This window comes from Akebia trifoliata, chromosome 14, assembly GCF_017979445.1.
Source record: "Akebia trifoliata isolate Shusen 1 chromosome 14, ASM1797944v1, whole genome shotgun sequence".
Lineage (NCBI taxonomy): Eukaryota > Viridiplantae > Streptophyta > Magnoliopsida > Ranunculales > Lardizabalaceae > Akebia > Akebia trifoliata.
This window is the reverse complement of record NC_141388.1, coordinates 10,101,958-10,245,624: the sequence shown is the minus strand read 5'-3', so window position 1 is coordinate 10,245,624 and position 143,667 is coordinate 10,101,958. Positions and strand designations below refer to the sequence as shown.

Sequence of the window (143,667 nt, the reverse complement as noted above, 5' to 3'; positions counted from 1 at the left end):
GTGAGGATGGTCTCTACAATGAGGAGATCATCCTCACCAAAAATCAACACATCTTGAAACTTCTAACCTTATCAAAACAAGTTCAAGAACTGTAAATCGTCCCTTTTAAAAAAAAAACTATTTTTGACGAGTTAGAAGTTTCAAAATGGACTGATTTTTTGTGAGGATGATTTCTAGATCATATAGACCATCCTCACTAAAAATTTGCTCATTCCAAAAACTTTAACCCATATAAAACAAAAAAAAAATGGCTATAGTGTGGGTTGCCCTTATTAATGCATAGGGTGCTTTTATAATTACACATCCTTCATTTCCATCGAAAATTATTCATCCAAAATTAAGTTATTTTAAAGTTGATTTCAAATTTTGGTGACTTGAATAACATTATTATTTTCAATTTGAAATTTATGGGCTTTTATAAATAGAAATTATTATTTATAAATTAAAGATTTGAGTATTATTTATTATTTAAAAATAAATTATATTTTAATTTTATAAGAAATAATATATTTTATTGTGTTTGATAATAAATAAACATTTGAAACATGCAAACAATGTATAATATGATTGTAAGGGTAACAAAGACAATTTACTAGTTTCAGCAATGTGGAACAAACATGATTCAGCATCTAACCAAACAACTTTTTCAGCATTTAAATTCAGTGCTTATAAGTTTCAACGCTTAATGCTATTCAGCACTTATTTTTTTTCAGTTTAACAAACAGCACCTAAGTGTAAGAAAATAAGATGCATTGTATTAAGGTGCATGAGATGCATTGTATCATTGTTAGTGTATCTAATCAGAAATGGAAGGTTGTGATGGAGGATATTCTATAATATTACATTAGGCTAGTATCCATATATACTGGTTGATGTAATGATTATAAATATTTATTGGGATTTATGTAAATATCGTCTGCTTTATTTACTTGAAAAATTCATCATTGGTATCAACCACAATGTGAGGAATTACATGTTAAATTTCTCCCCACTCAAATATATTTGCCTATCTTATGTAAATAAGTAATTGTAATAGAATAAAATGCATTGTACTAAGGTGCATGAGATACATTGTACCATTGTCAATGTATCTCAACCCAAATGGAAGGTTGTGATGAAGGATATTCTAAAATATTTATTGATATTTATAATATATCAATTAGGATATTCTAGAATATTACATTAGGCTAGTTTCCATATATAATAGTTGATGTAATGATTATAAATATTTTATTGGGTTTGTTTAATATTCATCCAATAATTCTCATTAAAATTTAGATTTCTTCAGGGTATTAGAGCTCAAACTCCATTAAACACATTGATCTTGGTGCATCGTTCTTTGGCGAATGCACCACCACCATAGCCGAACCTAAATCTTTTTTTATCTTATTATTGTTTCAGTTTTCTCTAATAAAAAACACGCATCCTTCCATATATTTCTTCAAATCTCCCAAGTTCGCATATTCATGTTTCATAATCTTCTTTTTTTTCTTATCTAAAATATCTCCAATGAGAGTTATTTCATTTAAATAGCAAAATCCTACATTGTATGTTTATGTGAGAGATCATGATTCATGACAAGCATAGTCTCATAAGTTATTGGCTCTTACATACTAAAAAATAATGGGAAACTATAGTAATGGACTTTACAGAAAGACGATGATCACGAGGAAGCAATATTGGATTTTGGGCATCTAATAACATGTCACTCAATGAGAACAAGAGAAATTATTCAGAAAAGTCAATTGTATATTCATTATTCAAAGGACCATGCAATTGCGGGAGGGTACTATAGAATAAGATGCATTGTATTGAGGTTCATAAGATGCATTATATCATTTTCAATGTATCTCATCACAAATGAAAGGTTGCGATGGAGGATATTCTAGAATATTTATTGGTATTTAAAATATATTAGTTACAATATTTTAAAATGTTATATTAGACTAGTTTCCATATATATTGATTGATGTAATCTCTATAAATACTCTATTAGGGTTTATGTAATATTCATCCAAGAATTCTCAATAAAATTCAGATTAACCTAACTACATAAAACCTAGCCCAAATATGCTCCGATTATTAGATGGGTCGTGCAGGGCAAACAATTAAACATTAATTATATCCCAAGTCGACTCACCTTTAATCTAACTTGATTGTATATCAGCAAAGTGACGAGGGATTTGTGTGGGTAATGGAAAATAATTATTTGGCGATAACCAATGGTAGCTCCCAACCCCATAGTGCTTTGATCATTAGACGGGTCATTGCATGCATGTGTCTCAATTCAATCAATTTCCTCGAATCTCACCATTTGCATCCATACCAAGCATCATCTTTGTTTCAAAGTGCCTCCATTTGTTGTCTCAACCTTGGGTTATCAACTCCTTATGATCTTACTTTGCCCCTTGCCTTGAATGATCTTAACATTATAATGTTCATGCAGATAAAGTCGTGTAAAGCCCCCTATCCATGCACTCACTTCAATAAGTTATTCATCTCTATTTTCCAATGAGAATGGGCTTTAGTTGCTTGTTGGAGTTTTAGGATATGAAATGTTGTAATAAGATGTAATGCGATACACCATATCATATAAAGAAGGTTAGGCAAGGTCGGCTCGATACAAATTAAGGCCAAAGACGAAAAGTCTAAACGACACCTTATTCATATTTAATATATCAATAAAAATAATATTAATTTACTATTTATACAATAAAAACAATGGAGATTTCTTGTCTTCTTCTGCTAAAATTATTCTTTTATTTCTTGGGATGTTAAGAGATTCCGCTAAAATTATTTATGACCTAATGTCTTTCAAAAACTTAATGAAAGTATAACTTATTAATAGCATTGCAGCACACATGGTTCTTGGGGGAGTTTATGATTGTTAGTTACCGATTGCCAAACCTACAAATTCAATTAGTTGGTTTGGTTCAATATCCTTAGTAAACAATCGGCAACACTCAAACACACCTGAAATTTAGAAAGAAATGACTAACTAATACAAGACACAAAAATTGAAAAACACTAGAAATGAAAAAAATTCCTATCAAACCAATAAAGATATAAGAAGCACATTGCATATAATTAATAATAATTATTATAATAAAAATCAAACCTAAAAATCTAAGGGGCGAAAAATAGTAGCCTTCCATTTTCAAAACCTTGGATCAAGCCTAAATTTTGATTTGTTTTTTCTCTCATAAAATATAGATGGCAATGGTATTGGCTTTTGCCAATTTGGCAATCCATTATAGCTCAACATCCATTGGTAATGAAATCTTATTAAGTTGAGGAGGAAAGTGTGTGTTTTAACCTAGAAGTTTTGGAGTAAGTAGGATGTGGATGGAGATCTAACGAATTTTTTGATTTTTTGGAAATCAATTTCAACTTCAACGCAAATGGCCATATTGGCTAGTCATAATTGGTAGGCATTTTATTATGGTAAGGCATTTTGCCTATTCAGAGAGTTTGCACTCCAACCATACTATCAAAAAGACTCTCCACACATTCATCTTCAGTAAAATGATTATTAATTGTCATTGTTTTTTACCACCAACAAGTAGAGAGAGAGAGAGAGAGTCTCACTCACTTCTTTTGTCTCTTCCTCTTTTTCTCTCTCTCCAAAAAAAATTTCAAAATGCATCTTCATATATAGAATGCGTTGGAGCTTCTTCTTGAGGCTTTGGCTCTTCAAAATGGCAGTTGAGAGGGGATGCCTAGCCCGAGCCTGAATGCGTTGGAGTTGCTCTAATATCTATTTTATTTTTATTTTTGAAAAATTTTCAAATTTCAAGTAAGAGTTTATTAAACAAAAAAAAAAATTTGAGTGGAGGGTGGGGGAATTAACACTTGAGAACCTTCAAAGAATTTTTTTAGGGGGGCTTGTCAACTTGGGGTAAGGATCTATTACAAAGAATAATAATAATAATAATGGGGGAGTGGAATTTCGAATTTCCATTATAACACATGAGGACTGAGAACGTTCACAGTTAACAATTTAACATGGGAGTCTTTTTAGAAGAAAAAAAAATGAAAATCGAAAAAAAAAAAAAAGAATTGGGGGCCTTGTTTGAGTAGGGGTGCCATAGGCAATTGCCTAAGTGGTCTTGTCCTTTAGTCAACCCTGAGGTTAGGATTACAGTGAGAAAAATTACTTTTTGAATTAGGATGGATTTATTCACACGTTTTATATTTTCATCTATTTATGTGTTATTTCATTATTTATGATCAGTTTCAAGTAGAAATCCAATTTCATTACTTCACGTGGTATCAGAGCGGAAGCTCTTCTAAGCACACGACCACGATATGCCATCCTTTCAGTGACAATGTTGTCAGTTCTCACTACTATCAAATCTCTACCCATGGGTTTCCCACAAATACATTAATTTATTTTATAGGAATTTCATTGAACAACTTTTTGGATAAAATGGACAAACTTAGTTAAGCATAATCTTTCATTGAAAAAGGAGTATTGTTGATGTAAATTCACTTTAATCAATATTTTTAAACTTTCAAAACTATCATTGCACAAATGCATGAATGTGTTTGACCCAATCTACCAATAATAATACGAGACTTGGAAAGATGATCAGTTTGGATCAAGCTTCAAATGGACCATCATTTACTTACGTATATAATAAAATACATTGGTGGTTCCCACTCCTTTTATTCCTAACGTAATGAAAGGTTGAGTTTTAATCATTCCACAAAATCTCAAGAATAATTTTTAACTTTATTGTTTTTACTTTGCTACCGTTGATACTTCTCAAACTTCATTGCCATTTCTCTCTTACCCTCTTAATCTCAAAGACACTCTAGTATTAAGAGCAACTCCAATGCAATATCTATTCCTCTACCCATCCCCTTTCAACTGTCATTTTGAATAGTGAAGTCAAAAATGGGTGTCTCTATTGCACTACCTATCCCACACTATTTTTTGGGTCATGGGATTTTGAGTACAAAAAAAAGGTCCTCACACAACTTAATTGGAAGGAAAAAAATCTAAACAGTTAGCTTAATATATTTTAGATCGATTTAAATATGAGTTGAATTTAAAAAAAAATATTAAAGTATTTATGAACAGTATAATAGGAGTGCATACTTCTTGAATATCCAAAATGACTACTCATAAGTACCAAATGACCCATAAATGAATACGGTAAGTGTAATTGCATTAGAGATGCTTTAATACAATACTCAAATTTGAAGGGCATTGAATTTTGAGATGAAAAAAAGTCAAAGTAACATTGAAATTGACATCGTTTCACATTGTTGGCGTGGATGTGTGTACAGATCTATACGGGTCTCGTTCAGCAACAAACATTTTGGGAAAACATTTTTCAAAACATGGGTTAGAGGTTTTGGAATGGGCTGATTTTTGGTGAGGATGATCTCTACGGTGAGGAGATCATCCTCACCAAAAAATCAGCCCATTCCAAAACTTCTAACCCCAGTTTACAAGTTGAAAAATCGTGGACCGTCCATTTTTTGTAAACCATTTTTGATGGGATTAGAAGTTTTGGAATGGGCTTATTTTTGGTGAGGATGATCTCCTCACCGTAGAGATCATCCTCACCAAAACTCAGCCCATTCCAAAATCTCTAACCCATGTTTTGAAAAATGTTTGTCAAAATGTTTGTTGTTGAACATTTCCCAATCTATATATGTTTTTCATTGAGATACAAGTGAGAAGCATTTATGGCTTTGTGCACACCAATGTAAACGATGTCAATTTCAATGTTACTCAGGTAAATTTTTTATCACACAAGACAAAGATATCAACCATCAACGATGGAGGTGTTTAAGTCATTCAAGTCAGTTTCTATGACAAAAGCAATGGCCATCTCAATTCTCAAATATTCACCATAACCATGCTTCATAGTTACGTAAAGAGTCGTGCAGGAAAGATTGTACTCATATCGCACATCCAGGCATGAAAGTGTGTAGCAAGTAGCAACTACATATGTTTTTTGACTCGTATCTCGATGAAAGCATCCCATGGTTCCTGTATACTTTCCCGTCAGGATGGGGGATACGAGGTACAATCTAGAAGTCACTTCAGCATTATTCTTATGTAAAATCTAAATCCTCAAAGTTAAATATTCCCCTCTAATCCTACCACAACTCTCATCATCCTTACATTCGAGATCCGACGATCCGCATCCAGCGTCCCAGCGAACAGATCAAATGGCGAGGTAAGTTCGTTTGATCATTTTCACAATCACCTTGTTCTTCTCCTCGTTAGGAATTTGTTGTTTTACAGCGAAATACCTGATACAGTCGACACCCATCTTTGAATATAACACCCAAGAAGAAACCTCAAAGGTTGAGGAGAGAGAGAGAAAGATTGATATTCTCTCGAACCTTACCAACTTGACACCATCAAGATCAATCAATAAGACTTTATTATGTAATGGCAACTCACGAACCTTAGCAACTTGACACCATCAAGATGATTTCCTCAGTTAGATTGATTTTTGGATTTGAGGTCATCCTATCATTCAGTGAGCTCATTATTCCTAACATCCTTCTTTGATTTGTATGAGACAAATAGATGTTTTAGGGATATTTCCTTTTTCTCATACTTTATATTATTATATAATTTATTAATTAGAGCTATGGACACCATACTAAATTACTTACCTTATATTATTGCTATATTCCTTATAGGAAGGTGGTCTTCTCAATGATTTAAGTCACATCAAAACCCTCACAAAGTTTGAAATCTTCACCTCAAAGATCCTAGTGTTGAAGAGTTTTCTTCTTTCATTTTGGAATCTAGAAATTGTTGAACGACAAATTTCTTAGGTTCAACATCTTTAGTCTTGTCATTCTTTTCTAACGTGTATCATAGATTTGTCACGCATTCAAAGCTAGAAAATATTTATTGTAGGAGATTTTTGGATCTCTAACTCCTTGAGATCAGTGTTGCACTTGATTTTTGCATTCTTGAACTTCGTGTCACAGTAAATGAAGACTTTGATTATCTTCTCTGGTGGACTTCTCTTCTGATCGTTTTCTTTGTTGCTCTTTACTTGAAAAGACATTGATGTGGTGCTGGTCAAAGGGCCTCCGACATTCAAGTTAGAACTTATAATAAATTACAAATCAACAAAAGAAAATAAGACTAAGAAATTTCTTGTGCGGTGTGGCTTCTGCCTTGGGTTTGAATGAAAGAGACTACTCTATGTTATAGAATATGCTATTTAATGGTGATAGTAACTCAGTTGTAACCACCCACCTATGTTATTTAACATTTATGGCAGTAAAAGCCCATGATGTTTTGATGACAGTGAAGATCCAGTCCTCTTGGTTCTTGTAACTTACATGAGGAGTGGTCTTAAATGTATAATTGGTCTAACTTGGTGGACGTTTAATTTCTGAATTGACTTAGTCGTGTTATGCAGTTGTAACTCTTTCGGGCATCGTACGTTATTTGAATAATATTGGATGAAACCTTTGTTACTTAGTTGCTTTGCTCGTGCAATTGTTGGAGGGGTTCAACTTAAGGAGGTTGAACCTATTGGAGTTCACAAAAGGGTGGTTGGACTAATCGGACTAAGCTTTTGGTGTACATTATAAGGAGGGATGGACTTAAAGGCTGAACCCCTTGGTGTCATTGTAAGGAAGGATGAACTTAGAGGCCAAACCTCTTGGTGTTGTGTTATTAGAAGGGACAGATTAAGAGGCTGATCCACTTGATGTTACTTTCTTAGAAGGGACGGACTAAGAGGTTGATCCTTTTGGTGTTGCTTTATTAGGAGGGACAGATTAGAGAGGCAGAACTTCTTTGACGTTGCCTTATTAGGAGGGATGAACTAGAGAGGCAGAACCCCTTTCATGTTGCCTTATTAGGAGGGATGAATTAGTGAGGCCGAGGAGGGACGGACTAGTAAGGTCGAACCTCTTTGATGTTGCCTTATTAGGAGGGACGAATTAGAGTGGTCAAACCTCTTATGTTGCACCATAGAGAAGGACAAAATAAAGAGGCCGAACCTCTTAATGTACTAGATAAGGGGTTCAAACCTTATCTTGCCTTTTTTGGATTCGGATCCTGTTGGTCAGGTTTGATTTGGTAAGATTTGATTATTTAAATGTAACTTTGTTAATCCCTAGGAAGGAATAATTTGGGTTCCTACATATATTTTATTTAGATTGTTAGTCCCGGTGAATCAAATTCGAATAATCAACAAATTTCCTAAGAGTTTTTATCAAATAATGGTGATGTCCAATATAAGTTTGTACCAATTTGGAGCAGATCAATCAATAATAATTCTTTTCAAATCAAAAATAAAATATCCAACAAGATGTTAATTCAATCAGTAGTAGTCCAATAAATAAAAAAACCGAAATCAGATCTTGAACTGAATTTCTTCGGTAGATGAAAAAAAGAAATTCAGTAGATGAAAAAAAAGTTATTGATTCATCGTGGCTCGTTTGAACACAATGTCCCAAACTCAAAACTTGTAAAGAAAGTAGTGAGGATGGTGAGAAGGTGAAACAAATGATGTTTTTTTTCATTTCCTGCTTTTCGATCTCAATATGCCTTTGTGCTAAAAAACAGAGAATAATTCTCTCCCAAATGCACATCCAAGAAATGGATTGAGGTTGACACTACTAGCATCTCTTACACACCCATTTTCTCCTCTATGTGAGACACTAGAGAACATGTCTCAAGCGTCTCTAGATAGAGACTTGTTCAACCACTTTTCATTCTAAGTATTTATCTAATTTAATAACAAAATGATTCTTGAACTGTTTATTAAGGGATTATAACATGTAATTTATCATCAATGAGAAACTAGCTACTTTTTATTTTTATTTTTACTATAGTGTTGATAGCATGATTTGAAATCTTCACTAACACCGTTTTCCATAATTGCTCACTTCCTTTTGGACTCTCTTTGTATTCTCACATTGAAATGGAAATTTTTGGCAAACAGAGCAATGACCGAGGGAACATTTAGTCTCTTCAGACATTCCTTCAGTCTCATCAGAAGCTTTAGTGCTTCTGCAGTTTCATCTTCTACAAATGCAATGACATCAGTGTCAAAGAGACCAAAGCGTAGGAAGAGGAAGAACCTCATTGAAGTCGCCCAATTTCTTCCCAACTGGGGAATTGGATATCAGATGGCCAAGACTCATTGGGTTGGAGTATCGTATCAAATTACCAAGATCAATCTCTACAAGGTTTCTGTTTATTTCTCATTTCATTTCTGTTCTTATGTTTTCCTTTCCATCTATTTTCACGTTATTGTTTGTTTTTAATTTGGTTTGGTTTTTGTTGTAGGATGGTTGTCATGGAAAGGCATGGGGGATTGTTTACAAAGATGGTTAGTTGTTTTTCCCCTCTTTATGCTTTTAGGATTCCAAGTTTCATATAGAGAGCTATTGATAATTTTATTTTTTATCTTTCGTGTTGTGTACTGTTCTAGCCATACATAGGCTGGAGAATGGTATACAACACATAGACTTGGGCGATGTATCGAGAAGCCCACTCAAAGTATTTAGGCTTAAATACCCACTCTTGAGATTGATCTTGGAAAAGTAATGGCTCCATAAAGCATATCTTACATGTCATCAAATTGAAGAAATAAAAGAAAAAATGGATTCTGATGTGATCCGATAATGGCCCGACTAACGATGCACATTCTCACTTTTTGTTCTTCTTGTGTGTAAGGCGGAATTGCTCCAAAGAAAAAAAGTTTGTATTTAGAAGCCTGTTAGATAGTTAAAACAACAATATATTTTCTGTACATGCACATTCAAATGATGTGTTTAAGCATTTTTTCCAGGCATTCCAGCTTCAGATGCTCCAAAGAAAATAAGTGGGGTTCACAAGCGCTGTTGGAGGTACATTCCACACTCAAAGAAAACTATAGAAAGCACACCAAAACCAGAAGTTCAATCAGCTTGATTCCCAGTATTTGGATGGTGAGGGTATATGTTCTCTGTCCTCTCACCTTTAATTTTTTTTTTTCTTGTTTTTATTTTCTATGTTAAAGTTGGTATGCTTGAAAACAGCACCACTTCGTTGTTACATTGAAGGCGTTGTCTTTGAATGTAATTTTCTTGAATAATGGGGGCATATCAGATAATGGTGGAGACCTTACACTCATCCATGTTCATTTGGAACAAAAATGGCTTGAAAACTGAAACTGGAGCTTTTGCAAAGCAAACATAACTGCATAATAGTCTGGCCCAAGGGAGATGAAAGCTTGAGCAAAATATTTTAGGAATCTCGTCCTTACTGACTGAATCCTTCTTTTAAGAGTCCTCCAAAGTCCAAACCCACTCACAAACATCGTATAACCTGGCTCTTGGTAACCCTCTCTCAATTGGGTACCTCAATCCATATCTTGTTAAGTTTTAATTTTTATTTATTTCTTAAATAGATCTCGATATTTGAGTATGATAATCGCGTGTGAGTACTTCCGAAGTACAGTACGCCTCGATATTTTTGAACTTTGGGCGGTCTCACCGAACCCACATCCACTCTCCACTTCCTTACTTAGTCCTTGTTCTCATTTCATACTTTTGGGTTCCCATGAATGTGTATATTTTTCTAAATATATGGAGGGGCCCAAAAAAGTTCTCCTCAAGAAGAGTTAAACTACGTTTTCTGTTGCCCCCAGTATATTAGATTATCCTAGATTGTGTGTTGATCTTGTTAAGCCTTTTTCGAGAAATTTTATTTCCAGAATTTAGGAACAAGTTTGGAGATTGTGTGAGTGTTTGTAAACCACGACATCATTGGTACTTAATTCACTCAACCTGTTAATACCAAAATCTTTGATGTCTAGTCTTCGCAGTGTCTTGTGAAATATTTTTAGGGTCCACTAAATGGTATAAATATATCTTTTGGTGGACCTATACACAAACAAATAATTTGATCGATGACTTATACTAATTGCATTTGAGTGTGGTCAGTGGGCTTGATCTTTTTTCATGTCTATATATAGTTTTTTGTGGATGGGTTCACTAACTGAGAATCTGAACATTGGGTTAGTGTGGGTCTAAAGAGTGTACCACAAGGAAAATTCAGTGGGAAGACATCAACCTTTATATGTTAATAGGAACAACAAATTTGTGCGTTGTGTATTATGGTGTCTCCACCACCATTAAGATCCACTTATTCTTTTGCTAGTGGAGCTCAAAAAGTTGATTTTGAAATGGACCCCCCTCGAGGATGAAGAGACATTAGATGGCGAGTTTAAGACTTAAGTTGTAATATTACTCCTAAAAGCTATAAAGCATGGTTTTAAATTAGTTCAAGACCGAGATGACTAGCTATTTCAGTATCAATTGTGAACGAGGTGAGACATGAAACTGAGATTTAATTTCCTTTTCTTCTTCAATTTCTTGTTCTTCAGTGTTGAGATCTTTTCTTTATGTTGTTTCTTGATTCAAAGATCTGATGAATTGATTTTAAAAATCATCCTAGACCAAGATGACTCACCCAAATCATCTTAGTATCGTTCTTGAATGATACAAGATGCAGAATTGGGAGAATTTTCTTTCTTTTTGCAAAAATGATTGCCTCTGCAATAGATCTTTGGCAGTTGAAAGCAACTACTTAATTATTAACCTATTTTTGTTACTATATTTTGTGTTTGCTTGGAAGATCCATTGGCTGACAAAGGTGTGGTGGATATCAAATAATTTCCTCATGATCTTATCTTTTATATAAATTTAAATCTGTCTTCACGAAGAAGCCAATAAAATGAAGAGAGAGAAAGGAATCTCCTAAGGTAAATCCAATTTCCTTGCTAATGTGCATGTTGGGTCGACCCATTTTTGATATATATATATATATATATATGGGAAGCGTTCAGATGCCCTAAAAAGAACCAAACATTTTTCAAAATAGGAGTTAGAAGTACTGGAATTAGCTGATTTTTTATCAGGATGATATCCTCATCATAAAGATTGTCCTCACAAAAAATCAGCCCATTCCAAAACTTTTAACCTATACATTGAAAAAAACTTTCGAACAATATTTGGCTCACTTTAGGGCTTCCAAATGCCACCCTATATATATATATATATATTTGTTCGTTTATTGTGGGTATCCTCACCCTTCACGAGGAAAGTCTTACGTGCACTTGGTAGTATTGAGGGGTCAATCGGACCTTGGAGGGTAGCCCCAAGGAGTTCATTGCTTTGTGGGGTGGGGTGGGGTTTGAACTCTTGACCTATCCCTTCTTGATGACTGGCTTATCAAGACTCGGCTTGCTAGGCCAAACCCTTGGGATTACAAAATATCTCGATGGTTTATAGAATTTAAAAAGTTTTCACTGAAAGTTTCTTAGGTATTATTTGGGTCAGTGTCACTTCCAATGTAGGTGTTTTCTATTGAAGCTAGGCTATAAGAATCACTTTTGTTCCCATGTGAAAGGCCACATCTATCATGTTGGTAAGAACGAAAAAGACAAGGCAAATGCTGAACTGACTTCGACCACCACAGCGCTCAACACTGTACCGATGTGGCATTATGCTGAATTGCTGATAATCATTGAATTTTTTTCCTTGCATCTTCAGGAAATAAATTAATGGTTATCTACACACTGTCATGTCAGCATAGTGTTGAGCTGAGTGTTGAAGGAAGTCACTCTAGAACAATTCGAAAGAGAAACTTGAAGCATTGATTACATCTTAAAATGTCACGGTTTAGCACAACATTGGGACCCATCGACACACAAGTATTCCAATAACTTAAGCCAGTCTCTCGCCCTTTTTCACTTTCTTCAACACACATTGACTAAATAAAAAGAAATATGATAAAAAAAAGATTGAAATTGATAGCCGTGCTTATTTTTGTTAGTGGGTCCAAGAGTGTGCTTTGAGAACAAAGCTAAGAAGACCTTGCACAATGATGAAAATTGTTCTAATGTGAGCCTAATCAATGCTAAATAAAATAGAAAACATATAAAGAGATTTTTGAGATTCACCCTTATATTTTTATAGATTACGTCTTTGGAGATTATCGAACTTCTTTACAATCGCAAGCAAATGAAAGGGGATTCACATCTCTCTCCCCTAAAATCTGTTTTCTCATTATAACACAATATTAGGGTTGTCAATAGGTCAGTTCAATCCCTAGAGGAATCAGAATCGTTATATGTTGTTGGTTCCAATTCTCAAATTGATGGAATCAAAATTTCCCCCCTTTAAATATCCGATTCTTGATTCTTTTCAATTCCTATGAGTTTTGGTTTTTAGCAGGAGACCTGACCCCAATCAATCCAATAAGAAGAAATCCATAATTTTTATTTCAAATTGATTTGATTAGGTAATTCATCACTATATATATATATATATATAGGAAGCGTTCAGAGACTTTAAAGAGAGTCAAACATTGTGCCAAACATTTTTGAAAATAGGGGTTAAAAGTGTCGGAATGGGCTGATTTTTTATGAAGATGATCTCTTCAACTGAAACTTCTAACCCTAGTTTACAAGTTGAAAAATTGTGGACCATCCGATTTTTATAAACCACTTTTGATGAGGTTAAAAGTTTCAGAAGGAGATCATTCTCATAAAAAATCAGCCAAGTTTGAAACTTCTAACCCATACATTGAAAAATGTTTGGCACAATATTTGGCTCCCAATGTATGTTACTGCAAGTTGGGATGGTTGGAAAGTGAAGACACGTCTATCAGGACTAACTCAGAGTGTGGAATTTCGTTGTACCCTAGTGTGCTTTTTAAATTTTATCGCCTCCTGTAATGTCATGTCTCTTGTCCCAGGAAATTAGAAGCCTTTTAAAAGCACCATTCTCCTCCATATTTACAAAAAATGAAGGAAACCATGGCTAACCCCTCTACCCTCCGATCATGCCGCTTTCGCATACAAGGAATGACATGCACTGCATGCTCCACTGCCATCGAATCCACCCTCCAAAACATTACTGGAATCCGAAGCGCTGCAGTTGCCTTAGCAACTGAAGTAGCTGAAATCGAATTCTATCCTAACTTATTCACCCTCACCCAACTACTTGAAACTATAGACAACATGGGTTTTGAAGCCTCCATCATTTCAACAGGAGAAAACACAACAATTCTCCACCTCAAACTCGAAAATCCAATCGAAGAAGTGCTTCTTCAAACCATTACTACAAACTTACAAGGTATCGAAGCCATAGAATTAGATCCATCTCATAAAATACTAACCATTTCTTACTCATCACATGTAATCGGACCCCGAAAGATAATCTCGACCGTTGAATCAAAAGGACTCAAGGCATCACTTGTTGATGAGAGAGAGAACGAAGATCGATTGAAGAATTCAGACATCAAGAGTCACTACCACAGCTTTCTCCTTAGCCTTATCTTCACCATCCCCGTGTTCATGTCGTCCATGATCTTAGCCTACATTCCGTCGTTTAAAGCTGCATTTCTCGACAAACGTGTGGTTAACAGTCACACGCTTACACTTGGAACACTGTTTAGGGGTATAATGTCCACCCCGGTACAATTTATAATCGGTTGGAGATTCTACGTCGGGGCGTACAAGGCCTTGATGCTACGTTGCCCCAACATGGATTGCTTAGTCATGGTTGGAACCAATGCCGCCTATTTCTACTCGGTCTATGTTGTTATTCGATCTTCGACATCAAAAGATTTCAATAACGAGGATTTCTTCGAAACGACAACGATGTTGATCTCTTTCATTCTACTCGGAAAATATTTGGTTGCATTGGCTAAGGGAAAGACGAGCGATGCGATATCGAAGCTCATGAAACTTGCGCCAGAGACAGCGAGATTGGTGATTTTCGATGAAGTGGGGAGATTAATTGGAGAGGAAATTATTGATCGGAGATTAGTTGAGAAGGATGATGTTGTGAAGGTTTTAGCAGGAGAGAGGGTTAGTGTTGATGGAGTTGTGGTGATGGGAGAGAGTCACGTGGATGAGAGTATGGTCACAGGAGAGTCAAGGTGGGTCCGGAAGGTGATTGGTGATGAGGTGATTGGGGGGACGATTAACGGATTAGGATTGTTGCACGTGCGAGTAACATGTGTGGGATCAGAAACTGCGGTTGCTCGGATTATAAGGCTTGTTGAAGGAGCTCAGATTGCCAAGGCACCAGTGCAAAAGCTTGCGGACAGGATATCTCAGTACTTCGTTCCACTAGTAAGTTTCTATCATAGAAATAAGTCCATATCGATACAGTTAGTGTGTCACTAAAATGCCACGCGTCATAAAAATGAGTCGTGATTTTCCGACGACCCTTCTGACACACATTCCCATACGCCCCTTGACATGGCATGGGCTAGAATCATATAGATTTTCCCCTCAGGATGCACAGCTGCACATCTGTATATCACAAAGAAAAGAATCTATGATTCTAGAATATGTCACGTCAAGGGGTGTGTGTGAGGGAGCGTTAGAAAATCATTATTCTAATAAAATATCTAATGATGAATGGACGTGATAAATCATACGCGGCTTATGTGATAAGGGCACATAACCGTTGATCTTTTCTACTTGTGTATCCCGAAGAAAAAGATATACGATTTCATAATCTTGTCACATCAGCCACTTACATACTGCATTCCATTCCTCATGACTATGACTCATGCCTTTACAAAGTTCAACGACCGCTCATCTTTTTCTTTTTTAGTTTCACAACTCACAACTTTACAATTATAAGTGGAACTCTAGCTTATTTAAATCTATCGTGTAAGTGTAAGACATTAAGGATAACCTTTCTTACTTCACTTTAACCAAAGATAAAATAAAATAAAATAAAATAAATAAATAATTAATTAAAGAAGCAATAATTATTAATACGCAAAGCATCCAAAAGTAAAGAGCATCTGTACTTTTACTTTGAATAATGAGGAATTCACGCAATAAATTGCGTGGCTGATGAGGCAAGACACAATACCATAGATTTTTTCCTTGTGTGGAAGATAAGGATCCATAATTTTGTGCCCTTGTGCATCAACTAGGTACCCATCGCGTGCATTCATCACAACTCTTTTACTTTTGATTGACAGCATTATTAAGAAAGCACTAAGCTCGACTCACTCTAGGGGTTCTCCCACATTAAACAAAAAGGTTAAAAGTGATAACACTAATGTTTTAGAGATTATCAATATCAATTGTGATGATTCTTTTAATGAAAATCACTTTTTTTTTCCACTCACATTAAAGGGTAGAGCCAGGATTTAATTTGTTTGGAAATACTTAAGACCCTTTCAAATTTTAAAAATTCTTGTGAAAGCAATAGCAACAACATTTAAAACTAATAAGTTTTGTAGGGGCAAGTGCCCCCTCTATAAATCCGCCTCTAGTCATGCTTGATGCTCTCTCCATTAAACAAAAGCTTAAAGGAGATATCACTAATGTTCTAGAGATCATCAATATCAATTTTAACAATTCGTTTAATGAAAAGCTTTTTTAAATTTCTTAATAAAAGAGGTGTCCTAACGTATTAGAGCACCCAACTAATCTGCGGGCATTTGGGTTAAATCCTTGAGGGTAGCACCTAAGGGACGATTCAAACTCAAGACCTTCGCTTCCTGAGGAGTGAATCTGACCATTTCGCCAAATGTTGGCTAATGTTCATTCTTGCTTTTTTTTTTTGGGTTCTCCATTTCCACAAAAGTAGGGTTATTCTAACCCCAAACTCCTTTGAAGTACAACAAAGCCCTTGTTCTCTTATTAAAAAATCACTGAGCTCTAATAAGCCTTTGGATGATCTGGGCTTAGACCCATAGCTCGTTGGTTTGACACATTGCCTAACAACTTTGAGGTCATGGATTCAAGTCCAGCTTGCCCATCAAAATATAAAAGCCTTTGGATGATCTTTATTGTATGATCTATAGACAGTAGTACAATCAATTACATACCCAAAATCTGGTGGTTTTGAAGAACATCACAGAGGTTGACTCATCTTTAATGGTGGATCTAGGGGAATAAATAGGCTGAGCATGAGCCCATCTTTTATTAAAATTTGATTTGAATGCAAACCCAATGACCAGTTCAATATAGATTAATCGAGTCTGGGCAATTTACACCACTAGGTGGTCCTTGCCCATGGAGCTTGTTTGCTGTTTACTCTATAATTTTTACAGGTAGTTGGTAGTGGTTTGGTGACATGGTTGGGCTGGTACATTGCTGGGACATTAAAAATGTATCCAAGGGAGTGGGTGCCATCATTCATGGACAGATTCGAGTTGGCCCTTCAGTTTGGTATATCAGTAGTGGTGGTTGCTTGCCCTTGTGCGTTGGGCTTGGCCACTCCCACAGCTGTGATGGTGGGCACTGGAGTGGGTGCTTCTCAGGGCGTCCTCCTCAAAGGCGGCCAAGCACTGGAAAGCGCACACAAGGTAATGTTAATATTACTAATCTCATTCCACACTCCACAAGCTCAAACACAAAGTAAAGAAAGAGAAGATTTGGCCCATTAATTAGTGACCTACAAAGATAAAGTCCGCCCGATGGGTGATTTAGAGCCATTTTTCACCTTGGCCTTCACAAACAGACCCTAGAGTGGTTTTGAGCCTATTATTGAAAAGCCCACAGAGGCCTAAAATCATCAATAAAACTGTCCTTTGGAAAGCAAGTCCCTTAAGAGGAAGAGCAAATATTCATGGGTTAGTGGGCCAGAAAGATTGATCCTAGTGGCATTTGAGAGGGGAATTCAAACCAAAATTTAAAGAGCTTCTATTAACACACCAAACTATATGTAGATGAATCATTTGATTTCAAAAGGATTGGTGTGTTGCAAGTAAAAGTTGGTTTGCCAATAGAATATCTCAAAATTGATCATAGTAAGATTTTTCATGGTGTCTGTTGATCAGGTGAACTGCCTAGTGTTCGACAAGACGGGGACGTTAACTGTGGGAAAGCCAACTGTTGTGAGCACAAAGCTGCTTATAGATATGCCTCTTCCTGATTTCTTTCAACTAGTGGCTGCAACTGAGGTAGGCATGTCTTAAAAACACTACATGATCTACACCTCGCATTATTGTGCACAACAGCTTGTAATCGATTCAGAAGTTCGATTACTCTTGGGTGACTAATGAGTCTTCGATTGCGCAGCTTAACAGTGAGCACCCAATAGGGAAGGCCATAGTGGAACACGCGAAGAATCACGTACAAACTCAGGGCTGGCCTGAGGCTCATGACTTTGAGTCCATCACGGGACATGGAGTCAAGGCCACAGTCCACAACAAATGCATCATTATAGGAAACAAGGCTCTCATGCAAACGTTTGGCATTGAGATTCCAAGAGGTGCTTATGATTACTTGGATGGTGCCCAGCGCCTTGGCCAGACAGCAATCCTCGTTTCAATTGATGGAGATGCTGTGGGAGTGATTGCAGTCTCAGATGCAGTGAAGCCAGAGGCTTTTGAAGTCATCTCCATCTTAAGGAGAATGGGTATGAGAGAGTTGATGGTAACTGGCGACAGCCCAACAACAGCAAATGCAGTTGCCAAAGAACTTGGTATCGATTTTGTTGTGGCTGAAGCCAAACCTGAAGACAAAGCCCAAAAAATACGAGAATTGCAGGTAAGAAGTTCAAGATGAAGTACATAAGCCTGAGACTAGATAATCATAGATGGTGAGAATCGTTTTAAAAAAAGCAGAGATACGCACAGAGTAGGTATGCAAGGGGCCTTAGAGCAACTCCAACCCAAGGCTTCAAATTGGCATCTTCTTCAATAAAAAGGCTAAAAATAGCATTTATGAAAAAAAAAAGTACAAAATAGGAATTTTGACAAAAGTGAAAAGGGATAGAGAGAGGACTTCAAAAATTCTCTCTAAGCTCTATATTTGAAGATGTGAACAGTGATATAGAGCCCAAATCTTCATTTGAAACTTGGTTGGAGTTTGGTTCGTAGGGCTCCATCTCTAAATATAGAGATTTGAAGCCCAGTTGGAGTAGCTCTTAGTGACTTAATATCATTCTATGGATTCTATGCCAATCCTCATGCAGAAAATATATTAAATTAAATGATTTAGGCAAGAGTAAAAAAATTTAGACAATCAAAATACATCAAAAATATATATCTATATATATATAATAATAAAATTTGGTGAGATCAGATCACCACCATCTGATTGCGCTGATTATTCTTGGTGTAAAGGATGCTAGATTGTTTAGGATTGGGGCCATTGTGCATATGACCACACTTACAGTCTACAAAATTTAGAACATATTTGATCGTTTCCCCAACTTTGTGTATCTTTTATTCTCATCTCAGTATGTCCCTCACCTTTTTCTTTCTTTTTTTTCCCCTTAGAGGGATGGCTACATTGTGGCAATGGTGGGGGATGGGATTAATGACTCACCTGCATTGGCTGTTGCGGATGTTGGAATGGCAATTGGAGCCGGCTCTGACATTGCTATCGAGGTTGCTAATGTTGTTTTGATGCGGAGCAACCTAGAAGATGTGGTCACTGCTATCGACCTCTCTAGGAAGACATTCAACAGGATCCGATTAAACTACGTGTGGGCTCTGGCTTATAATGTGATGGCGATACCCATTGCTGCCGGTGTCTTATTCCCCTTTACAGGATTCCGATTACCACCATGGGTTGCAGGTGCTGCCATGGGTGCTTCTTCAGTGAGCGTTGTTTGTTCCTCTCTCATTCTTAAGTATTACAGTAGACCCCGAGAACTCAACTTGCTCCAACTCCATGGAGTCAAAGTCCAATAGGAGCATGTCGCTAGCAGGAAATTAATGTCAATTGGGGTGTTAAATTCCGTTCTTGATAGAAATAAAGTACAAGCTTTGGGAAGGTACCAGCATGTTAACTTGGTCAAAGTTTGCTTAGTGTTGATACCACAACCTGGGTTCAAAATCAAATCTTCACCTACTAATTTCTCACTAATCTAGCTTGCCTAGCAAGAAGAAAAAAAAAACGTACAAGATTTGGATCCATAGAATGAACGTAGAAAACTGCAATAATTAATGCTAAACTATCTAAATTCTTGTGGCATTAAAAGCAATGGTCGTAAAAGGAATATTATTGTGCGGAAGCGTAATATGAGTAAATTTTTTTATTGATGAAGTCACGAAAACAATATAGAATTAGGGTTTTACATATAACAAATATATAGCGTCCTAGGGCTTCCAACATATTTTGTAGTACCGAAAATACCCTTAGAAGTTGTACGAATGCCTAACATGTCATAAGGCACTTGAGCCCTCGACACTTTGCGACAAACCCAAGTCCTGCATACTTCCATTGAAGTAACTTGAGATTAGGGCCACAACTAACAAATGTCTTATGCTACATTTTTTATACAGAACATGAAACCCATAGACCTTTCGAACTTGAAATAAGTGAATCACCTGTTGGATGGGAATACCAATTGGTTGAATGGTCTTAATCAGTTGATTTTTCACTAAAACTTGGTTGGTAAAATGTAAAAATATACATAAGATTAATAGTTGGTAAAAGGTTCATACGTTGGGATGACCAGTTAGATGTCATTAATCATCCACATTCCGGAAGATGGTCCACTGGTCGAACTATCCAAATTGATAAGTTGGTGGGTCTCAACAAAAAACTGAAGGATAATGGCAGCAAGTGATCAAATAGAGTAGTTCCTTTTATAGAAAATTATTTTCTAGAGAGCATGCACTATCGAGTGCAGGAAGCATCACATATAGATTCATTATTGGAAATGTTGTAATTTAGTTTACCCATTTTAGAAGGCTATATTAATCATATAATTTTTACAAGGTATTTGTGTTATTTGTTGTTATGCAAGCTGTATGCATACTTGTTATTACCAGGAAAAATGGCAATTAGTTGCCTAGTTTGCATGGCCTCAATCCAGTAACTCTGTGAGTTCTATCTCAGTGACCTGGTTTCAAATCCTGCCAGCAACGAGAAATGCAGGTTTCATTGATAGTAAATCAGCGATTTATAATGGACTAGATGAAACCTTCTTTCTCGAATTACTCATGGGCAGCATCATGAGATTGTTTGTTATTAGAGTTCAATTTATACTTCACTATCACTCGTACTACATGTGAGAAAACCTGATCGGGAGCAATTTCAAAATCGTGTGACATATCTAGGGTTTCAAAAGAATCAGTTGAGAAGGAGAAAGTACTGCAATTTACTAGAATGATGAAACATACCCTTTTACAGTTATTTTATGGGCAAACCCTTTACCATGGTATTGCCTCTGCAACAGTTTGATTGAAACTGAGGTCTACTAAGCTCTCTTGCCCACAGAACATAAATCATACAGTTGCCTGCAAAAGACTTTCTTAGATTACTTTCAGCTTCTATAAATGAAAAATAAATAAATGTCTCAGCAGGTGTTATTTAAGGCATCAAACAAAGTTTTGGTGTGAACTTTTAAAATCAAACCAACATGTTTTCTCTTTTATGTTTAGACTCGCATTGTTTAGGACTTAGGAAGAGAGCGGATCCATCCCAAGTACATATCGGATTATTCTTCATTTAGTCTTAGTTCAAAATGAGGGAATTTCAAATTCGCTAAGGCAGTGGTGATTGTGCACGTATAAATAATCGTGAGGAGCTGAGGGACCTTTTCTATTTGTCACGTATCACATTGACGATTGATTTGTTGACTGTTGGGGTAGATCAATCTCATCCGTTCGCTTGTGCAATTAAGTACAAAATGGTGTGTCTATTGTGTGACTGGGTGTATTGGCTCGATTCCAATTGCCCGATGCACGAACATGTATGACCAAGCAGCAGATGTTAAGTTAATGTTTATGTTAGTTCAAAGTTGGGACAAACTCAAACTGTCTCTTGATGAAAATGTAGGAATGAGCCCCTTATAAGACACATTAAGATTGAAAAATACAAGGGCTTAAGATGACCCAAAATATCCAATTTAAACCACATAAACCAATCAACCAATTTGAAAAGAGAAAACATACATTTGTATTCCAATTTCAACAAAAACATTTTGGGCACTTCATTGTATCCTTGAAAGTTGAAACCGCTTCATTGTATACAGTTTGTGCACTAGTGAAATTTACCAGAAAATTAAGGAATTTGTTTTAAAGATATCGTCTTTTTTCTCCATTTTCTTGCTATATAATCTTCCACTATTTGAACTGTTTATCCAACAAACAAATCAAAGTCTATAGTACTCTAAGATGTTGGAACCTAAATAAATATCTCCATTAACAAGAGATCAGTGAAATTTATAAAAAAAATGAGATCAGAAAAAAAAAAATATTATTTTTGAAATTTTCAACATATTTGAATCGATCGAAAATCAATTCGACTAGAACAGTACCTCTTCTTAAGTTTCTTCAAAAGTTCTTCATCCCAGTTGGTAGGTTTCTTCTATGTCTCTCTTTTTCGCGGTTAATTGTCCGCCATTAACGAGTTCGAGAGTTGCAGAGCAAAATGTCTTGTACGTTGCTGAAGAAGACACCTACCTAGAACTTGGAAGTTGGAAGAGGAAGTTGAGGTGTCGATCACTAACACATCAATTATTGCCACGTGGTTTAAACTTGGAGTCCATCCACGTGGCTTAACCATAGTGGCATGGGAGCCCAACTGTTGGTGGGCCAAACTTTAATAGATTTTTTGGGCCGTTAATCATTTGGCAACTTTTGTCGGGACAAATTATTTCCCGCTACTGGTATAAGTTGAAAACTTGGAATACAAAAAATACCGTAATTTAGACCGACATGGCCCGTAACGTTTTGCTTAATATTAGAGATAGCCTTGTGTTTCCAAATTAATGACATGCCCCCTTGACCTATGTTTTGTTTGAGAGAGCAAAGTAAAATGACGGAAATGCCTTTCTTCAGTTAAAATCTGTTTATTTTTCTCCTGCAACAAGATATGATTTTAAGAGAAGTAAAATATTAATTTTGGATTAAAAATCAAAGATTTTTATAATAAATTTGAAGATTGTATTGAATAAGTTAAAAATAGAGTCATCATAATATGACTCATCAGGTGACATACTCAATCAACTCCTTGACGTGGACAAGTTTGAGAATTATCAATTTGTACGTCTCGGGATACATGGCTCCCTCATGATACACTTTTTTTTATAAAATTGGAAAGTGTAATTGTATATCCCGAGACATACAGATTTATGATTCCTGAACTTGTCACATTGGGAAGTCGATTGAGTATGCCACCTGACGAACCGTATTATCACGACCCTTAAAAATAACTAATTTTTATGGTAAAATTTTTAATTCTCACCCTTCAACATGATATTCTTTCTCCTTCAACCCTCAAACCCCATGAATTAAATAAAATTTTGGTGATAATTAAAAAAGATGGATTTTTGGCTAGAAAAATAAAGAGGTTTTTTTTATTTTTTTATACCATACATTGAAGATAAAAGTTTGAATAGATTAAAAATAAATATTTTACTCTAGAAACTAACAATTTGAAGATTGATAGGGAGCAAAAGGTAGAGATTAAAGATAAGAATAATGATTTTTTGACACCCCTTTTGATATATGCCTCATGATGTGGCATGTATTAAAATCATAGATTCTTTTTCTTGGAATGCACAATTGCACATATTTATGGGGATGTGCAATTGAATATTTTGAGAAAAAAAAAAACTATGGTTCTAATTCATACCAAGTTAGGGGGCGTATGATGGGTGGGGGTGGGTCAGATGGGGTGTTAAAAAATCATGACTCTAAAGATAAGGTCATTTATGTTATTTTCTTTTAGTGTTTAAGACACAACCTAGGTCAAGGGGGTATATCATCAGTTTCAAAACACTTGAGGGTATCTCTAAATTAACCATAGGGCATGTGCCGTATATCTAAAGCTTTAAGTCACCCAAAGATAAGGGCATTTAGGTTATTTTCTTTTAGTATTTATTAAGACACAACCTAGGTCAAGGGGGTATATCATCAGTTTCAAAGCACTTTAGGGTATCTCTAATATTAACCATGAGGCACGTGCCGTATGTCTGAAACTTTAAATCACCCAAAAATTAAATTAAAAAAATAAAATAAAATAGAAATCCCGCCAACTTATGAGAATTCTCCTTACCGCTTCGACATTTTTACGTTATAATCTAAAAATTTTCAAAAGCTCCCGCGTTCTCTCTAGTCTTTTTATCCTTCTAAGTTATTGGTTTCTCTCTCTCTCTCTCTGTAGTCTGTAACTTCTCTTCTTCCATTTCTCTTTGAATCTATCGTGACTTTCTCCAAGAAGGAAAATGGTGAAGCAAACAAAATCAAAGAAAACAGAGAATTTAGGGAAGGGGAAGGTCACTCCAGTCCAAGTTGCCTTCATTGTAGATCGATATCTCTCTGATAACAACTACACCCAAACACGCTCCTTCTTCAGAGCCGAAGCGTCTAACCTCATCTCCAAAACCCAAGTTCGAGAGGTAACTAAGTCCCTACATCTCTCTCTAGAATTCTTCCTGAATTGGGTCTTTTAAACTAACAAGTTTTTGTTGATTTAAAGGCGCCAAAGAGTTTGTTGAGTTTAGATGCGATCTTGGATGAATATATATGTTTAAAGGAGCAAAAAGTGATGTTGGAGCAAGAAAAGGTCCAGATGGAGCATGAGAAAGTCCGGGTGAAGGCTTTGTTGCAGGGTATGCAGGAAGCCATGAACGCTTACAATTCCAAAGGAAGCATCTCTCCACCTTCCATATCTGCCAAAGAGACCAAACCAATGGCTCTGATCCCTCAATCAGACCAAAGAATTGGATCCCCGTCAGGTAATGTTTTGGTAGTTTAGTTCCGTGTGTATTCTGTTAATTTTCAAATTAGGATTTTTATTTGTTTGTCCTTTGTAACATTAAGATCGGTTTCATATATATTTTTTTCTTTCAAAAGAATTGCTCTGAATTTTCCATACGATCTGTTAAATTTCAAACCCAGAGTCAGTTTTTGCAATTTTATTTAGAAAACTTAGGGTCAGTTAGGAGTTATTTATTTTTTGCATAAAATTTCAATTATCTTCTTTGGCTCTAAATATGGCGACCCAACAGGATCAAATAGGAAAAAAAAAACAAAATAACACATTAGACAGACTTCTACAATCTACATTGCTAAATGAAACCAAGATAAATTATCTTACCATGATTTCATTATTAGTGTAGGTTAAAGATATTACCTCACCCCTAAACTCGAATCTCAATGATGATCTCCCTCTGATTCCTACAAAAAGTCCCAAATCTGGGAGATTTTCCCAGATCAAGACCCTTCAATAATCAAGTCAGCAATAATCAACAAAGGATGGGTTTAATAATGAATCCAAAATTCCTGTACCTATGTGATGTAGCTTATATTTATAGATGAAAATAATTTTAATCTCCTTTGGCAATTTCTTCTGAATATCTAGCAGCTGATCCTTATCTTTTAGAAAATTAGAATCCTTCTATCTTTATCTTCTTAATTCTGAATAAAATGATAATTCTTTCTTATTTCTTATACTTCTAATCTTAATCTGGGGATATCATCATAAATAGAATCTCAATCAAACTAGGAATTTTTCTGCTGAGATTTGCATTAAACCTCTTTCCGTTTCTATATCTATTCTTAAGTATAAAGATCACTCAACCGTTTTTAGACTAGTGTCATGTAGTTGAGTCCCATTTTGGACTCAGGAGAGTTGACACGTGGGGGTCTCAATTGGAATCACTCATCCACTGAATCAATTATATTAACCTTAATATAATACACGTGTCGGCCTTGGCTCACTTTCTTCATGCATTAGTGACCACGTGGTCCCATCCTATTGGTCCACACCATTGACATAATTATACACTCACAGTTAATACTTTGTTACTACTTGTTAGAGTGTAAGGTACGGGTAATGCCCATGATTCCTCTAAGGGAAAATTTTGATTTCCTCACACTAATATGGGCCATGAAATGTTGATTTCGTCTTCCCTTGATTTCCATGTAGTAAAGGTATTTGTCACTTCTACTTTGATGCACAAGTCAAGACTTCTAGTAATTTGGGGTTTCTCGGCTATTAAGAGAAAACTTTGGAGCATTACTCCTTTTGCTATTTGCTGGGAAATTTGGAAGGAAAGAAACCTTAGGACCTTTGAGGGGAAGGAATCCTTGGTTCAAGGCATTATTTGTTCCATATTGGGGTCTATCTTTTTGTGGAGCAGGCATTTTGATGAGTCAAAGTGGATCTAATTTGAAGACTTCATAGCCAAGTGGGATTGGGGGTGTAGCATTGTTGTTTGGTTGGGTTTTGTTTTTTTGGCGTTTGTTTGTACTTTTCTTACTCTCTTTGTTTTGTACTTTGCTTCATGGTCTCCACCATGCTATTGATAAAGATCTTTAATTTATTAAAAGAAAGAAAGAAAGAAAGAAATAAAGACTTTTAACCAGAAAGGCATCAAACAAGCAAGAAATGAAAACAAATCAATATTTAGTGCAACTGTTTAAGAAAGTGATTTATTGATAACTTGGATGATTATTACATATTTACATGAACCTTGAAATGGTATTTCTAGAGATTGCATCAACCAAGATTTAGTAATTTAGTCTAATATGAAGATCTTAATTAATATAATTACTGACTATTTAAATTTAAATATACTAATCACCAATACTTCCTAGTGTAAATGATACTAATTGATTCATACTGAAGGGCTACTTCTCAATCACAACCTTTCACATGATAAGATACCCTGATAATGACAGAATGTATCTCATACATCGTTATACATTGCATCTCATTCTTTAACAAGTATTTGTGACCCCTTCTTCCTCTTCTCATTATAAATCTCCCATCTACTTATAAACTTTGCAGGGTTAATTATCTACTTGTAAACTTTGTAGGGTTATATTTATCTCTTGGATTTCTTGCAGTGGATTCGAGCAACTTTCCTTTCTAGATCTCTTTCTGTTTTTAAATTGGGAAATTTACTATGCCGTAGCTTTCAAAGAATCTTCATTGATTTTGTCTCAATTTGTTGGTTGGACAAGACTAATTGTGTCTAACAAAGTTTGGATCTCATATCAATCTTATCTTGTTGTAACTAGGTTGGGATCTTTGATTATGCTTATCTCAAGGTCACATGTGATTCTGTGAAAAAAAGCCAATATTTAACCTCCACAATTCCCACTTAAAGAGTTGGGATGTGGCAGGGGGGGTTACAAAATCTTAAATTGAAAACCTTTGATACTATTTATAAGTTTATTGAGAGTAAAATCGATAAATTTATTAAAAATTGGATGACTACTTTGAAGCTCAGAAAGTTGTCTTGGGTGGTTTGTGCTTTGAGTTGAACCAAACTTCTTCATCCTCCTTTTTAAATAGAAAAGTTGTCCTAGCTGGTGGTAATTTCCAAATGTTTTGAACTTGAGTGGCATCAAGTCATGGATCTGCACTTCTTTACATAGATGATAGCATTAGGTTGTGAACTAAATTCATTCAACGACAATTTATTGAAATTGAAGGATTTCATTTTTGTTATTTTATTAGCAGGCTATCCCATGAATAGAACCTCTGCTGCAACGTCGGTTCCATGGCTTTCCAACCACACTGTTGAACCCACCAATTTCTCAACTCCATCCACCAACATTCCCTCTCAAAACAAAAGAAAAGGTTCAAGGCCTGTCCCTGATGTCCCTCCAACTGCAAAGAAAGCTTGTAGTCAAATAACCTCAAAGACACTGCCTGTTGGAGGTAACTTTCTATAAAAATTGCAACAAGTAAAAAAAATAAACAAACAATCCCTGTTACATTCAATATTAATGTTAGTGTTGTTTTTTTTCATATATAATTATTATAAAAATTCCTTGTAGGTACTAAGATACCGTTGCAAGCACAGAACACAATTGGTGCTCAAGGGATGGTTCAGCGGCAGTGTTCTATGGTTAAATCCTTATCTCGTAACTGTTTACCGGGTGCATCTACTGTTGCAAAGAGCCTGTTCAATCAGCCTTCTTCATGCATTCAAACCGATTCACCTAGTCCAAAGACCCCTCCACAAGGATTGACCTCTCTAGTTGATAAATCTGTTTCTCCACAAGAGAGTTGCTCCCTTGTTAATTGCTCTAACAACAATATACCTCAAGAGATTACCCCTACAAACTGTCCCATAATTTCTTCCGATACAGTTATTGTTAGCCCGTCCAAACACCTTACTTATTATTCCGTGGAGAGGAGCCATTATATTTCTTCTCCCTCACCTGTTAAAACACAGTTTAAGAGGCTTGGAACAAGGGATCATGTAAAAGGGAGACTTGATTTTGGTGCATCTGATGCGCCAATGTGTTCCGAGAATCATACAACAGCTGAGATCTCTACATCAGCCGGTGAGGGATTGAATATCTTTGATATGGATTTCCCGAATTTTGATATCTTCGGGGCAGATTTATCTCTCTCGGAATTTTTAGTTGATATTGATCTTGAATGCGGCCAAGCCATGAATCCTACTACTGACCTCATCTCAGGGTAACATTTGCTTTACTCTGTAGCTAACTTTTCACAACCTTGTTCTTATTCTTACTATACTAACTCTAGTTTTGAATTTTTATGATTTATATGCAGATCACATGAATCAGGGGAAGGAAGTTTCGAGGAAAATCAAACCTTATCTGAATTTTCATCAAGTTTAACGACAGTTCTTTGTGAGAAAGACATGAATGTACAAGGTGGTAATACTCATCCTTTTTTAAATACACATACTCCATCCATGCTTTCGATTCTTATTAAAATCCTTCTTTGTTTTGTTATGCATAACCAGGTCAAGATTCTTTGGCTTCGATGAAATCTGTAACCAAATGCATAAGAATTTTGAGTCCAGGTATCTATACCATCTAATTCTTCTTTCATTCCCCTTGTTGAATTGTAGTTATTTACATGGGTTCTTTGTTTGATTCAATTTGCAGCTAAGAATCAAAGAAGCCCTTCAATGGATCAAGAGAATCAGTTAGCAAGAGATTGACTGAATTAACAATTTAGACGAATCTTAGGCTGACAACTATCATCTACAGTATTTTTGCAGCTAGAGATGCTACCTATGTTCAAAGTTCTAATTCAGAATTGATATTGGTCTAACAGTAACATTACATTTCATTGTTCATATTTCCTTGCCCTTCAATCTTCTCATTCAAAATCTTTCATTTTCTTCTCTCCTTCTAGTGTGCCAATGAACCTAATTTAAATGTTGTGGACACATGCGATTTTCTCTATAAGAATGCTAGTATGATAAATCTGGATGCAGACCTTTTCGTTTCATGAGTGTTCTTAATAAATACCTTGAAACAATTCCATGCTTTTACTTGTTTAACAGTGTCATCTTAGTCACAATTTAGAGGTTAAAAACATCTAATGTTGTGAGTTGTGACAACGTCTTGACCATTACAGGCAGTTTCCCTAAATGTTCCTCAAGAAATGGCATTAGCATACACTTTGTGGTTCCTGCATGGTTAACAAATTATTCCAATGGAATAAATGAACATATATGGTCCTTTTTATCTTAGACTTGTTTCTGCTGTATTTCAATGTCTCCCGCTCTTTAAAAAAAACTTGATCATTCGACAGTGAATTGTACACAACTTTTGGAAAAAAAAAACAATATAAACATTACATGCTTACAAGAAGTTTAACAAAAAATTGGGACAAATGTCCAATTTTAGGCCTCTCCAAAGCTTTTGTATTTAGCTCAAATTCTTGATGAACATTATCTTATTAAGTGAAATCAAGCCAAGTACTTCTCCAATTTTTCAACTTCTTCTGTGCTTCCAATGTAAAGTGGAACTCGCTGATGAATCTGCCAAAGAAACATTGCATAACACATTAACTATCTTTTTGCTTAATGATTTTTACTATTTTTGTATTGTATTGTATTGTATTGTATTTGCTGCATAATTATGCTTACCTCAACTGGTTGGATATCGAGTACTCTATGATGACCATCTGATCCTTTCCCACCGGCTTGTTCTACCAAGTAACTCATGGGTGCACACTCGTATAAGAGCCTCAACTTCCCATTCTTACTCTTCTTGTCTCTGGGGTACCCATAGATTCCCCCATAGAGCAGTGTCCGGTGGAAATCGCCAACAAGGCTGCCTATGTACCGGGCAGAGTATGGCTTGCCACTTGGGCCGGGGTCCTTGAGGTCATCGATGTATTTCTTCAGCTTATCATCCCACATTTGGTAGTTGCCTTCATTGAATGAGTATATTTTACCCGACTTAGGTATCTGAATGTTCTCATGTGTTAAGACGAACTCCCCATACATGGGGTCTAAGGTGAACGCAAACACCCCATTCCCTATGGAGACCACAAAGATTATGGAGCTTGAGTACATGCAGTAACCAGCAGCCAATAAGTTGCTTCCAGGTTGGCACACGTTGATAACACACCTCTGTTCCACTTGTTGGAGCTGCATTGTGCCATGTGTCAAGTGAATAAGATTCCTCAAATAGGAATTTACTGCTTATTTTTTTTGTTAACTTTAATGTAGAAGGAATGATTCGTTGTGGCATAGGTGGATCATTCAATTTATAGAAGTAGTTCCAAAAGGCAATAAACTAAAGGAAAGTAGAGTGGGTCGGTTGGGCATGCTCAATGAAGACCAATTACAACAACCCTATTTAGATGAATATTCAAGTTGAATGTTCTATAAAAACAAGAGAAAGACCCAAATGAATGTGAATTGGTTATGGTGAAAGCAAACACTACCACACTTCCAATAATAAAAATGTGGAGAAACAAGATTTTTAGCACATATAAGCATGATGATGAATGCAAAGGAAAATCCTGACAAAAAACTGGGATTTTTTGAAAAAGTCGAGATTAAATCACGATTTTTTCAAAAAATCACGAATAACAGTGATTTAATCCTGATTTTTTAAAAAAAATCATGAATTGTTTTTTGTTTTTAGCATTTTTTAAGTATTTTTTATTATTTAATAAATAAAATACATATTTATACTTGAAATAAATATTTTTTACTTTTTAATCTATCTGATGTTTTCCCGAATGCAAATAAGAACTACAAAGTGTCTGTCCACAAATGAAATGAGATAATAGTGATTCACTAACATGGAGAATTTTTTTGCTGGACACATGGTAATAGGCATTTATTTAGACTAAAAAGATGAATTAAAGCAATTCAGAGAGACTTACTGTCGTGTTATCATCATCGATATCAGCGAGGCACTCATCATTGGGACTATATATTCCAAAGATTGATCCAGTGGATACAGCAGCATCAATGTTGGATGATCCATCGAGAGGATCAAAAACCACAATGTAATTGCCAGAGTAACTTTGCTCCACTGCAACTGGAACGTCCTCTTCCTCTGATGCTATAATTCCCGTTCGCCCGCTTGACTTTAGACAATTAGAGAACACCTGCATTTGCATTTAGCAGTTTTTATAAGGCATAATAAGGATGTATTATACATGCAAGGGATTTTCCTGGATGGGCAATCCATGGAAGTATGGTGCAACTGGATTGTTACACATATGGCAACTAAAGTGGCCTCTCAAATGGCTTGTTTATGTAACCAACCCTCTTTTACATGGAAAAAAAAAAAAAGAAAGTTGTCATAGCTTATAAATTTGGGGGTCCAACTCAAAATTAATTGGCAATGAGCGGAGAGGCCCAAGAGCTTATAAGGAAAGAGGCAAGGCAATGAGTGTCAGATGTACGACTAAACTCAACACACCCCACACTTGTGGGACGGACTGGGCCAAAGTATGTGAGATATGAACTGGGTGACGTAGAGGAGAGAAAGGCCTGGTCTGATACCATAATAAATTTGGGGGTCCAACTCAAAACCAATTGGCAACGAGTAGAGAGGTTCAAGAGCTTATAAGGAGAGAGATAAGGCAACGAGTGTCTGATGTGGGACTAAACTCAACAATAGCTGAGAAGTGCAATACATGGTAGGGTATAGTCACTGCCCATGTGGAGAATCCTAAGGGATGTACACTTGATGAATCAAGTAATCCCATTTCCACCATTTGTAATGCATCTCAATTTAAAAAAAAACAAGTTTTATAAGACAATGTTATTTTTTATGGAGTAGAAATTTGCAATCAAGAGACGGTTATATCTATAGACTGAAATGTTGCCAAAAATGGACTAAAAAAAATAGAAATAAAATTTAATTACAACAATCCATATGAGGAGATGTTGCCAAATTTTCCATGGTTTCGATTTTATAATGTTAACTTTCATTCTAATCAAATTTAATTACAACACCGTGCTGATGTGGCAATGTGCACGGAATCATAGTTTTTTTTTTCTACGAGTGAAAGGCATCACGGTTATGTACACACCTCCATGTCAGCTCAGTTGCGAACGTAGCGTCCTACACAGTCACTCTAGGACAACACTTTGCAATAGGAAGAAGTTCATTAATATGATTTAGTTATATGATAGAAATGTTATTGACTTAAATTGAAGTAAATGAAACCAACGTGCATTGGGCATAGTAGCGAAGGCATCCCTCCAAAAAGGGAGAGGTCTTGAGTTCAAGCCTTCTTGTTACCTCCCAAAGGGATTTATCCCTACTTATGAGTTACAAGATATGGTGCTTTAAGATGCCAGTTGCCTCGCCCCTACTAGTCGGGCGTAAGGGTTCGGAAACCCCGTCATAAAAAAAATAAGTAAAAGAAAAAATGGAGAAATTTTTTATCTGAAAGATTTGCATCTTGGAATTCGAAAATTTCAAATCTCAAGGAATGCAAAATTGAATGGAGGAAGTGATTTTGTTCAACCGATCACTTATAAACCTAATGCTGGACCAAAATGGCAAGAAGTTGAGCAAAAACAGCCAACAATGGCACAACAATAATCAGCCGCTAGTGTATAGGAATTGAGTCCGACTTTGAAATACCTCCTTGGAGAGGGTTCCTTCCAAATTTTGAAGCGGGCTATCCGCTTCAAAGTTTTTTTTTTGTAGGAATTGGTCTTGGATAAAATTGTTTTTAAGAAAATATTGATAAAAACATCTTAAAAAAGGGTCTTGTTAATGTGTGCCCTTAACGTGTAATAGATACACTTGGGAAATTGAAATTTATATTGAAATTACACTAAAAAAAATTATTTTTACCAAAATACCCTCATATGCATGTTCCCAAGGTGTATTTATTGCACTTTAACTTATGCTCTTAGGGCACATGTTAACAAGACTCGTTAAAAGATGCCACATGTTACCACTTACAACAATCTTTTTGGTCAATTCACAGATTGGATTTCTTGCCCAAGAATCTAAGACTAAGCCTCAAGACTAATTTTTGATTTATTATTCAAGATACTTAAATAGAATGCTTAGAAGTAGTTAATGATTCTCAATTTCGGTGAATAAATTCATACCAACAAAACATGGGATCTACTAGTTGCACACCAAACTTGAAAAATGACCTTATTTTTTATAATCTCTATTTTAACTAGGGCTGCAACCTGGGTGGATTGGAGGTCAACTCGGCTCAACCCAAGTTATATAACCCTCAACTCGAGTTCAACTCAACCCAACCATCGGGTTAGAGCTCATTAGTCCAAGCACAACCCAAGATTGAGCTTGGGTTAGCCCAAGTTAGGGAATTTTGGGCGGGTTGGGCTCAAGGAGCAAGCGTAATTTCATTTTCAAGTTAGGTAATTTTGGGTAGACTAAACTCATTTCTCTCTCTCTCTCTGTAAAATTGATGTAAAAACAACTTTTCATCTTCAAAAATCTGTAAAATACTATACTCAAACATACATAGCAATAGATTTAAATGCAAAATGAAAAATCAATAATTTTTTTCCCTTACTTTTACAAAAATATTAAAAAAAAAAAAAATCATTTTTTAAAATAAATAAAAATATTTATATGTAAATATATAGCATCGGGTTAAATTGGGTTACTGGAGCCTCAACCCGAATTCAATTCAGGTTAAGATTTCTTAGCCAAGGCTCAACTCATTTTCCATTTAACTCAACCTAGACTCACCCATCAATCGGGTTGAGTTCGGGTTAGCCCACCCAAGTTGCAGCCCTAATTTTAACCTACTAATTGTGCTAGTGCAAATTGTAAGCATACCAACTATTTCTTACCAAACGTATTGCACCCAAAATAATTTATGTGAGCATGGTAAAGAAGAAAAAAAAAAAAAAAAAACAAAGGAGTGCAATCATCCAAAAAAGAGGAATTTTTAAGTGATGGAGTGCAATTAGTAGTGGGTGGTGTGCAACTAGTTGATACCCAAAACATTCGTAACCTTAGTGGGCCCGAAGATTGTGCCGCGTGGCAGCATTGTAATCTAACTCCCTGAGATGTTCACACCATTCAATTTTCACTTGTACGGCGCAGGTTAGAACAAAGGCTTTCCGTTACTGAGATGGGATAATATTCCCTAGGGATTTCAATTGTCTGTGTTTTTCCTCCCATCTCAGCCGTATGTTTGCTTCTGTTCTGTACATCAAACCTCATTTGAGGTTAGAAAAAATCCGTTATTTTGTTAACGATAACGGAAAAAAAAATACCTCATTTGAGACAACGTCGAGTTTCTTCTGGTCTTCTCCTTGAATGTTAACGGCACCCTGTACACCCGTTAAATTGGAAATACTGGCTCTCTGTACAAGAGATGCGATCTGCTTACAAGCCATCGAAATGCTAGATAGAACTATAGTCAACTCTGCATCAATGTCCCCTGCTTGCTCTTGCTTCAATAACCATCCAGTCAACGTTTGTATCTCAAACACACTTCTTTTCTTTCTTACCGTTTCCTCTGATGTTGTCCCCACTGCGGCGCACCGTACTCCTCGGTATCTTTTGCTGTTAGGACATGAGAAGAGCGTCTTAGCAGCGTGTGAGACGACGCATAGTTGGAGAGGAGAAATACGAGAGATTGAAGAACTAGAACTGGAGAGGAGAAGCTGATGAAAAGATGAAGACGTTGAGATCGCTGTAACCATGATTTTGTTTCTCTACTTTTTACCTGATTTCCTCTCTCTCTCTCTCTCACTCGATTCTCTCTTCTTTCTTTCTTAATAGCCGGATATTAGATTGAATTGTGTAAGCGTGGCGGAGTTGTGAGGCTGGAGAGAGATTTCTGTTTTAGTGGGTCCCACTTATCTATACTCTTTGGAGTTTGGTCCGTTCGTCTTCCTCTCTCAGCCTTGTGTCTTGTGAGCAACTAAAGACGGGAGTTTCATTATCCTGTAGTCCAGAGAGTAGGTTATCTAGCCAACTCCATAACTATTTTGAATTTTTTTTTTCTCTAAGAAGAAAGTCAATCCAGTCCGGATCGAAGAATCACACAAAACCACGCGTACAGAGCATCCCCAATTTGCAACCCCATATATCTTTTGAAAAAAAATATTTGCCAAGTAAAAATCAATCAAAGATTTCACAAAATCACAAAGTGATTAATCACACGAAATCACATGTATTAAGGGCATCTCCAATTTACAAAACCACCCAAGATTTCATCCATGAGTAACTTCAACTTAGCATCCTTTACCTATACTCATAAGTCTTTTAGAAATTGTGGGTTGTAATTATGGGTATCCATGTATGCATTCCAACTCTGCTATCCATGAATTGTTTAATAATTTTTTAATTCAATTCATATTTAGAACTTTGTGAAATTAACTTATTTTTAACCTAACTACCTGAATTTTTTTCTTAAAAAAAAAAAAAAAAAAAAGATGGATAACCAAGTGGGAGTATCTTTTTTTGGTATAAAAAATGTCAAGACTCAAAAAATGGGGAGGGATGGGTCTTGGCTTGGAGACACAATTTTTGGACTCTACCACTCAAAACAACACTTGGGAAGGGATGAGTAGAGGGATGGGTATTGCTTTAGAGTTGCTCTTACTCATTGAAATCTTTGACTGACATTCTTTGTACAAAAACATCTCTCCTTTCGATTTTTTCTTTTTTCACAAGAAAGTAAATCTCAATTCTATAGAATCCTAGATTGACCAATCAAATGAAACCACGTGTTTTGAGGGAATCCCCAATTTGCAAAACTACCCAAGTGGGTTACCTTACATGCACCATTTTCTTGTATCTTTTGTACAACACTATGTGCACCACTTTGGATTAACCTTAGAGTAAGGCTATACAATGGCCCATCAATGGGTTGGGTCTAGCCGAGTTGGGACTTGTAAAAGACCTTTTTTTTTAATACTTTTTATTTTTAAATTTTTATGATGGAGGTCTCTGGACCAGTATGCCCGACTAGCAATGACAAGGCAACTAGCCTCTTAGAGAATCATACCTCACCCAAAACCCTAAAGTACATGTAATACTTCAAATACCAAGTTAGCCGAGATAAATCCCTGTGGGTGGCCAACAAAAGGGATTTGAACTCAAGACATCTCCCTTTTAGGAGGGAGGCCCTGACTACTATGCCCAACACTAATTGATTTGCCATAAAAGACTTGGTACAAGCCGGACGTAACTAATGGCCTGATCGAGCAAATACAAGTACCCGTCCAAACTTTGGTTGACCTAGGAGTATTCATACATTGGGCCAGACCTAATTTCAATAATATCTTTCATATATAGTCAAAATATAGTTATAACATAATATAAACTATCGGACCGGGCCTGGCCATCCAATGGGCCTAGATCCCTATCCCCGGTTTAACCCAAAACATGAATCAAGCTTAACTAGCCCAATAACTAAATGGGTCTTGTAACACTCACCAAACCTTATACAGAACAGGTTCATTTGTAGCCTTAGAAACATTCACAAATAAATATGTCTGAAAGAGATCCATACATAGCTTAAATTTCTCCATAGGCTCAAGTCTCTTAAAATTATTATTATTATTATTTTTTTTGAGTGCTGATTTTTTAACTCAATCTGACATAATAACTCAAAAAATCACTGATGTGGAATGTGTAAGAACGGTAGATTTTTTCCTTCGGAATACACAATTGCACATGTTATGGGGATGTGCAATTGTGTATCGCAAGGAATGTTTTTTACGATTCTTGCACATGCCACATCAGTGAGTTTTTGAGTTATTTTGTCATAATTGAGTTAGAGAGGCATTACATTATTATTATTATTATTATTTTAAAATCTTTGAAAATGTTGTAGCACTTTTAATTTGTAAACTTGTTTGCGATGAAAATATTGTCATTAACTACTCCACAAGATCTCACAATAATATATTGATTATATTCATTAAATTTTTTTTTTTAATTTCTATTATATATCTAGAAACTTGAATTTATTTCACAATTAATTTTGGAAAAGACACATTGATATGCACATACTAATAGGGTAAAGACAACTTAAAACCGTGGGGTGCTAAGTGTTGCACATTTTATTACTAGCTAGAGAATTTTAAAATATTTATTTTTTGTTATTATAGATAAATTATTTTAAATGCATTAATAAATCTAACCAAGGGAAAAAGTGCAAAACAAATGTAGAATTAAATAAATATAAAATTATTTAGTGGTTCCTGATATATGATTTTCTTTCTAAATGCCCCAAATTTTGGGGGGCTTACTTAATGAATAGCCCAAATAGTAAAGTTTGTGCCCCACACCTCTAGAAAAAGCACTTGTTTTACCTTACCTGAGTTCTCCAACTGCTATTTTCACATTTTTACCCCTTATTTTTGGAAGAATAGTTACATATTCATTATTATGAAAATTCAGGCATAACTTTTTATTTTGGTGTATGTTCGCTACTAATACATATGATTTTTGACTATTTCGTGATACAATAGTGAATTCGTCACTTTTTAAAGCATCGTAATTATTATTTTTATAGATTAGTGATTTGCTTACCTATTTGTTTAAAAGTAATGAAGTCGTCACTTTTGAATGATGATTTCATCACTAGAAAGATCTTCATGAAATGCACAAAACACATACATAAATATAGTTAAATGGACTCTCAAATAAAAGTTACATTTTGATTAGGGTTGTAATAATTAGATTTCATTGATTTAAATAGAAAAAATAATGAGTTTTTTTTTTATTAGCCTAGGGAGTATCCCCATCATTGGTGAGACTAATCTACATGGGCCGCACGCACCATCCAACACCCTGTCATGTGTTTCTGCATTTAAGCAATCATATTCTATGGAGGGGCATGTTGAGATTCAAAGACACGACTTAGGGAGCAAACCTAGTCGCTTCTTACCATCTCAACTAACCCCTTGAAGGGTTAAAATAATGAGTTTACCCATTCTTAAAAGAAGCACATTTATGACTTTCTTCAATGTCTAACAATGAATTTTCAATATGAGTAATTTAGTAACCCCCCCCCCCCCCCCCCCCCCCCCCGATAAATTGATCTTAGATTTTTCCCTTTACAAAATGCAAGAATAGGTTTACTATCTTCACCTTAAGTCAACATACCTTTTTGTTGATAATTTAATGAAGAATTTTTTTTTTTTTTTTCAAAATATCCTTCATTAGAACTTAAATTAATAAATAAGAAATTTAAACAAAATCAAAATGTCACCATTAATTTATACTAAAAAAAGAGACGTTGACTTTAGATCAAGGGGGTGAACCTAATCTTGCATTTCACTGAGGGTAAACCTAATATTACCAATTTTACAAGTTTTTTTTATATACTAAATTACCCTATCCTTATTGTTTAAATGTGGTGATTTTATATATATTTTTGTTTTCATTTCAATAATTCAGAAGCCCGAGTTTGCTGTTTATTTTGTTTAAAGTTGACGAAATCTAGCTCAAACCTTAATTAGTGCATAACTTTTGTTCCAAACATCAATTTGATTATTATTTTAAACCTGCTTCGGGTATTTCGTGAGGATCTATTTAGTAGAATATTCTTCATTTGAAAAGTGTGGACTTTTTTTTCTTTTCTTTTAAACCAATAAAATGAAAACCACAACTTTGCAAAAATGGTTAATTTGTCATTTTTAAAATTGTTAAATCCTTAACTATTTAGATCTTCACAAAATACCTAAAATGGGCCCAAAATATTCAATAAACATATATTTGGTTTAATATGTTACCCAATTCGTTTCTACTAGTCTGAACCACGAACCGTTAAGAAACAAATCAATTCGTGGTATGGTTTGTACTAGGTACGTAAAATCAAGCGAACCACTAAATTTTGGTTAGGTTCAACGAACCCAAGCATGAAATTTAACGAACCAAATACTTTTTAATTAATTATTATTATTAATTTTCATTGTTTATCTTTAAAATTTAGATTATTTTATTAATTTATTTCTATTTAACTTAAAAATTTAATATTATAATTGTAATTATAATTTGTATACTTGAATTATATATAGAGTCATGCTGGATTTTCCTTAGCAGGGGACACCTTGACGTGGTGATGCATGCATGTCCGTAGATGCGTTTTACTTGTATTTCAAAGCAAATGCATCTACAGGCATGCATGCGCCATCACATCAAGATGTCTCTTGTGTGTCCCTCATTGAGGTCACTATAGCATTAATTTTATATATGTGCACAAGTGAATCGAATTAGGAAACAAAAACAAATTTTCTCTACCTACCCCTACGAACCAGGTTAATTTTAGATTGACAAACCACAAACTTCAAACCCAAATTTGAACCAATCAAACTCACGAACCAGGTAACATAACTTCTATCACAATAGTAGTTGAAAAATTAAGGTAAATTTAAAGAATTGAGAAGGAGAAATTTTTGCATTTTAAAATATTTTTTACGTTGATAGAACTTTTGTTAGCAATCTCTCATTTAATTTAAGAAAAATTTGTGAATTTTTCATTTTTTTCAAAGAAAAACGAATTATTGAATTATTTAGAATAATTTGCATATTTTAACTAAGAAAAAGAGTAAAACTTTTTTTTAACATATTCTTATGAAATTCGGATGGAAAAAAACACTATTGTTGCATGTTGTATATTGGATAGTGTAAACTTATAAGTTGTAATGTGAAACACAAATCTTAATTTGAAGTGGTCACACTCAAAATTTTGGAAGGACCCAGTCTTTTAGGTTTATACATGTCTCTTTCATCTTTTCAAAAATAATAATATGTCTTTCTAAATTTATTTGCGAGAATTGAACCAAATTGATTGATTCTCCTTTATTGTAACTCGGAACCAAATCGCAACTTATTTCAAATTGAACCAAACCACCCCATAGTTTCGGTTTGGTTCGATACTCGGTTTGAACCGGATCAAATTGCATCCCTAATCCAAACACCCAGTTTTCTTCAAGTATGAGAAGCCGGCAAGTTTGATACCAAACATACCACGTGGACGAAACTCAGAGCTTCACTTGTAACCATTGTAACCTCCGCTCTATCATCTATGCTTCTTCTAAGTTCTCTGAACTTCATTGTTGTTCTTCGATTTCTGTGACACGTTGATGTGAACAAGTGAAAGACGACAAAGAAAATGATTTTTCAAATATTTTCGAAACGTTGACCGATCAACTTCCGCGGCTACCAGTCGGTTCCTATTCTCCTTTACGCCTTGCTTGTATTTTACTTAATCGCATCTTAATTCCTTACACAATGTCAAGCTAATTACAGCTGCACTCGATCCTCACCGTTGGATGTATTAGATCTCTTTTCGATTTCGTGTGGACCGAGAACTTGAATCCTATTGGCCAATCCTTACCGTTTATCGCCAAGACAAGATGATGTTGTGTATCAGGATTGATACACGCGACTTACATGCATAAATGATTTGTCTTGGAAAATAAATTTTACGTCTCACTCTACTTAATTTTGGGTGGTAAGTCATGAAAAAACAAAGCCCAAAGATATTGAAGCTGGTAGGCTGTCTGTAGCCAACAATTCTAGAAACTTCACCAAAAATTGATTACTTCAAAGTCAGGACATCCAAACACGTCTCTATTATTTGTCAGCAGGAAGGTATCTAGAACGGAATAAATTAAAAAGATGAATCCAATAAAATGTATAGGAATCCATACTCCAAGTAGTTGGATAGCTAACTGAATCCCTTCTCATCAATGGGGTGTGTCATTAACCCATGAATGTTTGGCCTAGGGCAGGCAACGGATCGGTTTGGTACCGGATTAGTACCACTACAATATCTATCCGATTTTTTTTAAATGTGTACCCGATCTAATCGGATTAATGAATATGTGAATCGAATTCAATCCATTTCATTTTTGCCTTGATACAAAACTAATTCGATCCGAACACATGCTTTATTTTCAAATTGTGAGTGCTCAAAAAATTTAAAATTTTAAAAAATCCACTTTCAACTTCAAATAAAGAGGAAAACCAGAAAAGACTAAAATGTTTAGATATAAATATATATATATATATATATATATATATATATATATATATATATATATATATATATATATATATATATGGGAAATGTTCAACACCCTAAGCTTTACCCTACACTTTAACAAACGTGTTTTGTCTTACATGGGTTAGAAGTTTTGGAATGGGCTGATTTTTGGTGAGGATGATCTCTATGATTAGAAGATCATCCTCACCAAAAACCAGTCCATTCCGAAATTTTTAGCCCCATGTTTACAAGTTGAAAAATCGTGGACCGTCCATTTTTTGTAAACCATTTTTGATGGGGTTAGAAGTTTTGGAATAAGCTGATTTTTGGAGAGGATGATCTCCTCACCATAGAGATCATCCTCACCAAAAATCAGCCTATTCCAAAACTTCTAACCCATGTAGGACAAAACACGTTTGTTAAAAGTGTAGGGTAAAACTTAGGGTGGGGAACGGAACCCTATATATATATATATATATATATATATATATATATATATGGGGCCGGTTCGAGGGACGTTTTGGAAACCGTCTTGGAAACCCATGTGTTTCACTCGTTGGATATTTGGGAAACAACGGATATGATTTCAAATTGGAAACTGGAGAGAGAAACTAAAGTTTAAAAAAGAGTTCCTGGATTTTTAAAAACCTCTTTCTATTTTTCATTACATTAAAAATAAATCCCTGTTTTTTATTAGTCTCTCTCAAGATATGTTCTCTTGAACCCTTCTCTCGACAGGAAACCTAAAAAACGGTGGGATAGCTCTCTCTTCCCTCACGTATATATTTTGAAAGAGATATAGATATCTATTATATAACTAAGGGAAATGATTTGAGCGGTAAATCTACTTCGAAGGCTTTGTGATTATTATAAGAATGTCCTGAAAGCACAAAAAAATGCTTACCAAGTAACCATCCGAATTAAGAAAAATATAGCAGGGCAGGGAGGATTCGAAAAACGTGTTTTGGGATTAACAAAGACAAAAGATTGCTCTAATGCCTCCAACTAGGGCAGAATTCTCTCAAATTGGGAAAATCTTGAACCTGGTGGACTCAACATAAAGGAACTCCAATCTTTGCCCACACATGACGAATCGTTTTGAACCACCAATAGAATTTCTTCATTTCACTCCAATGACATCCAGCCATAGCAAGATCTTCTGAGCAACTAAATCCATATTTGATGATAAGAGTAAAAACCCCCATTCAAAGCAATTGAGATTACACAACCTCAAGACAACGTGAGTGTCAATGATAACATGATTGAAGAGATTTGAGGAAGGGCCCTGACCATGGCAGATAAGGAGACCTTGATAGACTTTGAAACAATATCATCATCTTGCTCATTTGACAGAGCGATTCCAAATTAGAGAGAGAGAGAGAGAGAGAGAGAGAGAGAGAGAGAGAGAGAGAGAGAGAGAGAGACGTGAGGGAAGAGAGAGTTATCCCGTCGTTTTGAGGGTTTCTTGTCGAGAGATTCGTGAGAGAGAGAAGGGTTCGAAGGTGTTCTCTGTATGTGTTATTTCTGCAGAGAGAACAGATCTTGAGAGAGACTAATAAAAATGGCTTGTTGAGAATTTGAGATTGAAAACAAGGATTTATTTTTAATGTAATGAAAAATAGAAGGAGGTTTTTAAAAATCCATGAACTGCAGTTTCTCTCTCCTATTTCCAATTAGAAATCCAATCTTATCCATTGTTTCCCAAATATCTAACGAGTGAAACGCATGGGTTTCCAAGACAGCTTCCAAAACGTCCCTCGAACCGCCCCCTATATATATATATGGGGGCGGTTCAAGGGCCATATGAGAAAACATATGAAAAAACTTTCGTTTTTCAAAATAAGAGTTAGAGGTTTTGGATTGAGCTGATTTTTTGCAAGGATGGTCACTATGATGAAAAGATCATCCTCACAAAAAATCAGCTCAATCAGAAACTTCTAAATCCATCAAAAGTGATTTACAAATTAGTGATAAAAATTGGTAAAAAATCAACGGTCCACATTCTAAATCACTTTTAATGGGGTTAGAAGTTTCAGATTGGGCTGATTTTTTTTTTTTTTTTGATGATCTTCCCATCATAGAGATCATCCTCACAAAAAATCAGCTCAATCCAAAATTTCTAACCCATATTTTAAAATTTTATTAAAAACGAAAGTTTTTACATATGTTTTCTCATATGGCCCTTGAACCTGACCCTATAAATATATATATATATAAAATTAAAAATAATAATAAAAAATATGTTCAGATCGAATTTTTTTCCAGAACGGATTGGGATACATCCGAAATTGTATCGAATCTAAGATTCCTATCAGAATTCAATTTTTCATGTTTTTTTTCGAATCGGATCAACTCAGACATCAAGTATATTTTGGATCATTGCCAGCCCTAATTTGGCCCAACCTCAGAAAACCTCAGGACCTACCCACTAAAACACTGCCAAATTGGTGGTTTGGTATTAATGCCAATTGGGTCTCCTTTCCTGTGTACCTGACTCAACCAAAAAAATAAAGATTGGGGACTTGATGTTGAACTTGCAAATAGGGTTTAAAAAATGTTTCGATTAATGAAAAAAATCTACACAGTATTGATTGATATATTTGATACAAACCAATACATACACGAGGTTTTAGCTGGTACTAATACACATCAACGATATATTTCGATATTTCAAACTATGCCCACAAAAAAAAGGTTTAATGAAAGTAAAATAGTTCAGATATGATTTTAACTAATCGGATTTGGATACAAATATACTCAAATCCAACTTGAACCTAGCCCATTTTAAACCCATCTGGGCGTCTTAGACCTAACAATACCATACTTGGTATGCTATTATATTGTTCATATGTATAGTATATATATTAATTATAACAATAATTAAAATATATTATAAAAATAATAAATTTATCGTCGTCTCTAACCTTATTTTTCAACCAGGATAGAGATTAGAACCTCTTTTTATGAAAAAAGAAAAACCGATCTAGAGATGATTTCGAAATATATATGGATTTTTAATTTTTTTCTTCATAAAATCTAAAAATCAACCCAAACCTACTCTAGTAGTAGGCTCCAGTTTGGGCTTAACCAAGATAGGCCCGATAGGGATATATGAATGATTCCGTACATTAGGACCCAACCATACCCACCCATTAACAGCCCTATCTTGCAATTAGACTGTTATTCCTCTTGGGCAAATGTTATAAATCATCAATCAAGCTAATTTTCCAAAATTTGAACCATGTTGTAGCAACTGAACTCCCATGAGTACTGGATCCTTACTCCACTAGAAAGAAACAGAAGTCAAGAAGAAACAGCTTAGAGCTTAGCGCGTGGACCCAATGGACGACTTCAGTGTTTAGGTCCACCAAACTGAGAACTAACAAACGCGTCCCAAAACTTAAGAGACTCATTAAAATTAACGGAGCGGAGAAAGAAATGTAATTTGTAAGCGTAAGCAACGACCAAAGCTTATAAATAGACATCAAATCATTTGCTTTCTTCCTCACATCACATCTCTCTTTTCTCCTAATCATTCTTCATAACTAAGCAAATAATCTCTATGGCTTCTTCAACATTTCCTAAAATGCCCTTGGCTTTCTTCCTTTCTCTCTCTATCTTCCTTCAAGGGTCTCTAGGTACCCTTACCAATCTTATATATGTTGTTTTTCTTATTTTTGTACATTTCTTATAGGCTATTAATTAATGTTAATTTTGTTAAAATTTAATTACTATTAGGTGAGATTATTTGTGAAGATTTGCCAAAAGACCTTTGTTCATTTTCGATTGCATCTTCGGGGAAGCGTTGCTTGCTCGAGAATTATGCGTTAAAGGATGGAACGATGGAGTATCAATGCAGGACTTCAGAGGTTATGGTGGAAAGGATGGCCGAATGGATAGAGACCGATGAGTGCGTCCAAGCGTGTGGGGTTAATCGGAACTCGGTTGGAATATCTTCGGATTCACTTATGGAGCCACAATTCACTGTGAAGCTTTGCTCATCTGGTTGTTACCAGAATTGTCCCAACATTGTGGATCTTTATTTCAATCTTGCTGCAGGAGAAGGTAAGAATAGCTGATTTAACAACTTCGTTTAATTTCAACATTAATTTAGTTTCTTAATTATTATTATTTTTTGAAATCTTCCAACTTATTAAAAAAAATAAAAACGAGGAAAAAAGATAGTTGAAATCATTGCCTTATGTTTATGTTTGAACAAGACTCAATGGCAATTTTAGACCGATAAATGGTTAATGCTCAGACATCTTGAGTTTGATACCCAGTATGAGCATTAATTCCTCAGGGGCCATCTGCGAGGGCACACCCTCACTTACCTGGTGTGTGTGATGTGTTGGCATTGCACGTGTCCCGAGACTAGTCCTTGGACAAGTCCATAGTCTATGGACTGTGCAAAAGCTCAGATACGGGCCCGGTCCTCTGTCCACAAGGATACCTGGTTATAAAAATAAAACTCAAAACTTATATGATAGTGTCATCATCATCATCAATGCCTTATTTTGAAAAGTGACGATCCATTCATTGGATATTGATTGTTTTATGTTAATTTGACAAAATTTTAACCATAGTCCCAAAATTCGTTCAATTTTCATTAAAGTTCAGAAAAATTCATCAAAGAAGGGTCCATAAAAAATTGAAAATTAATTTCTTGTTTGAAAATAAGTGATGATTAATTTAAAAAAAAATGTCAATTATTATAACAACATCAACCTTTCTTCAATTGTTCTATACAAAATTTCTTTACTTGTTTTCCAATCTAAATTTTGTGCCTCATTGAGTAATTATGAGGTGACATTTAGCATTTTGGGAAATGGTCACACCTTTATAATCAATTTGGTTATTTGTACAGGAGTGTTTCTACCTGATATATGCGAGGCTCAACGCATCAACCCTCGTCGCTCGATGATAGAGTTTCTAAGCTCTGGGGTGGCCCCTGGACCCATTTCGAGCGAATCGTCTGCATTCTACACGGCCGCTCCTTCTCCTGCTTCCATTTAATCATTTAATCGAATTATGGACTTTGTTTTACATTATTTCTCTTCACATGTTTGAGGAATATACGTAGTAATATTCGGATGGAGAATTTGTCTTTTTTTTCTAAAGAGTTAATGAGATAATTTATACACATTGTTTTTCTCATCTTTTACATGTCTAGCTTATTATTATATTTATATACCTCACAGTTGATGTTGTTAAGATTTTTGAAGGTGAATTCTGGTTCCCTTTCTTTTTATTTCATCTAAACAGAGAGAAGATCTGAATTTTCATAGTCGGAAGGGGGTTCAGGTTCAAGTAGAACCAAGCTAGGGCTGTTAATGGATCAGATTGGGGTCGATCGTGGACCAATCCGATTAGGATCAGACCAGAACCAAAATGGATTTGGATAAGAATTAAGTTCAAATTTGCTTTGATATTCAAAATATAGATAAACTTTATATATTTAAACAAAATATATATTAAATTGGGTCAGGTTCCACGACCAACATTAGGAGTCAAAATTTGTCCTATATGGGTTAAAAGTTTCGGATTTGGCTGATTTTTTGTGAGCGAGGATGATCTCTATGGTGAGGAGACCATCTTAAAAAATTCAGCTCATTCTAAAACTTCTTACCCAATAAAAATAAAAAAATGCCACTTTTGATGGGTCTAGAAGTATCAGAATGGACTGATTATTTGTGAGATGATCTCCTCACCATAAAGATCTTCCTCACAAAAAAACCAGCAAAATAAGAAACTTCTAACACATCTAAGACAAAACCCAATAGAATTTACATACTTTCTCACCTTTTATCGGACTGGGACATTGTTCACAGCCAATAGAGTATCAAATTGGATTGGATCCTTATTGGAAGTTTGGAACCCAAATCCTCGATCCAGACCTGAAGTTATTGGATTGCATTTCAGATCTAATCTGATTGATTGATAGAGTTAACTGTAGCCGAGCCTTGCTTATTTCAGCACAACTCAAGCCTGTTGGGCCCAATATGTAAAACCAAACATTCAAGCCGAAGCTGGTGATTGATTGTAAATTTAATGGGCCGGACTATTTGATTTAATCTGGGTCTAAGCTTGTATTTTGTTCAGAGTTTAGGCCAAGCGCAAGACTGCCTCTTTGTATCTTCATCAAAACCCGGTCCAAATTGGAAAAAATATTTAACACATGTACTACCCATTGGGCCTAAAAATCTAACCCAAAATGGGTCCATTTTAAACTATCTAAAGCCCCAGAGGACCAGATATTAGCACTATTTTGGGTAACCTTGATGGTATATTAAGCAAGAAAGTAAGGACAACTATTGTTGCAAATTGGAAGAAATTAAAGATACATTTTAGGTCCTGTTTGACATGATTGCAAGCTGTCATAGAACAAAAACTAGGACAACTTTGGTGCTTGGTTAGCCGGCCCTTCCGTGAATAGTTGCAAATTTTTGTATGTGGTTATCATCACTCCTTCATTAGTTCCTCATCATCATAAAATTTTGTATCCCAACATCACACAACTGACTGTTTTTTGGCTCATAGATTCTCTGGTGCGTGCCACGTCAAGCCTAACGAGGGTAATTTTGTAAATTATGGATGCATTCCATACACGCAAGCTCATGTGATTGGTGGATCTCGGATTCTGTGAGCAAAAAAATCGTCCACAAAATTCCTGTGAAATAACATTGAAGATTTTTTTGGCCCCCAAAACTTCGTGTGGTGTTCCCTATGTAGTACATTACCCATCCCAAGCCTAGATAAAGGAGGGTTGTGTTAGGTTGGTAGTCGATGTAAGAAATTCAACATTTTCTAACATGAATCTTGATTGTCGAATCTAAATCTTTGGGATAAGACTTCGATGATGACAAACTAGTAGGGCCGAAGTGTTTTTATATAAATTTAAATTGATTCCTTTAATATAGGGTAAACATCAATCTAATGCTAAATTTTTTGGATAAATTTTGAGTCACCTCTTGATTATCTGATTGAAAACTGACTCACGGCGAAGGCACCGAAGATAGAGTGATTGGTTCATTTCAATTCTGTTTTTTTTTTTTTCTATGTAAAAGTTTTTTTTTCTTTCAACAAAAGGATTTTTAATTAAAATAATAAAAGATAATGGATTTAGTTGTAATTGATATAAAAATTTCAAAACACATGTCCATGTCAATTTGGGTGGCTACTATTTATTTAACAGCATGGTACCCTAATCCTTGGTTATGCATGAATTTGAAGAGATCCTAATGTAATAGAATAATTTTTTTTTTGTCCTCCTTAACACACTCGTGTCAGAACGTGTAAAACCCTTTCACGATTAAGTACAATAATACACGAAGAAAAAGCAAATCAACACATAAGACAACAAATTTATGTGTTTTGTCGATGATTCCCACATCGATAAGGGAATTTCCACTACAAGAATATATATAAGAAAGACGCTTTGATTTTGAAACTCCAAACCTCTTCTTATAAGTATGTTAGTTTAATCTAAAATTCTATTACTCAACTAATATTTTGATTGACTTGATTGTCAAAATACAATGATAATATTGGTTAACTGAAAGAAGCTTGGTATCAGGTATTCTATTATTGTTAGACCTATAAGATAAGGTTATATCGATGACATATGTGGAAAAAATCGTGCTGAAGTGACCTCAAGATTGGACCTCATATCGCACATCTTGTGAATGTGGGTAGGAACCATAAATGCTTTTTCACTTGTATCTCGAGGAAAAAACATCTATTGTTCCCATCCATTATCCACTTTCACGTCAGGGTGTGCGATGTGAGATCCAATCTTGGGGTCACTTCACCCATTATTTTTGTGGAAATTACATCAGTTCTAATAAATCATCAAATCAATGATTATGGCCCAATTATGAAAAATTATTTAACCTAAAATCTAGTGGACACCAATCAAGTTGATTGTTTGCATACAGGGTTGGTGGGCCCCAAAACTTGAGGGTAACATCAAGGTTCATGTGTAAGGAAAACGAATGGCTCCTGGCTTTAATGACGTGTCACCGTTTGGTTGCTTCACATAGTGTGTTATATATGTGGGAAGTTGTTCTTTCAAACAATGTTGTATAGGTGGGACCATGTGGTCTGACAGCAAACCCATAAATATGTGATAGCTAATACTCGATCATTTCATAAGAGATCAAATCAAGGGAACAAATCACTCGAATCAACCAATTAGGTTTAAGAAAGTTGGGAAGTCAAGTGAAAATCTGTGTCCCCAAGTGAGGAGACATCTTATCTCCTTAGATTTTGGATTGAAAATCATGAATTGATGTTTGGAATTTTAGTTGATTTCTTCTAAAAAAAATCTTGTGTATTCTAATGTGAACTCAATGAACTCAAATCAATTAGATATGTTCCTTTTATAGGTTAAATGTACACTCTAGGCCTAAGTGTATACTCTAGGCTCTACAAATTAGCCTTTCATGGGTAAATAAACATGTAATGATGTAACGTGACCCATTAAATGTTCAATGACTCCAAATCCCAAAAATATCACGTGAAATACTCTTTCAGGCTTGTTGATCCTGTGATTTTTAATGGCCCACACATTAGTTATCTATTAGCATGATTGGTGGTGGTTCAAATCCTTTGGATTTTGAACATTTTTCATCATAAGCTGGTCTGATTCAAGGCAAAAATTGATGTAATCCATGTTTTGGTAGCTGGAGTTACTTCATTGACCCCTAGATCATGGCTCATGTCATCATTGTCCCAATGGCTTTTCAATTGCAATTCAGGAGAATACAACCCATTTTATGCTCTTATTTAGATAGTAAATATGGTTTGTTAGAAAACCCATTCTTTTTATTCATTCCCAAAAACAAAACAAAAAAGAAGATAAAGTGGAGATGATGGAATCATGATTTTCTTACTCGATCGATGTGATAAGTACACGGAACTATTAATCTTTTTCTTTGGAGTCATGAGAATATTACCCCACTTGAAATACTCAATCGACTACCTGACATGACAAGTTCGAGAATCGTAGATCTACACGATTCCCTTGAGATATACTTTTTTTATGGGGAAGTGCAGCTGAGTATCTTGAGAAGCACAAAACTATGATTCTTGAACTTGTCACGTCAGGGTAGTCGATTAAGTTTGTCACATGAGGTAGTCAGATTATCATGATTATTTTTTTTTGGGATACACAAGGGAAAGTTTATGCTTTTCTGCACTTGCCACGTCAATTGAGTATAAATATTCGAGTCCTTTTATCATTAGTCGGTTTTTTTTGTTTGATATTGTGAGGTATCTACGCACATACCTTGGGATGTGATTAGTCCCTACAATCGTACACTCTAAGCCTACAAAAGTTTTTCAATGTACAACAAAATAAATCAGTAAACCACTTAATTTCAAATGCATAACGAAAGGAAATAAATTCTTGTTGCTAATTTTAATGTTGAGCCAAGTTCAATGGTTGGGTTAAATGGTTATTGTGAGGAAGTTTTTTTTTTTTTAATTTTTTACATTTTTTTATCTGGAGTTCTCATAGTTCACTTTGAGATACATGCATTGATTGTAAAACAACAAAATATCAAAGAGACAAAAATTGCACACAAGGATCTATGTGGTTTGACAACCTGCCTATGTCCACCGAACAAAACAAGAATAATCATTATTTTTTAATAAGTTTTACAGTCTTAGAGATCTCTTTTTATAAAGTCGGGAGTTGCTAAAACGCACCTATCTCCCAAAAATAATAGAAAAACCCTTATGAAATATTACATGATTGTCCGTTTTGTAACCCTAAAAATTTTAGGCTAGAGACTTTGCCCTCTTCACCCCCGCTACACGGATATAGGGATGAATCTGTATCTGACTTGAATTCAACCCGGATCATTGGACATCAAATCATATTCGATCATTTTTCAATTCAAATCTACTCTAAGAATCCAAACCTTCTAAATTTGGATTATCGGATGACATTGATTTCAGAATAAAATCCAACTCATTTATCCACTAGCAAGTAACCCCCCTACTCCAATCGATAGTACTCCAAGAAAATTCTTAAAATTAAGTTATGCATTAATTAGAAATAAAAACAAAGAAAAAAAATTTCAATTTTTTAACTGAAAAAATCAAGTGCATTGATTGTCCCAGATAATCTATGAATAAAGGACAATTACCTATACTTAGATTCAATTACTCTTGTTTCTTTGTGAGATCTCTATAAGGCACGAAATAGTTTAGAAATGAATCTCGATGGTTTGAACTCAGATCCCAAGAAGTGTTGGATTTTCCAGGTTGTCGCTTAACATAAGAGATCTCCAATAGAATCCAATCAAATTTTTGTTCCCACGTTGGGCACCAAGTGGGAGGAGCACCAAAGCAAATTCTGTAAACCCCATTTCCTTAAATCTATCTTACCTACCGAATATTATAAAAAAAAAAAACCACAAAAAAAAAAAATTTAAGTCTAAAGGGTACCCCACTGTGTGCCCCAATGTTGACTTAATAAGGTCTGATGCTTCTTGTTTCAGAGTCTGACATGAGATTAAATATACTTAAATTAGGATTTTTCATCGTTTGGAGTAAAAAGATTTTATAAAAGGTTGGGTTCACGTGAAGTAAGGATCATAAAGCTCCTTTAATTCAAAATTAAAAGTAGTGTTTAGAGTAATATTATTTAAAAGATTTAATCAAAAGTATCAATTGTGAATGATTCCCTTCTATCAGTTTGGGTTTTGTGAACCTCTTTTTGGAAAACTTAGGGAAACACAAATGTTAACCATATAAAGTAAAAAAAGTGATTTCAGTGTAGCTTTGGATTCTGTTTAAAGTATTCTTTTTTATTTTTTAATTCTTTTGGAGTGGATGGAACCCACGGCCTCATATGTTGCAGTGTAAATTGTCATCCACTACAGTAATGAGCTCATTCAAGAACAGAAATTAAATTTGATTGCTTTGGAAAGAATAATTTGATTTATTGGATTGATGTGTTTCATAACCTATACTTATCGGGTGGTGTTCGGAACCCAACATTGTCCAATATGACTTAAAAGTTTTGGATTGAGTTGATTTTTTGTGATGAGGAGATCATACCAACTAAAAATCAGCCCAATCCAAAAATTTTAAGACATATATAACAAACGTGTTCGGCTCCATAGTTATGATATATGGAAGGTTGTATTAGAAATTAGAAATAAGAAATGATGTTTAGAAGATGGATTGGGTTTCATTGACTTGATAAATATGACTTAGGAATCCAACCTTTTGGAATTTTATATGTACCGATATTTATCTCAAGGATAACTCTCAATCTTTGGATTTCGTGTTTACTAAGTTACGAAGTTTAAGTATGATTTTCTTCTATCTTTGACTCTTGTAGTTCTCTGAATAAATAAAGTCATCATGAATTTTTGTAATCATCCAAGAATTTCAATAAGGCTAATTTTCTATAAGGATCCATGGGGAATGTTCTCTTATCTGGCTAATATTTTCCCTCACACAATATACATTTCAATGATTAGTCCGCGGACTTGTTAACTCTCACAATTTCCTTAATGGTAAGAAGAACTATGATCATATGGCCGACTTTGCATAAGTCTATATCATAGTTTTATAATAGACAAACTCGCGATTTAACTTGGACAAATTAAATAAAATTAGGGATCGAATAATTGCACATCACTCAATACCGATTGCACTCCATCGCTCACACTCCACCATTATGACTGCACTCCATTGCACTGCTTTTCTTCTTCTTCTTCTTGAAAATCAGAGAAATCATGGCACAAAGTCTCATAAACTCTAGATTCAGTTTTCAAAACTTCATGATCTACAAGAAGGGTAAAACTGCAATAGCTCCTACTAATCATAGATGTGGTTTAAAATCTATGATGGGTTCTTTATCTTTAGTATTAGTGTAAACTTCTTTCATGAGGTGTAATAAGTAGAGATCGGATGGAACTTAATAAATGAAAAAAAAACAAAAATGTTTTTTTTTTTTAAAGGTTGGAGTGCAATCGGTACTAAGATGTGGAAGTGCAATTAGTCATCCCCTAAAATTATATATATATATTAAAAAAAAATTCCTCTATAAATTTTTTATTTATAACCAAATAACTCAGTCAAGTTTCTGACCTGACTTACATTTTCAAGCTGATTCGGGCAAGTTGATGAGTTGGCTCATTGAACTCCAAATCCAATCGAGTTTGTTTGACTTGGGTGAGTTGGAGTTCACTGCAAGTTTTAGAACTATGGTCTTTATATCTCTTTAGTCCAAGCATATAAACCCATACAAGAATAAGTTCTCCCATGCTCAAAGAGAGAAGGAATTTGGATTCCCTTGATATGAATGCACATGGACCAATACAAGAATAAGTTTTCCCATACTCTTGAGAAGTGAGGGAATCTGCATTCCTTCCTACATAAAATTGATGCCAATATGGAAATCTGAATTCCCATGAGTTGAGAGTTGTAAAATTTAAGGAGTTTAAAAACAAAAGACCAGTCGATTGGAGAGGTTTTCGAGTGGATTGGCAATTAGCTTAGTTGGTAAAATCTATGTACGTATGATAATGTCATATACCATGGGATCATTTCCTGTGTCACGGAGTTACTAATCTCATTAAAAATATACTTACCGATAAAAAAAAATTAAAAGAGGCAGACCCCATTATTTCCTTGTCGAAGTTTTCACGAATGGGGTCGCCCAAACAAATCCTATCCTTCATTCATTTCTGTCTAGCTAGAGCCATGTAAATTCAAGTATAATTAAAGTATATACCAACAGTGGTCCTGCAAATATTTATTTGCAATTAAACCTATGATTTGAATATGTTATATTAATTTATTTACATACAAATTGTATAGTTTATTAGGTGGGGAAAAATACAACTAGGGAAGAATTTCCTCTCCACTTCAATAATATATATATGTCACCCACTACAAAAATACAAAAATTAATGAAAAAAAAAAAAAAAATGAAATCGGTAGAGTTTAATTAAGTTATTAATTTCATCTCTTGTTTGCTTAGAAGGGAAAAAAAAGAAAAAAAAGACACACACAGACACAGACAAATAGAACACCTTTTAATTACTAGGACTACAAGGCAGATGAAAGATTTTCACATAAAAAAGAAAAAGAAAAATATAGGAATTAAATTAATTGAGAGTTGAAACATGGTGTGGAGTTATTTTCTTATGTGCTTCGATTGTAGTTTAGCCAAAAGTGTGCTCGATCATTATAACATAAGTTGTTACAAAAAATAGGTATGAATCTGCAAATTTTTGCTAAGCAAATAAATAAATTCTAAGGAGAAGAGAAGAAAAATTGGTAAGATTATAGAGTTAATAGAGCCTACTTGATCTGAGTGGCATACGAAATCGACCATCTTCAAAGTGATGTTGGTGCTTGAAATCAAGTTCAGCGCAGCAAGAACCCACATGAGTTAGAAGCGATCAAAGGAGGAATCCAAAGGGATGGCATGATCCAAACTCACCCAAATCTAAGCGAAATTTGTGAAGGAGAGATGAGATCAATGCGATCCCTTTGGATGTCTCCTCAACCCGCACTAGTTGATGCAATCAATCAATCTCTCTCTCTCTCTCTCTCTCTCCATGGAGGAGTAGTAGTTGGTAAGTAGTGAATAAGAGAGGGCCAATATAAAAGAGACTAAGAGCAAAGTTATTTAAAATATTGTGTTTATTTTCTTAGAGTAATCAAATATGTTTGTGACATTTATTAAGGTGTAGACCCCACTCTTGTACAAAAAACCCTGACATAAAAAAAGTTTTCACCACTGAATACTGATGGAGGGTGGGTCAGCAAAACTATTCTTGGAAAATTCCCAACATGTTGGGTGCTACATTTATTTTCATTTTTTTAACTAGTGGAGGTCGTGGGTCCCACCCATGTTCAGCTTCACATAACACTTGATTATTTATATATTATTATGTATGTATGTATGTATGTATGTATGCTGGGCCGGGTTCCACACAAGTTGAGGCCTACGAGCGAAACCTCAAAATGAGATTTTTTTTTTCTTTTCTTGTTTGTTAACGTGTGCACTTAGGACATACGTTAAAGTGCAATAAATACATTTTGGAATTTGGAATTCAAGGATATTTTGGTAAAAAATTAACGTGTGCTGTAAGAGCGCACGTTAACAAAACCCATATACATAATACTACTAATTTATGTAAATAATAAAAAAGTAGTTAAATTTTATTTTTTCTAACATTTTGAGATGCAAAATTACTAATTAAAAATCTTTTAAGGTGTAGGAACTAGGTAGGGTTGAGGATCTAAACAGAAGTGGAAGGGATTAACTAAAAAAATTTAGAGTTCTGATTTTTGAAGTTTTAGAGAATTTTATAGAATTTTTAGTTTTTTAAAAATTCTTCAATGTGGATTTTTTTTTGGAAGATCTAAAGAGTTTGTTATTAGTAGGAAACCCACCCTTTCTAATCTCATCATCTATTTTTTAGTTATTTATTTTTGAAATCCTCCTAATTCTAATGTGTATGGGTTTATTAAAAGATTTTTGGGAAGAAGTTTCCAACTTATGAAAATTTTCAAGGGTTTATTTTATATATATATATATATATATATATTAAAAATTCAAGTTTGTATTTCTCCATATTATGAAATATTGTTAGAGGTCACTAAGACTTTAGATTTGTGCCTACTTTGGTCCTCGATTTCATTTATTATTGTACACCACTTAGAGAACCCCTAAGTAATATTGGTTCTATCCAGGATGTTATATCTTTCTAGATCTTGCTTATGTTGGGATTCAGTTGTCGAATCTAATTTGGATTCGACCTAGAAACATATACTCATGAGGATTATCTGTTCTTCCTTGTGCTCTATAGTTGGGAGACATGTATAAGCTTAGTACACACGTAAATTTGCTTTTACTATGTTGATATTGATATGTGCCCCCTCAAGACAGGCGGAGCCAAGGATTTTGTCCACGGGGAATAACTAAGGGTGTGTTTGATGCAAGGAAAATATTTACCTGGCAAATCATTTGTAAGATAAATGATTTGTCAGGTAAATGATGTACTGATAAATCTTTTTACATTGTTTGAGTACAACATGGAAAATCACGCGAAAAATCTCATTAAACTAGGTTGTACAGGCTTTTTTTTTATATATGGATTTTTTTGAGTAATTCTATCCTTACTAACTTGGTAAGATTTCAAATCTTACAAGGGTCGTTGAGCTCACCTTAAGACATCTAAAAACATGATCCAATGTCACAGGGATGTAGATGACAAAATTTTATGAACTTTAAAATATATATATATATATATATATATATTTTTCACTGTTAAAATTTTAAATTTGGGAGTTGGGTAGGAGTTTACCGTCCATTCTAAAAACCTTAGATCAAGTCCAAAAAACAATAATATATCTTTTTGAATTTTTATTTTAGGATCTGAGTTTTTCCATGAAATCAAGAGGGTTATGGTGTTAGATTGCTAATTTGATTATCCATATTTGAGTTCAACAACCTCTAGTAAGATTTAAAATTTTACTACCTTAGTAAGGAAAGTATTTCTCTCTTTATATTTTAATTAAATTAGAAGAGGGTTTTAAATATTATTTAATTAAAAAAATATTTTTGTAGATTTGAAAACTAACCACCTTGATTTTGGGGTTGTTCTTGCAATTTTATTGGATTTTGACCAAATTAGCCCTACTTACATCAAGGTAAAAAGTGAAAGATAGGGTATTTAAGAGATCAAAATTTGATACGGTGTAGCAAATCATTTTTCCTAGGGGGGAGGGGTGAGAAAAGATTTGCCGTCTTAAGTGACAAATCTCGTGTGTGTGGAAAATAATTTCCACTATTTATTTATTTTGCAATCACACACCAATAAATTCTAGTTTTCCACTGCAAACTATTTTCCATGTAGTTTGTTGTGCAATCAAACACGCGCTAAGATCTATGTTACTTGTTCAGTTTGCTCGGGTCGAATTTCGAGTTTGTGGTTTGTACTTTGTAGTTTGCCACTCTAGAATGAACCTGGTTCGAAGGGGTAGGTAGGGATAATTGGTTGCTTGGCTCTCTTTGACTCCTTAGATTGGTTTGTTAGTTTGGTTCATTTTCGCATATATGTAATTTAAGTATACAAGTTACAAGTACAATTATAATATTAATTTTTTTTTAAAATTAAATAGAAATAAATTAATATAATAATTCAAATTCTAAATATAAACAATGAAAAATATAAAAAATTGGTTTGATTCATCGAATCAAGTAAAAAAATTATTGCAAACAAGCATGCTCTAATTCGTGGTTCGCTTGATTTTACAAACTCAATCCAATTGTACCGCGAACTGGTTCGTGACTCAAACTAGAACTATTGAATTGGGTAACATATATTAAGTTACAAAATTTAAAAATTTTGCGGTGGCAACAATGGCAGAGTTTATTTTCAGGCGCTATTATTTATCATGTAGGATACAAATCCTTATATTTTTTTAAATTTCTTGTGGGGTAGTGCCCCACATTTTAAATTTGTCCTTGCCTCAAGAAAAGTATATTATGAAATTTTGACTAGGTTAAAAAGGAAAACTTTTATCAAAGTTCCCATGTCCAGTAAAATTTGCAAAGATTCTCCAACTTCTATGACTTAAAATTTACAAAATCCAAAACATAAACTCTTAAAAATGTATGATAGGTGCAAAGCGTAAATCCATAAAACTTATGATAGAAAGATGATCATATGATCTTCTATAAAGAATAAGAGTTAAGAAGACTTATTATACTTTCCTTATTTTCATAGGAATTGACTTAAGTGTCGAAGTGTAACTTGTAGGTTCCTCCACTGGTGTAGAGATAAAGGTAACCATGAAATTTCATGGCAAATCCCCCTCCCTACTATTGAAAAAAGACTTTAGACATCACTTTTTAAATGATGTCTATTAGAAGAAGTGATGTCTATTCTTCAAATGAAAAATAGACACCTATTTTTTCATATTGGATGTTTAAAGATCATACATAAATCGATGTCTAAATTCCTACACTTTTTTGTGCGATCACTCCATCCCCAAAAAAATGCACTTTCGATTTAAAATTTGATGTTTATTTAAAAGAAAGTGATATCTAAAGTCTTTTTTGTAGACGCACAATATCCCTGTGGACACGGGATTTGTATATTCTTCAAACATCCCTCCACTTTGGGGTGTTTTGGAGTCGCCACCATTCATTTGCGGAAATGGGTGTGAATGGTCACCCGGATTTGTATTTTTGAAAAATCATGTCATTTTTGCCATTTTTAGTTGACTCTCGTTGGATAATGCACGTTTGGTCCAACCTCGATTCAAGGTAAGGGGGTCCATTTATGGAGTAGGGAAGGTGTTAGGCACCCTACTCCACCCACTATATGTGGTAACCTCGGATCCGGTCATTTTTAAAATAAAGAAAATAAAATCGAAAATGGTTTGAGGTGTGCCCTCAAGTGTGAGGGGATTTGATATTGATTTAGTCCATTGAGGGCACCCTTATTGAAAAAAGGGCCCTTGAAGGACTCAAATCATTGTGGTGTGTGCAAAGTGTGGGAAAAGGGGAAGTAGAAGAGGGGATGTAGAGGGGGTGTTCCTTTTGTTGAACCCACCTTGACCCTTCCTTGACTTCCTTTGACCTTCCTTTGAGTTGGCTCGGACTTGCTTGAAGTTGTAGGAGAGTGAGTTGAGTTGAGGGTGAGGTGTTGAGAGTAGAGTAGAGAGTTTTGATTGTGGAGGATTTTTTATCAAATTTTCATTAGGTGTTGTATGGGGAGAATGGAGGGGTTTTTATAGAGGTTGAGAGGTTTTTTTAAGGGTATAATGGGGTGAAGGATGAGAGTAGTGGTTAATGGCATGGGTTTGAGAGGAAAAGGGTATGAAATTTGAGATGAAAATGAGGGTATTTTTGTAATGATGGAAATGGGTTGTGTTTTAACCCAAATGGTTTGGATCTTACCCAAATCCATTTGGGTAGAGTGTTTGGTGGGATGAGATGAGTGATGGTTGATGGGAGGAGTGGTGGTGTAAGGGAGTTGTTTGGAGAAGGAGTGTTGAGATGGTTGAAGAAGTATGGTGTTTGATTTGGAGAGATGAGTGGTGATTGGTTTGATTTTGAGAGGATTGAAGGATGATGACATGTGGCAAATGGAGAGATGGAGAGATTGGTTGATTGGTGATGGTGGTTAGATGATTAGAGAGAAGAGTATGGGAAGTATGGGTTGAGGTATGGGTTGAGGTGATTTTATGGGAGTGTTTTAAGGGAAAGTGATGGATAGATATGGGTTGTGATGTGGGTGGTTAAAGAATGAGGGATAGGTTAGGTGTATAGGGTATGGGTTGAGTTGTGGGTTGTTGATGATGAGAGGATGGGGGATAGGTTAGGTTAGGGTAGGGTTATGGGTTGAGTTGTGGGTTGTTGATGATGAGGGGATGGGGGATAGGTTAGGTTAGGGTAGGGTTATGGGTTGAGTTGTGGGTTGTTGATGATGAGCGGCTGGGGGCTAGGTTAGGTTAGGGTCGGGTTATGGGTTGAGTTGATTCGATGCGGGAGGTGGCCGGCGCTGATGACATGTGTCATCTCTTGGTGATTGGTTTGATGAGATTGATAGATTGGGTTGGGTTTGGGTATTGAATGATGATGGGTTAGATTGACTTTTGGGTAGTGGATTGGGCTTTGGGCTTTAGTAATGGATTGGGTAGGGTTGTGGACTTAGATAATGGATTGGGTAGGGTTGTGGACTTAGATAATGGATTGGGTAGGGTTTTGGGCTTAGGTGATGGATTTGGGTTGGGTTGTAGAATAGTGTTGAGTTGGGTTTATGTTGGATTGGGTTTAAGTTGAATGGATTGGGTTGATTTTAAGGATGTATGAGAGTGGTGAGGTGTGCGGGTCCATGGGCCACGTAAATGGCCTCGAACATTTATTAATTGAAAATGCATTGTATTTTGTAGGTTTGGGCTTTGTAGCCCATTCCGATTTTTTTAATTTTTGGGGCATCTTGCGTCGAGGGCCCGCTCAAATTCGGGTGTCTACAGCTGTCCCTCTTTGCAGGAGTTGCGTGCAAAGAACTGCAAAGAATAGACGAAACCCTGATTTGTGCGGGTCCGAGGATTTTGCTTAGACAAGTTTTTGAAAACACCGATTTGATTTGATGGATAAGAGATGGCTACCCAAGCACGGGGTCTGACAGGGTGCCGATTGATTTCCTTGACCTCGTGGCGCGGAGCTCGTGTGAGGTCTTGGATTTGTGATGATTGGAGAAAAACTTGGACTTAGGTATTTTTAAACGAGTCTTTAAGCAATTGATTTTGGCTTTTGCAAGAATACCATTTTGATTTTTTTGATTTTTTGATTTTTTTTTTTTATTTTTTATTTTTTATTATTTTTGGTGGTCCGTTCTTGAAGCACGGACTGTTTAAACCGCATTCGGTCCGTGCTTCAAGCACGGACTGTTTAAACCTCATCCGGTCCGTGCATGTCCTCATCCGGTCCGTGCATGAAGCACGGACTGCGCAAAATTACTTCAGTCCGTGCTTCATGCACGGACCAGAACATTTTTAAAAACCGAACGTCGCGCCTAGACGTTTCACTTGGCCGTTCTTCTCCGTTTTCTCCTCTGGTTCTTCGTCTTCTCCTCTGATTTTTCGTCTTCTCCTCTCTCATTTCTCTCTTGCGTGCTTGGGTGGTCGAAGAGACATGTCGGGCGTGTGGATACTCGGATTTGGAGCACTTTTGGTACTTCTTTGGATTACTCCTTCGATAGAGGTTAGTTCATCTTCTCATTTTAGATTAATTTCTTTTTTGATCTTTCAAACCTTTATCGCATGATCACCTGCTTCGAACAATCCATGACGGACACACAAACCTTGTTGAATGTATGCTTGTTAGACTAGAATTCTTGTTTATGCCTTCGCCATGTTTGTCTTCTTCGAAATTTTTATAGCATGAAAGCCTGGTTATATGCTTATTTTCGGTATTTCTTTCACCTTGTTTGTTCATATGTGATCATGAAATTCTGTTATGTGTGCATTGTGATTTTGTTCCATTTTTCATGCTTTTTTTGATGTCTTCATTGCTTGTGAAACGTTCAAGATATGATTATTGCGATTTATCATTTTGTTTCGCATGCTTTTGCTCTTTTAGAACCCGTTGGATTTGCCTTGGACTTTGGAGTAGGTTCCTTAGATGTAGGTGAGATTTATTGGTGGTGGGTTTTGGAGAATGATTGGGACAATGGTTAAGCAACCGGATGGAGTGATTTGAGTGTTATTAGGAGAGGTTAGGCATAGGTTGTGGTTGGTTTTCGAGATTCGAGTTGGTGATGCATGGTTATAGATGGATGGAATCTTGATTTGTGGGGGGTATTCGAGGTGATGGTGTAGCTTCGATCAGTGGGGTGCCTTGCGAGGGTCAAGGTTTTGGATCGTGGGGTTGGTTTGGTTTAGGTTGGTTTTGTGGGTTCGAATAGAGTCGTAGCTTTGGTTTCGGCTTAGGTCAATGGGTTTGAATCGCCGTTTAGGGTTTTTGGTTTGAGTGGGTATCTTATTAGGTAGCTGGTTTTCTCATGTAGACGGCGCGCACTCGTGGGAGTAGGGCTGCATTGATTGGCGAGGCTGGAGATAGATCGACTGCGAGGACTCGATATGAGCAGGAGACTGTCAGGGAGTCGCCTATGGAGGAGGCGACTCAGTCCTCATCGAGCAGCTCGTCATCAGACAGTGAGACAGAGATTGGTGCTTCTAGACGTCGGGCTACTGTCCGACGAGTACCTAGCAGGAGTAGGGCTGCAGAGGCGGCAGGCAGAGGCAGTGGTGGTGTCCGAGGTGATGGTGGTAGTAGCAGTGGTGGTCGCGGTGATGGTAGTAGTGAGGGTGGTAGTGGTGGTCGAGGTGGCAGTGGTAGTCGAGGTCGAGGGGTAGAGGGAGCTCGCGCTTCGATTCCTGCAGAGGCCAGAGAGGGTGTAGCGGATACTCCCCTTCTCACTGGATTGAGCAGGCATGTCTCGATGTATGTACGGATGGACGTGCCGACTCCTTATCCATCCAGTAGCTACAGGGGCAGTTGGAGGACTTTTATGCTAGAGTTCTCCCAGTTTACTGAGGATCTGAGAGGCCAGTTTACTCGGGCCGGTTTTGGAGCTTTTTTGAGGATTCCATATTTTAGGTCAGACCGACCTATTTTTGTTGCGATGATGGAGAGGTGGTTCCCAGCCACGCATACGTTTCATATGCCAGAGACTGAGATTGGCATTCGACCGTCCGATTTTGTCACTATCACTGGGATATCTATGGAGGGAGAGGCCATTTTTCCTCATATGCTACCGTTAGACGAGGTTGCCGAGTTGATTGGGGCTCCCTATATTCCGGCTGGCGAGGTCGGCAAACTGCATAGGCTGGGTATGCGGTTTTTATGGTTGACCCTCGGTCAGCGGGGTCGGACCGTGAGGCGAGGAGATGCCGATTTTGCTGCGGTCTTCCGCCTCAGTTTTCTGCTTTTGCTGGGGAGTTGCTTCTTCTTGGAGGACGACTCTACTGTGATGACATGGTTTCTTCCTTTTCTCCGAGACATACGCCGAGTAGCTACCTACGACTGGGGGAGTCTGATTTACGGCACCATCCTTAGTGGCCTAGATCGCATCGTGGAGGGTATCACTTCCCCACGAGGTGGCGGTATCTCTGCCAGGTTCTTTTGGCCCTTCATCGAGGTATTCTGCTTCTCAATCCTTGAACTTTTGGCTTCTCACCTCTTATGATCTATCCGTTTGATCTTGTTGTTTCCTTTCTTCCAGCTTTTTGTACATGTACATTTTCCCTACTATCTTCCTGAGATGCGCCATCCGGATGAGGGCTTCCCCCTCGGTGCTTTTTGGGCGACTCGAGATGGACGTACTATCAAGAGCAATGCCCGTAGCGCTCGGGCCCACTTTGACAGGTGCAGGCTTCATGAGGTGAGTAACTTCTTTTGGTTTGTAGCACTAGAGCTTCTTTCCAATATGTTAGAATCTCATTGTTTCCCTTCTCTTTGTTGTGCAGATATTTTCAGTTACCTTTCCGGACCTTCCTCAGTCGGTCCAGGAGCGCCGAGAGGTGTGGGCAGCCTTCGATCGAGACATGCGACGAGAGATCTATCCCAGTTTCATTGGTCGTCTCCTCTATGTGTATTACTTTGGGGAGCGGCTATTCTTTCAGCATGACCGGTCTCTCAGTATCCCCGCAGCTCCGGTGACGCCTTCTTCTATGGATCTGTCGGCCGAGGAGTACCTGGCCCAGGTCGGTGGGGTACCAGCGCGAGGGCTTCTAGTGGAGGGTGATTATATCAGTTGGTTTAGGACCGCCTCCATTGGTTGCCTGATGCCTGCTATGCCCATGCGTGCCGGGATTACTGAGATCGGTGGAGTCTTCATCCAGGAGCATGATGATACCGTGAGTCCTTGACTTTTCTCTTTTTCTTATCTTCTGATTCTCCATGTCTGTTTGAGTCTAATTTGCTACCTTTTTCTCAGATTGATGATCTGCGTCGCCTCCGGGAGGGGTACAGTGTGATCGAGGCCCAGGCGGCCCGTTGTGCTGAGATGGAGGCTCGATGGAGAGCAGCTCAGGCGGAGGTGGCAGCTCAGGCCGAGCGCATCCATGAGTTGGAGATGAGGCTGGCCATGAGGGAGTCTCGTGCCCAGGCTGAGGTGGTATGTCCTTCTTTCCCTTATCTTTTTCAATTCCGTATTTCTATCACTGTAGGCTGATTGCTTTGTTTTCATGTGATGTTTCAGGACTATCATCGACGCCATGATGGGGCCAGTACATCTGCTCATCCACCTCCTCCTACTCAGGTACATTTAAGTTCAATCATTTTCTTTCATTAGCCTGCTTGCATATTTGCCTGTCATTTGAGTGCATCTGTTTATTTTTCAGGCTTCGGACGGCGCCGGACCCTCTACCCGACCCCCAGCTTTTACTGTAGATTCTTCTGATATGGGCTTAGGGATGCATGATCTGCCTGCCTCTTCGGGTACCGGCTCTGTCTTCTCCGGACTGAGGGACGTAGATCTTTCTGGTGTCGACTCTACTGCTCGAGATGCTCCTGGATCAGATGATGATAGATCTTAGGATATGTTCATGAACATTTGAAACACATGTATATATATTTTTCGTATTTTGTGCTCATTGTATGACTCTTTTTATTATATATACACCTGTGTTTATTTCATTTTGTATCCTTTGTGAAATTATGATTGAAACCATCATTGAGCAACTGCAGTGGGAAGTGATAACATCAAATAACTAGGGTTTATGGGCCCCTTCATGTATCGATTCATGCATCAATTCAACATTTTGGATGTACTGGTCCGTGCATGAAGCACGGACTTAGCTAATTTTGAACGGTCCGTGCTTCATGTACGGACTGTTTGAATTTTGAACGGTCCGTGCTTGAAGCACGGACTCAAGTGAATTTGCTTAGTCCGTACTTCATGTACGGACCAGAACCGTTTATTTTGCCTTTTGACTCGCAGGCCCTCATTTGATCATTCTTTTGCACGATTTTTAGGAATTTCACACCCACTAGGGCATCAATGGAGCCCACTCATGCTTTGGAGGATTCCACCCACTTTGACATTACGGTTGAAAGCTCATCTCCCGCTCTTGAATGTAACTTCAACCTTCCTAATCTCAAAAGGTACGCCGTTATAGACCCATTTTTACATCAATGGCTTAGTTCCATGACTCATGAAGAGAGAGCTAGGTGGGATTCCAACAAGCTTGGCTTCATTCTCTCTTTGTCGAAGGTCACTATCATGTGGGACTTGATAGAGGCTCTTATGGGATTTTGGGTCCCAGAGCTCAATTTATTTCGCTTTGGAGACAAAGAAATGACTCCTACGATTGAGGAGTTTGAACGGATACTTGGCCTTAGCCAATCGCCTAGGGTGGTTGTACACCACCCTTACGAGAAAGTTATAGGAAAGAAGCATCGGGATTCTTTGGGTCACCAAGCAACAACTAGGACGGATTGATGGGAACTCAATCTACTCAAGGTTTCTAAGGAATTTTTGCTTCGATGGCTTTGGGATACGAGTTCCCCATCTCGTTTTGACATTTTGACCTTGGTGGTAGTGAACCAACTTTTGTTCCCTCGAAATGATGAGTATGTGAATCTAGCTTTGATAAGCGTGCTTGACCAAGTGCGACAAGGTTTTAGGTTGGCTCCTATGCTTCTAGGAGAAACCTATTTGTCTCTCACGGCTTGTTCGAGCGGGAGAGAACGAGTATATCATGGGTGTGCTCCATTGTTGCAGGTAATTTCCTTTTCAAATTTGGAAACATCATGATTAGAGTTGAAGCTTTTAAATTTTGAGGCATTGTGATTAGAGTTGACTTCCCTTTTTGTGCAGCTTTGGTTTTTCGATCATTTGGCTTTAACTACTCCCATTAGTCGTCCTTTCAACGTCCATGCTGATTTAGTGGCTTTGATGAACAAACGAAAACCTCCCGTCCATTCTGGTGGCAAGTTGGGTTGGTTTGAAGGTTTGCAAGGTATGCCAGATGAAGAAATACGTTGGTTAGGTACCTTGTCTGCCTTCCAGTTTGTTCTTTCTCTCATTTTCAAAGAGTTGTTTTGCCATATTGATTGGATTGACTGGGGCTACTCACTACATCCCTCTTCGTGTGTTGCGACAATTTGGTGAAGAACAGGGCATAGTGACTCATGGAGATTTCAGAGAGTTGGTTGGGTCTTTTTCTCCGTCTTTGCCCTCATGGCAATTGCGTAATCGGTTAGAGAAAGCTTGGAAGAGTGTGGTGACTCTTGATCATCATGTATTTCCAAGTTATTCTTTTCAGAATTATCAGCTTTGGATGCAACAACAGATCGCTGAGAAAACTTGTGCTATGCCTTTGGTTCAAGGGACGTCTTCTGGTTCTCGTTCTTTTGACCATCGTGATCGTCTGGCGGAGTTGAAGATGTCTCATAAGCGGATTGAGAAGATTTGGTTGCGATCTGAGATGGATTTGAGGGACCAGATAGCTCGACTCGAATCTTTGAAGAATGAAGAGTCTTCTATTCTGAGGGCAGAGATTGAGGATCTCCGGGAAAGGCTTGCCCAGGGTCCTTGTTTTGATGCCTTTGCATCTTACCTGGTGAGCCGTGATGCTTCGGATGCCGAGGTGGTAATGATGGGACAAGCTGCCCGCATTCGTGCCTTAGAAGAGAGACTTGATTCTTTCTTCATTTCTCGTCATGATGTGTGATTGGCACCATTTTTTTTTGTATTTTCTTTTCCTTTGTAAAACGTAATGTGAAACTTTTTGAAATGAAAGGAAAATAGGTTTTTTACTTACTTGGCCTCAGGTGTATCTATTGCTTTGAAAACATGATGTTTGAATAAGTCCTAGATTTTTCGTCATCGGCCAAAATAGTAGTTTTGAAAACATTTGAATTTTTGGTAATTTGTCTTTGTCGAATAGATATTGTAGATCCAAAATATGAAGATTTTCGAAAAACCTTTGTTATCTCGATGGTATTGGTGTTTTTGCCAACTACTGAGGATATAGATGTCAGCAGTTCTCATGTTCTTCTTAGAGTCATCCCCAGTGCCCCAGTACTGGGTAAATATCGATCGAGCAATGAGACTTAGGATTCTGGGAAATTTTTGCCGTTCACAGTTTATACTCATGCGGGCCAGGAGTTGTTTTTGTTTTTTGTTTTTTTTTTTTTTTTTTTTTTTTTTTTTTAATGATTCCCTTATTGCCCCTGGTGCCAGTTACGGTTTTCACCAGACCCGGTTTCCACATTTTTACGCATCGATGCCTTTTTGGGTTTTCATCGTGCCGGTGGTTTTGATCTTGCCATAGTCTGATTCTTTTACTCATAGCGCCCTTTCGGATTTTCACTATGCCCTTTCAGACTATGCTTGTATTTTTTTTGGATTTTTACATTGCAAATCTTGTTTGGAGCCTCTGTGTCTCTGTGGCTTGGTGACTCAAGTTGAGCTGCGAGATCGACGACTCTACTCTTGTAGTGGTACTCTTTCTTGAGTAACCGATCTAGATTCCCCTCTCGAGTTTGCTGACGACTATTCGTGGCTCGGCAACTCAAGTTGAGCCGCGAGATCGGCTACTCTACACTTCGAGTACTCTTTTTTTTCGAATTTCCGACCTGGACTCCCCTCTCGCGTCTTCCAACGACTAATAAGACTTGAGGTCCGAATCAAGCTGCCAGATCATTGGTGCTGCCACCGTCATTATGATACCTTAGAACATTCCCTGATCTGAAAGGACTTTTGGTGGGACGAAATGTTGGCCAAGGCTAAGTGTAATGGAAAGGTACAAAAGAGGGTAAGGTCTGAGTTTATCTAAAGTGGGCTAGACATGGGGTTCGTCTATTTTTGTTTCGAAAAGGTGATCTATGTCTCCTCCCAGCGTCTCTCGAACTTGTTTAGGCTGGAGATTTGGGTCGAGCTCAGATCAAGTGTCCGAGTTTTTTGAATTTTTTGAATTTTTTGTGTTTTTAGCCGTTCACAGTTTATCCTCATGCGGGCCAGGAGTACTTTGACTTTTTGATTTTTCTTTTTGTCTTTTGTTTTTGTTTTTGTTTTTTGTTTTTTTTTTTTTTTGTTTTTTTTTTTTTTTTAATGATTCCCTTATTGCCATTGCCCCTGGTGCCAGTTACGGTTTTCACAGACCCGGTTTTCCATTTTTACGCATCGATGCCTTTTTGGGTTTTCATCGTGCCGGTGGTTTTGATCTTGCCATAGTCTGATTCTTTTACTCATAGCGCCCTTTCGGGTTTTCACTATGCCCTTTCAGACTATGCTTGTATTTTTTTGGATTTTTACATTGCAAATCTTGTTTGGAGCCTCTGTGTCTCTGTGGCTTGGTGACTCAAGTTGAGCTGCGAGATCGGCGACTCTACTCTTGTAGTGGTACTCTTTCTTGAGTAACCGATCTAGATTCCCCTCTCGAGTTTGCTGACGACTATTCGTGGCTCGGCAACTCAAGTTGAGCCGCGAGATCGGCTACTCTACACTTCGAGTACTCTTTTTTTTCGAATTTCGACGATCCTGGACCCTCTCCTCTCGCGTCTTCCAACGACGACTAAAGACTTGAGGTCCGAATCAAGCTGGCCAGATCATTGGTGCTGCCACCGTCATTATGATACCTTAGAACATTCCCTGATCTGAAAGGACTTTTGGTGGGACGAAATGTTGGCCAAGGCTAAGTGTAATGGAAAGGTACAAAAGAGGGTAAGGTCTGAGTTTATCTAAAGTGGGCTAGACATGGGGTTCGTCTATTTTTGTTTCGAAAAGGTGATCTATGTCTCCTCCCAGCGTCTCTCGAACTTGTTTAGGCTGGAGATTTGGGTCGAGCTCAGATCAAGTGTCCGAGTTTTTTGAATTTTTTGAATTTTTTGTGTTTTAGCCGTTCACAGTTTATCCTCATGCGGGCCAGGAGTACTTTGACTTTTTGATTTTTCTTTTTTGTCTTTTGTTTTGTTTTGTTTTTTTTTTTTTTTTTTTATATATATAACGTTGACTTGCCCCAGTCTTGGGTTAAGAAATGAATGTGATGGCTCAAAGGGGTTGACTAGGGTGAGATAGTTTGTTTGTGATAGCAAAGATGGCCTTTCGTCATCTCAGGGTCAGATCTCAAGCGTAGTACTTTTTAACGGTGTCAGCATTGATCGGCTGAGGGAAGACTTGTCCGTCCATTTCTGTAAGGATCAAAGCTCCTCCCGTCATTACCTTCTGCACAATGAATGGTCCCTCGTAATTTGGTCTGAATTTTCCCCTAGCATCTTCTTGTATTGGTAAGATCTTTTTCAAGACAAGGTCTCCTGGTGAGAAATTTCGAGGTTTGACTTTCTTGTTGTAGGCCCGTGCGATTCGTCTCTGATAGATTTGGCCATGACAAATAGCTGCGAGACGTTTTTCCTCTATCAGATTTAGTTGATTAAATCGAGCTTGAACCCACTCGGTTTCATCCAACTCTGCTTCTTTTAAGATCCGGAGGGAGGGAATCTCGACCTCGACGGGTAAGACTGCTTCCATCCCATAGACCAGTGAATACGGAGTTGCCCCAGTTGAGGTTCGAAATGAAGTCCGATAAGCGTGAAGGGCAAAAGGCAACATGTCGTGCCAATCCTTGTAAGTTACTGCCATTTTCTCGATGATTCTTTTGATGTTTTTGTTGGCGGCTTCAACTGCTCCGTTCATTTTGGGCCTGTAAGGTACAGAGTTGTGATGAGTGATCTGGAAGTCTTCGCACATCTTGATCATGTCTCTATTCTTGAAATTCTTGGCGTTGTCGGTTACCAACCCACTAGGAAGTCCGTATCTGCAGATAATATTGTTCTTGACAAACTTCAGAACACTGCTCTTTGTGACATTGGCATAAGAAGCTGCTTCTACCCATTTCGTAAAGTAATCGATAGCGACTAGGATGAAGCGGTGCCCATTTGAAGCTTTTGGCGAAATCTGTCCAATAACGTCCATGCCCCAGAGTGAGAAGGGCCAGGGAGTAGTCATGTTGTGTAATTCTGATGGTGGCGCGTTGATCTTATTAGCATAGATCTGGCAAAGATGGCATTTACGGACGTGTTGATAACAATCACTTTCCATTGTTGTCCAGTAATATCCCATTCTCATGATCTTTTTAGCAAGCATGTGACCATTCATGTGAGGTCCGCAGACTCCACCATGTACGGTTTCGATAAGTCGTTTTGCTTCTATTTCTGCCACACATCGGAGTAGGACTTCATGATGTGATTTCTTGTACAGAATGCCATTGCTTAGGAAGAATTGGCCTGCTAGCTTCTGAATAGTCCTTCGATCATTAGACGTTGCGTCTGATGGGAGAGTTCGGTCTTCGAGATAGGCTTTGATGTCTGAGTACCAAGGCTTTTCTTCAGATTCTTCAACTTCGACGGGTAGGCAGTAAGCTGGCTCATCTTGAAGTCCAATCTCAATAGGGTCAATGACTAAGTCCTCTGAGATACTGATCATGGAAGCGAGTGTTGCTAGTGCATCAGCAAATTGATTCTTGGCTCTCGGCATATAAGTGAATGAGATTCTATCGAAGCATGAGCTTAGTTCCTCTAGATACTCATGGTAAGGGATCAATCTTTGTTCTCGGGTTTTCCATTCTCCAGTTGTCTGATAGACTACTAGGCTCGAGTCTCCGAAAACATCGATCTCATCTACCTCAAGATCTAGTGCTGCTTTCAACCCTGCTATGCATGCTTCGTATTCAGCTTCGTTGTTAGAACATTGGAACTTCAGTCTGATTGCAATTGGCACGTGGGACCCATCTGGTTTAATCAGGACTGCCCCTATTCCGTTCCCTTTCTGGTTTGCTGCTTCGTCAAAATACATTTTCCAGCCTGGTTCTTCGTCATCATCCTCAATCTCTGCGAGTAATATGGCTTCATCAGGAAAGTTTGTCTTCAATGGCTCATAATCAGACAGCGGATGCTCGGCTAAGTGGTCGGCGATGGCTTGCCCTTTGATGGCCTTTTGAGTGACATAGGTGATGTCAAACTCAGATAATAGTAATTGCCATTTCGCAGTACGACCTGTCAGTGCTGGTTTTTCGAAGAGATACTTGAGCGGGTCCATTCGAGCAATGAGCATGGTCGAGTAGCTGAGGAGATAGTGGCGTAGTCGTTGGGATGCCCAGACCAATGCGCGCAGCAAGTCTTCTCGAGTGCCGAATACTTTGCCTCATAATCAGTGAACTTTTTGCTGAGATAGTAAATGGCTTGCTCTTTTCTGCCTGACTCATCGTGTTGCCCCAGTACACAGCCCATAGACGTTTCTTGCACCGAGATATACATCAGTAAGGGTCGTCCTGGCGTAGGAGGAACCAAGACTGGTGGATTGAGCAAATATTTCTTTATCTTGTCGAAGGCTTCTTGACAATCTTCGTTCCATGCTTTCGGCATATCTTTTCTGAGTAGCTTAAATACTGGTTCGCAAATAGGCGTGAGTTGCGCGATGAATCTGCTGATGTACTGTATTCTACCCAGAAATGCTCGGACATCCTTTTCTGATACCGGTGCTTTCATTTCGAGAATGTACTTGGTCTTTGCTGGATCTATCTCGATGCCTCTTCTACTGACAATGAAGCCCAAAAGTTTGCCTGATGTTGCCCCAAAGACACACTTTGCTGGATTGAGCCTTAAGCTGTACTTTCTTAGCCTGTCGAACAGTTTCTTGAGATTTATCAGATGATCTTCTTCTACGCCCGATTTAGCGATCATGTCATCCACGTAGACTTCCATTTCTTTGTGGATCATATCGTGGAATAAAGCTGTCATTGCACGTTGATAGGTTGCCCCTGCGTTTTTAAGCCCGAATGGCATGACTTTGTAATGAAAAGTACCCCAGGGTGTAATGAATGCTGTTTTCTCTTGGTCTTCTTCTGCCATTTTTATCTGATTGTACCCGGAGAACCCATCCATGAATGAGAACATACCATGCCCTGCTGTGCTATCGACTAGAGTGTCGATGTGAGGTAATGGAAAATCATCCTTAGGACTGGCTTTGTTCAAATCCCGATAGTCGACACACATTCGTACTTTCCCATCCTTCTTTGGTACTGGAACGACATTGGCTAGCCATTCAGGGTACGTGGAGACCGCGAGAAATCCTGCTTGAAACTATTTCATCATTTCGTCTTTGACTTTGAGTGTCCATTCTGACTTGAGTCTTCTTAATTTTTGCTTGATCGGCTTGCTCCAGGAGCGATCGGCAGTTTGTGAACAACGAGATCTGTGTCCAAACCAGGCATATCTTTGTAGGACCAGGCGAAGATGTGATTGATAATTACGCAATAGTTCGATCATTTCTTCTTTTGCTGAGGGGTTAACAAGGCTCCGATTTTTACAACACGTGGGTCATCTTCAGTGCCGAGATTACCTGAGTCTGTATCCTCAATGTTTGGCTGAACACCCTTTTCATGTCGTTCTAACAGGTCCTTGATTTCTTTAGGAGGTATTCCACTTCGTCCTCAGACTCTTCTTCAATTCCCATGAGATCGAAGTCGAGTTCAAGATCGAAGTCATACTCATCCTTTTCATATTCTGTTCTGTCCAAAGGTCCATTCGATTGAGACAAATCCCTTAAATTTGAGAAAACTCTTTTTTGGTTTTGGAATATATCTGTTTTTTTGAATTTTGAAAACTTTTTGATTTTTTTGTTTTTTGAAGACTTTTCGATTTTTTTTTTGATTTTGAAGAATTTTTGATTTTTTTGGTTTTGAATGCTATTTTCCGGACATCTGAAATAAGAAGAACAATCATGCATTAGTAAAGAGGGAGCCCTCAAAACAGTCTTTACCCGAGGACGAGGGCTCGTTATGATCCTCGGGCAAACTGATGCCGCCTAACGGCGTTTTTTTTTTTGGAGGCCTCGACAGCCTCAAATGTCAATGGGAATTCTTCCCAATTGTGCAGTGTCTCCCCTACTCTGAGGGGGCGGATGAGATGTGAAGGTGATGTGTTGGGTGATTTGGTTGATGGTTCGGAGATAACCATGATCTCCGTTTGATTGTTGTTGTTGTCAGGTTGGGGCACAGTCCCTCCCAAACTCGGTGGGATGACGACTGATGCCCAGTCAATGCCCTTTGGAAAGGGTGATTTGTTCCCTTGGTCAGTAGTGATTTGACTTTGATGGATGTTGGCACGGTCTCTAATGGACTTTCTCGGAATCCCCATTGAACAAAACGTCAATGCCTTCTACGAAGGATGGTTGGGACTCGACGATTGGGTCTTTGCGAATGTGCACGGGCTTGAGATTTACCGTTTTTGACCTTTTAGCCGTTGGTGGTTCTGATAAGCCCTCAGGTCTGATATGGGATTTCGGGAAGCTTACGCTGATGTGAGGGACTCGGCCCGGGTTCCAGACATTCGATTCCCGATTTTGCTTTCTTGCTAGTCGAAGTTCTTTCTTCTTTTCTTTCATTTCTGCTATGTCTTTTTTGTGGGCCTGAACCCTAGACCAAAATAAGGAGTATATTTGCTCGCTTCGACTGGTGTAGCTCTTCCTCTTCCCCCTGGTCCTAACCCTTGCTTGGGCCGGTAACCTCCCCTTTTCATGACCCGACCAACCATTGTGTTCGATCGATAGCTTTGCCTTTACATTCTCTTTCCTTTCTCGATGTGGTTGACAGCCGCAAATTGATACGAATGGTAGAGTGCCTTGTCCTTCGTCATCATCTCTATATCAATGAAAGGCACGTCTGGGGCTCTCCCAGCTGGAATAAGGTTCTCTGCCAATACTGATACCATCCTTTGCCCCATGATAAATTTGACTCTTTGGTGCAAGGAGGAAGGCACAGCCCCGGCAGTATGGATCCAAGGCCTACCCAGTAACAAGTTGAAGGTCGTTGGTATTTCCATGACTTCAAACGTCACTTCAAAGGTGCAAGGTCCTATTGTGATTGGTAGGTTCACCTCGCCCAACGAGTCCCTTTTCGAACTATCGAACCCTCGAACAACCTTATTGTTGGGTTTCACATACGACCAATCGGCGTTCAGCTTTCGGAAGGTCTCAAGTGGACAAACATTAAGCGCTGAGCCGTTGTCAATCAGCACCCTGGCAACCATCATGCCCTTGCATATGACCATAATGTTTAGTGGCTCGACGTGCCCCGTTCCTTCAGGTGTAAACTCATTTTCTGTGAAGATAATAGGATTGGAGGCCATGATCTGGCCGACTGTTTGCTCTAACTGGGCCGGTGTCGTGGTCGAAGGTACATGTGATCCCCCTAGAACTTTTAACAATGCCTCTTGGTGCTCTTCCGATTTTTGTATTAGTCCTAGGATGCTGACTTGGTCTGGCTGCTTATTCAATCTGTCTATTATGTTATGCTCTCTCTTGAGGATGAGCTTAATAAAGTCTGTGGCTTCTTTGTCTGTCACTTTAACCTCAGCTTCTTTATCTGTCGCTTTCACCTCCTCTTTCTTCTGGTCATTCTCGTCCATCTTGCCCTTTCCTTTTTCCTTTCTCTTTTCCTCATCTGTTGTCCCTCGTGTCGTTTCTTCAGTCTTTTCTTTGATGCTTACCCCCTTTGTCGGTATCTTTTTGCATCTCCCTGCCTTTGTCATATTACCGATATCGGCCACCAATGCCTTCTTCATGGTTTCAACCCCGGCGGTTGTGGTGATGGTTGTCTCGTAACTCCAGGGAACTGCCTGGATAGAGCTATAGGGGAATGGTTTGGGTGAATGTATGGTCATGGGGGGTGGATCGGGTTTCATGTTGAGAATGAGAGGAGGTGGTGGCGATTTGGATGTAGTGGTAGCAGGAGGGGTTGATGAAGTGTATGGGATGATGAGTGGTGGACGTGAAGATGAAGTACACGGTATATGGAGGGGGGGTCGAGCTGATCCTTGGGAATATGGTGGTGTGCACGGTATGACAAGAGGAGGTCGGGTCGTATTTTGATGATGAGGTGATCCGTAAGGGATGACTAAAGGTGGTCGAGTGGTAGTATCGTGATGAGGGGGATGGATGGTGAGGTTGGCCATTCTGAGAGGTAGCGAATTTTGGGGTGAGTTGGTTGTGTAATGGTTGACTGTGCTGACTGTCGGTGCTTCTGATCCCTGAGTTAGATTGACCCTGATTTTGGACCCGATAGGTGCTATCAGATCCGAAGGATTAAAGTAGAGTTCTCCACAGATGACATTTACCCTGTGCCCACTCCCCTCTCCATTGTGGGTAGGTAGGGGGTTTTGGTTGATATTCTGTTGTTGCGGTGGGTTGGGAGGCCCATCCAGGATAAGAGCCTTCTTATCAATTAGATTCTGCACCTGATGTTTGAGCTGCCAGCATTGGTCTGTGGAGTGTCCAGGTGCACCCATATGAAATTCACAAATCAAATTGGGGTTGTATCCTTGCCCTTTGGCAGCTTCAGGGTTTGGTGGACGTTTGACAAGATACTCACCTTTGAGCAAGATTGGCAGTAACTCAGATAATGTCATGGGTAGCCTGGTAAACACTCTATTAACCCTGTTCGGTCTTGCTTGTTGATTCTGTCCATATAGTGGTGCCTGCTGGTTCTGTCCATATAGTGGTGCCTGCTGCGTTTGTGGAGGAACTGTCCGGAAGGGGTTCTGCGGTGCTGGAGCCCAAGCAGCTCGAGGTACTGGCGCCCAAGTTGCCTGGGGTGCCTGTGGTCGCTGAGCTGGTGCTTGAATGATGAGAGGTTGGCTGGGTTGTACATTATTGACTTGGGTATCCTCTTTCTTCTTGACAAAAGGCACTGATTTCTTTTGTGCCGAGGTCCCCGCTGCTGTACTCAAGGCTGTAAAGTCAAATATTAGACCGGTTCGGATCCCGTCCTCGACCCGATCTGCTACTTGAACTAAATTCGAGAATGTGCCTGTAGTGTGTCCAACCAAATGAGTGTAAAAGGCATGCCCCAGTGTTGAGATAAACGTAGTGTTCATCTCCTGTTCAGTCATCGCAGGCCGCACTTGTGAGGCGGACTCTCGCCATCTCTGGGCATACTCTTTCACTGTTTCCTTGTGTTTTCTCGTCATCTTAGCCATATCATTGCGATCCAGACCCACATCTGTATTGAACCGGTAATTGTGCCAGAACATTTCAGCTAAATCCTGCCAACTCTTGATGAGTGTATGGTCCAATCCTGAGAACCACTTGAGGGCCGGTCCTGTTAAGCTTCTTTGGAAAAGTTGCACCAATAGTCTATCATCCTCGCCATACTGGCACATTGATCCACAATATAATTTGAGGTGTGACAGAGGACATCCAACACCATTATATTTCTCAAATTCCGGGCATTTAAACTTAGCCGGCAGCTGTGCGTTGGGATAGAAACATAAGTCCCTGAATCTTGTCCCTCCCAGAGTATTTGTGCCCTTCATCCGCCGCATTTCCTCCTGGAGAGATTCAATCTGTCGGGCCATTTTGTCGTCAGTAGCACTCTTAGCTTCAGGAGCCCTAAAGTCACACTCGTCATCTGGGATCATCACCGGAGGCGGTGGGTTCTGTGGTATATAGAGCGGAGGACCCTGATATATTGGCACAGTAGGAGGTGGGGTGGTTTGTTGGTCTGGTCGAGGTTGCTCGGGGGGTTCGGGGTTTGACCCGTATGCTTGATGCTGAGTTGCCTGTGCTTGCAGAAAATTGGTGCTACTCAAGACAACCGCTAAGATTTGTTCCTGCCTTTTCGTTGTTTCTAACAGCTTTGCTATCATTGCATTAGCTTCGGCCAGTTCATTTGTAGCAGGTTGTGGTTCATCTGAGTTACTCATAGTTGATGAAGATGATCGGAGAAAGTATGGAGGCTTCTCAGGTAGTTTGTATTTTTTTCGTTTGGCCACCTGTGGGTACAGAAGACCAAGTGTTACTATCTCATTTACAAAAAGGAAAATGCATGATGTTTTATTAGGTCCGGTAATTATTATGGGATGGTACTCAAAAATGGAAATTTAGTTAGGTGAGCTTGAAAACATGGTTCGTCAGCGCGGAGCTGGATTGTTTTTGAGAGAAAATAATTACATCAGCGCGAAGCTGGCATCGACACGGAGTCGGTAAAACGGTTTTGAAAAGAAATTACATCAGCACGGAGCTGGCATCGACACGGAGTCGGTAGAACGGTTTGAAAGGAAATTACATCAGCACGGAGCTGGCATCGACACGGAGTCGGTAAAACGGTTTGAAAAGAAATTACATCAGCACGGAGCTGGCATCGACACGGAGTCGGTAAAATGGTTTGAGAAGAAGTTACATCAGCACGGAGCTGGCATCGACACGGAGTCGGTAAAACATTTTGAAAAGCAGTTACATCAGCACGGAGCTGGCATCGACACGGAGTCGGTAAAACATTTTGAAAAGAAGTTACATCAGCACGGAGCTGGCATCGACACGGAGTCGGTAAGATATTTTGAAAAGAAGTTACATCAGCATGGAGCTGGCATCGACACGGAGTCGGTAAACGTTTTTGAAAAAGGTAATTTCATCAGCACGGGACTGGCATCGACACGGAGTCGGGAAACATTTTGGAAAAAGGTAATTTCATCAGCACGGGACTGGCATCGACACGGAGTCGGGAAAACATTTTGAAAAGAAATTTCTGAGATAAACTGAGTTAGAATAACCCGTATTTTTGGCAGCCCCCAATTCAGTTCTCTGAAATCATCGTCGGCCAGGCGGATCTCCAAGGAAGAGGCGGCGCACAATGGCACTCTTAAATCACCTTGTTCCCTGAATAGACGTAGTCTATCCCCCTCGTATCAACAGGGTAAGATCTTTCTAGGCACCGACTTTGATCAAGGACTGCAATTGGTGCTTTGTTAACATTCTTTTTTTTTTTTTTGTTTTTTGTTTTTGTTTTTTTTTTGTTTTTTTTTTTTTTTGAAAAAGTTGAATGTGTTCGAGTCGATTGATTGGTTGTTATCTTTATTAGATCATAGATGGATCATGAACTTGATTCGCTATGGGTCGTGGACTTGATTTGTTGTGGATCTGGATTGTGGATCCAGTTGAAGTGGATCTGGGTCGTAGACCCAGTTTGATTGGATCTGGGTCGTGGACCCAGTTGACATGGATCTGGGTCGTGGACCCAGTTTGATTGGATCTGGGTCGTGGACCCAGTTGACATGGATCTGGGTCGTGGACCCAGTTGACATGGATCGGGGTCGTGGACCCAGTTGGACATGGATCTGGGTCAAGGACCCAGTTGGAAACGGATCTGGGTCGGAGACCCGATTTAAGATGGATCTGGGTCGTGGACCCAGTTTGATATGGATCTGGGTTGGGAACCCAGTTGGACATGGATCTGGGTTGGGAACCCAGTTTGATGCGGATCTGGGTCGTGGACCCAGTTTGATATGGATCTGGGTCGTAGACCCAATTTGAAATGGGTCTGGGTTGTGGACCCAGTTTGGTTGGATCTGGGTCGTGGACCCAGTTTGAAATAGATTTGGGTCGTGGACCCAGTTGGACATGGATCTGGGTCGTGGACCCAGTTGACATGGATCTGGGTCGTGGACCCAGTTGGACATGGGTCTGGGTTGGGAACCCAGTTGGACATGGATCTGGGTCGTGGACCCAGTTTGGAATGGATCTGGGTCGTGGACCCAGTTTGATATGGATCTGGGTTGGGAACCCAGTTGGACATGGATCTGGGTTGTGGACCCAGTTTGAAATGGATCTGGGTTGGGAACCCAGTTGGACATGGATCTGGGTTGTGGACCCAGTTTGAAATGAACACTCGATGAAGGACAAGTTTGATTATGATCGAGATTGATAGTGAGCCGCGTTGGGCAAAATTCGTTTGGAGCGAGATCGATTACAAGTGGTAGGCCCTGAGTTTTCTAGTAAAGTTAATCATTTGATCATTTTCAAGCTTTAAAACTCAAAAATAAAAAAACTTCAAGAAGAAAAGTTGTTAAGACTGACGTAAGGAACGAAATTAGCAAAAAAAAAAAAAATTTTTTTTTTTTTTTTTTTTTTTTTTTGGGGTCCGTTTTTCAAGTACGGACCTAAGACTTTTTGGCTGGTCCGTGCTTCAAGTACGGACCAGAATACCAAATTTTTTTTTTTTTTTTTTTTTTGGGGTCCGTTCTTCATGCACGGACCTAACACTTTTTGGCTGGTCCGTGCTTCAAGTACGGACCAGAACATAAAAAATTTCCACTGGTCCGTGCTTCATGTACGGACCTAAGAACATTTGCCCAGTCCGTGTTCTAAGCACGGACTTGACAAAATTTCTTGAGTCCGTGCTTCATGCACGGACCAGAACCTTTTCTGGCCTTCCAACCTTGCTCTGTTTTTTATCCTCATCCCATTTTGGCCATGTTTTTCTGGATTTTGAGGCACATAGCCTCTGTTTTTTGGCTTGGGCCACAAAAAATGTCACTTTTTTTTTTTTTGATGATGCACATGATAGCATAAAAAAAACAGATTTCCCCCTTTTACCTAGGGGGACATATGAACGAGAACAAAGTAAAAAATCCTAAAATCTATACAACTTGCCTTCGTGGGCTAAAAAAAAAAAATACATCACATATGAACATGGGATGGATACGGAATTAGTTTTGTAAGCCTTAGTGTCCTTTGTCTATTAATTACGCTTCGATGCATGCGGTTTGTGGGTGATTTTTCGGCTACCCATTCTTCAAACCTTGATGGACACAAAAGTGCACACATCTTAGGTTGGTGAATGGGGTGGATGTTCTCCTCCCAGCCACCCAAAATAGCGATCTCGGGGGCTTGAGAGTACCGGCATCCGGGGTTAGAAAATTAAATGGGAGGGGGGTGGCTTATGCATAGGGGTGTGAATCGCATGTGCATGTGCGTGCATTTTTTGAATCGTATCCATCCTTACATACCTTGTCCAAAAATAAAAATAAAACAAAAGCATATGTAAATAAATATTACAACCCTTCCCATGTGAAACTTGTGAAATAAATAAAACAAAACAAACAAAACAAACGTTAGTAGATAAGCAAAAAGAAAACACAACAAAAGGAAGGCAAACATCATTTTTTTTTTTTAAATAACCAAATCAAAGAAGAGGGTCGGACCTACTAGACATCTATGTCCCCAGTGGAGTCGCCAAGCTGTGGACACGGGATTTGTATATTCTTCAAACATCCCTCCACTTTGGGGTGTTTTGGAGTCGCCACCATTCATTTGCGGAAATGGGTGTGAATGGTCACCCGGATTTGTATTTTTGAAAAATCATGTCATTTTTGCCATTTTTAGTTGACTCTCGTTGGATAATGCACGTTTGGTCCAACCTCGATTCAAGGTAAGGGGGTCCATTTATGGAGTAGGGAAGGTGTTAGGCACCCTACTCCACCCACTATATGTGGTAACCTCGGATCCGGTCATTTTTAAAATAAAGAAAATAAAATCGAAAATGGTTTGAGGTGTGCCCTCAAGTGTGAGGGGATTTGATATTGATTTAGTCCATTGAGGGCACCCTTATTGAAAAAGGGGCCCTTGAAGGACTCAAATCATTGTGGTGTGTGCAAAGTGTGGAAAAGGGGAAGTAGAAGAGGGGATGTAGAGGGGTGTTCCTTTTGTTGAACCCACCTTGACCCTTCCTTGACTTCCTTTGACCTTCCTTTGAGTTGGCTCGGACTTGCTTGAAGTTGTAGGAGAGTGAGTTGAGTTGAGGGTGAGGTGTTGAGAGTAGAGTAGAGAGTTTTGATTGTGGAGGATTTTTTATCAAATTTTCATTAGGTGTTGTATGGGGAGAATGGAGGGATTTTTATAGAGGTTGAGAGGTTTTTTTAAGGGTATAATGGGGTGAAGGATGAGAGTAGTGGTTAATGGCATGGGTTTGAGAGGAAAAGGGTATGAAATTTGAGATGAAAATGAGGGTATTTTTGTAATGATGGAAATGGGTTGTGTTTTAACCCAAATGGTTTGGATCTTACCCAAATCCATTTGGGTAGAGTGTTTGGTGGGATGAGATGAGTGATGGTTGATGGGAGGAGTGGTGGTGTAAGGGAGTTGTTTGGAGAAGGAGTGTTGAGATGGTTGAAGAAGTATGGTGTTTGATTTGGAGAGATGAGTGGTGATTGGTTTGATTTTGAGAGGATTGAAGGGATGATGACATGTGGCAAATGGAGAGATGGAGAGATTGGTTGATTGGTGATGGTGGTTAGATGATTAGAGAGAAGAGTATGGGAAGTATGGGTTGAGGTATGGGTTGAGGTGATTTTATGGGCGTGTTTTAAGGGAAAGTGATGGATAGATATGGGTTGTGATGTGGTGGTTAAAGAATGGGGATAGGTTAGGGTGTATAGGGTATGGGTTGAGTTGTGGGTTGTTGATGATGAGAGGATGGGGGATAGGTTAGGTTAGGGTAGGGTTATGGGTTGAGTTGTGGGTTGTTGATGATGAGGGGATGGGCTAGGTTAGGTTGGGTAGGGTTATGGGTTGAGTTGTGGGTTGTTGATGATGAGAGGATGGGGGATAGGTTAGGTTAGGGTAGGGTTATGGGTTCGTTGATTAGATGAGGGAGGTGGAAGGAGATGATGACATGTGTCATCTCTTGGTGATTGGTTTGATGAGATTGATAGATTGGGTTGGGTTTGGGTATTGAATGATGATGGGTTAGATTGACTTTTGGGTAGTGGATTGGGCTTTGGCTTTAGTAATGGATTGGGTAGGGTTGTGGACTTAGATAATGGATTGGGTAGGGTTGTGGACTTAGATAATGGATTGGGTAGGGTTTTGGGCTTAGGTGATGGATTTGGGTTGGGTTGTAGAATAGTGTTGAGTTGGGTTTATGTTGGATTGGGTTTAAGTTGAATGGATTGGGTTGATTTTAAGGATGTATGAGAGTGGTGAGGTGTGCGGGTCCATGGGCCACGTAAATGGCCTCGAACATTTATTAATTGAAAATGCATTGTATTTTGTAGGTTTGGGCTTTGTAGCCCATTCCGATTTTTTTAATTTTTGGGGCATCTTGCGTCGAGGGCCCGCTCAAATTCGGGTGTCTACAATCCCACTTATAAGATGTCATACAAAGAATAATAATAGATGAAAATAAATGGGCTAACTAACCAACCATCAAATCATAATCACTACATACAACACAGTTCATACAACTTATACTAAATAATCCTAATCATCCATAGTGATCCATTTTAATGTTAAATACATTAGCATAGCCAGTGGGTGGCAAACAAACTTGATTAAGAAAACAAATTATATAGATATAAATTATTTAATTTACCTTAAATGCATGTTATAATGTCTCTCTTGAGAAAAATATAAGAACAAAAATATTAATTAAATTATTGTAAATAATTAATGAATAAACAAATCCGCTCAATCGACCTCTGATATTTGATATAAGACCTTTATCAATTGCATTAACTACTTCAATATGATTATATCATAGCTTTAAAATTGGTGAAAAAAATTGAGTGAATTGAATCAAATAATTTTTAAATATATTTAAAAAGATTAATATTCTTAAATAAAAATTCTCTAAAATAATTATATTTAACTTACTAAATCGGTCAAGTTTCTGACCTGACCTTGTGCATTTACGAGCTGACTCAGTAAATTGGTCTCACCAAGTTGGGGCCAAGTCACCTGGAAATCCAATCAAGTATACTTGACAAAGTTTTGAGTCAGCTCGACGAGTTTTAGAATTATGAATAGGACTTAAAATGATACATATTTTATTTGAAATCCGATTTCGAATTTAGCGGGTTTGGTTTCATCAAGTATATTCAAATTAAAATATGGTTCGGATATGGGTTGATGTCCCTTGACCTGAGTAGGATCCGGGTTGGATACGATTCCATCCCTATATCCGTCAAATCTGAATGATATATTACTTTCCAATATGTATTTTTATATTTTTTTAAATCATCTTTTATCAACCAACAACGATTGGGTATAGGGGTCAATGCCTCTATTCAAAATGGAGAGGTTTTGAGTTTAAGTCACCATTTAATCATATTTTTAGCATGGTTTGACATTATTCGACCCGATCTATCCAAATCACCAAATTCGATCGATCCTGATATGATTTTAATAAATGTAAATAGTTCGGATATGGTCTTAACTAGTATGCTACGATCAGATTTGGATCCGGATAAAAAAATTCAAGTATGGTTATGAACACACTCATATCTGATTCATATCCGACCCGTTTAAGCCCTAATTTTGGATTGAATGACAAAAACCTTATGATCTACTACAGTCTGGCAAAAGGATGAATATATGTTTGATTGTCGATCATGATATTATCATGTGTCATTATTGGTACTTATAGATCCTCATTCCTCACTTTGAGAGGGTCTTTCTAAGTCTATGCCCCCTGCAGTTTGATTGGAGATAATTTTCAAAATTAATTTTCAATCTTATGTGAAGCGAGCAAAGCCCAACATGTCACTTAAGATGCAAATTTGTTGTTTCTTTTGACACCAAAAACTTGATGTTTTACGCTTGAAATTTTCTTGTGGCACACTTCTTTGAGTCCACCAATCAGTGAAACACTTTCAAATTATCTCTAGGACTTCTAAACAATCAAATAAACCAAAAAAAAGAAAGATCAGTGAATATAGACACCACATTGAATGCCAAAAGATGTGATTAAGCCAATATCTAAGAAACAACAATTGAAAAGCTTAAATTGGAATTTTTATTAGAAAGCGTCAAAAAATTAAAGAGTTGTGATACTCTGACACTCCTACGTGGCATACTCAAAATACTCTGGAATGTGCTAAAACCATAGACTTTATGCTTTGGGATACACAAATGCAAATCTCATAAATCTGTGCAGTTGTGTATCCCGATGAAAAAAATCTATGATTCTGGCACGTACATGCCACATTAGGAGATTATTTTGAATATGCTACGTGAAGATTTTGGATTATCATTAGTCTAAATTAAGTGAGCCACGATAAACTAACATGCTTGATGTGCCAGTGCACGAAACTATAGATCTTTTTCGGGATACACAAGGAAAAAAGGAGCTATGGCTTAGCAAGTCAGCTTATCATTAGTCTAATTAAATTTTCATTTGTTCATAGAATCATGATTTTCTAACTAGTAAGTCTTCACTAGGACAATACTTGGCTAACGTGGTATAGATGCAGAACCACATATCTTTTTCCTCGGGATACTCAATTACACATCTTTTATGGGATTGCAATTGTATCTTGAGAAAAGAAGCCTATGATTCCACATCCAATGCCATGTCAGCCGAGTATTGACTGAGTGAAGATTTTCTAGTTAGAAAATTTGATTTGGCACTCTTATTTATAAGTGCAATAAAACTCTAAGATTAGTGGGCCCAAAATTTTAACGGGGGAGACTTGCATCAATCAAGGACTGAAAGGCACATAGTTTGAAAATGGTTATCCATGCACCAGTGGCCTTGCGTTTCACATTTAATGGTATCACATTATACTTGTGGGATCCATACTAATAATCTTTCTCTATTAGGATAAATATTTATGAACACCGTTAAAATCATAGGTTCTTGCCGTTGTAAATTTTGTTATTTATTAATAAATTTTTTAAAGATATAATAATACTATTTTAATTTTATATTATAATAAATATATCATTTTGAATGTATTAATTGTGAATCAATTGAAGATATTTTATGTAATTTAAAAAAATTCTTATTCTTAAATTTCAGTATCAATACTCACTTTTGCAGGACACTTTTATAATTTAAAAATATTAATTAATGTAATTTGCATCAACAAATCTAAACCCTTTTTCTCGTTATATATGATAGTAAAGATACAACATTGAGAGAAAATAAGCTTTAAAAAAAGAAGCTGAAAAGGACTGAAATTAAATGACATTTAAAATTTACTATTTACCATTTAAATATAAGGAGAGATAATATACATAGGTAGAAGATAATGAAATTTATGGAGAGATCCTCTAGAGTTCAAGTTTTGAACAAATTGCAATTTTAAAATGCAAATCTGGCCTCTTTTGATGTTTACTCAAGTATACAAAGGTTCTCCTACAAAAACGTTTTGAGGATACGATGAAGCCCATATCTCTACTACCACTTTTGAAATTTTTGGTCTAATTGTAACCTGAATCACTCTCAGTAGAATCATAGATTGAATTAATGAAATTGAAACAGAAATATATCCAATCTATGTCTATTATTTTGGTTGTTTGTTATTATTTTCAAAACATCAGTTAGAACTTCTATTTAAAGGCATCAATGTGTCCTTTGAGATTCCAAATTGGAAACCACCAAACTAAAGGTATCAATGTGTCCTTGGATGAATCATACAGGTGGGTTCACACATGGGATAGTTGATACTGAACGAAACACATCCATCGCACGCTTAATGACACAATGTACTTTCATATCTAAATCCATACTCTTCTCTGAACCTTGTCGTTGAACGGATAGTTAACCATTAGGGTGACACAAGTAAAAAAAAAGTGAAAAAAGAAAGAAGAAAAATGTAAATATATAAGAAAATAATCCCTCAACTTGCGATGATGTTTATGTGCAAAAGTGTACCTCAAAAGTGACAATGTGTGCAATATGCCCACACTGTGCTTGATCGTGGAGGTGGCTTCACCATTGTCTTCCTTCATTTCTAACCTTAACACTTAAACAACTAATTAAGAGCAAAAGATTAGTATCTATTAGTTTATTGGGAATATCTCTACTTAGTCCAATATTATACTAAACATTAAAGAGAAGAGTCATATGATAATATGACGCCCCATTACGCCCCCATCACAGAACCGTAGATCACTTGCCTCAGTATACACAAGAAAAGGTGTATGATTATGCATATCCCAAGGCAAATGATATACGGTTCTGTGATGGGGTGTGTGTCAGAGGGGGAGCGTTAGAAAATCATTACACTAAAGAGAAATAAAATGAGTCTTAAGACTTTTTCTTTAATTTGAATTTTTCCCGAATAGCCACCCAAACCAAATTTCGTGCAAAATCTTTTATTTTTAAAAAGGGTTGTGGGTTCAAGTCTTTCAAACAACATAAGAGAAAAAAACCCAAAATAGTAACATTTTAATTCTTTTGAAAGATTATTTATTTAGGTTAATCCACTAATTAAGCATGAACTAATACACATTGAAAGAAAGAAAAAAAAAAGGAAAATAGTAGCTTCCAACAAACAGCTGAGATGGGAAGATATTCTTAGGGATGTCCAAAACAATGAATCCAAAATGTGTTTGATACTCTAATTTCAAATGTGGTTTGAGGTAGATATAAGTAAAAATAAAAAATAAAAAATAAAACCTCTGTGGTGCTCGGTCCACCAAATATGTACTTTTTTGACTGAAGGGTGGTAAGTAGTGATGATCAATTTGAGAGTTTAATGTGAATTGGAACTGAAGATAAAAGTTCTATCGTACCTTGGATTTGGTCCATCACGAGGGTGCATTTATAAGGACTGTGGTCTCTTCTTTATTCGACAAAATTGTAATTCCCCACCCCATCTTGTTACCCAACTAGTAGTGCACAAGGACTTCGATTGAACCTGCCATATGCTGCCTCTTCAGGTCGTTTTCCACAAACAATCCAATATACTGCTCTCAACTTCCCCACCCTCACATCTGCTTGTCTTTATTCTTCCCTATATGGAAGGGTGGGTGGAACACTTTAATAGGGGGTACTATACCACTATTTACCTATTTATGGTTTAAAACTTCACTAAGCCAAACATGAGTGGACTCTAGTGAAAACAAATTAATTAAGTTTTTCGGGATCTAGATGTAGTGTTAGATGTCTTGTAATCCGTTTGGGCTCCGGTTTCAAGAGATTAAATCAAAGGGGACCTTTTCTATATGATCCCGACCTAGATTTAGCTGATTTTTGGAGAGGAAAAATAATAAATTGGAGAGGTACAACTCAAAATCAATTGGCAATCGGTGGAGAGGCACAAGAACTTAAAAGGAGAGAAACAAGGCAATTTGTGTTCGATGTGAGACTAAACTCAACATACCTCCACACTGTGAGTCAGATTGGGCCAAATCACGTGGATATATGAACTAGGTGACGTGCAAGAGAGAAAGACATGCTCTGATACCATGATAAATTTGAGGGTCCAACTCAAAATCAATTGGTAATGAGTGGAGAGATTCGGGAACTTATAAAGTGAGAGGTAAGACAATTTGTGTCTGAAGTGAGACTAAACTCAACAAAAAAAATGGGAAAAATGTTCTCTTTTTTTCTTGTTTGCTAGAGATCTCAAGAGGTATAACTTTCAAAAATATAGTGATTAGATTTTGATCTAATTCATGGGTGTAAATACATTGTCAAACATCATAAATCCTATATATTTGTGTGCAGTTCTATTTCTTTGGTGCTTTGAATTTATAATACTAGAGAGGTTGTGAACTAACAACTTCTCCAACCATTGCATCAAATGTTTTTATGTTTTTAATGTTTAGGTCCTTAAAATAAGAGAGATTACATTGCCACACCAACTTTTGCTAATGCCACCCTAACTCATATATAAATCACCAAAGAATTAACACACATCTTAGAGTGGCATTAGCAAAAGTATGTGTGGCAATAGAAGATCTCTAAAATAATAGCTAGGAGACACTAACCCCTCAATGGCAATTTTAGACTGATAAGAAGTTAATGCTCGTAGGTTGTGAGTTTGATATCCAGTATGAGCATTAATTCCTTAGGGGCCACTCGTGAAGGTACACCCTCACTTACCCAGTGAATGTGATGTGCGGGCATTGACTAGTTCTTGGACAAGACTATGGTTTATGGACTGGTCAAAATCCAGATACATGCTTGGTCTGCCCCCGGTTATAGTAATAAAAAAAAATAGCTTGGAAATACTTTTAAGCAGGGGCGGAGCTAGTAAGGAGCTAGTGGGAGCAATTGCCCTCAGAGAACGTTGAGACACCCCTATATTTTCAACTAATTACATGCCCCATTTGTCCCCACTCCCTCACCTCTCTCCTCATTTGCCCCCACACCCTCACCTCCCTCTAATTGTATTTTCTAACACAAATAATTTTTCCATCATTCAAATTCTTCAACTATTCAACTAACTATAGTTTGCCCCCACTATAAGAAAATCCTGACTCCGCCCTTGCTTTTAAGGGTTATTTTAATCATTATGTAACTAAAAAATACATCAACATAATTTTACCTACTTAAATGCAACTTAAAGCTTCATCAGATTTCGCAAAATTCAAAGGTCCATAGCCGGTCTGAGTCCACGTTTCTTTCTTTCTCATTTCTGTGGGAAGTAATTTTAATCAAACAGTAATTTTAGTGCTAAATGCAGTTTTGAAGGCCAAAAGGAACCTATATAATCCCCCAAAACACACACACACACACACACACACACACACACACACATAACCCAATTAAGATCTTAGGTACGGTAGTTTTATTTCCTTCAGTGATTTATAGTACTAGGGAGTGGGATCCACTATGATTTGTCTGTGAGCAGAACTTATGGGTCCCTTGAAAGGCTTAGTGTGGCGGGGTTTGAATGAATCTACAGTCATCACGTGGATTCAATCAGAAGGGTGTATTAAAAAGGTCACTTCGATTAGTACAAAGGACCCCCCATCTACCGCACTCCCGCTTGATAGGTCAATATTTACATGAAATTCAATGTGTCCTAGTAGTGGGTCATGGTTGTGTTTTTGGAATTCTGAAAATTAGGGTTAGGGTTTCTGAACCCTTGAATGTTTTTCTCTGGAAGTTAAATTTGGGGTTTTTTAAGCTCTCACAATGGTCCCTCCCCTTGGAAGGACTGTAGGTACATTTCCAATTAGTTCAAGGAACCAAGCTCATGGTTTTAATTAGAACTTAGCAAGTTTCAAGTTGACTCGAACAATTACTTTATAAATTTAAATACTTGACCATCGATTAACTAGAGTTTGCGGCACAGGAATCCTCTTTGGGTTTAAAGGGGTAAAAGAATAAAGAGAGTAAATTTAGAGGGGTATAATTAAAAAAAAATAGGAAATGGGAGGAAAGACAATAAAGTTAAGAGTCGTTTTAAACTAACTTCCTTAGACATTGCTTTTGATGTGATAGCGCATAGAGAATCACAGATTGTTTTCCTTGAGATACAAGGAAATTTTTTTATGATCGTCTGCACATTGCCAAGTCAGTACAATGTTTATTTAGTGTCCAAGGAAGTCAATTCAATATTTTCTTAAAGTTAAGGGAGGAGGGGGGAAGAAGGGGAAAGATAATAAAATTTGAATGGTGTGAATTCCACTCTCTTGTCTCGGTCTTTATACCTCACAAAAACTAATGGTAGTGGGACCTACCATTATGTTTAATTGTATAAATGTCTGAATTAATGTGAGGGTTTGGATCATTAGTTCGAATTGGATTTGATGGGTATCACTCCAACCTCAAATATGCCTTCCTAGAACAATGCCCAGGCTCTCTCACTCTAGCTGGCATGGCATGGAGTGCAAGCCTTCCAAATGTGTTTTGAAGTAGAAGGTAGACCTACTAGATTTAGGCTATTGGAAGGCCTAAAGCATTGAGGTCCAAGGCTTCTAGTTCCGTAAACTTCTTACAAGTCATTGGATATGTAGAAGTCTCTCTAGTTGCTACTGTAGTTTTTTTTGTTGGGGATCCTAGTCTGGTCCCCTATAAGGTTGTCAATGGGCCAGGCCCGGGCTCGGGTTTGGTTTTTGATAATTGTTTCTTTTTGACCAGGCAGATATAAGTGGGTCTTTCTATTTAAATTCAAGCCTGTGGAGGCCAACATTATGCTCTTAGTCGCCTTTGTGCCATCAGGAACACATGCATGGGGCATATGTGTTTGTCGAGAAGGTAATGTATTAGTAGTATGTGGGCTTTGATATGTGGCTTTTTAGGTTACAAGTTTAGTGACTATGGTCCATGGAGACTTTTATTACTTTCAAATCAATGCGCATACATGTCTTTTGGTGTTGGAATCCTACTTTCATTTCTAGTGATCTAAGGTAAGTTCTTTTGCTATTTTCCACTTGTTTGCTTTATAAAAAGAATCTGGATCATTAAAGGTGTTCCGTTCTGTCTATGTGGCATGTTTTGGTTGGAGTTTAAAATACACCGGACTTTTAATCAAACTGTTTTCTATATGACACGCAGCTCGATGTGTTTAATCTCCAAATTAAAGCATGCTACTATGTTGCTATAAGAACGGGAAATCGTTTTGGATTGCAACTCTTGTTAAATTAACAAAAACCAAAAACTAGAAAACTTTCCTTCCAATTTTAGAGTTTCTATAGTATTACCCAAAACCTAGATGAACAGGCCTATATCATTCTTTCGCGCCGTAAATGTAAATGTCTTTTCTGTTAAATAATATATAGGATAAATTACACTTTGACTCCTATAGTTTGGTGTAATTTCATGTTAACCTCCTAATATTTTGATAATTACACTTACCTCCCCTTTCACTAACAATGTTAAAATTCAGATGTTATTTCACTATTTTACCCTTTTGTTTTATTTTTATTATTACAAAAAATAACTTTTAAAATGATAATTAAAAATGCCCCCATCTAAGGATTCACATTCTTAAGTATGAACCCATTTTTTGATAGGGATATTTTTGTTTATAAAAATATGTATTAAAAGGGTAAAATGGTCTTATTAAAAATTATGTTTTAAATGTTTGATTCACAGCAAGTAGATGGAGAGGGGGTAAATGAGCTCTTTAGATAATTATAAGGGAGGTAAGTGCAATTATCAAAACTTTAGGAGGGTCAACATGGAATTATGCCAAACTAATTATATATCCAAGTCATTTCCCTCGCAACTATTCTCCTATATCAAGAAATTGATGATGGGAATTGGATGCTAATCATATCCCATGAATACTTTGCCTAAGCTCACATGCTTGGTGGGATATCTTACAACCAAATATTGTGAATATGAACCCACTTGAATTTATGAAACTGAGTATTAGACATTCAAGAAGCATTATGTTAGTAAATTGAGCGTAACTGTTGAGATGGAAGAGTGAAAAATCAGGGGAAACAACAATAACAACAACAACATGCACATTCAAAAAGTATGAAAGAGTAACTCTAATATTCATGTTTGTCTTATTAAACGAAGGAAGATTATAATTCTAGATAGAAAAACTATTCAAATTGAATGTTGTGAGATGTATAGTATTTCTATTGGGCTTGGGCTTTAAGAGGAAAAAACAGTATCAAAGGAGACCTTTTCTTGTTGTGAGGTGTCTAGTATTCTTCTTGCTTTTACTTTTGTATTTATTGACATCTCACAACATTAAATGGGATGACGAGGCAAGAGTAGATTTTCTTTGAGATATATGTTGTCACTACCAAAATTATTCTAAAAAAAATCTGTACTTTCTAAAACTTTTATGTGCATCACGTGGAATTTAACTTGATATTGAAATTGATGTAAATTTCTTTTTTTCAATTTATAGCTTAAATGTATTAGCATTTGCTCATTCAAACAATGATATCTAAAAGAGTACCACGGAAAAAAGGTCTTATTTCCTCAACATTTGTGTGTAATTTTGAGCATGAAATACGTTACATGTAGGGTTGGTAATGGGTTAGATAATATCCACTTACACAACTCATTTTACTTGAGTTATTCGGGTATTGGTACAATTTTTTTATTTGATTAAGAATTCGAGTAAATTTATCTGCAATTATTTTTATCCGAATATTAATAGGGTTAGATATGGATATGCTTCCTATCCAACTTAAATATCGGTTTTTCCGAGTTTCATATAGTAAATTTACAATAAAATATATGTATAACTCAAAATTAAGGTTTTCCAACCATTTTCACAATAATGTATATAAATACGACTTGAATAACTACTTAAAATTTGGGTATAAGTCAGATACAAATATCCTTTAAAAAAAGTGGATAAATAGTTCAATATGGATATCTTTAATGTTGGGTAAAAAATCGGATATAGATAATTAGATATAATGTTTGATAATGATATAGAAATAACTTCTTCCGACCCACACCTGACTCATTGCCAACCCTAGTCTCATGTAAAAGAAGTAAAAACTTAAAACAAAAGAAGAATGAGAAAGGTATGTTAAGGCTTCCAACATTCTCAATTATATAGATTCGAATACTTTTCATCAATGTCATTGCATCTATAATCCAACAATCCAATGGCATGACGCCGCATATACAAAGATCATGGTAAATCCTGAGTACTTCACATAATCAATCACTCTTTGTATTTCAATACGTGTGACATGCAATTGATTAATCAACTTAGCACAAAATTTTGTTACTCTTTCACCATATTATCTACCAATCAAATTGGAATGGATGTAAGCTTGGCTATACTTCTTTATGAAGATAAACAAAACACAATAAGCTTAACATGAGTTTTTATTTTCCAATCTCTTTTTTTACATTTACATAAATATAATATAATAAAGATTCCCATCAACGACTTTGGCGGTTTTAATTTTCCTTATTGTAAGTACAACAGATTATTTACTCTATATAGCCAAAGAATAACATTCTTATTTATTCGTTTTTCCCAACAAATTAATTTCTACACAATAAATTGTATATGAAATAGAAACCCAAACTAAAACCCCCCAAGTAATACGAGAAAGAGAGACAGATGGAAAAACTTCTAACAACGTGGAAGATCTGGAGGTGGTGGAGGAAGCGTTGTTGCTGGTGTGGGCCCATTTTCAACAACGAAAGCATTAGATAGACCCCACGGCACATGGACATCCAAGTGGCAATGCATTAGCCATACACCTGTACATCCAAATTTTCATATTAGTTCGGACTTCAAAACATATTCATCTTTTTTTTTTTTAATTTTGAGAGATTATATTGGCACACCAAACTTTACTTTTAATATACCTACTATCCTTTTGAAATTGAAGATTTACCTAAAGAGACGTGATAATCTGACTTATTTGGCGTGATGATAGACTCGAAAATCATAGATCTATTTTTCTCGAGATACAAAACTGTATTTTTTTTATGGGGGAATTGAAATTTTGTATCCCGAGGAGAAAACTATATCTTCTGTCTCTCCAGTCTGTCACGTCAGATAAATCCATCCAGATGACACGTGCCTAATATTATCAGCACTTTTTTTTTTTTTTTTTAATGTTGTATTAAATTGGTGTGTTATAAGCAAAAGTTGGTGTGTTTTATAAAAATGGAAATGAAAAAAAAAAAACTTGAAATGTAAGGTAAAATCGGGAGGCGAGTTTTTTTACCTGGATTATTTGCCCTGAATCTGATGACAGCCCATCCTCCTACGGGCACGGCAATAGTGTTTCTCTCTTGTGGGTTAACCAAATTGAACTTTTGTGGGTCTCTGACGGGGTCGTAGTTCCCGAAGCCTTGAGCCAAAACATGGAAATTGAAGCCATGGAGATGCATAGGGTGGTTCTCAATAAAAATCAAGGCTGTATTCTGCAACACTATCTCTACAGTAGAATTAAACTTCAATTTCTTCACACGTGTCCCTGTCTCAGTCATCAACAGCGACTGGTCTAAGTTATCACTCGTGTAGTTAAATTCAAATGGTGGTCTATCAGGGAAATCTTCGGTGTAGATCCCGGGGACACCAGAATTGAACGCCTCCAACATCGACAACCTTGTTGGCAACTCAAACGACACGTTGTTCATACTTGCAGCAAATCGAAACTGTGGGCCAAAGGGATTATTACACGTGTTATTTCCACCACATGGTAGGAGACCCAATCCAAAGGTTATAAACATATGTTCGTCCACGTTCAGTGGTACTGGAACAAAGTGGGGCCCATTTCTTAGACTTGTTAAATTGGTGTAAAACCGGTGAGCTGGTGGTGTGTCTTCAGGTAGTGGTAGGTCCGGCATCACAGGAGCTGATGACGTGGCACCGTCGTAGTGGAAGACTGCTCTCGTGGTTGAATTATCGAAACGTGCTGCTGGCGCGCTAGCGTATGGGCGAGCCGCCATGTAGTAGTCTCCACGAGGTTGGTTGGTGGTAAGGAGTACGTCCACCGTTTGGCCAGGAGCTAAGACAACTAAGTCTGTATTATATGGCTCCGTGTAAGACGCGTCAACGGCTACAACTGTGAAGTTGTGTCTAGCAATCTTGAAGTAAAGCTGGTTATTGAGTGCAGCGTTGATGATGCGGAGGAGGTAAGTCCTTCCTGGTACTACAGTCACCCTATACATGTCTGGTAATCAAATAAATTAAAAAAACATTTTATTAATTAGTCGAGTTGAGTTTCTAACTTTTAATAAGCAGTAAGTAAGTAATTAAGACTAACATGCGCAGGGTGTTCACTTACCATTGCTAGAACAATTGTATAGATTGCCTGGAAGGCCATTGATAGTGTAAGCATCAGAAATATTGGGTGCATTACCATTTGCGATAGCTTCTTCCTCGATGTCGATAACATTACCCTTATACCACTCACCTGGTCACAATTCAAGATCATTTTGGGTTAATTTTAATGAAATATTTTATCATCTTAGTAGTATTCTTGCATTAAAAATGTAAATTTTATTAACCATGTTATATAATTACCCTTTGTAATAAAATGCTACATTTTTCTTTACCAGCCCAAGATTATAAATAATCACTAGAGATGGATCAGAGGTGTTTACCTAATAAAATTGGGATCTCTTGATATGGTAGAGGAAAGGGGTATGATCGACCAGCTCTCGGTTGGATGATGAGTGCACCATAGACGGTTGCGCGGATCCATGACAGATGGGCATGCCACCAAAGGGTTCCCTCTTGTCCAGTGAGTGTGAATCTGTAAGTGAAGCTATTTCCAGGACGAATTGGACACTGAGTCGCATAAGCAGGTCCATCTGACCAGCCACTCATTAGCTGAAATACACCATGCCTGCACCACCATAATCACCCCCACAACATAAATAAAAATATTAAGTTTATTATATTATACAATTACAATAAGAATAAAGCTTTAATATTGTAATATATATTTGTTAAAAAAAAAAACTCATTCAATGATAGAAGAAGGAAATAAGGCATAAATCAAATGAAGATTAATTCACTAATAATAATAATTGTTTTTAATGAACAATCAGCAAAGCTACTTTATTTTTCCAAGTCAATATTATTTGAGAAACCGCGTTATATTATCCTTATTTGTTTTTTTTTTTGCATGCTTGTCATGTAAATATTTACCAATGAATAGTGAGGTTGTCTGGTGATCTGTTGTTGACGTGAATGATAAGCGTGTCGCCCTCACGAGCTAGTATGGTTGGACCTGGTAGGCTATTATTAACTGCAGTTATAACTCGACTTTCGCATAATCGCTGGAGGGTTAGGTTCCCCACCTGAAAGAATAATAAAAGATATAATTAGATGAAAGCCAGGGGAATATAAGTTTTTAGCCAATATTAAATCAATTCAAGCTTGTTTAAAATACCTAATCACGAGGGGATTTGAGTCCCATTTTTTAGAAAAAAAAAAAAAGGAAAAAAGAAGAAGAGGTGTCTCTTTTTAACATTTGTGAGATATGGTTGAAGAAAACTGCCAACCATTCCAAGTTCTGGAAGAAACAAAACTTTACAACTAAAGAAAGAGCAATTAAGAAGAAAGCTTTTTGAAGGGTATTTTAGTCATTTTTGTAAAACAAAAAATATGTATGGTCGTAAAAGAGTGTTTTGGGATCTTGCACTTTGTGCCACACTTTTGGGCCTTCTGGCCCATGAGCATTTGTCCCACCCTTTGGTTGACCTTCACACAAGAAAGCAGCGTAATTGTTGATTTCTAGTTGTTAGATTTGTGCACTAATGCCATATATGGTGCAAAATGCCGGAACCCAGCAAGATAGCAAAGTCAGACTAATTTTTTAATGTGAATGTGAATAGGCCCAACAATGGGTGGGGTGGGCCAATCATTCCAGCTAAGTGGGCCTGAATAAATGACATATTTTGCCCCTATGATTCCAGCAATTCACTCTACTATTGCACCCCTTGAGCCCCCATGAAATGGACACTAGGTCATCCCCAAGAGAACATACATGAAACCTGAAACAAAAAAATCAGGAGAGAATGAAAAAGCAAAAAAAGAAGAGGAAGACAGGCTTCATTGAATTACATCAAATGTGCGCTCGATGATTGCACCAGAAGCCGTAGTAGAAGCAAGTAGAGAAAGAGCGCAAAGGAGCAAGAATAAGATACGTGCCATGTTGAAGATAAAAGGGAAAGGTTGATTGATGACAACTAAAGAAGAGAAGTTGGTCTTTTATAATAGGTTTGTTAGGCCCTTGAATGTTCTTCTTCTTGGAATTTGCTTGTAAAATAAGTCGTCTCTATGTGCGCTTTGAAAATTCTACATGTTAAGGCTGAAATTACAGACTTATTCATACATTAAATAATATAAAATATGTATAATGTGCTCTGAAGCTTTTTTTTTCTCCACGTTTGCGTGACAACCTAGTTAATTAATAAGCTCTTTGATTAAAATTTTGTTATTTAATGGCTAAAGCCATGGAAAAAAAAACCAGTTTGTTTAAGGCTACAAGCAAACGTTCACCAATGTCACCTCATTTTGGATTATTTTGACCAAAGACCAGAAATGGCCATATTGTCAAAATAAGAGAAAAACTCACTCGTTTAATCTTAACTTAGGGGATGAAGTTCTCCCTTATCATCAATGAAACATTAATTTCTACTAAATAGCCTAATTTCAAGAGTCGTGCTGGGGTCACACAATGATGTGTTGGCCCACACATTACTGTAGATGCTTTTCTTTGAGATACGAGTGAAACACATCTACCGTTATGTGAGCGCCAGCACGTCATGTGCGTCACCCTTTATCTCCCTTTGTGTCATTTCAGCATTTTTCTAATTTCAATTACTGTCCTTGATTACGTGGCGGGAAGCTGTAAATGGTAAAGTTCAGACCCTGTTGATGTCCAACACTTACAAATTTTTTTCTCGATATGTTCAGTTATTTTATATATTTTGAATTAGTATTATCGTATTATATTGACTTGAAGGAGTCAACCAGCAATTATCGTGTTGGAAGATTAGAAGTACAAACCATAGTTTTAAAACTTATTAGGCCGACTCAAAGATTAATGTTTGCCAGTCGACAGGATTTAATTGGATTTCAAGGTGACTTGGGATCAAAAGTCGGTCTAACCAATAAAAAAAATCTAAAAAATAAATAAAGTTAGGTAAAATTTTGAATTTTTTTTCAACACAAGTATTCCACACCCTTTTTGGGTAGGGCTGTAACTGGGATGAGTTGGCGATCAAGCCACAACAAACCCACACTTGACAAACAAACTCCTATTCGCACCGAACCCGACCTGGGGCATGAAATACTCCACCCAAGACCAACCTAAGTCGTGTTTAATATTTGATCTAGTAGTGATAAAAACTTATATAAAGAAAAGTGGTACATAAAAATATATAAAATATAAAATATTTTTCCTTAAAAATATATTTCAAAGATTACATACGTGAAATTATAAGCAAATGTTAAGAAAAGATGATAATGATGATGTTAAGAAAAGATGATAATGATGATTATCTAAAGTATGATGTGACTTGTGAATGAGAAACTAACAAAGATATTTTAAAATATTTTTAGATTATGATCGTATTAAGTTCAAATTTGGGCAAATTGGGGAACTCGATGTCTAACCCAAACCCGACCAAGCTGGTAGGTCAATTTTTTTTCCCAAACCCAACCTAAAACCCTAGCTAACTATGCCCAAACCTGATCCGATTGAAGTCGGGTTGAATACATCAAGTTCAACTGCTCAAGTTTGACCCGCCCAAATTCTCTAAAATGCAACAAGGTAAATCAGGAGGCCACCCCATTTTGATTTGTCCGAACTTTGGTCTGGACTTTAATTGATTTTGATTTAATTTGATTCTTAAGGAACTTAGAACCATAACCATTATATTTTTTTAGTTTCGATTCTTGTCGGTTCTGATTTTATCTCTAAAATAAGTGGAACCGGATCTTAAACCATTGAAAAACATAGGTAGCCATCAATTTTGGTTCTCAAAAGATCAAATGGAAAAATAAATATTATAATTATTATAAAGTTTTTCTACTTTAAAAAAATCAAAATGTTATGTACAAAGTATTAATTTAATTATAATTTCTTCCACTAATGATAAGAATTAATTAATTTTAAAAAAAAATTAAAATTCATCTTCTCAATGAGTAATAAACTTTTAGAAGAGAATGTACATTTTAAACTCTAATGCATAATTTGTATGAAAATTTGAATAAATTTATATAATATATATTTTTTTACATGTAGCACATGCCATCTCATCCAGCACGTATATAACATTAAATAGTCATATTTTGGGTGGACAGACACGTAGAGTTTTGAAGGCATTAGTTAGGGAGCAAACTCAGTCAGCCTTACCAACTCAGCTAACCCAGGGTGATTAAATCTTATACAATAGATATAAATTTTAAAAATATTAGAAAACATTAAATCATGTATATAATATAAAAAAATGAAAAAAATAAATCAATTCTGAGTATTATGGTTATCCATCGAATAGAGCCTAACAGTTTCAGTTTCTATAGATTTGGTTCCTTTTTAGAGGATGAAATTTTATGAATTTTTTTGTAAAAGTTATTTTTCATTGTAGAATTTTATTTAAATTTGGATGTTCAGTAGTCGCCCATTTTCAACACTTTAGATCAAGTTTAATTTTAATTTTAATTTTTTTACCATTAGTTTTTTCTTGAAATCTAGAAGACTTTGGTGTTCGATTGCTAATATTATAATCCATTTGGCCACCACGACCTTTTTTAAGATTTGAGATATTAAAATTAAAATTTGTGGGCAGAGAAGGTATGGGCAAGAGAGAAATTTTCTCTCCCTTACTTGCTTCATCTGCACCATATATCAAACGGATATTTGACTGTGAGTGAAAAAAAAAAAAAATACTTCCATCTTTTACACCTTTCATTAATCACAAAGATCTTTGGTTAAAACTCAAAATAGTTAATACCTAATAGTTATGATTGAGTTAAATTGTACTTAATTACTCCATATTTTAATTCACATTTGTAGGATCGACATCAATCTAACTAATAATCAAATAGGATAATCGGTGATCATCAACATTACTCATCGTAAGATTGGACCAAAATAAACTATTTAATTTAGCAATCTAAATACTTTTAAAATAAGTCAACTTTAGAAGGTTTGAAATTTCATAAACAAGATTGTCTCCACCTTACGTAGACTAATTCGTCCATCAACGATGATTTGGTGAGATCCGTTTCTTATAACCAGCTGTTCTACACACCCTGTCTCTTTCTTTCCTCTTTAAAAATACGATTTGTCCATCTCTAGGAATGTGAAAGCTCGCTCTTACAGTCAAGTCGGTGGACCATTCCATGGTTTGACCTGAGTTCGGTAGGCTATTCTTACAATCAAAAATCATACGCGGCCACAAGATTTTCTATATTATTTCTTAGGTTTTCCATAATTTAATACTTATCCGTATCGTATTCTACTTTTATTCTAGAACTTCATAATTCCACGTTCAACAAGATGCAATTTCAGGATTTCGTTGGGATTTTCAATATTTTAATGGCCTTTGTGTCTATAAAAGGAACAATAGTCAAACTCAGCATGTTATTTTATTTTCAGCAATATAATGATTAATCATTAATTAGTTAGCTTGCGCTAGAAATCTAGGATAATTGTGCCAAATAAATTAGGGGAAGTTGCAACTGTTGAAAAAATCTATAGAAATTTACAGATTTCTATGATCAAGTGGGTTATTTTGATCTACAATTTAAGTAGGACCTACACTTTATTTGTGGTGGGACCACATGAAGACTTTTTGGTGAATCAGAAATCGACTCCAAACAATTTCTATTAGCCATGATCTGTTACTATGTGGTTTGTAGAACTGTTGGATTCGTTAGTGAAACTCTTTAGCCTTACATCGGATATGAATAAGAAATTTATCTAGTTTTTATATAGAATTTCTCATATCACTTAAGTGAATATAAAAGAGAGATTTGAGTAAGTCCACACACGCGCAAGAGGCCCATAGGCTCAATAAAAATTTAAATCATTGGTCCAAAAAATCTTTAATGCATGTGCATGCACACGATGTCCAAGTGTTGGACTTGGGCTTAATCTAAATCTTAAAAGACTTTTTCTATAAATTGGTCATTTCGATTTTGACTGTGATTCATTTTGAATTTCTCTCATGTTTTACTTGCATTCTGAATTTCTCTTTTGCATTCTTTGAGAGTACAAACGTAACGATCAGTCTGCTAGACATGTCTATTGAAGTGCTACTTTTGTACGTGTGATCATTGTATCCAGGGAGACAATTATTCATAGATCCGTGAGCATCAAATTGTCGGGAATAAAATTGTTTTAAGGACATTGTGTTCAACACAAGCTTTGATCAATCTCTAATTTGTTTAATTTTGATTTCTAACCAATTCTAATTTTACTTATTTTGAATCGTTTCTTACTGATTATTTTGTGAAAACAGATTCTCAAGTATCTATCTAATATAACGTGTCATATTAATAAAACTGGATTTTTCTGGGAGCGAATCATCGATATGTGATGTTTTTTTCCTGCATTCCTTGTATCACCCTTTGAATAGTGGAGATGCAATGCTGAAAAATAAAATCTAACACATCAACAATGTATTGATCATGATTTGGATCATATTTTAAGAAAAATAATTTTTTTTTAAGCACGATCATAATGATTGAAAATAAATGATCATTGAACTCAAACATTTCAACGTTAAAGATTTTGGTTTTATCCTATGTGACACTCTCTTAACCGTCTAATTAAACTACAAGGAGCTGAAGGAAAAAAATATTCCAAAGGATCTGCACCTGATTTTTCTACTCTCAGACTAGGTTTGAAGCTCATTATCAACTATATAACTAAGATGAGAGGAAAAACATAGATATACTAGATGTCCTTTTCAGATTTTTAGGGATTAATATAAATTTTCTAGTAATCCATTCTCTTTGAAAATTTTTAGGAATGTTTTTCCGTTTCAACCATTTGTTTAATGAAGATTTGAAATCACGTTTTCCCTCAAATTAAAAAAATAAAGTAAAATGAAAGAATCAAATTGTAGATTTATCATTATTTATGATGGCTTTCATCCCATCTATTATATGTGCTTTAATCTAACGATCAAGACCAATTCTTCTTTTGTAACATTATAAATAATAATATTTGGAATGTTTTAAAGGATTAGGATTTTTCTTCTTCTAAATTTTGAGACGGACAAGGGGAGGAATGTAGATGGATTTCCGGACTTAGGTTTGGGTTAAATACCTGTGTGTTTTTTACCTTATACCATTCTTATAATAAAGAAAAATATTGCATCCATCCATGGAAATATGCATCGTCACCAAATAACATAAATCCCGGTTGCTTTGATTTGTACTTTTATATATTTTTTGAACAAGTATCTCCAAATCCGCAACACGTGAGATGGATGAAATCATTTACATACCTAATTATTTGGGTGAATTCTCCCTCCATAGATCTCCGTCTCATTCATGATGTTAAAGTTTGGATTTAATAATTATTTAGTGGGGTTCACTTCAAGTAAATTTAGGAATGTTTTGTAAACAAATCATGAAAATTTCAAGATATTTTATTTATTTATCAAAATTCATAATCTTCGACCTCCTAATAATCCTACCTTTCGAAGAAAAGAAAATTCATAGTGTGAAAAGTAAGTAAATTTGTCGATCCGTTCATTTAATGTTTAGCATTAGACAATTTTTCAAAGTTGTAAAAAATTGGAAGAAGTCAACCTTGTGATTGAACCAACAATTAAGATCAAAGATATTCAAGATGCTCCACCGGTGTGCGTTGACCACGGTTGCTCTTAATAGCAAGACAAATCTAATAAGATATCAATTGGATAAAAGCCTAATTAAGTTTGAAATGTCGCGATTCAAAGTTTGACAAATTTTAAAAAAATGTAAGTCTTTGTGGTCGGATATGTTATTAGTACATCAAAACTATTGGAATTGGTAAAATACCGGATCTTATCATGAAACATAGATTCTAGAAATAGAATCAAGAACATAATCAAAACCAGAATCCATTTTCCCAAGTTTCAAGCTGGCACCTGGTTGAGCCACTTAGAGGAAGTATTGACCCTCCACGTAATTGGTGACATGCACAAGGAAAGTTCCAAAATATAGAAGATCATTCAGGATAATTTATTTATGAGTCGTGATAACATGACTTGCTAGGTGACATATATACTTAATTGATTCCTTGACTTGACAAGTTCGGCAATTGTAGATTTATACGTCTCAGGATACACGATTGCACTTCCCCATAAAATGTGTATCTCGAGGGAGTCGTGTATCCTGAGAGGTACAGATCTATACTTGTCCACACTAGGGAGTCGATTGAGTATGCCACTTAGCGAGTCATATTATCAGGACTCTTTGTTTATATATAAATATTTATATATACCGGCTCGAACATCATAATGAGAGAACGCCCAATAGGTGTTCGATAAAATCAAAATTGGAAAGATAAAAAATGCCTTTATTTTTACATTTAATCTTTATTATTATCAATGTCATTTTTTATCAAAAATAAATCAATTTTAATCCCGCACAATGCCTATTAACACGTGAGTTGTGATTTTCTGACGCCCCCTCTGACATACGCCCTCATACGCTCCGCGATGTTGCATGGGCTAGAACCACATATCTTTTTCTTCAGGATATGCAACTGCACATCCACATTAATATGTGTAGTTGTGTTTTTTGAGGAAAAAGATCTATGGTTCTAGCACATATCATGTCAAGGGGCGTATGAGAGTGTATGTCAGAGGGGATGACAGAAAATCTTTATTGTTAACGCATTGATGAGTTTTTAGCTTTCTAACATTAGGCAGGTTGGGTGCATTGAATAACCCTAATTTCATTTTGATTAGCAAATAAATTTTATTTTAAAAAAAATACAATAAAAAATATAAAATCACTAGTAAATCAAATTGCATACAATCTTCAATTAATCCATCATTGAGAGTTTATTTACATAAATCATACTACACGAAAGCCCACATTAACAATATTCAATTGTCCACAAGCCATAATAATGATATAATATAAAAAAAGCTAAACTGGACTTGAACCCATGACCTCAGACTTGTTTTGCAATGTGTCAAACTAACTGAGCTATGAGTCCAAGCCCATATAAATAATTTAAATAATTTATATATTAGTATATAGCATCAGGTTCGGGTTGATTTCTGTTACTCGAACTCTCAACCCGAATTGAGGTCGGGTAGGGATGTTCTGACCCAGGCTCAAATCATTTTCTACATAACTTGGCACAGGCTCACCCATCAATCGGGTTGAGCCCGGTTTGAGTTCAGGCCAGCCCAAGCTAACATTAACTTTAGAATGTACAAATGGGTTAGGTTAACCAACTACAATTTGAGACTCCGCCCAATTTCACAAGTCTTGGAACACTACTTTAGGCCTACTGATTTTGCTTAAGTGGGCTTTAGGCACCTTCCTTATAACGAAAGTCCAACATACCAATAATTGAAGGTGAAATTTCGCTCGCTAGCTAAAGGAGCAAAGCTCGATCCAGCACCACCCTAAAATGCCACGTGGCAGATTAATTTAGATGCACTTGAGACATCAAGTGTTTTGCCCATGGTTTTAAAACTCGTTTTTGCAACTTGTCTCGTCCAAGCCAGATACCGAGTCGTCTCGGATGAGTTTTTCGATACGTTTGAGACGTCTCGTGAGACAAATCAAAATATTTAAGGTGAGTCCTAAATCTCAGTCAAAAAATGACTTTGTGAGTTGGTCTCAGCTCCAATACCGAGTTAACTAGGATGATACGTCTTGGTCTTGGACGAGTTTTAAACCATGGTTTAGCCCACCTATTTGTTGACCAACACATTAAACATAAGTTAGGTTGTTGGTTTCCTACCATTGGATTAAAAAATAATAATAATGATAATTGTAAATCTCTTTATTATGTTTTTTAACTTGTATGGTTCCAAAGATGCAAAAGAAAGGTCCAAGTTCATCTTGGCCCATCATGGTCCAAAAGATTTGAGCTCTAGAAAGTCTAATATCAAATTATAAATATTCAGGCCAGTCCTGAGCCCATGCATTTATGGACTGCCATATAGTATCAATTAAATTAATATCAATTTTTTATCAGATAGAAATAACAGTAACTATGCTTTATGGCCTTGGATATTTCATGGTTAAGAAGCATATTGTTGATTAATTTAACGTAGAAGAGACAATAATATCGAGATGGATGAGTGAAAAAACTAGAACGGATCAATTTCAAAGGAATGGCTTCAAGAAAATGTAGGGTTAACTCCAAATGATGATAAACTAAAATAAAGTTAATCAAAATAGTTTAGGTATGTCCAATGATGATCGATTACATATTTACTTAAAAGAGATATTTAAGTTGAAGGTTCTGATACAGTGAAAGTCCTAAAAGATTGATCGTGGATAGAGATAATTAAAATAGATATTGATATTTTTTGAATAACAAAATGCATGGCCCTACACAAGTGGAATGAAGGAATATGATTCTTTATAAGACTTTGAAAAGGAAGAGCGTAATAATTAGGGGTGCAACTTGGTTCGATTCAAACCAAGAGTCGAACCAAACCAACTACTTTGGGGTGGTTTGGCTCGGTTTGGAACAAGTTGCGATTCGGTTTTGGATTAAAAATACAGCGAAACGATCAATTTGGCTTTGTTCTCGGATCAAGCTTGTATAGAACCGTAGCAAAGTAAGGACCAAACACTTACAAAATACATATAATGAATTATTTTTGGAGTTAGGACATCAATTAATGACTTTTTTTATGGATAAATATAATTTTTTATGGATAGATTAGATTTATCGTATGAAAATTTATGATTATTATATGTTTGTTTTTTCATTAAAAATATTTTACTTCAAAAAATTTAAAAGAGTACTAGCAACCCGTAGAACCAAACCAACCTTAATTCTGTTTGGTTCCAATCGCATTTTGGTTCGGTTCTAGTTCTTATTTAGTGGAATCGACATAGGTCGGTTTGATTTCAACTTGGCCTCAAATTGATCCAAACCGAACTAAGTTTCAACCCCTGGTGATAGTTAGAGTAATCGCAATGAATATCATATCTAGGGTTTTTATGGATCGGATCAGACCAGACTTTGATATCATATTCATAACTTAGGGTTTGGATTTACGATTTGGGATCCAATAATACCATATTTGATTAGAGTCCAATTACATATCTTATATTCTAGATCAATCATGTCCCAATCAGTAGGAATCTATTATGATTTATCAGATCCATTATGTTATTGCATTGATTCAAATATGACCTTACTCTTTTCAGACTGATCTCGGATTGGGAACACAAAATCTGTCAATAAACAGGCCCAATTCAGGGCCCGGCCCATTGGATGGTAGTTACTAGACCGTCAAATTCATCATCCGCCACCAGGGGATGGCCACCTAGATTCAAGGGTTGACACGTGTAAGGTGGCGTCAACTTAGTCTAGCAGTCCGGTTAACATCTTCTTGAAGAAGCAAAGGGCATTTGGGTCATGGAAAGAGGCGTTACGTTAACTATCTCGAATACAATTACAAAATTAGCCTCGTAGATAGTATCTCGGACTTTTCACTAATCCTGATCCTGTACTCCAGGTAGCAAGACTACACAACAGCATTTTGTTGGTTTACAAACAAAGATCATCCTGATTGGTGATTTTTAAGAGTCGAGCATTGGTGATAATAGTTTTTTCCTTGATTAAGAAGTGTTTGGTTCCCATGTTTGATGGTTTAGATAAAGTCGTGTTTACATTGCCTGAATGTACATTATTAATCCACAGTTTCATAATACTCATTCTAGAGATTTCGGTGGTTATTTAGAGATTTCATATTCATATAATGAGCATATCAAAGATTAAGATATTAAATAGCTCTCATATTAGGGATCCATTGATTAAAGAAAAATTGTACAAAATTAAAAATCCCAACTATTAAAACAACTCCAAACTCATTAGGATTTAGGCTCTAACCCATTGAAAGTACTCTAACCCACTCAGACTTTGATTCTTTGATTCAAAATATTTTGGAGGGAGAGATAATAGGGACAACAAAAGAAGAGAGTGAGTTTCTCTCTCCCTATTTGTTGACGGTAAGAAAATGATAGTAATTGTAAAATATTTTATTATTTGTGAAAAGTCATTTTGATTAGTATGATTGGAGTGAGATCCCTTGAATAGGTAAAATCACATTCCACAATAAAATATGTCTATTTGCATTGGAGGTTCTCTTAAGCAGTTGAGATTTGTCTTAAGGATACATGACCCACGTTGGGATGTCTCGATTGCGTGGTTGAACGGTCTGGATTCATGTTGTGCATATGAGTCAATTTGTTATCCTGCAATAAACACTGGAAGGGCAATTTGGTCCTCTTAAAAATATTTTAGAAGAAAATTTTCAAAAACGGTGTTTGAAAAGTGGAGGGTATTTTGGTATTTAAATAAGGTCCGAGGGGTCACCACCTAATTTAGCTGTCGTTAAGTAACAACTGCAATAAGGCGGGGTGGTAGTAGTACTGGTTGGAGAGAGAGAGAGAGAGAGAGAGAGAGAGGAGAGGGAGGGAGAGATGAAGGAGGAGTTATTAGTAGGAGTCGGTGGCGATGATGATGGTGATGGAGGAAATGTAGTTGAAGGAGGCGGCGGAAGCGGAGGAACTGGACGAGTCAGAAGTGGGTCAGAAGACCGAGTTAAGGGACCTTGGTCTCCTGAGGAAGACGCAATACTGAGTAGACTCGTGAGCAAGTTCGGTGCGAGGAATTGGAGCCTCATCGCTCGAGGAATCCCAGGGAGGTCTGGAAAATCGTGCCGCCTTCGTTGGTGTAATCAGCTTGATCCTTGTGTCAAACGCAAGCCCTTCTCTGGTAACCAATATCCCCTCTTTTAATCTACTTCAGATTCTGTTCTACTCGTAAATTTAGGGTTTTATAATTTTATATGTTCTTTGCATTAGTAGGATTTGTTCTTCTTGTTATTATAATTGTAACGGTGATGGATTCGCTCTTTTTTTTTTTTGGTTAAATAAGAAATTAATATGAAGTTGTGATTAATTAGGGGTTTTATAAGCTCTTGTTAGTTGTTGTAAAGCGAAGAATTTATTATTTGCCGGCTTTGTTATTTCTTTCTGGGGAAGGAACGCTTAGGGTTTTGCAGAACCCCACCAGAATGTTAAAAAAAAAAACAAAAACAAAAACAATTGCAAGAAAATGGTGTTAAGATCATTAGGGTTTTGTCTCTATCCCTTTCTCTAAAATTAAAATGAAGGATTTGTTAGAAAAAAGATTTGATCAATCGGTTAATGGCCCGAGATTCTGAATAGATTCCCATAGCATCTTGACTTCATTGTTTTAGTTGCTTTGTTACAACTAATTGAGTCCATGACGACCTCTCTAGATTTGATCTCCCTGTTTGCTACAAATGTCTGACCTTTCCAACTATTTGGGGTTGGCTACACGAGTCCCGTCTAGCCATTCCATTCTATCGGGGTTGTTTCTTGTATTGGAGTATCCACTAAATCTTTACTATCTTAAATTATATCCTCACTTGCCGTCCTATACACTTTTAGTGTCTTTGATATGTGCCAAGACATAACTTCTCGTCAATGGTCTCTGCTGCACATGAGTAAACTATTTCAATCTATTTTGCTTTATTATATTACCTGGTTATTTACAGGTGCCTTAGGTTGTGTTCATTTAAATTTTCCTTTTTTTTTTTTTTTTTTCCTTTTTAAACTTTGTTTGTCACTTATCCGGCTTGGCTACACTTATTTGATTTAAATGTTCTTTCTTGGTTACCCAACATAGCATGCAACTTATAATTTGTAAACATGATTAATTGAAATGACATGTCAAGAAAGAGTTAGTTAATTGAAGTCAAATGTAAATTGCAAGGTTTGAGATTTTGCAAATGATAAAAGCCTTTTTTCCCTAATTTAATCCTCCAATTTAAGATTCATTGACGCGCCACTCTGGTGCAAGCGCAACAATCAAACTTGATTGATGCAGAAAAATTTCCATGTCAGGTATTCTTACATGTGTTATTTCTTTTTTCAGATACTTTATATATACAGAAGTGTATACATACATGGATAAAAGGTACTCCATTCATGAGTACCTTTCCAATGTTATTACACATTTACACTAAGAATGCAGTGAATTATGGTCAACAAAAAAGTTAAATACCTTGGACAACATTTATGATGATTTGCTATTATATATTTTTGCAAATGCTGGGATCTAAACACAACTTCACACCTGTCATTTAAACATATCAAAAAAGAAAAAAAGAAAAAAAGAAAAAAAAGCTTTTTTGCAAATCTTATTATGATGATTACTTTAGTTTATATATTTGTAACTGTTTCTTAGTTATTTGCATTCATATCCTTCATACTTACAAAAAATAAAATAACTTATTTTCATTCATAAATTTTGAATTATGATGATTACCTTAGTTTATATATTTTGTAACTGTTTCGTAGTTATTTGCATTCACATCCTTCATACTTATCAAAAATGAAAAAGGTTCTTTCCATTCATAAATTTTGAATGAGGCATATATTTGTTATTGCTTTTGATTTCTTGTGTAGAATGTTGATCTAGTTATTGAACTTCTTAATTTTGTGGTTTTCACCTCATTGTATTTCGTTTCATGTGTAACCAAGTTCTACATCATTTCTCCCACTTCTTGTCTTCTTTTCAAAAGAGGACACTGAGAAAATAATGCCTTATCCCAAGTAGTGGGTTAAATATATCTTGTTCCTCTATTCCACTATATTCAGAGCCAAGTCTTATGTTATTGAAAATGAGTTCACATCTGTTAAAAAAGAAAACTAAGAATCAGCCTACAAATACATGGTTGATGTTAACCAACAAGGGGTTGGTGCAGATGGCTAGGACCATGCCTCAGGAAGCAGAGGTCTTGAGTTCGAATCACTTCACCCCTTGTTGGCCACCACCTTGTTGCTTTAAAAGGCTAGGTACACAAGGCCTGCATTGGAACTGGTGATGGGCGTGTCCATGGGATTAGTCAGATACCCATGTATATTTCCAAAAAAAAACAAAGCATGGTTGATGTTTCAAATATAAACGAATCTGGATAGGCTTTTGTAGTTGATTATTATGTGACCAAAGCTTGCAACGGGAATCAAAGGAATATATGGGATGAAACAATCCCAAAAACTATACTAAATGAATCATATTGTGTGATGACCTTGATTGGGGTGGTTAAAGATCTCTTCTATTCAGCTATGTCTAGAGCTCAACACATCCTCTTTGACTTCCAGAATAGGAAATAAATCATCTTCAGTAACCGATGCAATCAATGGACTTCCTTTCTCTGTTTGATGTGCTGGGTTGGTGGAAGACTAGAAGGGCTTTGCATCCACCAATTCAGGCCGAACCAGTGGTCCATGAAGCTCAATCCCTACCCTGGTCCATGCAGATCATTATCTGCAGAAGTTTAGCTACCATACATCTATATGTTAGGGACTTGAATCTTTGAACTTTTACAAAGCTTGTTATTCTGGTTTTGGGAGTGGTCTTCGATCTTTTGTATCATGTTCAACATACTTCTACTGTTCTTCAAGGAATCAATGTATGGGTGCATTGTAAGATGAGCTTTGTTGGAATCTAAGATCTTGCAATGAATAGGTGATAAATTCTTGTTGTAATGAGCGAAGTCAATGCCTTGCTTTTTCTTCCTAGTTTTTATTTTGGTACATGGTTGTTTTTAATTCTATCCGACTTTAGCTTAAGGATATCCATCGAAGCTTTTGTGTTCACACCCCTTAGATAAATATGAGTTTTTCAAGAAATCAACAAAAGGATCTTTCAGCTGTGTAAAGCCTTCAATAATCGTTTTTTCTTTTTTCTTTTTTTGTTGAAAATTTTGGAGATTTCTTATTTAGTAGTTCTTTTTCTGATAATTAACCTTGTGATGAGATATCAATCCATGAACTGAAATTTTGTTAGCCTTGGGCCTTGCTTGGACCCCTTGCTGGCCCTTTGCTTTACGTGTCCTATCCATTGGGTGGGCCCATATATGATTCATCCTTTGATGGGGTTTTGTATACTTGTGTAGCTCATATGTAGAACCCATAAATAGCCATGTTGGGATTTATTAGTAAACTTTTACTTAACAGTTGCAATTTTTTATTTTCTAGGTTACCTATAGCCAGAAAAAATATATATATATTGGTAGAGGAATTGGAATTCTAATAGGAGTGATATTCCATTTTTTGTGAGTAGGTTTAAGAAATCTTTGGACATCCTCACGTATCGAGGGTATTTGATTTGTTCATAATTAGTAATCTTTGGGATATTTCTTTCACTCAAACCTACATTTATTGGCTCCCAAATTGGGTCTTAACCTTATGCAGAGGTCTATCTTGTCCACAAAAAACATGAATTTTGTGGGAAGTATAATTCTTAGGGAATTGGATATGGCCTTTCAGACCTTCCTTGATTGGCATGGATTAATATTTTGGACCATTAGGTTTGCTATGGCTAGAATAAAGGGTCCAACTTACTTTGGTTGCAGAAGCGACAAGAAATTAGCAGCAAGACTGAGAAAATAGTAGTTAGAACCTGAGAAAAGATGAGTGGGACATCTGAAGGTCCATTCTTGCATACTGACTACATTGGTAGGTGAATGTTCAGCTTTTGGAAATTGCAAGATGGTAATATAACCATGGAAGAGTGTACTGGCAATTTGTAGGCCACCTAACGATCATCACTGTCGGCATAGTCCACATACAATGTAAAAGGTGATAAAGTACTATTGGTCTTGTATGTCTTGATTGAATCTTTGAATCTAAAACTGGATTTTCATCCACTGTACAAAGTTGAGAATGACCTTAACATTGTCTTGTAGATGGGAAAACTTGATGAGTTCAATAATTCATAAAGTGATGCGGTAAGTGTGGAGTATACTTGACTCTTTTGGGCTGAGTTTCTAGGTTTCCAGGTGGGGGTTTTGCCTTCCGTTTATCTAGGTCTCCCCTTGGAGCGGCATACAAATTGATTAGAAGTTGGGATTTTTGGAAGTCTAGATATATTTCCGAAGGGGGGGGGGGGGGGGGGGGGGTAAGTAGATCCTAATCAAAGCACCCTGTCTAGCACCCCAATCCATTATTTGTCTTTGTTCAAAATTCCCAAGTCGGTTGAAGCTCAAATCGAGAAGTTGATAAGGGAGTTCCTTTTGAATGACAATGTAGGGAGGCAGAAATTTCACTTGGTAAATTGGAAACTTGTGTGTTGTCCAAAAAAGAAAGTGGGCTTAGGAATTAGAAGGTTAAGACAAACATATCAGGCGTTGCTAGGGAAATGGTTGTGGAGATTTGATTTAAAAAAGGATGGGTTTTGGAGGAAGATCATTAAGGATAAGTATGGGAAGGAACCTAGGGGTTGGAGTAGTAGGTTAAGTAGGAGAACCTATGGGATGTGGAAAGGCATTCAGAAGGTGGCTCCTCTTTTTGACAAGTTCTTATGTTCAAGGTGGGAAGAGTTGACAAGGTTTGTTTTTGGGAATATTGGTGGTGCTGTGATTCCCATTTTCAGGTTATTTTTCCTTTCTGTTGCACACTAGGCAAGTTTTGTCTTGGGACTTTGGTTTCAGGAGAAACTTCAATGACTATGAGATCCCAGCGATTTCATCCCGTATTGACCTTTTACCTTCTTTTGACTCTCTTGCTTTGTTGGAGGATTTCAGGACTTGGGTTTCGTAATACGATAAGTGTAAAATATTATTAATGAAAGAGGAAACAACAAAAGTACAAAAAAGGGGAGGCCGGGGTAACTCCTAAGGAAGGAAAAACAAGAAAACCAAGAAAACCAAGAAAAGGAAACTACACTACATGTTACAAACAGAATCCCATCTAAACACGAAATCATCAAAAGAAACCCCCAAGAAATTCTTGCTTAATTTGGACCAAAGGTACATACAGCCCAATATCTTCATGAAAACGCCTTGAGAACTCCTTTTCTTACGATCTCCTTAGTGTTGACGAGGGCCTTCATGTCCCACTCTCTTCGGTGTGGCCCTCGGTCATTCCTTCAAAAGTTGGTTTCTTCTCGTGGCTTGCAACCTTGGATAAACTTCTTACCCACGATCACCTTAGAGCTAGGGGTGTGATTTTAGTAGAGTTTTGCCACTTGTGTAATTCTATTGGTGAATCAGTTAGTCATCCTCTTATTCATTGTGGGGTGCCCCATCTGGATTGGTCCCATTTGCTCTCTTTGTTCAATCTTTCTTGGTGTACCCCTCGCTCTGTTCTTGCTATTCTTGATGGGTGGAGGTCCACAGACTTTAGTGGTAAGAAGAGGATTCTTTGGAATTTTGTTCCCCATGCTATTTGTTGGGGGCTTGTGGAAAGGAAGGAACGGGTGCATCTTCGAATGGAAGAACCACTCGTTACAGGATATCATCTTTAGCATTGTGGGTCTATTGTTCAATTGGTGCAAGCAGTTCCTCGAGTTCTGGGGGCTAACATTTGAAGATTTTTTGTTTAGTTGGGAGTTCATTTGTAATGAGTGATTGTGGTGGTTAGGGTGGGGTTTTTTTTTTCTTATGCAGTCTTTGTGTTTTCTGTGGTTTTATTTTTTTCTTTATCAAAAATAAATTTCTGCCTCTATTTCGTAGAAAATATTGATTGTGCAATGGTAGCCAGTGACAGAGGATGACTGAAAAAATAACTATTATAGAAATTAAACAAGGTGATAGGGAGGGGTGTTTTAAAATATCAGTTACAATGGGGACTACTACAGAATCTAAGCCAGAAGATAATTGGATTTTATTATTTTCAATCCCTTGTCAACTTATACACATTCTTCAGAAGCTGCACCAGCAGTTCTTTTGGTCAGGCGTAATGGTAGTACTTGCTCTGCAGAGTTCATCCAAAGCCAAACTCCCAGATGAAGGTCATTATTTGAATTTTTTAGCAACTGAGAACGGTAGGGTAATCATTTTAAAGCAAACTATCATGGGTACACTTCTAGTTCCATTGACCAACAAGTCTAGTCTAGCAGACTAAACCATCCTAAGTGTTACATCATAGTTACATGAAGTTGATACAAATAAGCTAAGTTGAAAGATTCATAGCTAATGATTCTCATTTTCCTGAATCTAATGTTATGCTTCCCTACAAAAACCAGACATTGGGAACATCCTGGATTTCTTGGCTTGGACTGAATTGTTCTTGATCTCTTTAACTTAGAAGTTTTCACTAGCTCCCCCATCCCCCAATTATTGATAGACAAAAGAATCATGATATTCATTTCCGTTTACTAGCTAAAGCGCTATGTATGTTGGGGGGGGGGGGGGGGGGGGGGGATCTTATTCACTCTTGTACCTTAGTAGGTAAATTGGAGGGGAAAGAGAAATCACTTTGGGCTTTGTTGATTTACTACGTGATTACTTTATTGAAAAAGACCAAAGTCACAGTATTTATTTCCTGCAAGATTGGGTCTCTCTACCAGGTGTTCTGCCCTTGGCTTCGGGGGTATTCATGTTTGGCATATGCCTGCCCTGACGTAAATCTTTGGGGATGACTCTGTACTACATGACTATATCCTTATACCAATTTGCTGTTCCACGCAGTTTTAGACATGCATGCATACATACATACATAAGGTGCATGCATTCATGTTTCCTTGCACATGTATTTGTATGCATGCATAAATCACCTGTATGGAGATATACTAATGTGCGCAGGTCTCTATTACTTTTATTTCTCAATGTTGTTTATTACATGCTTCTTAACAAGATATACTGAGAGATCAGAAATTATTGCAGAGGAAGAGGATCGGATTATAGTTACTGCACATGCAATCCATGGAAATAAGTGGGCATCAATTGCAAGGCTGCTACAAGGGAGAACTGACAATGCGATAAAGAACCACTGGAATTCTACTCTAAGGCGCAGGTGCATCGGGATTGATAGGTTTAGGGCGGTATCATCCGGGGAGATTTTGGAAGATGTCAGCCTCGAAAAAACCAAAGCATCTTCAGAAGAAACTCTTTCATGTGGGGACGTCAATTCTGTCAAGTCCTTGGAAGTAAAAGATTTCAATTCTATGGAGAACAACATATCCAACCACTATGAAGACAAAGCTCAAAGCAAAGGGGATCAGATATATGCTAATGACGCAAAAGACCCACCAACCCTCTTCCGTCCAGTTGCACGTGTTAGTGCTTTTAGTGTCTATACTCCTCCAGATGGTGAATCAACCGGGTCTCAATTTTCAAGGCTAGTCCCATTGCACGGGCCTCTGATTCAATTCTCAAAACCAGATGTTGAGATCTGTAAATTGCTCGAAGGTGTTCGTGGTGAACCCCTGATACCATCCCGATGTGGGCATGGTTGTTGTGGTGCTCAGACAGGGGAACATCCTCAAAATTCTCTGTTGGGACCTGAGTTCGTTGAATTTGTAGAGCCTCCACCATTCTCGAGTCATGAATTGGCGTCAATAGCGACTGATTTAAGTAAGATTGCTTGGCTTAAAAGTGGCTTGGAAAATACTGGCATGGAAATATTCGATAATGCAGCTGGCCAGGTAATGTCTGAAGGGGCTCACTTTCAAACAGGGCGCCTTGAAGAGAGTGGGAAACATTCACAGTTTGAAGAGGGGAGAAACAAGTTAATGGGCATGATGACGGAAGTGTTATCAACCCAGATGGCTCGGCAAGCTTTCGCTCAAGCAGCTAAAAGTTGAGGGCTTGTGTAAAATTCCAGGTTCCATGTCCCAGTGGTCCTATAGAGCGGCAATACATGCTAGAAAAATGTCAAAAACTATACTGGAGATCGGTTGTGTACTTGATTCCATCTTGGATTCATTTAATGGAGTAAGACCAGGAGAACCCAAACCATGATAATCTGTAGAAGAGATCTGTGAATATTTGCGCCAATCGGTTCAACTTTGTAAGATGTTTTTTTGGAAAGTTATTTAGACATGGTCAGTCGGTTGCTTCTTCCCCTTCTTCCCCTCACATACAAGAATTCGAGATTTGATGGGTGTGGAAGTTTGAGCTCATGTGTTAATGTTTTTATTTTTTGGTTGATGCATACCAATTTATAATATCAGATGCTTCAAAATGGTCTTTCACATGATAGTTCAATTTTTGAAGGAAAGTGGTGAGGCAATGAATATAACATTGATGCCAATACAAGTTCAGTTATGGATTATTATGGAAAACGTATCTGTGGCAGTCCAAGGAGGCTCTACTCATGATCCTGGCTGCCGTAAGGTAGAGCCTTTGTAATCCTTTTCCCCAGGTGGTCAAATTGCAGTGTTATGATGTTTTGCCCCATTTCTTGAGTGAAATTGTTAGGAAATGCAAAACTTAGCAGCAGAGGGGTGATGATGAGCCCTAACTAAAATTTTAGAGATTAGAAAATGGGGGAACCTAGCATTTAAAGACGACAAAGTTTTGTTATAATTGTTCTAGGATGATTATTTTCATGCCAAGCAGACCTCAGTTGAATATGATTTTCGTGGACTCATCCCAAGATATACTATTTGTATGTTACTTGGTTAGCTGTGGAAATTGGGTGCTCTCTTGCACATATTAAGCCATCACATTTTTTGACCGAGGCATCCAAGCTTTTTAGAGCACCCGACTAATCCTCGCCAAATTATTTAGAAGATTGACCAGCTTATATAACAGACTACAATAGCTTCTATAGCCTATCCTTTGGTGAATTGGTGATCTATAACTACAATCCATTTGAGCATTTTTTGTCATGGGCCAGGCGAAAAAACGTTGGATTTCAAGCCCATGATGTCAAAAGTTCCAATCCAACATCCAGTTATAGACCCACTTATAGAGTGTTTGTCAAAATAAATTTTATGTTCCTCTGGCATCACTACTTTCTCAAATCAAATTGACAAAAAAAAATTCATTAACATTGTTGGTGTTAACCATTCATCACATGAAAATCTGCCCATATCCTCTCCAGGTTATCAGCAATTACAATAATCTAGAGATTTGACTAAATATCTTCCAGCACAGCAGACTACGGAAGAGGATTATCTCTAAGAAATCAATCTAGAGATTTGATTAAATCTCATCCAGATCAGCATCCTTATTCTCTAATTATGTATCTAGTCCAAGTTGTTGTTAGGGGTGTCAATGGGTATCCATTTAACCGAATCTGAACTGAGAACTCTGGTTTCGGATCCCTTTTTATTGGAATTGATGAGAGCCGGGTCTAAAATGGAATTGAATTGATAGGAACTGGAACCGTTCGGTTTTATCAGATGGGTACCCATAATCTATTTATTTTATCATTTCTTTTCAAACCATAGATGATTTAAGATATTTTTTTTATTTGAAAATTAATGCATCTAATGTAACGTTAAGTTTTTCTAATTTTCATATAAACTATGGATTGGAGCTTAAAATGAGCTACCTTTCTTAAAAAAATATTATTTTTAAAGAAGATAAAATTTTATTTTTGAAAAATATCATTAACTTATATCTTTAGTTAGTATAACAAATTATAACTATGTTAATATTTTTTTAGATAATATTTTAATTTTTTAAATGAAAATGGTTTTATAATGATTAAAATACTTTTTCTTTTATTTGATTTTCGAGAATCAGAACCGATGGGTACCCATGTTTTTTGGCAGTTCTGATCCCCTTTCAATTAATTTTGGAATTGGAACTGAAACCAACAAGAACCAGAATTAGAATAAATACAATGTTTATGATTCTAAGTTCTATTAGAACTGAATCGGAATCGACCCATTGACACTCCTGATTGTTGTACATGTACATAACAAAACTCACCTTAATTGTAGCTTGAATCTATATTTTGTTGTATTAGTTTTTCCTATTTATGCTGAAAGAAAAGCACAATAAAGTGTGTATTGAAAGAAAAGTTTCCCTTCTATCAATTAGGTGTAAATAATTACATTTCAATTACTTTTATGAATAATTTAATTATTTAAAAAATAAAAGTTTTAAAAGAATGAAGAAAGAAGAAATGATTCGAATATTTTGAAGTCCTTTTCTCAATCTCATACTATTTCTTTTTTGTTTTGTCTCTCAACTTCTTCATTTGTCATTTATTTATTTATAGTAATTTCTCATTTCCATCCCCCAATTGACATCTTTACTTGTATTCTTGTCAAAATACATTGCCATTAGTATTGTTTTCCTCACTTCAATTATTAGTATGAGTCTTCTTCAAATTCACCACTTTTTATTGTCTATTTCAATATTTTTAATGTCGAACTCATCGGTTAATATCAAGTTCACCACTTTTTAATGTCTAGTTTAACATTTAATTACTATTTAGTTCATCGGTTTTTTTTATTTATGAAAATATTGTTGAACTCAACAGTAATTCAACGTTGAACTAGATAGTAAAAAGTGACGAACTCGACCTTAAGTGGTGAGTTAGACACTAAATAATTAAATGTTGACCTAGATAATAAAAATGAGCTCAACATTAAGTGGTGAGTTTAATAATAAAAATGTTGAACTAGACAATAAAAAGTGGTGAACTCGACATTGTAATGTGAATCAGATTTTTTATTTTTTTAAAATTTTTATTTTTGACTTCGGTACTTGGTAAATCTCTTTAAAATACCCAAAATGCATATATCATAATTGCAAATCAAAAGTTAAGATGTAATCATAAAAAAATTTAGAATCTCAATTCCGTTCTTCAAATTTTTTAATGGAACATTGAAAAAAATAAAACGTCTAAATGTTCAAAATTAAGAGAATGTCATTTTGCATTCGTCATTCATAATCAAAGATCATCGGAGATGATCACAATCGTCATTGGAAAACCTAACTAAGCATGGAAGATGAAGAAAAATAGTTTGAATGTGTCAAAGACATTATAAACGTGAGATGAGATCCAAATAAGAAAAGGAAAAATTATTAAATGGACTATTTAGAGATCGCCCAAAACTTAGGCAGTATTTATATATAAAGAAAAGCCCGTCCACCTAGGTCTATTAAGTAATTTTTCCTTTTTTTTTTTTCAACAAGTAATTTAATGGGTCAATTAGAGGGATTTTTTTTAGTCAAATGGGATCCAAACATTTATTTTTCATCAAAAGTAGAATCGTACTAATCTACCTCCCCCACGTGACATACTCAAAATACTCTCTTGATGTGGCATGTTTTAGTACCATAGATTTTATGCCTTGGGATACACAACTGCACATCCCCATAAATCTGTGCAATTGTATATCTTGATGAAAGAAAATCTATGATTTTACTTCTGCACATGGCACGTCAAGAGAGTATTTTGAATATGGCACGAGTGGGTGTCAAATTATCATTACTAAAAAAAACTCAAATTCAACCATTAAAAATCGAGTCGTGATAATTTGACTCTCCCACGTGGCATTCTCAAAATCTCTCCTGATGTGGCATGAGTTAGAATCATAGATTATATGCCTCGGGATAGACATCTACATACATTTTGAGGAGGGATGTGTAGAAATGTATCCCGAGCCACGTCAGGAGAGTATTTTGAATAGGCCATGTGGAGGAGTCAGTAAATTCTTACTCTTAAAAATCACTAATCACGCTTATTTTCCTTTGTGCATCGATTACTTGTCTTAGTGGAATTTGGGGAAGAAAGGGAAGTGGGAATGTGGGATCCAGAGCTGACATTATTGCTTGCAAATGTCATGAGTCAATTACAAGTTGATAGGTCCCACTTTCATCATTAAACGTGGCAATGTGGTAGGACTTTGGAGGCACGAGGTATGCTTGTTTTGAGTTCTTTCGCTGTACCAGACTCAAGCATCATCGTTACGTCTCTTCAAAGATCAAAGTTTTGCTCTTAAAGTTCAAAAATCAAGCGGATCTTGTGGTCCGCATTTTCAGGACCTATGCAAGAAAATTGGGATGCTTTGCTTTTATGAGAAAATGACAATACGAAGGTAACATGTGTGATGGTCCTAAGAGTCCACCGCATGCTTCACATGGACGTGTGTCACATTGTTGAAACTGAGGGTTGTTTCGAAAGTCCTACTAGCATTTACTAAGTAAGGATTTCACCCATACTAAGGGTATTTGGACTCTCCGCGTGTCCTCCAAAAACATGATCTTATGCTTTAGAGTTGCATAGGAGAATTCTATGAATTTTAAAATAAAAATAAAAAATTTTAATTTTACTGTTGAATTTTAATTTTAAGTTTGGGATTCAAGTAGAAGTTCGATAACTGTTTATTTTCAATACCTTGGATCAAGAGCAAAATAAATTATTTTTTGTGGATCTAAATTATTCAATGAAATTTAGAAGGTTGTGGTGTTGGATTGTTGATGTGATAATCTATTTGAGTAAAAAGACCCTTAATAAGACTTAAATTCTTACTATGTTGGTAAGGAAAGATTTCCATGATCAAAATTTATGTGCTAAACTGAAGAACTAATGGCATGATGTCACATATATTTAAAAAAAAAAAGAGTCATCAATTATTGGTGAGAGAGATTTTTTATTAGTTTTCATTGGTTATTTTGACCAACCCTTAAATAATGACCAAAGAGGAGCAATCAACCCTAATGTTAGTCCTGACAAGTGGCCCTCGGGTTTTGGGCTAGTTCAGACTTAGGTGAATTGGGCCTCCATTGATTTCCCAAGCCCAACTCTCAACCCAAGGTCTTTACTTGGATCATAATTTTATACATATTAATGTTAGTTACAAATAGATCACTAAACTTGGAGAATAACTTAGATCAAACGCTTTATTAAAATGTTAGTTTTTCAATATACATATTGAGATCATTTTATTTGAAAAGGATCTAAACATTCTTTCAACTGTTATGATCATTTAAACCCCAAAGAGTTAGCCTAGTGGCAAGCCAAGCCTTGATAAGCTCTTCAAAAAGTGTAGGTCAAGTGTTCGAAATCCCATGAGACAATGAATTCCTTAGAGCCACCCTCCAGGGTTTGATTGACCTTCAACTCAACTAGTTTCATGTAGGATTTTCCAACTAGGTGGTGTACGTGATTGTGGGATTAGTCTCACCCAAAGGGTGGGGATACCCATGATAAGTACACAAAAAAGAGGGGTGATGATCATTTTATGTAATAAAGGTTAAATAACCTAAAATATCCTCTAAACAATCATAAAAGTACTAAAAAAGTAAAAATGTTTAAGTCCTCTGATCTAAAAAATAATAACTTCATTACATTTTAACCGTGGGAGGGTGGCCAAGCTTGGAATTGGTAGGGTTGGGTTTTGTCAAGCCAAGCTTTCAGGGACAAGACCCAAGTTTGGACCGAAGGGACTCCGACCCAGATTCGAGCCAAGTTTGAGTCCAAACAATCAGGCAAGGTTATCACCTGAGCCAGCCTTATAATTAAAAGTGTATATCAATAAAGAACGTTTGTTAACCATTATCAACCTGTTTTTATTTTTTAGTCATATTATTGATTTTTATTATCAAATTTCAGTTTTGTTGCTCTTATCATTGTAATCAACAATCAAGTTAATAAAAAATTTGATAAAGTAAAACACTTTTCTCAAGTCATATTACATATTTTTGTCTTTATTGATTCTTTTGACATAATTTTTTTAAAAATCCCTAGTCATATCATGCCTTTTTTTATTTTTGCATGTATCATAATTGGGATTAAGTACTTACTAGAATGCATACCATCTTATGGACTATGGATCCTGATATACAATTTATTGGGATAATCCTAATAAGGCTATGGATATATTTCTTAGGTTTTGGTATCTTAATGATTTTTTCTTTTTTCTAGAAGTGACCAACAAATGTAGTCCTCACATTCGGCAAAATTTTATTTTCATACAGTGTTTAAGAGTATTGAATCCATATTCAATCAAAATCATAACCAATTTCCGTTGCCACTCGCTTTAGTTTTAAAAATGAATAATACTTTTTCTCGAAATACGAATGAAAAAACATCTATGGTTCTTATCCACTTTCACGTCAAGATGTGTGATATTAGGTCCAATCCTGTGTTTATATATATAGGGAAATGTTCAGCAACAAACATTTTGGCAAAACATTTTGGCAAAACATTTTTCAAAACGTGGGTTAGAGGTTTTGGAATGGGCTGATTTTTGGTAAGGATGATCTCTACGGTGAGGAGATCATCCTCACCAAAAAATCAGCCCATTCCAAAACTTCTAACCCCATAAAAAATGATTTACAAAAAATGGACGGTCCACGATTTTTCAACTTGTAAACTAGGGCTAGAAGTTTTGGAATGGGCTGATTTTTGGTGAGGATGATCTCCTCACCGTAGAGATCATCCTCACCAAAAATCAGCCCATTCCAAAACCTCTAACCCATGTTTTGAAATATGTTTTGCTAAAATGTTTGTCAAAATGTTTGTTGCTGAACGGGACCCATATATATATATATATATATCCATTGTCTCCATCCATATTATTTTGGGTCTTACTCTCATTCTATTTGAGCATTCAACTTGAATATTTTTTCTAATTGAAGTTGTAATCAGCATTTGTTGAATGGGAAATGTTCAGCACCCTAAGTTTTACCACACACTTTAACAAACGTTTTTTGTCCTACATGGGTTAGAAGTTTTGGAATGGGCTGATTTTTTGTGACGATGATCTCTATGATTAGAAGATCATTCTCCCCAAAAATCAGCCAATTCCGAAATGTTTAGCCCCATGTTTACATGTTGAAAAATCGTGGACCGTCCATTTTTTGTAAATCATTTTTGATGGGGTTAGAAGTTTTGGAATGAGCTGATTTTTGGTGAGGATGATCTCCTCACCATAGAGATCATCCTCACCAAAAATCAGCCCATTCTGAAACTTCTAACCCATGTAGGACAAAATGTGTTTGTTAAAGTGTGTGGTAAAACTTAGGGTGCCGAACGGGACCCTTGTTGAATACATCTAAATCATTTCATCTTACTTTGTCTTAGTTTAACACCTTTTAGATAGGGCTGTCAACGGATACCTATCCGATCGGATAGTGTTATATCCGAATTCGAATCCGAAAAAAATACTACTATCTGAATTCGAATTCGAATTCGAATCCGATCAGATATCCCTAATAAACATTCGAATTCGAATCCGAAAAATATATCGGATATCTGATAATATTTGATCCGATAAAATATCCTACGAAATACCGTCATCCTCAATCTGTCGGAGTTCGCACAGTCGAACCCACAAATTTCATCCGAAAAATCACTCCGTTCAGATCGGAGAGAGAGAGAGAGAGAGAGAATGTACCGATTGGTTCAGATCGGAGAGAGAGAGAATATACCTGGATGCTCGCCGGTCGGAGAAGACGAGTCGGAGTTCATACAGTCGAAACCCACATATTTTCTTCGAAAAGTCACTCCGACTTGTTCAAATCGGAGAGAGAGAGAGAGAGTACCTAATGGTCGTCGACCGGAGAAGACAACGGTAGTTATTGGTTACGGAGTTCGATCGAAACCATGTGTCTGTTACGTCGTCTGGGTTCTGGATCTTCACGTTTGAAGATGGTTGAGAGAGTGGGTTCTGGTTCTTCACGTTTGAAGATGGTTGAGAGAGAAGATAAAGGTTAAAAAATAACATTATGTTATATGACATGAATACATAACACGATATATACATATAAAAAAAGTTTTGTTGTAAAACATAAATACACAATATATATATCATTATCGGAGCGGATATTATCGAATCGGATATCGCGATATCCGAATTTGTATCCGAAACTCATTCGAATATAAAACTGACATCCAAATCCGAATCCGATATCCGAAAATTTCGGATAATATCCGATTTTTCGAATTCGAATTCGGATTTCGGCTATCCATTGACACCCCTACTTTTAGAGCTACTTCTACATTTTTTATTTTTTGTTGTTCTCACTTCTTATTTTATCTTTCCCACTATTTTATTTACCCATCATCCTCAACTTTGCTTCTCTCAACTTATGGACACAATGCTTCTTAACTATCCAACATTCAAGTTCATAAAAACATTAAAGATAACTTATTTTGTTAATTTAAGGGAAAATTACTTGAAGGACCCTAGTAGAGAGATTTCTATCTAATTAGTTAATCTCCAATTTTAGGGCTTCTCTTGATAGTCTATTTAGTAAAATTTTCATTTTTAAACAATGCCCGAACCTTATTACCACATTTATCATGATTAAATGCCCCAATCGTTTAATCTCATTGTTTTCGTCCAAAAAAATTAGATTTCGACATCCCAATCGAGTTTCGAAGATTTCACTCTATCAAAAATGATTTAAGAAGGAAGAAGAAGTCATTTTCAAGATTTTTGCAAACGTATGTAAAAAAACTAGTGTTTTTTCAAAAAATTATTCGTTTTTGGATGAAAAATCGATCAATAGTGGTTCTTTTGGTTTGAAATCATCTAGGCAAGTTGTATGCCCAAGTTTATGTTGATTTTTTTTCTATGTATTTTAGTACAAAAAAAAAAAAAAACTCGAAAAACAAGGTGGGTTAGTTTTATGAGTGTCTAATTCAACATTTTTTTTTAAAATTGTCGAATTCAACAATAAAAATGTCAAACTCAATAATAAAGAGTGGTGAGTTTGACATAAGGATGTTGACCTCGGCAATAATAAATATTGGTGAGCACGCTAATCACCAATAATGAGGGACCATTAAGAAAAAAAGTTTTATTAAAAGAACAATTCAAAAACTGCCCAAAACTTGAGGCCTATTTAGAAAGAAATCTCTCCTTTTAAGCAATTTTCCCTTAATTAACACCACCATATGGGGAGCAAATCCTCCGTAGTTTTAGTTTCATGTAATATTCTTCCCACAATAAAGAGGTGATGTGAAAAAGAAAATTAATACATTACGTAGGTAAGTATCATGTGTTTGGTCAGATCTTTAAAAAATATATATTTTTAAGACATATCAGAGACTTTGAAAATGAATGGTCATTGAATTCCAAAATTCTGATGGAGGAATTTTAATGTTGCTGCAACGTGGCATTTTCTCAACAGTCTAGTAATTGCACTATGCGGAAAATAAAACTACCATTAATGATGGGGGAAGATTGTATTTGTCCCACTTGAACCACCTAACTCTAACACACATGTAAAAGACACCTCATCTTAAAAAAGGGACTAATTAGTTGTACACAAGAATCATTGGTTGCACACCAATCTTAAAAATTAGGGACTGATTAGTTGCACACCACCCATTATCAATTGCATTCCATCACTTAAAACTTCCCCTTTGCACTCCATTTAGATGATTACACTCTAAAAATAGTTAAAAAAATGTTGCACTCAATTTTTTTAAAAGAAAAAAAAATCATTCTTCTTCCCAAAGAAAGTATTGTTAGTTCAATAATTTTTACAAAATATTTTTTCATTTTGGAACCATGCTTACAAAGTTACGTTCTCTTGAAATACATAAGTTCATATTAAATTCTAAACAAAGATTAGAAAATCAATGCCTTAATTAAGTTTGAGTCAAAGAGAACTTGAACAAAATTAATCACAAAACACTGTGAGCAAAGAATATGAAATTATAAGTTCAAATAAAGCTTAAACCCTATAAGGTTAAGTATTGGAGTGCAAGCAGTAGGTTAAAATAAAGATTATAAAAATACAAAAAGAATAAAGAATTTTTTAAGGTTGGTGAGCAACTAGTCGGTCCAAAAACTTTTTTTTTTCTTTTCTTAATATCATTTTTTTAACCTACACCAATTGCACCTCAATACCTAACCTTTTAGGGGTTTCAAGCTTATTCATCTTCCAACAACTTTGTGCTCTCTGCTCATTCTCTACTTTACCTATGATCTCTACTTGTGCTCTATTTTTCTCGTGATTTATTTGTCTCGCATTCTCTTTGGAGCCAAAGTATTTCTTGCAAAATGATTTAAAAATGTGTAACTTTATAAACATAGTTTAGAAACAACACGTATTCCTTGTAAAAATTATTGAACCAACAATATTTTCTATGGGCACAAGTGAGGAAGAAGGAAAAAAAAAAGAAAAAAAGAGTAATATTTTTTTAATTATTTTTGGAGTGTAATCATCCAAATGGAGAGGAATTAGGAATTTTTAAGTGATGCAGTTGGTAACGGGTGGTGTGCAACTAGTGGACCTAAGCAAATAAAGCCAATCAGCCCATCACTTAAGCAAGGGAAGCCCTAAAATAAATAAAAAATAAAAAATAAAAAATAAAAACAGGATTAAAAAACGAAAACTGCCTCTTTCTTTTTCCAATTATGCCCCTTTTCCCTTCTTTTGTGTTCTTCACTCTTAAAAATTGGGAAAGAGAGTGCAGATGCTGTTCCTCAAGGCCATTCAACATATTCCCATAGTCACGCTTCTAAAATCTTTGATGAATATTAAATACTCAAATCAATGGCTTAAAAATCTCTGATCAGACCAAAATGTGGTGGGTCTTACGTTTTGTTCATTTTACTTTAATGTTTTAATTAAAATGCATTAATGGGCTGTTTTTAACTTATTATATTCTTAATAACTTCATGATGAAGTTCAGTTTGTCTGTTCCTGACATGACAGGGTTAAATCCATTATTTAATAAAAATTATCGACATGTTTACTCGGCTGACCCAACTGTTGCATTTTTATTAAAAAAAAACTCCTTTTGAGTTCTACCAACTCCAAGAGAATCTTATTTTATCAAGTTTATTACTCAGCAAACCCTGAAATTGGGATCCACGTCAAAAAATATAAATGTATGACGTTAATTTGTTACTTAACGTACCTTGTGACATCAAAAAACATGATCTGATGTCACTGGGTTATAAACGACAAAATTTTAAGAACTAAAAATATATATATATATATATATATATATATTTATTTTCACAATTAAACTTTAATTTTAAATTTGGGAGTTCTATAGCCATCAATTTTCAACACCTATATTCAAGTTAAAAAAGGTTTTCTATTTTGAATTTTTATTTATTTATTTTGAATTTGATTTTTTCTATGAAACCTAGAATGTTGTATGGTTAAATTGCTAATTTGGATATTCATGTGGGCACAATGATCCTTAGTAAGGTTTGAAATCTTACTAAATAAGTTATAGCAGCATGATTCATAAAAGGTTGTTTGCTCAAGTAACAAAAGGAGCTTTTGAAATAAAATTGCAATAGATAAGTTTGTTCAGTAAATGTCTCAAAACTATATATATATATATAAATAAAAGACAAATTTATCAGACAGACCTATCTGGTGCAATTTTATTACAACAACTTCCATACTAAATCAAATTTGTTATTTGAACAAACTTTGTTTTAAGAATAACTAGCAAGATTAACTTAGCAAGATATCAAATCTTATTAAGATTTATTGGGCTCACATGGATTATCAAATTAGATATCCAACAACACAGACTCCTAAATTTCATGAAAAAAATTAAAATTAAAATTAATATAAAAAATTCAGAAAATTTTGAAATTGATTGTAAGTATAGAAAAAGGATAGCTATCAAATTCTTAATTTTAAAAGTAAAAAATTAAATTTTTTTCAAAATTCAATTTTGTTCTTTTTAATTTAGTGGCGTCAGATCATGGGTTTTTTGGATGACACAAGTTAATTCGATTTGAATCTAAATTGGTTGGGTACCAAACTTGACAAAGTGAGGTTTGGTGCATAACAAACTTTATAAAGTAAGGTTTTCTTGGAGTTGTCAGAACTCCAAGGGGGTTTTTATAATTAAAATGTAACAGTAGATCTGGCAGGTAAATCTCACTAATAAAATAGGAAAGTTTAGTAATCTAGCTAGAAGACGGCAAACGTAAATATTTCCTCTATAATTTATTTATTTTAATTTTTTTAACTTCAGAATTGAGATATGTTGTTTGATTATTAACTCCATCTTATGTTTCATCTCACAGTGTTCTTCTTGAATCAATGTTTCTTTGCTAAAAATTTCAATGGAGGAGAAGCCATGAGATTCTGCAAAAAATGACTAGTTTTCCTCCTTAAATCCTCCACTTCTATTAATTCCTCTCTGTAGAAACTTTAACTGTTTTTAACTTTTTCTCTCTGATTCACTCTATTACCGACAGATACACTGACAAGAGAAGATCATCCACTCCAATACCAACTCATTAAATCTCTGATTTTGCTCTGTCATTTACAGAAAAGATCCAACCTTTGAAGGTTTTTTCATGCTCTCCTTCTTGTAGCAGAGTCTTAACCTGCTCACACCAACCTTACATGAAGTTTCTAGTTCTGGGTTCTGAAAATGGCGACCGAAGACAGGTCACATGTTGATGGAAGCAGTCTCTGCTTCTCTGACTCAGAAGATCGATCCTGGCCTTCTCAAATTGATTCCAATAGTGGTAAGTCTTACGATGAGATTGGAGGGGTTTCTGATCCTCGCAAGAACTCTTCGAGTTCAGATTGTTCTGTAGAGGTGGATTTGGAAAGTGGGGTTTCAGAGATTAAGGTGCATTTGGCTAAAGTAGAGAAGGATTGTAGGATTTGTCATCTTACATTGGAGAGTGATAATAAGGAATCCGGAATTCCTATTGAGTTGGGTTGTTCTTGCAAGGATGATTTGGCTGCGGCGCACAAACAATGTGCAGAAGTCTGGTTCAAGATTAGGGGGAACAAGTGAGTAAAAAAAAAAACCCCTAGATTCTCTGTTCTAGTTCATAAATTTTTTTTTTTTTTTTTAATGTTTGATCACTGCTTTTTAAGAAATGCTGCATACCCATTTGTTGGTTCTCTTAGATTTTGAGATTTATGATGTTTATCAACAACATTTTATCTTGTTGATGGGATATGTTAGAGAGATTCTGGAAATGGGATTTTGTTAAAAAAAAAAAAAAAAACTAATTAATTTCTGAAATCAAGTCTGTGTAAAGTGAAATGTAGGAAGGCTGGCTCTTGATTAAGGGAGCAGAATATAAGAAATTTGATTAATGTAAAAAACATAGCTTTAAAAAGTTAAATAAGAAGCTAATCTCTACTTTGTTAAAGAAAGCAAAAGTAAAAGCAGATTATACTAAATAAAGAGTGTCAAGGGATATATCAAGGAGAAAAGCATTAGCAATTCTTGGTTGTTTGTCTAATTGCGCCGTTGATTCCTCCCCATATTGCTGCTTTGCTTTACTGAAGTGAGATTTGACCCTCATTTTCCTTTTACAAATTCTATTTGAGTAAATCAAATAGAATTCGATGTCAATTCTTGGTTGTTTTGAAGATTTATTATTAATAGATACACACAAAGTAATATTTTGATTGGATTACATAGTGGAGATTCCGAATTTTTGGTTTGGTAAACCAAGTGAGAGTAAGTATTTCGTAATGTATTTCTCTATGGGGACTTGCTATTTCTTTAACCCAGAGCAGTGTATTTAATGGGACACCTCTTAGATCCGAGATTACTGGTTATTTACTTCAGTTGTGAAAGATAGTTGCTTGTCATGCACTCCTCACCCTGAAAAAAGAAAAGAAAAGTGATCAATCAGATCTGGGTGATTATTGGAATCATGTGACTAGAAAAAAAAATTTCTCTAGAATTTTTTTTTTCTCAAGCTAGAAAACTATCTAGTTTCTATAATGTAGTGATTACAGAAGACAATCCCCAAGGATTGGTGAGATGGCCAAGACCACGCCTTAGGAAGCGGAGGTCTTGAGTTTGAATTCCCCCCTTAGGAACCACCATCAGGGGTTTATCCCAGAAATTACCTGGTGAGTTTAGGGGAGGGACTGCATATGCCCTGATGATTAGTCATGTGGTCTAATAGTGATTATGAAAAAACTGCTGCTTTCTTCTTGTTATTGGTAATTCTGCCAATTTGTTTCACAATTTGCAGATTCTTTGTTCTTTTTGGAGTGGTTCTGTTTCCTATTTTTGAGGTTTGAATCTTTTGTAGGGCAAAAATTAAATGCAAAAAAATAAAAATAAAATAAAAATAAAAATGTAAATGAAAAAGAAGAAGCAATGCAGTGGTTTTCACTTATTTTTCATTTGTTGCTTACAAAGAAGGCATATTTTTCATGTCTTTAGTGTATATTGCAAGCAAATGAGCACTTATAAGTCATAATTACTGGATTTGATTATTTGCCAGGCGAATTCTATATGAGTGTTTCTTTAAATCTATTTTTACCTATATCACTTTCATAAGAGGCCCCAGTACAGAAGGAGGGAGCATCCTAGTTTATTCGAACTTGAAATGTGAAACATTTGTATATATATATATATATATTTCATTTTTAATTCATGTATTATTCTTTTCTAGTGTAGATCATTTATCTTGATTGATTTTTGTAATATGTTGTACACATGTGACATTAATACCATAATGTATTTCTTCTCACTCCAAACTGAATAGTTGGGAAAAGGCTTGGGCTTATCAAATTAATTTTGCAAATATGTTTTCATTTTCATACTTTTCGAGGATCAACAATGTCAAACACATCCAGTCTTGCCTGGTGTACAGGCAGGCCAGTTTATGTTTGAGTTACATAGCGGTCTGTCCCGTTTTATGTGGAATATTTCATCTTGCTCTGTATGTCCACTTTCCACTTGATTTAAAAAAGAACCAAATAGTATGTACAGTTTGCACCAGTCTTACAAAACCACCACTAATATGAGCTTCCGGCTCGTTCTTGGTAGTGTCGTGCACCAACAGTTTGTTAATATTTTTGAATGTTTCTAAATTTAGTAATATATGTAAGGAATAATTGTGCCTGTAGATTTTGTCAATAATAGTATCAACTATAATTAAGTAAAATTACGGCGGACACAACCTTATAGTTGTAGAATGCTGTACATTTGCGTGTATTCTTTTTTATCTTTGCTTTATCGGAATGCAAAAGATAATTCAAGAATGTCTAAAGGGTTATCACTGCATCCTATCCAAATGATTTGGGCTTGGCTGAACAAATCCCTAACCCTTCATTCCAATTGGTCCAGAACCACGATAGGCTGTCTAAATGTATCGAGTAAAATGGACGTGCTTCTTAGTTATTCTATTTTAAAACACAGTCCAGTTGTAGGTCTCTTTGGAAATTTATCCATAGTCCAGTTTCCTTACAGCAACTTTTTTTTTTTTTTGATAAGTATGAAAAAATTTATTGATAAAAGTGGCCAAGATGGCCCCAAATACAAGAAAAAAGAGAGGAAAACAAAAAGTCCGATTATAGCTACACAAGGCACTAAAAACAAAATCTTCAAAGAACACCCTTACAAACTCCTTGCTTAATCTGCTCCAATGTAATAGCCAACCAAGATGCCCAGAATAACTTCTTTAGTAGACTTCTCTTCACCATGGAACACCCTACTATTCCTTTCTTTCCAAAGACTTCAAGAAACTGCAAAAGGGAGAATAGCCCACAAGTACCTTTTCTTGTTGGAGAAAACGTTAAAGTGTCCACCCACTAAACAAAGAAAGGATGTCCTAACGAAAGTCCCAACTCAAATGAAAAAGACAGGAAGTGGTTCCACACTAAGGCCCAGTATGGGCAATGGATGAGAATATGATTCCCTGACTCTCCAGCCCTTTTACAAATTAAGCAAATAATTAGGTGTCAAAAGACCTCTCTTAATCAGATTATCGAAAGAGAATTTTTCCAAGTGCAGCTGTCCAAATAAAGAAACTGATTTTTGAAGGGATTAGAGAGGACCAAATGGCACGATGAGGGAAGGAAGAAGATAGAGGCTAAAAAAATTTAAAGAAAGATTTGATGAAGAATCTTTTACCCTTGGACAAACTCCACTCTCGTTGGTCTGCATCATTTTCACAAAGATGTAGGACTTAATGATGTCGAGAAGTGATGCAACTTCATTGATTTCCCAATCGTTCAAGTTCCTCCTTAGTCCCAAAACCCAAGAGAGGTTATCTACCCAATGCGAATCATACAGTCAAACACCGTGGTGAATTTCTTCAAAGAAAGAGCATAGATGGAAGGATACTGAGAAGAAAGAGGCACATTGCCACACCACCTATCCTCCCAAAACCTAACTCTATCCTCTTTACCCACCCTAAACATTATCCCCTTATTGAAATCTTGGGAATTTTTCAAAATCCCCTTCCAAACACTACAACCATAAGAAGAATGAGTTTCCCCACTCTCCCACCCCTACCTCTTCTCCCCATGTTTTGTACGAATCACCCTTCTCCACAAAGTTCTCCTTTGCTCCCCAAATTTGCAAAGCCATTTCCCCAAGAGGGCCTTATTCATCTTCCTCGGTCCTCGAATCCCTAAACCACCACACTTCTTTGGGGGAGCAAATTAATTTCCACCTAACCAAATGAAATTTCTGTTTACGTTCCTTATCATCCATAAGAAATCCCTCATTAATTTTTCCAATTTGACCTCCATGGATTTCAGAATAGCGAATAAGGAAAGAAAGTAGATAGGGATGCTAGCAAGTGTGCTTTTTGATTAAAGTCAATTTGCCCCCTTTCGAAAGATATCTCGTCTTCCAAAAACTCAATCTCTTCTTTAGGCTATCAATAACACGATCCCAAATTCTTACACTAGTGTAATGTGCACCTAAAGGGAGACCTAAGTACGAGGAAGGAAGTGTGTCAAAATGACAACCCAAGATTGCGGCTAAGGTTGGAAGATCCGTGGTTGGTTCTACTCTGAATAACTTGCTTTTAGGAAGATTGATATGTAAACCCGAAATGGCTTCAAAGCAACAAAGCTGGGCCCTCAGATATCTCACTTGATCTCTAGACTCCTCTAGGAAAGCTATCGTGTCATCCGCAAATTGAAGATGGGCCCTTTCACTTGGAAACATGTAAATCTCCCTCAATGTGAAATAGATCTGTGAAGTTTTAAGGTATTACATTCCTTGTTACTTTCTTGTGTGATCAGACATCTCACAATTATTGAAGCATGAGCACATCACTGCTGCATCATGTCCTTCCTACAACCCATGACTCTTAAAGTAGGCAGCATATGATGGTCTGCATATATGTGTGTGTGCATCATCATTTGATCTTTATTGTGTCATCAAGTTAGAATATGATGATGGACAAACGATGCGGATGACATGTTTCAGTTAAGTTGAAAGATTCTGTCCTGGCTGAGGAAAGAAAGCTGTATTCCAACAAAATTTCCTACACAAAATTTGGATGATGAATCCAAGAGGCCCAGACCTCCTCCTTTCTTCCCAATGTCCAATGCATTATCTTTAGAATGAACAAATTGAAGCAATCCATGTAGAGCTTCTGTAGTGCATTTAATTTCTATTTCTACCAACCCAAACCCACTTTTGGCTTTGGTTCAGATTCATATTTCTCTATCAAATTTTGAGCACTCGTATCTATTTTAATGTTATTATTATATGGTATCTCCTAATGGTACTAATCCTCTATATATTCTTTTTCTTTTCTTTTTTTGATTTGTAAGCTGGACTCTATGTGTTCTTTTGTTTATTTGTTTATCATTGTTTGCAGGACCTGTGAGATCTGTGGTTCTGTTGCACGCAATGTTATTGGCCCCAATGAGACCGAGCTAATTGAGCAGTGGAATGAGACGAGCAATGCCACAACAGAAGTAGCACCTTCACCCCCTGCAGACACCCGAAGTTTCTGGCACGGCCACCGCTTCCTGAATTTCTTGCTTGCATGTATGGTCTTTGCCTTTGTGATCTCTTGGCTCTTTCACTTCAATGTACCATCTTAAAATACTGTAAAAAAGAGATTCCCAAGATTTTTCTGATGAGAAGAACGACAAACAACAGGCAGACCTCGATCCCCTTGTGTTTATATGGGTATCTTAATCTCACCCTACCCTCCATCGTTGCTAAGAGTTAGTCATACTGTATGTTATCTTCATTTCTTTGAGAGTTTGTATTTCATGTAGTATTAATTGTTGGTTTTTGTTTACCAGATCTAGAATATTGCTTCCATTTGTATTTGTATGCAGTGTTTAAAATGTGTATCAAAAAGACCATAATCAATGAATTTGCACACTAAGACCTTTCACCCTAATCAAGGGAATGATTTTCATTGATACTTCCATTTATGAGTTTCATATTATTTTACGGTGGTGGTCGTATAGTCGTGTTACTCTCCATGGTCACCAAAACAGGTAACCCTTGAAAGGTACTTATCTAAACTTTATAGCATATAGAGGCTAGAGCAACAACTTTTTTACAAAAAATTTTTTATTATAAAAAAAGAAGCTTTGTTGGATCTCTATTTGTTTTGATGCCTCTTCATGCAGGTAGAGAGTGAGTAGGATTGGCTGATTTATACAAAAGTGTAGTCATTTGTATTAGAGTATTATGATGTAGTGCCATCCCCATACACAATAGTACACTGCAACATTACTATCCTAACTACATGTTCTAATCCTAGCTACATCAAAATACTTATAAAACATAATCTAATACTCTAATAATTTGGGAGATGCTAATAATGTCTGATTCCATGACAGTTTCCCCCACTCACTTTGAGCTCCTCCTTGGAATGCAAAATGCTTTCTCTAAATCCGGTGAAGTTATAGAATTCTGAAACTCAATGAAAACGCTCAAAAGGAAATGTCCTGTTCACTTCAGATTGTTTCACCGTCAAATAATTTTATTCTTCTTCCCAATAAAGCTGAAAGAGTGTTATTAAAAAAATTTGAGATTAAGGGAGTAAAAGAGAAAAAATAATAAAGTTGAAGAGGTATTATCAAGAAAGGGGGAGATGAGGAAAGACAATAAAGTGGGTTAAAGGGGTAAAATGAGAAGAAAATAAAATTATAGGGATATATTGTGAAGGGGGTAAAAGAGAAAAGAGAATAAAATTGGAGGGATATTATTGAAAAAAAAAGGGTGGGGGAGGAGAAATCTAATGCGTTGGAAACCTCTATTCACTTCAAGACTAAAATTGAGAACTTGTTAGGTCCTAAGATTAAGCAGTTACAAATCAATGGTGGCGGTGAATTTTGAAATTTTGCTCCTTACTAATCCTGCAATGGCATTGAATACTGCTTTTCTTGTCCTCACACTCAAGAACAAAATGGCATAGCCGAGCGATGCCATCGTCACATTGTTGAAACTGGGTTAACTGTAATGGCTACTGCATCCGTCCCAACTTTCTATTGGGATGATGCATTTACCAATGCGATTTATCTTCTTAATTGTCCACCTTCACCTGGTTTACAAAATAAATCTCCAATTGAAATGTTATTTAATATCAAATCAATTATAAATGTCTCAAAGTATTTGGTTGTCAATGTTTTTCTTATTTACGATTTTACAATGCTTTCAAATAGGTATATCGATCTCTTCATTGGGTATTGTTTATCGCATCAGGGGTATCGTTGTCTTCATCTACCATTAGGCCGGATATATGTTTCTCACCATGTCGTATTCAACGAAGGTATTTTTCTTTTTCACAATAACTCTTCTTCATTCACTCTTCCACCTTCTGATTTACCACCTCTTGCACCTTTACCTATAGATTTACCTACACCTATTGTTTCTTCCCTCAATTCTCATATTTCTCCACTACCACTTCTCAACCAGTCTCCAACACTTTCTCAATCTCCCTCTTCTGATGTGCCCCCCTTCTTTCCACCAGCCTTGCTCCCATACACTCTTCTCCTTGAAAAGTTCCCTCACCCAGACCAGATGTGCGACCTGTACGAATTGGTACCCCTACTCAACCTATCGTCACTCGGTCCAAATTGGGTATTTTCAAACCCAATGCATCTACTACATCCAAGCATCCTCTACCATTAGACATTGTTGAACCAAGTTACTTCACCATAGCAAACAAGGAAAAAAATTTGCGTCAAGCAATGGTTGATGAGATAAATGCGTTACTACGCAATAAAACGTGGACACTTATTCCCCTCAACTTACAATGAATATAGTAGGTTGCAAATGGATTTTTCGCCTTAAACAAAATGCCAATGACTCCATTGATTGCTATAAAGCATGCCTTGTTGCCAAAGGCTTTCATCAACAAGAGGTTTGGATTATGGTGAAATGTTTAGCCTTGTTAGACCGTACACCATCCATACAATTTTATTAATTGTTGTTTCAAAGGGTTGGCCACTTCACGAGTTGGATGTCTAGAATACCTTCTTGCATGGCTCATTATTTATATAAAGCAACCACTTAACTTCGTTGATCCTCAACAGTCCCATCATCTTTTTCTGCTCTACAAGGCTTTATATGGACTCAAATAAGCTCCGCGTGCTTGGTTTCAATGCTTGAGTACATTCCTTCTTGCCAATGACCTTCTTGGATCACAAGTTGATTCATCATTGTTCATAAAATGTGGATCTCATGGTATTCTTTACATTCTCATTTATGTTGATGATATCATCATTACCAACTCATTTTCTTCGCTTGTTCAACAAAGGATTCGTCATCTACAAGATGTTTTTCTATCAAAGACTTGGGTCAACTTCATTATTTTCTTGGTTTAGAAACTACTCATGGAATTGATGATCTTTTTCTCTCTCAAAGGAAGTATATTATTGATTTACTTTGCCAAACTAATATAGATGGAACCAAGCTATGTACTACACCTATGGCTACCACATCCAAATTATCACAATTTATTGGTGATCCACTTTTTGATGCTACATTTTATAAGAGTACAATTGGTGCACTTCAATAGCTCATCTTGACACGTCCAGACGTGTCATTGTCTATCAACAAGGTTTGCCAATTTATGAAAGCACCTACTGACGTCCATTGGACTGTTGTAAAATAGATACTTCGCTATCTCAAGTACACACTTGATTATGGCCTCATGATTAAACCTTTTACTGAGCATGAACTTCATACATTCTCTGATGCCGATTGGACAAGATACCCAAATGATCGTCGTTCTCAAGGTGGATATCGTATGTGTTTGTTTTTGGATCAATCCAAGGTAATTTGGGTTGGGCTTGTAACTTATGTAAGTGGCCCACTTTGTGACACTTATAGAAGAATGGGATTTTGTTTTCTTTTGTTGGAAGTCTAACTCCAAGTCTAAGATATTTATAAAGAAAAGAGTAAAGAAAGAAAGAAAACCTAGAGATGCGAGGTTTGGAAAAATTGAGATCTAGAAGAAGGTGGAGTTTAGCAATAGATGTGTTTCTTTGTATTGATTTGCCCTATTTTCTTCATAGTGAAATCGAACTCCAACGCTCATACCTCCGTGAACGTAGCATTTGGATAACCATGAAAAATCTCGTGTTGTAGGTATTGTGTTTTTTTTTTTTTTTTTTTGTGTGGTTATTTATCTTTTTTGCATTTGCTACTATTAGGTTTATCCTTCATTACCATTATCAAACAAGGTCTTGGAAGGTATGGCATATAAGGTGTCTGGTGAAATACCTAATAAGTGTTTGATCAAGTTATCAATGAGCTTCACAAAGGTGTTCATATACACCACAAGTGGTACCAAAGCCTAGGTTATTTAAGGGATTTGCAATAGTGAAGAATGGTGTAATAATGATCGGAAGTTCTTGTAAGGTGAAATTTGAGGTTAAGCCATTTGATGAGAAATCAAATTTTTTGTTTTGGCAAAGGAAGACTAGAAATATTCTTATCTAATAAGGGCTTCGTAATGACATTCGGGGTATTGAAGTGAAGTTGGAAAGCATATCCAATGAGATATGGGAAGAGTTGAATAAAGGCTATTGGTTCCATTATAAACTTTGATTTTTGGTTAAACTAGCGCCAACCTTCGATATATTTCTTGTTGTAAGTATCCCTGATCGCATTGATAAATAGTGGGACTAAATAATTCAATTGGGGTAGTTGTTGAACCTGTATCCGATGAAATCATGCACAACGTCTTGAAAGAAAAGACCGTAATGAAAACATGGGATAAGCTTGAGAAGCTTTACATGGGAAAATTTTTTTTTCCAACAAACTATTCCTTAAGGACCAACTCTATGGCCTAAGGATAGAGGAGAGGCAAGGTATCATGGAGCACTTGAATACAGTCAATTGGTATTTTAGTGATTTGTTGAAGGTAGAAGTGAAGTTTGAAGAAGAAGACAAAGCATTGTTCTTGTTGAGATCATTTCCTAATTTCTTCAAACACTTTCGAACTACACTTATGTTTGGCAAGAAGACTCTCAAATTTGATGAGGTGGTTCAAGACTTTATCTCTCACGTGACAATGAACAAGTCAAGTAAAAAGGATGCTCAAGGGGAAAGACTTATTACAAATGGTTGAAGTAAATGAAGTCAAACAAAGAAAAAAGGAAAATCCGAAAGGAAAAATTCTATATCCAAATCTAGAAATAAAAAAGAAGCGGGATGCTACTATTGCGGAAAGAAGGGACATTACAAAAGAGATTGTAAAAACTACAAAGAAGAGGTAAAAGAAAGGAAAAAAGGACAAGTCAAGCTCCATGGCAAACATAACATTGAAAAACGATAGAGAGCTAGTAACGACATTTTTGGGTTATTTCATTTTCAACTCTTGGATTTTAGATTCATGTGTACTTTTCATATGTGTTCCAATCGTGATTGACTTGACTCCTATGAATCTCATGACGATAGAGATGTTTAAATAGGTAACAATGTTGATGCAAAGTCATTGGAAAGGGGATAGTGAAGATAAGAATGTACGATGGGGTTGTTAAAACCTTGGGTAGTGTGAAATATGTGTCGACACTTAAGAAAATTTTGATATCATTTGGGACACTCGACTTAAATGGGTGTTCATTCTCAATAAAAGATGAAGCACTCAAGGTGTCTAAGGGAGCCATGGTGATTATGAGAGGTGTGAAACTTGCAAATAACATCTACAAGCTTTCGGGGAACACAATTTTAAGTAAAGTTGCAATATCCATGGAAATGTTTTTCTAGAAAGAATAAAACTCAACTTCGGCACTTCAGATTTGGCCATATCAGAAGACAACATTATAATACTTTCTTAAACAATTTCAATAGTTGTTTACAACTATGATTAGGCTCATATAAAATCTTAAACCCAAAAGTGGGCCTTCTACCCAAAATATAATAGTTGGTTACAATTATGATTAGGCTTATGGCACCCCAACTTTTACTTATTTTCAACCATTCACTTAAAATTCTAGCAAAAACAAAAAAAACCCCATTTATACCAAATACGATTCAATGGAAGATTATGATCCAATAGAGAAAACAAAAAGGTTCCATGACATTTAGAAGCTCACAATAAAAAGGTTCATTGTCCATTGAAAGCAATCAAAATTCAAAAAATAAAATGAATGATCCATTGCAACCAAGCAAAATCCAAAATACAGTAGTCTCCTCCATCACCAACCAACACACACACACACACACACACACACACAGATTATCTTGTCAAGAGAGAGCCTACAGAGGAGAACGAGAGTGGAGAAGAAAAATATAATCTTGCTGGAACAGATCCTATGGGATCCATTTTGGATCAGGTTTACAATTGATGCAAAGGTAGCAGAGAGTTGAGACTTCATAAAATTTTATGCCCTATATACATAAGGCACCCAATGGTGTATTTGGGAGCCACGTTGAAATATTGTCCATAGAGATAGATGGTTACAATTAGGATAAAGTTCATGGCACCCCAACTTTTACTTACAATTAGGGAATTTTACCTAATTGAGAGTGGTTGGTTACAATTATGATTAGGCTTATGACACCCCAACTTTTACTTATCATCAACATTCACTTAAGATTGTACTGGCTCAAATTATTATCTCAACATTACAAAACATTGTAACACTTTCAAACAATTTTAGTAGTTATTTACAAATATGATTAGGATCATTTAAAATCTAAAACCCAAAATAGGGCATTCTACCCAAAATACAATAATTGGTTACAATTAGAATTAGGCTCATGGCACCTTAACTTTTACTTACAAATCGGAAATTCTACCCAATTGACAATAATTGATTACAATTATGATTAGGCTTATGACACCCCAACTTTTACTTATTCTCAACCATTCACTTACAATTCTAAGGAAAAATAAAAAGAGAGTTTCTATGGGCTCAAATAATTATATCAACATAACACAACATTGTAACACTCTTGCAAACAATTGTTTATGTGTGTTGATGATTATTAATATTGATACAATATGGGTAACAATATGTGCATCAGATGTTGCTTGGCATATACTCACTTGTGATCTGTAGCTTTGCTTAGCCTAACCAAACAAAACTACTATAATGGTATGTACTCACTCGTGATATGTAGATCGGTTTTCATAACTTTTTTTTTTTAAACAATTCATAGAATTTTGTTCTATATTGCATAATGTCTAGCCACAGAGTGCAAAAGGGAATTTAAGAGACCCTAGTATTAATTTTTCTCATTTAGGGTTCAATAAATTGGACCAGACAGTTTGTGACTATGGTACCAACTACTAACCCTAATCCCACCATAGAGATTGAACCTCAACCTATGCACCAATCAGTAGATAATATTGGTTAACTTCTTAAAAGTTTTGCTGGGTAACAAATTTCAGAAAACTTATCCCAATTCTAAGTAGAACATGCAACTTGGCCCAGCCCAATTTGCACACCTAAGCAGAACAGCCAGCCAACCACTATTTGCTGGGTTTAGATACATGTCTTTTCCTGTACTAGCCACTACTTAGGTTTGTCTCTCACAACCGTACCAACTCAGTTGTTAAAATAGTTAAAATGGATCCCACACAAGATTTGTGTCTCGCAATTGTACTGACTCAATTGTGTTATATAAGAGTTTAAGGCAACAGTAGGACAGTTTGTACCAACCAGTCCGGAGTTCAAAACATTGATTTTTATCATGAATATAAGAGGTAGTTTTAGCGATTTTCGATAGACAGAACTTATGCAGATACGTTTTTATTTGTTTTGCGGCAAAACTTTTTCCTGCCTGTGTGGATCCATGCCCAAGCCCAACTATACTCTCTTATGTGACAATGTACTTAAGTAACAATAAAAGCCAAATATGGGCCTGAATTTGCTGGTTGATTGCACTAATTTTTAACCAAAAAACAAAATGAAATATTTTTTTACGTAGGGGAATACTTTGCAAAAGAATTGGTATAAAAGTACTTTTTTTTTTGAAAAGTATAATATATTGATTAGAAAAGAAAAACAAGAAACAAAGAGGCCGAGGAAGCCTCAAATAAGAACAACAAAACAAGGAAAAACAACATTAGTAATTACAAAAAGAGTGCCATCTAAACACAAAATCGTCAAAAGTACTTAGTTAATCAACCCATTCATAATTTCATTATTATTAGTAAATATGAAAGATTTCTCCTCAAAAGTAATTTCAGCATACCATGTAATGGTTAAACATGCTTGAATTCCTACCATATACACTCCAGGAAATATCGAACCATTGTGGCAGATATTTCTATCCGTGAGAAGTACAAATGTATCGCAGCAATCTAATAAGAACAATAGTCTGGGAGACACCAAAAATCCATGATATATGGTGAGCAAAATCATATAAAAAACCTACAAATCAGGTTTACCTGTCACACAGGCAAGGTGCCAATCACACAACAAAGCATAGTCTAGAAAACCACACAGCAATCCTTTATGGAACCTCCCATCACCATAGCGCACAGACTCTCGGCATCCGTCATCCTCTTCTATGCACCATTCATTGCTGTATCTGCACGGACAGTGTTCCCATCTTCTAGATTCTTCCCATTTACTTGTGTTCTCTGTCTCTGTAGAAAAACATCCCGAATTCACCGAGGGCAATGCCCCACCAAATAAAGAAGAAACCAGTAAAAAATGTAGAAGACAGTGTAATAATCAATGCTTATACCCAATCGGCTGCGTCCCCAGACTTCCCATTCAAGAGATTGTGGTGTTCTTCTAGGGTTCCGCTCTCTTTATCTTTGGTGCTCAATGGTAGTAATGGAGATTGGGGTCCAATGGTTCTGTCAGGAAGATCTGCATGAGAATATAACTCTTGATCACTAGGGCATTTTAAGAACTCATAGAGAGGCCAAAATGACAGTAATGTCAAATGCAAACCTGGCAATTTCTTATCGACAAAGAATACAATCAAATTTACAGTATACCTGCAAAAATGAATCAAACTGATCAAGGTCAACATTCAAACACAGTTTTTCTACAACCGAGGGGATTTTTTTACCATGCGACAACGATATCAACTGTGTAATGCTTGCGAGATGCTATAATCAGGAGGCTCTGAATGACGGCAATCAACCAAGCAAGCTGTTTGATACATCTGAAAGCAGTATGTGACAAGTAAAATAAGAATTTGTAGAATAATACACAGAAGACACACTGACAGATAGAACACAATGCACATGTCCTATCTTGCAATTGGAAGACACGAACATACAGACAAGTGTGTGGAATATATACTAGAAGATCTATTATTGAAGATAAAAGTAATTGAGTTTAATACAAATTAACTCATGCTCTACCTTTGTGTGCCATATTTCTGATATGTGAGCACGAAGACTAGAGTAAATATCATGTGAGATGAGAAAATCAAATCACCACAACCATATAGTACACCCCGCGGAACTGCACACCATGATAAAACAAATAAACGTCAAATCTTGAATATTGTGCCTAATTCAAATAAATAAATAAATAAAGCAAACAAAAATTCACTTACAATTAATTAAAAGCACTTCCACCATACTGTCTGGATGAGGCAACCTGGCAAGTTTTGAACCCTGCTAGGGGCAGCAATAAGTACCAGATTGTTATACACTTTTATTAAGGATTTAGATGTGACTACATAAATATGTAGTTTGAAGTTACAGTAAAACCATGCATACTTCACAAGTTTACCTCGCGGCAGTGATAGTTTGGACCAGGAAGCTGAGTAGAATAGAATGTGATGATCCGGAGAGTTTGAGAGGCCTACAGGAAACACAATTAACATAAAGGGGTGTGGAAGACTGATGTTGAGGACACAGGAGGAAATATATAATTTTTCTACTCTTCTGATATTTGTTCTTTTTGTTTTTTTGTTATTACGACAATCATCAAAGTAATGAACGCAAATAAAAAGACCATATAGTAATTGCAAGAACTAAGGACATTAAATGCATTAAGTAATTTTTATTGATTAAGATATCCTGCACTGCATTTCGTTTCCTTGGCCATAATGAATCCAACATTGACCGAAGCAATCTTTTCCTGGCAAAGTTGAGAGTCGTCTCTGGACCAAACATACGGTGGAACCCACTCAAGGCTTTATCCTCTTGATGTGCAACCTGATCAGACCATCCTAACCATCAATCTAGGAATTTGTTCCTCTACATTTTGGAGTATTTAAAAGATTTAATAGGTTTGATGTTAGGCTTGTCTGATCATGACAATATTTGGCTTTGGAGGACTTTTTAATCGAGACCAGTTGAATAGTGGCTATGAGTCAGGAAGAACGACCACGGAAAGCATTCCTTCATGTGAAACTTCCTCAACATGAGGTTTGAGAAAGAACCCAAGCTAGTAAATTTTAAGCACTTTCCTTTTTAACACATAATGACAGTCATATTGAACTATGACTTCAAGGAAACTCGGCCATGGCCACTGGTTTATTCTTTTCTTTTTTTTGGTAGAAGTGTCCTCTTGCAAGAGATAATGGGCTCTTAAAAATGTGCATGGAAATCTATAAAAGGTAAAGCACATGCAAAATAATAAAGATTGGTAATACATTAAATAATAAGAACTTACGACTAGAAATGCTAGGACCCGGCGCCACAGCAGAACCGTGTAGAATTTTTTGCTTTGATAAATAAAAGGATGAAATGTCCACTGTAACAGACCATAAACCATATTAGAATAATTATAAATTCAAAAGCAGATGAGGTATTCCTACATAATAGAAACTGGCTTCATTCATATGTGAAAAAGAAGAGAGAAAAACAGGTATAACTACAAGTTTCCACATGAACCAATAAGAAGTACAATAGTTATGCTCGGCAGATATACATGAACCAATAAGTTTCCACACCTTGCCATAGCTAAATGAAACAACTCCCAAGACAAACAAGATCAATACCACTTAGTTTAAGTTGCAATTATAGTGACTTTCCAGAGTTTAGAAAAAGATCAAGACCACTTTTAAGCAGTTACTTCACAATGTAAATAATGTCACTACAATTCATGCTAATGTCCACACCTATTAATTCATTCAAAAAAATCACGTCGAAATTGCCCAAAGATGAACCTCAACATTAATGAATTTTGTTATTCTCCATTTTGTTGCCTCATCCTTTAGATAAGCAGTGTTCTAAAACTGGTGAAAAATGATTGATATTGTTGACACCAGCATTTGAGATTCAAAGATAATGATGGAGATGATGATGCGTGTTCTAAAACTGGAGTGAGCAACTTGAACACTCAGAAAAAGACTATCATAGATAACAACAAAAATGATTTTATGAAGAACCGTACCAAGAAAAATGAGAAAAAGATGAAGGTGAATACAGTCTCACTGATGTAAGCCTTGTCTTGTCCGAGCTCCTAAAATGACAAGTATAAGGGAAAAAAAAAAGATCAACTTATAATCAGGCATGAATTCATATAATATAAATACAATACATACCGGAAGAAGAAAGAACCCAATATCCTGAAGTATTGGTCCTGGTCTATGAAAATAATGAACTCCTCGAGCAGCCAATGCATGAATGTACTGTATATAGAAGTAGAATATTGATATAAGCCACCACTAATTCAACCATAGACATCTAAAGCCAAAACAACAAGGTAATCATGACTAATGTTTTAAACCCAAATAACTCCAATCATTCATAATAAATGGACCATGGAGACCACATAAACAAGCAGAACCATCAAGCTTTTATGATGACTATATGGACCATGAGATCCAAAACTGATAATTCAGATGAACGACATGATTGAAATGATGTTGAATGGACTAATGGAAATTGAATTTATACGTTTAGTAAATGATTTCAGATCAAACAATGCAGTCCTGAATGTAATTAATTAAAGATGAGGCAGCATCAATTGACAAGAGCAGATGCAAGCATAGTGACAAAATTCTCAAATTTTTTTAAAAAGTCGGGATTAATTCACTATTCTTTCAATCGACAATGTTATATTTTTATTTAATATTATGTTAAGTAATAGTATA

General features: G+C 36.4%; 10 protein-coding genes and 1 long non-coding RNA gene across 15 annotated transcripts in view; 7 read left to right on the top strand and 4 right to left on the bottom strand.

Annotated features, from left to right (window-relative positions):
* The first annotated feature begins 5,946 nt into the window (after positions 1–5,946).
* LOC147386168 (uncharacterized) lies at positions 5,947–10,122 on the top strand. Of its 2 annotated transcripts, none has more exons than XM_086422538.1 (4): positions 5,947–6,197; positions 8,946–9,192; positions 9,293–9,335; positions 9,798–10,122. In XM_086422538.1, the coding sequence occupies exons 1-4, from the start codon at positions 6,190–6,192 to the stop codon at positions 9,917–9,919; spliced, it is 420 nt and encodes a 139-aa protein (XP_086278664.1). In that variant the 5' UTR covers positions 5,947–6,189; the 3' UTR covers positions 9,920–10,122. The 2 variants fall into 2 exon arrangements, with proteins under 2 accessions (XP_086278664.1, XP_086278665.1); XM_086422539.1 differs by lacking the exon at positions 5,947–6,197 and adding an exon at positions 6,254–6,506.
* Positions 10,123–10,262: 140 nt separating this feature from the next.
* On the top strand, positions 10,263–19,675 carry LOC147386167 (putative copper-transporting ATPase HMA5). Of its 2 annotated transcripts, XM_086422536.1 has the most exons (7): positions 10,263–11,318; positions 11,627–11,753; positions 13,751–15,134; positions 17,084–17,338; positions 17,813–17,935; positions 18,054–18,524; positions 19,259–19,675. In XM_086422536.1, the coding sequence occupies exons 3-7, from the start codon at positions 13,800–13,802 to the stop codon at positions 19,673–19,675; spliced, it is 2,601 nt and encodes an 866-aa protein (XP_086278662.1). In that variant the 5' UTR covers positions 10,263–11,318; positions 11,627–11,753; positions 13,751–13,799. The 2 variants fall into 2 exon arrangements, with proteins under 2 accessions (XP_086278662.1, XP_086278663.1); XM_086422537.1 differs by lacking the exon at positions 11,627–11,753.
* On the bottom strand, positions 17,185–22,614 carry LOC147386166 (uncharacterized). Its single transcript, XR_015171758.1, has 3 exons — positions 22,252–22,614; positions 17,428–21,229; positions 17,185–17,320 (listed from the first exon to the last, which is right to left on the bottom strand). It is a non-coding gene; the product is annotated as an uncharacterized LOC147386166 (long non-coding RNA).
* A 1,404-nt stretch (positions 22,615–24,018) lies between these two features.
* LOC147386165 (uncharacterized) lies at positions 24,019–29,162 on the top strand. 2 transcript variants are annotated; one of them, XM_086422992.1, is made up of 7 exons: positions 24,019–24,336; positions 24,417–24,675; positions 27,408–27,611; positions 27,731–28,382; positions 28,479–28,582; positions 28,675–28,734; positions 28,820–29,162. In XM_086422992.1, the coding sequence occupies exons 1-7, from the start codon at positions 24,163–24,165 to the stop codon at positions 28,873–28,875; spliced, it is 1,509 nt and encodes a 502-aa protein (XP_086279118.1). In that variant the 5' UTR covers positions 24,019–24,162; the 3' UTR covers positions 28,876–29,162. The 2 variants fall into 2 exon arrangements, with proteins under 2 accessions (XP_086279118.1, XP_086279119.1); XM_086422993.1 differs by having other exon boundaries at positions 24,042–24,336; positions 27,411–27,611; positions 28,820–29,160.
* A 285-nt stretch (positions 29,163–29,447) lies between these two features.
* On the bottom strand, positions 29,448–34,925 carry HCEF1 (high cyclic electron flow 1). Its single transcript, XM_086422994.1, has 4 exons — positions 34,414–34,925; positions 31,065–31,292; positions 29,812–30,318; positions 29,448–29,703 (listed from the first exon to the last, which is right to left on the bottom strand). Exons 1-4 carry the CDS (start codon positions 34,843–34,845, stop codon positions 29,632–29,634), a joined length of 1,239 nt encoding a protein of 412 aa, XP_086279120.1. The 5' UTR covers positions 34,846–34,925; the 3' UTR covers positions 29,448–29,631.
* Positions 34,926–44,611: 9,686 nt separating this feature from the next.
* LOC147386163 (PAR1 protein) lies at positions 44,612–46,309 on the top strand. The gene is made up of 3 exons (XM_086423454.1): positions 44,612–44,788; positions 44,889–45,215; positions 46,018–46,309. Exons 1-3 carry the CDS (start codon positions 44,713–44,715, stop codon positions 46,164–46,166), a joined length of 552 nt encoding a protein of 183 aa, XP_086279580.1. The 5' UTR covers positions 44,612–44,712; the 3' UTR covers positions 46,167–46,309.
* A 14,930-nt stretch (positions 46,310–61,239) lies between these two features.
* On the top strand, positions 61,240–64,244 carry LOC147386162 (protein MAINTENANCE OF MERISTEMS-like). The gene is made up of 6 exons (XM_086423310.1): positions 61,240–62,845; positions 62,930–63,088; positions 63,174–63,563; positions 63,644–63,823; positions 63,908–63,967; positions 64,050–64,244. Exons 1-6 carry the CDS (start codon positions 61,814–61,816, stop codon positions 64,242–64,244), a joined length of 2,016 nt encoding a protein of 671 aa, XP_086279436.1. The 5' UTR covers positions 61,240–61,813.
* A 27,716-nt stretch (positions 64,245–91,960) lies between these two features.
* On the bottom strand, positions 91,961–95,843 carry LOC147386161 (laccase-7-like). Its single transcript, XM_086423682.1, has 6 exons — positions 95,686–95,843; positions 94,768–94,919; positions 94,218–94,462; positions 93,899–94,027; positions 92,834–93,784; positions 91,961–92,360 (listed from the first exon to the last, which is right to left on the bottom strand). Exons 1-6 carry the CDS (start codon positions 95,773–95,775, stop codon positions 92,230–92,232), a joined length of 1,698 nt encoding a protein of 565 aa, XP_086279808.1. The 5' UTR covers positions 95,776–95,843; the 3' UTR covers positions 91,961–92,229.
* Positions 95,844–106,218: 10,375 nt separating this feature from the next.
* LOC147386160 (transcription factor MYB1-like) lies at positions 106,219–114,794 on the top strand. The gene is made up of 2 exons (XM_086422952.1): positions 106,219–106,552; positions 113,478–114,794. Exons 1-2 carry the CDS (start codon positions 106,258–106,260, stop codon positions 114,395–114,397), a joined length of 1,215 nt encoding a protein of 404 aa, XP_086279078.1. The 5' UTR covers positions 106,219–106,257; the 3' UTR covers positions 114,398–114,794.
* An 11,642-nt stretch (positions 114,795–126,436) lies between these two features.
* LOC147386159 (uncharacterized) lies at positions 126,437–132,586 on the top strand. The gene is made up of 2 exons (XM_086423794.1): positions 126,437–127,244; positions 132,050–132,586. Exons 1-2 carry the CDS (start codon positions 126,874–126,876, stop codon positions 132,276–132,278), a joined length of 600 nt encoding a protein of 199 aa, XP_086279920.1. The 5' UTR covers positions 126,437–126,873; the 3' UTR covers positions 132,279–132,586.
* Positions 132,587–139,785: 7,199 nt separating this feature from the next.
* LOC147386158 (phosphatidylinositol:ceramide inositolphosphotransferase 1-like) overlaps positions 139,786–143,667 on the bottom strand; it is a 5,206-nt gene continuing 1,324 nt past the window's right edge. The window contains exons 3-12 of one of the 2 annotated variants that reach the window (XM_086423835.1): positions 143,116–143,202; positions 142,965–143,033; positions 142,242–142,322; positions 141,354–141,425; positions 141,175–141,235; positions 140,978–141,080; positions 140,680–140,775; positions 140,559–140,605; positions 140,347–140,474; positions 139,786–140,245 (exon numbers count right to left, since the gene is read on the bottom strand). In XM_086423835.1, coding sequence (XP_086279961.1) covers positions 140,165–140,245; positions 140,347–140,474; positions 140,559–140,605; positions 140,680–140,775; positions 140,978–141,080; positions 141,175–141,235; positions 141,354–141,425; positions 142,242–142,322; positions 142,965–143,033; positions 143,116–143,202 — 825 coding nt within the window. In that variant the 3' untranslated portion in view covers positions 139,786–140,164. The remainder of the gene's footprint in view (positions 140,246–140,346; positions 140,475–140,558; positions 140,606–140,679; positions 140,776–140,977; positions 141,081–141,174; positions 141,236–141,353; positions 141,426–142,241; positions 142,323–142,964; positions 143,034–143,115; positions 143,203–143,667) is intronic. The other variant, XM_086423836.1, reaches the window with a different exon arrangement.

Excerpts from the sequence above, each read along its gene's own strand:
- LOC147386165 (XM_086422992.1), top strand. The coding sequence starts at position 24,163 with ATGGTGAAGCAAACAAAATCAAAGAAAACAGAGAATTTAGGGAAGGGG. Across the intron at positions 24,337-24,416 it reads CCAAAACCCAAGTTCGAGAG|GCGCCAAAGAGTTTGTTGAG; the intron begins GTAACTAAGTCC and ends GTTGATTTAAAG. Across the intron at positions 28,735-28,819 it reads CATAAGAATTTTGAGTCCAG|CTAAGAATCAAAGAAGCCCT; the intron begins GTATCTATACCA and ends TTCAATTTGCAG.
- LOC147386167 (XM_086422537.1), top strand. The coding sequence starts at position 13,800 with ATGAAGGAAACCATGGCTAACCCCTCTACCCTCCGATCATGCCGCTTT. Across the intron at positions 15,135-17,083 it reads CTCAGTACTTCGTTCCACTA|GTAGTTGGTAGTGGTTTGGT; the intron begins GTAAGTTTCTAT and ends TAATTTTTACAG. Across the intron at positions 17,936-18,053 it reads AACTAGTGGCTGCAACTGAG|CTTAACAGTGAGCACCCAAT; the intron begins GTAGGCATGTCT and ends TCGATTGCGCAG.
- HCEF1 (XM_086422994.1), bottom strand. The coding sequence starts at position 34,845 with ATGGTTACAGCGATCTCAACGTCTTCATCTTTTCATCAGCTTCTCCTC. Across the intron at positions 31,293-34,413 it reads TCGACGTTGTCTCAAATGAG|GTGTTCTCTAATTGTCTAAA; the intron begins GTATTTTTTTTT and ends ATGCAAATGCAG. Across the intron at positions 29,704-29,811 it reads TCGATATCCAACCAGTTGAG|ATTCATCAGCGAGTTCCACT; the intron begins GTAAGCATAATT and ends TTTCTTTGGCAG.
- LOC147386161 (XM_086423682.1), bottom strand. The coding sequence starts at position 95,775 with ATGGCACGTATCTTATTCTTGCTCCTTTGCGCTCTTTCTCTACTTGCT. Across the intron at positions 94,463-94,767 it reads GACAACCTCACTATTCATTG|GCATGGTGTATTTCAGCTAA; the intron begins GTAAATATTTAC and ends ATGGTGGTGCAG. Across the intron at positions 93,785-93,898 it reads ATACAATTGTTCTAGCAATG|ACATGTATAGGGTGACTGTA; the intron begins GTAAGTGAACAC and ends TTTGATTACCAG.
- LOC147386162 (XM_086423310.1), top strand. The coding sequence starts at position 61,814 with ATGGAGGAGGCGACTCAGTCCTCATCGAGCAGCTCGTCATCAGACAGT. Across the intron at positions 63,564-63,643 it reads TCCAGGAGCATGATGATACC|ATTGATGATCTGCGTCGCCT; the intron begins GTGAGTCCTTGA and ends CCTTTTTCTCAG. Across the intron at positions 63,824-63,907 it reads CTCGTGCCCAGGCTGAGGTG|GACTATCATCGACGCCATGA; the intron begins GTATGTCCTTCT and ends GTGATGTTTCAG.
- LOC147386168 (XM_086422538.1), top strand. Across the intron at positions 9,193-9,292 it reads CCAAGATCAATCTCTACAAG|GATGGTTGTCATGGAAAGGC; the intron begins GTTTCTGTTTAT and ends TTTTTGTTGTAG. Across the intron at positions 9,336-9,797 it reads GGGGATTGTTTACAAAGATG|GCATTCCAGCTTCAGATGCT; the intron begins GTTAGTTGTTTT and ends CATTTTTTCCAG.
- LOC147386159 (XM_086423794.1), top strand. The coding sequence starts at position 126,874 with ATGGCGACCGAAGACAGGTCACATGTTGATGGAAGCAGTCTCTGCTTC. Across the intron at positions 127,245-132,049 it reads TTCAAGATTAGGGGGAACAA|GACCTGTGAGATCTGTGGTT; the intron begins GTGAGTAAAAAA and ends CATTGTTTGCAG.
- LOC147386160 (XM_086422952.1), top strand. The coding sequence starts at position 106,258 with ATGAAGGAGGAGTTATTAGTAGGAGTCGGTGGCGATGATGATGGTGAT. Across the intron at positions 106,553-113,477 it reads CAAACGCAAGCCCTTCTCTG|AGGAAGAGGATCGGATTATA; the intron begins GTAACCAATATC and ends AAATTATTGCAG.
- LOC147386163 (XM_086423454.1), top strand. The coding sequence starts at position 44,713 with ATGGCTTCTTCAACATTTCCTAAAATGCCCTTGGCTTTCTTCCTTTCT. Across the intron at positions 44,789-44,888 it reads CTTCCTTCAAGGGTCTCTAG|GTGAGATTATTTGTGAAGAT; the intron begins GTACCCTTACCA and ends AATTACTATTAG. Across the intron at positions 45,216-46,017 it reads CAATCTTGCTGCAGGAGAAG|GAGTGTTTCTACCTGATATA; the intron begins GTAAGAATAGCT and ends TTATTTGTACAG.